General features: G+C 41.3%; 1 protein-coding gene and 1 long non-coding RNA gene across 10 annotated transcripts; both read right to left on the bottom strand.

Moving 5' to 3' along the window:
* Positions 1-37,692: 37,692 nt before the first annotated feature.
* Mug2 (murinoglobulin 2) lies at positions 37,693-110,525 on the bottom strand. 5 transcript variants are annotated; one of them, NM_001395728.1, is made up of 36 exons: positions 110,357-110,510; positions 109,033-109,216; positions 101,920-102,079; positions 101,760-101,812; positions 93,208-93,228; positions 92,773-92,941; positions 92,321-92,405; positions 84,475-84,583; positions 80,185-80,305; positions 79,936-80,045; positions 79,105-79,266; positions 69,778-70,005; positions 69,337-69,400; positions 68,228-68,370; positions 66,219-66,368; positions 63,687-63,848; positions 62,989-63,070; positions 60,492-60,690; positions 59,680-59,908; positions 58,861-58,987; positions 58,482-58,603; positions 57,524-57,575; positions 55,656-55,739; positions 55,215-55,391; positions 54,913-55,000; positions 53,717-53,873; positions 53,420-53,494; positions 52,413-52,593; positions 44,074-44,297; positions 43,071-43,289; positions 42,791-42,918; positions 40,874-40,964; positions 40,199-40,267; positions 39,288-39,390; positions 38,150-38,191; positions 37,693-37,838 (listed from the first exon to the last, which is right to left on the bottom strand). In NM_001395728.1, the coding sequence occupies exons 1-36, from the start codon at positions 110,440-110,442 to the stop codon at positions 37,822-37,824; spliced, it is 4,473 nt and encodes a 1,490-aa protein (NP_001382657.1). In that variant the 5' UTR covers positions 110,443-110,510; the 3' UTR covers positions 37,693-37,821. The 5 variants fall into 5 exon arrangements, with proteins under 5 accessions (NP_001382657.1, XP_038963907.1, XP_038963908.1 ...); XM_039107979.2 differs by lacking the exon at positions 37,693-37,838 and having other exon boundaries at positions 38,097-38,191; positions 110,357-110,525; XM_039107980.2 differs by lacking the exons at positions 37,693-37,838; positions 101,760-101,812; positions 101,920-102,079 and having other exon boundaries at positions 38,097-38,191; positions 110,357-110,525.
* Positions 110,526-125,580: 15,055 nt separating this feature from the next.
* On the bottom strand, positions 125,581-137,336 carry LOC108350756 (uncharacterized). Of its 5 annotated transcripts, XR_005503855.2 has the most exons (4): positions 130,517-137,301; positions 128,702-128,829; positions 127,662-127,753; positions 125,581-127,555 (listed from the first exon to the last, which is right to left on the bottom strand). It is a non-coding gene; the product is annotated as an uncharacterized LOC108350756 (long non-coding RNA). The 5 variants fall into 5 exon arrangements; XR_005503853.2 differs by having other exon boundaries at positions 127,662-128,829; positions 130,517-137,306; XR_005503854.2 differs by having other exon boundaries at positions 125,581-127,753; positions 130,517-137,300.
* Positions 137,337-144,179: the final 6,843 nt, after the last annotated feature.

Genomic DNA, 144,179 nt, shown 5'->3' with positions numbered 1-144,179 from the left:
TATGAATATCAATGCAAAAACATTCAAAAAAATTCTGCCAACCCGAATCCAAGAGCACATCAAAACAATAATCCACCATGATCAAGTAGGCTTCATCCCAGGCATGCATGGATGGTTTAATATACGGAAAACCATCAACGTAATCCACTATATAAAAAAACTGAAAGATAAAAACCACGTGATCATTTCATTAGATGCTGAGAAAGCATTTGACAAAATTCAACACCCGTTCATGATAAAAGTCCTGGACAGAGTAGGAATTAAAGGCTCATACCTAAACATAGTAAAAACCACATACAGTAAACCAGTAGCTAACATTAAACTAAATAGAGAGAAACTTGAAGCAATCTCACTAAAATCTGGAACTAGACAAGGCTGCCCACTCTCTCCCTACTTATTCAATATAGTTCTTGAAGTTCTAGCTAGAGCAATCAGACAACAAAAGGAGATCAAAGTGATGCAGATTGGAAAAGGAGAAGTCAAAATATCACTATTTGCAGATGATATGATAGTATTTTTAAGTGATCCCAAAAGTTCCACCAGAGAACTACTAAACCTGATATACACCTTTAGCAAAGTGGCTGGGTATAAAATTAACTCAAATAAATCAGTAGCCTTCCTCTACACAAAAGAGAAACAAGCTGAGAAAGAAATTAGGGAAAAGACACTTCATAATAGTCTCAAATAATATAAAATACCTCGGTGTGACTTTATCGAAGCAAGTGAAAGATCTGTATGATAAGAACTTCAAACCTCTGAAGAAAGAAAATGGAAAGATTTCCTATGCTCATGGATTGCCAGGATTAATATAGTAAAAATGCCCATTTTGCCAAAAGTGATCCACAGATTCAATGCAATCCCCATCAAAATACCAATCCAATTCTTCAAGGAGTTAGAACAATTTGCAGATTCAGCTGGTGTTGGGAGCAGCACATATAGATAAGATGGCGCTGGCATCTAGTGGTCGTTTGTGGTATACAACCATTAAAGGAATGTCCTTGGCATTCCTCTGGCATCTACAAGGCCAGGGTGATATTCATGCTAATAAGGTATTTCATACTCCACCAGTCCCTAGAGGACAAGTTTACAGCCACTGTCTGTCTTGTATTTAAGGTGAGTGCCTTTGTTCCCCCGGGGTCCCCCGTATCAAAAATGATGTGTTCCTGCAATAAAAGCTGTTGAGAAGAATCCAACGGTGTTGCGTCTTCCTTGCTGGTCGAGGTGGGCGCTACAGTCTGGAATAACAAAAAACCCAGGGTAGATAAAACTATCCTCAACAATGAAAGGTCTTCTGAGGAAATCACTATCCCTGAACTTAAAGCTGCATTACAGAACAATAGTGATAAAAACTGCATGGTATTGGTACAGAGACACAACGATAGACAAGTGGAATAGAATTGAAGACCCAAAAATGAACCAAAACACTTATGGTCACTTGATTTTTGACAAAGGAGCCAAAACCATCCAATGGAAAAAAGATAACATTTTCAGCAAATGGCACTGGTTCAACTGGGGGTCAGCATATAGAAGAATGGAGATCTATCCATGCTTATCACCTTGTACAAAGCTTAAGTCCAAGGGGATCAAGGACCTCCACATCAAACCAGATACATTCAAACTAATAGAAGAAAAACTGGGGAAGCATCTCGAACACATGGGCACTGGAGAAAATTTCCTGAACAAAACACCAATGGCTTATGTTGATCAAGATTTCTCAAATAGAATCTCATAAAATTGCAAAGCTTCTGTAAGGCAAAGGACACTCTTGTTAGGACAAAATGGCAACCAACAGATTGGGGAAAGATCTTTACCAATGCTACAACTGATAGAGGGCTGTTACCTAATATATACAAAGAACTCAAGAAATTATACTGCAGGGAGCCAAATAATCCTATTAGAAAATGGGGTTCAGAGCTAAGCAAAGAATTCACAGCTGAGCATTGCCAAATGGCTGAGAAAAACCTAAAGAAATGTTCAACATCTTCAGTCATAAGGGATTTGCAAATCAAAACAACCCTGGGATTTCACCTCACACAATTGAGAATGGCTAAGATCAAAAACTCAGGTAACAGCAAATGTTGGTGAGGATGTGGAGAAAGAAGAACACTCCTCCATTGTTGGTGGGATGGAAGACTGGTACAACCATTCTGGAAATCAGTCTGGAGGTTCCTCAGAATATTGGACATTGAACTACCTGAGGATCCAGCTATACCTCTCTTGGGCATATACCCAAAAGAGGCCCCAATATATAACAAAGACACATGTTCCACTATGTTCATAGCAGCCTTATTTATAATAGCCAGAAGCTGGAAAGTACCCAGATGCCCTTCAACAGAGGAATGGGTACAGAAAATATGGTACATCTATACAATGGAATATTACTCAGCTATCAAAAACAATGACTGTATGAAATTCATAGGCAAATGGATAGAACTGGAAAATATCATCCTGAGTGAGGTAACCCAATCACAGAAAAACACATGGTATGCACTCATTGATACGTGGTTATTAGCCAAATGCTCCAATTACCCTAAGTGCACAGAACACATGAAAATCAAGAAGGATTACCAAAGTGTGAATGCTTCACTCCTTCTTTAAAAGGGGAACAAGAATACCCTTGGGAGGGAATAGGGAGGCAAAGTTTAGAACAGAGGCAGAAGGCACACCCATTCAGAGTCTGCCCCACATGTGGTCCATACATATACAACCACCAAACTAGATAAGATGTATAAGGGAAAGAAGTGCAGACCAGCAGGAACCGGATGTAGATCTCTCCTGAGAGACACACCCAGAATACAGCAAATACATAGGTGAATGCCAGCAGCAAACCAGTGAACTGAGAATGGGACCCCCATTGAAGGAATCTTATTAAGGACTGAAAGAGCTTGAAGGGGCTTGAGACCCCATATGAACAACAATGCCAACCAACCAGAGCTTCCAGGGACTAAGCCACTACCCAAAGACTATACATGGACTGACCCTGGGCTCCAACCTCATAGGTAGCAATGAATAGCCTAGTAAGGGCACCAGTGGAAGGGCAAGCCCTTTGTCCTGCCAAGACTGAACCCCCAGTGAGTGGCATTGTTGTGTGGATGGTGGTATGGGGGGAGGATGGGGAGGGGAACACCCATATAGAAGGGAGTGGGCAGGGGTTGGGGGATGTTGGCCTGGAAACCAGGAAGGGGAATAACAATCAAAATGTAAATAAGAAATACTCAAGTTAATGAAGATGGGAAAAAAGTTAAAAAAAAGATATAACCAAGTAAATAAAGATAAAAATATGATAGCATCTTTTCACACACTGAAGAGTTATTTGCATTTCTATCTCTGTGAAGTTCATAGGCCTCTATCTTTAAAAAGTAAACAGAACAAAACAAAAAACCAACTCTGCATGAATGCTACTTTCCCTAATGGGCTAACCAGTCAAATGGTGTGAGCTTGTTCTCCCAGTTGAGGCTTATGAGTTACTTGAGCTCTTGCATCAGGGGCCAGTCTGGGACATAGTGAGGTCTGGTTTAAAAAAATTAGCATGATCAAGGTACACGGGTTCTTGTCATATAGTACAGGCTAGCCCTAACCTGTAATATAGTACAGACTTGTCCTAACAAGTGGTTGACATGTGTCACTCACTGCTCATGGCTAAACTCTCTCTCTCTCTCTCTCTCTCTCTCTCTCTCTCTCTCTCTCTCTCTCTCTCCACCCACCCATGTCTGTCTCTCTGTCTACTTATCTACCTACCTATGTAAGTAAGTCATTTGAGCCTGATGCTAGCTGAACATATCTTACCTTGGTTTGCTCTTCTCTGAATTAGCATGTGTTAGAATTTTGCCTCTGCTGTAAGAATTTTGATTTTTACACGGCAACTTCATTGTTCTGAGTTTTTATAATCCAAACCATTTCTTTAACCTTTAACAATACAGAAAGCACATTTCCCACATTTTCTCATAGGGCATTTTTATTTTTCCTGCTTTATATTTTAAGTATTTAAAATGTTTGGAACTCCTTTTGGTGTAAAATGTGATATCAACTGTAACCTGACTATCTCCATCAAGACTGTCTAACTGTCCCTATAACATTGGTGAATTAATACCCTTTTTTCTTAGAACAATTTGAAACCTTACCTACATCATATATTACCTTCCCGGAACATAGAACTATTTATGGCTTCCTATTTTGTTCTCCTGAGCAGTGTGCTTTTTCAGTTACCACAGGTAAATGATGGCATTATGATATAGCTTGAGATTCAGTAAAACTGCCCTGTTCATTTCATTCTTAGAATTTTCCTGCTTCTTCTTTGCTAATTTATCTATGTGTTCATTAGAATCATATTGGTAGATTTTTCATACTGACTTACTATTCCTTTTGTTTAATGATTGATTCCTTTGTGGTTTTCAGTAGTGTTTTTTCTTTATTTTATGTATATGAACACACTGTAGCTGTCTTCAGACACACCAGAAGAGGGCATCAGATCCCATTACAGATAGTTGTGAGCCACCACATGGTTTTTGGGAATTGAGCTCAGGAACTCTGGAAGAGTGGTCAGTGCTCTTAACCATTGAGCCATCTCTCCAGTCCCTGCAGTAGTGTTTTATTTAGATATATCCTTAATAAGTTTAGCCTCTTATCATATTTGTCTTCTGTTATCCTCTCTCACATCCACTTCCTTCTCATTTCTTTCCCTTTCCACTCTCTCTGGTCCCCCTTTTCCTTTCACACCTCCTTGTTCCCCCAAATTCCACATATATGAGGAAACATATGATGTTTGTCTTTGCAAACCTGGCTTCTTTTGCATACATGATGATAGCATTCCATCAAACTGTAGGCAAATGGCATAATTTAATATTTATAATGGATGAATAAACCTCTGGTGCATGTATATACCACACTTGTAGAGATCCCTCCATCTGTGAATGGGTGCCTGGGTGATTTTATGCCAGGGTCCTAGCAGCAGCGCTGTGATGAGCGAGGCACAAAGGTTTTTCACTGGCCTTTTCATCCTAAGAAAGCTTCCTTGTTTATCAGTGTGACTGGATGCTATTTGTCACCTGATCTGGTTGTTCCACCAGTTCTCACTGGGCCACCCCCTAGCTTTCTTGCCTGGCCCCTTTCCCCTCTTCTTAAGAATTTTATCACCTAAAACACTGCGTTGTTTGACCTATAATACCTCCTCTCCTACTAATACGAATGTCCCAGATTCCCATTGTGAAGGTTCTAATTTTAAAACAGGGATTGTGCATCACCTTAAATATTAAATTTACCTTGAGGGTTGAAACCAGGATTGGACATGTGGATATACTTGGGGCCTTAGAATGTTTTAATCAGGTGCCAATACAGGGATTATATTTACCATAAAATTGTTAAAAGGTCCTGTACATTCCTCCTCCTCAGGCTCCGTGGGCCCTAATCCAGTCTTGGTTCCTCCTGTCCCTCCAAGAATTTTCCAGAGCCCTACGAAGGTCCCCATTATATACAATGACTCCAGCCTGGCCTCGTGGCTGCCTGCCACTGGGCACCACCTGCTGTCCTGGTGCAGCTGCGGCCAGGGACTGCTGGCTCTCTGGGTCCCCCGTGGTCCCAGGCCTCTGGGCACTCACCACAAGAAGGAACCCATGGAGGCACTGAATAAGGTACAGGGTGCATGTGACTTCGTCTACAGCCTGTACTCCACTGAGAGGAACTGCTTGCTCAAAGAGCTGCAGCACTTCAAGTCCATTGCCATCGCACAAGAATTCGAAACTCTACCACCTACTCCAGGACAGCTGAGATATGTATTCTTCCACAATGCAATGCCTTTCATAGGGTTTGGCTTTTTTGGATAATGCAATTATGAATGTTGCAGGAACCCAAATTGAATTGTCTATTGGAATTATTTTGGGAATTTCATCAATGGTAGTCAACACGTTATCTTTTCCTTCTATATATCAACATATTATTTAACTTCCAGTAATTGATACTGTACTGTACTGACTTGGGGTTTGTTTATTTCTTACATGACATGCACAGGATACCTATTTATGTCTTTATATTTTTCTTGATGGTTATAATTTAATGCTGAGGTTTCTCCAAATTATTTAAGACATTTAATATCAGTTAAAATTGCAATCCCCTGCCTGGTGGCATCCGTTCTGTGATATTTCATGGTAAACATTTACAATTTTATAAATTCATTCAATTTTTAAACTTCTTCATCCATCCAAAATGGAGCAGTGTTTATGTGACTATTTTAATTTTGACCCACACTGTCTTTAAAAGTCAGAGCTTAATCAGAAAGAACAATTGTCTGGCCCTCCTTTTACATAAACCACACATGCTAACAAGTGTACTTATTTCTGATTGGCTTTTTACCTTTAATTTCCCAACTTTGAGCAACCACAGTGAATTCTGGTTTGTGAGAGAAAGGCAGTGCTTGGATACTTCCTGTGTCTTAGAATAGGGTTAAAGAGAGCCTGAAAAAGTTCAGAGAAGGCTTAGAAAAGAGAAAATGAGAAAGAGAAAAAGTTGAGAGCTGGTATTAAAATTGGTTCTCCACTTCCCCTTGGTTGTCTGCCCTGCTTCCCTCCCTGTTGGGCACCCTAGTAGCACCTTCTTTTGCTTATATCTTTTGGCCCTTGGGCATTTAATCAATTAATCAGCTTGATGAAACAACAGGTAGATAATACGGCAGCAAAACCTATTAAGGTATATTATCATAGGCTAGCTATGGAGGATGTCTTTGATGAGGACCAAGCTCACCTACACATCTCCTCTCAGCCCAAGCAAGGACCTTTTTGTCCTTGGGCCAAATGAGGCCAATATTCTTTTCCTGCCTGCTGTCCTGATGCCTTTGCTGAAACATCAACAAATCGTCACCCCTGCGTGCTGAGCTGGACAGTCAATGATGGGTAAGAGAGTGACATACTCACGAGCAAAGAGCCTAAGACAGGAGGGCCGCCATTAGCTGCTGCCTTATCTCATGATGGACCCTGGCCATGAGATTCTCTTGGCCATGTGACAAATATCTCTTCAACTTAAGACAAAAGCAGTTCCTGAAAGGCTCATTCCAGGGTGACAACATGGCAATTGGTCACCCTTTCATTTGATTATAAGGAATGGAGAGATGTTGGGAGCTATGCCCATAAAACCCTCCATCATTGATGTTAATATTATAGTTAGAGTTAAGTATGACTGGGTTTATTAAGAGGTCAGGACCATGGATAATCCCCAGCCAGCTGCAGAAGTCTAATACAAATCTGGTGGTCAGGATGCTTAGTGATATAACAAACTTGTGACCTTTCTGAGAAACCAATATTCTGTTGACGTCAATCAATTGCCTGACCACAAGAGCACTGTGTCCTTGGCTTGTTGTCACGCGCCTAACGTCTCGCCAGCAAGAACGATGCACAGACACCAGGATCCTTCTGCAGCAAAGCTTTTATTGCATCTTAAAGAGGAAGAGACCGAGCCCCAGAATGGCGCTGCTTATATACACCCTAATGTGGCGTGTCCACGCCTGATTGGTCGCTTACCCATGATCTCACTGGCACGCCCCGGGGTGGGCAAAGACTTGGCGTGAACACACTCTTGCACATGCTCACACAGCTAGTTTCCTGAAAGGAAGTCGGGCTGGTGCAGCGGAAGCCAGCGCCATCTTGTAATGGCGAATGCTATCGCGGCTTTCCACATGGGGCACAGCGGAAGCCAGCGCCATCTTGTGATGGCGAATGCTATTGCAGCTTTCCACATCTCCCCCTTTTTGTTTTACTAGAATAAGGCTGGTCTAGGCCTCTGCAGTTATGTCCATCTGCTGTGGCTCCTGTCTTAGGTCGTTCCTCTAATGTCACAGCCTTATCCGTCATAGGGTAACCCTATCGCCACTGGGCCCCATGTCTTAGATTGGTCTGTGCATGAGGAAAGTTGCCCGTCTCTGGATACCACAGTGCTGTGTGACAGTAACTGCTAAACAACCTAGGGCGAACTCTACAAAAGAGGCCAGCCAGAAAATGAGTTAGTGGGAAATTATGATCACCCTATCGCGTGCAATGAGGAAACCTCAGCGATGTAGAAGGGCTGATCAAAGAATCATTGAGTCTCTCTCATCCCAGTGCAATGGATCCACAAATCCATGGGGTGCAAGAGCAGAGAACTCAGATGCCGACTGATTCCTGAGCATAGATAACCAAATTCCAGGGGAGGCCCCTTGTTCAATGGCCACAAGTGTTTGAGTGACAATGACCTTGTCACGTTTCTGTTGAGATCTGAGTTTGCAAACCAACCATAGCATGAACACTAAGCCACAGCATAGGGCTGCACCAAACAGAGCCACCCCCGATAAGTAGTGGGCACCTCATCTGGTTCTCCTCAGCTGCTACCGCCAAGGGCCGTAGTCAAGCCGCTCCTATAATAAAATTTAGAATTCCCAATTGTTAGCAACTACTCCAGAAAGTTTACCCACTGTGGTTGCCTAACAATAGATTGGGGGAGGGTAACTCTAGACACTGCAGACACAATGGCTGTAGCAGTAATGGCTGCTACAATATCAACGAAAGTTTCCCAGGACAGTTTAGGATTGGTCATTCTTATCTGGAACAAGCAGCAGGCAATGGAACCATGTCTGAGATCTGCATAACCAGGGCAGAGTTCCCCAGTCCACAGCAGCTTCATGCAGGTGGCATTCCTGTGAAGCTACAGACTGTAAAATGACAATACCAGTTAAGGCAGCAAGAGTAGCCAGGGGAATGAGGGGGAATCTTCCATCTTCCTCTCAGGGCAGAGAATGACTCCAGAGACCCGAACCATGAGAGCTGAATCTTCATGCAACCAGGATCAGCAAGTCTCAGCAACCACCTCTGGCAGCTGGCATACTCTTGTAGCATCGTGTAGAAAAAACACAAATATTCCTTCTTCCCCATAAAAATACCTGGACAGGATCATGCCAATGCAGAAGTATGCCTAGTTGTAGGGTGCCATAACCCTTGGCATCCAAATTTTAAAATTGAAATAAAAAGAGTATTATTAAATAATTGTATAGCATACATAGCATACAGGGATATAACTCCCCCTTTTTATTTATTAAGATATAAACTGTCTAGTATCATTGTCCTCCCTTGTTAAGGGGTCCAGGCAATCTAGTTTGAGTTCTTAAATGTCCTATAAAGGAACAGTACTTGGTGTTCTTAATCACTAAGCCATCTCTCTAGCACCTCACAAACTTTATTTCCAATGAGGATAACAAAGACCTAAGTCCTCTGGTAAGGTGAGATACTTAGCCAACTAACATATCTTTAGAAGTTTAAAATTAGTTTCAAATATTCTTTTCTGGAGTAGTGTAACAGCTACTCCCCAAATATTAAAGCTCATTTTGAGAGCAAAGGTTTGTAGTAAAAATTTCTATATACACTGAAAGATTTAGAGTTCTAACTTCTTACATTGAAGAAGCGACAAAATTACATAGTATAAGGCTATTAGCTATTCTTTTGTAAAAATGTTTAATGATATCACTTCATGGGCTCTCTAAAATTATAAGCAAGCTCACAAAATGAAAACTCACAATCGCTATGACGTAAACAAATTGCGTAAAATCAATCCTCTAAATCTGTCTTGAAATGGCGGTTGAAGTAAGCAAACAAGCTGTAATGCTCTCACAAGTTCTAAAACCTCATCAATCCTTCATAAATCCTGTAACAATCTCTACCTGTTTGATTTTTTCTTAATTATAAATAAGTTTGAGTTAGTCAATGCAACACTGGCAATCCTTAATCACAATCCTTAAGTTCTCCTTGTAATACCAGAGCACAACCACAAGGTCACCTGAGTTCTGAGTATCTGACTAGGCAGCTGTTCTTGGGGCAGTGGAATTAGCATCAAAATACAGATAACTTCAGGGCAAACCACAACTTTGGAAAGCAAAACTCAACTTCTAACAAACTAGCCTCTAAAATCCAGTCTCCAAAACACCGAATCTATCCTTCATGCTACAAAGTTTGACTGTCAATTCCTACATATCAACGCATGATGGTGCGGTCTCCAATACCTCAACAAAGAGACATTGCCCTAAATTCTTTTAGAAGCCTGGTTTCTAAGATAAGAGTTCCATAAAAATATTATCTCAATTTAGACCTGTTTCCCTAGGTTGGCTCATGCCACATGTTGTCTAGAATGACTCCATCGAAATTACCAGTTTTATGTCAACTTTGTTACCAATGTTACACTTTTTAACCATATCCAATAACATAAAAGCCAATAGTCCATAACCAAGGCATGTAGAGAATAATTATACATTTAGAACCAATCAGAAACAAAATTGAAGTGGCTACACATACCTTTAATATTTAGACCAAACACCATTATGACTTTTCTAGCTGTGATTTTAAGGGAAGCACCTTGTCACCTGCTAAGTCTAATAATCAGTTCATGCAGACACTCATCCCCAGGCAGCTTCTCCAGCTGACCTATGCTCCTAGCTACAGGTGCAGGGCTCTAAAGGCCGATTGAAACTGCTTTTCATTCATTTGTTCCTTTTTGAAATGAGCTAAAATCAAATCAAGATGTGAACAATTGACAGATAAAGTTTTTACCATTTTTTCTTTTGAACATGAAACATAAAACATTTAGACAATGAGAAACAAAAACCACAGACATAAACTGACATACATGGACAGCTTGGTGCACCAAGGACAGACAATAGACATAGAGGAAAAACTAGATGGTGTCCCACCAAAGGGACCCAGATTCCAATAGGAGTCAGCAGAGAGGTAGGATTTCCCCTTTCCCACCACTTCCACGGTGACCATCCACTTGAGTGGAGTTGATATGGACGATGGATTGTCTCAATTCCTGAACTAGTCCATCAACGTGTTGAAACAAAATTCCTGTAAGATATTGAGATATATTACGGGATATCTGAGCAGCATGACTGACATTCACAAATGGTATGGAAGTGAAACACAGTCCTGAATAAAATACAACTCTGAAGACAAAAGTTTAGAATTGAGATATCTTTTTGTTTGATTCTCCTGAATAAATGTTTCAGGCGGTCTACCTCTATCAAATCTGATCAGTATGACTCTGTGAAGTTTCCAGAGCCTAATCACACCTTTTACAAGCACAAAGACAAAATTTTTCTCCCAAAATACTGTGTTCCTTTTATCTCCTTTTCTTTTATTTTTTTCTTTCGAGACCTTTTCTCCCTCTGACATACTTCCTTGTTGCTCTGCAAGGATCCTCTGACCTGTCCTAATGGCTGTAACTGCTTCCCACACAAAGAAAAAAATAAACAAAATTACCAGCCTTGCCCACAAAGGATCCATAACGTTCGGTTTCTTCACAGTGGCTCTCCACCTAGGCCCATATCTTTCTTCTTCATAGCGAGTTGCCTCATCTTCTAAATCCTCTTCCTCAGAGGGGCTAAGCTCGTCTGTTTCTGAACTATCAAGCCCCAAAGCCTCTAACTCCTCTACCGGATAAAGGCTTTTTTTCGGGGTTTTCTTCTCCTTCCTCTGTTTCTCTCCCAGGGTGTCCTTTCCCTTATCTCTTGCTTCCTAGGATCCAAGGTCCTTGGAAGGGTCTTTTTTCTTAGGTGCACGTTTCCTTCTTAAAGCTTTCACCTCACTCTGTTTCTGACATGCTGTATCAAGACCAAACATGCCTCTCAGAGCTTACCTCTCGACCTGCAGTTCTGGACCCTCTCCGCGAATGGAAGCTCTCCTCGGCGCCAGCGATGGTGAGGCGTTTTTCCTGGGTTTCGGCACCAAATATCCCGCGCTATCGTCCCGCCAGCAAGAACGCACGTGGACACCAGGATCCTTCTGCAGCGAAGCGTTTATTACATCTTGAAGAGGAGAGACCCGGGGCCCAGAAAGGCGCTGCTTATAAAAACCCTAGCACGTCGTGTCCACACCTGATTGGTCGCTTACCCCTGATCTCACTGGCACGCCCCCGGGGTGGGCAAAGACTTGGCGCGAACACACTCTTGCACATGCTCACACAGCTAGTTTCCTGAAAGGAAGTCGGGCTGGCGCAGCGGAAGCCACCGCCATCTTGTGACGGCGAATGCTATTGCGGCTTTCCACAGCTTGTGTAAATATTTCCCACTTTCCCCCTTCCTCTGTTAGCCCTGCTATGGTATAAATTCAGCCTTGGGAAAAAGCAAAATTTGGTGCCTTAATCTGACTCTTGTCTTGGTGTCCTTCTTCACGTCTCTTGTCTCCCATTCTCTCCTAGGTGGTCCCCAACCTTTGCTGACTGCCTTGAGGGCTGGGGCAACTATCTCCTGTGTGTCACTCATTTTGTTTTCACTGTTGATGTTGTCTTGGTCTAGACCATACATATGTCTAGAAATGTATATGGTCTAGTCATATGTATGCCAAGAAACATATATACTATATCAGTCATGTACATGATTAGAAATTTATTACTTCCTCTAGACTTTCTGGTTACTAGAGTTTAATCTTTTAAAATAGTTCCCATCATCCTCCAGCCCCATTAACTCTTCCTTTGCATAGAGGGATACAGTGATATTTTATGTCTACTGGAAACAATGTCATGCTGAAGTCAGTGTCTAGTTGTAATCAAAGGATTTAATTATTGCTGTGTTTTCAGTGTACACCTATCCTGAAAAAGGCCCAAGGTCCTTTTAGGGAAGAAAGCATCACTGTGCATGTTTGGTGCCATGGGGGGTTTTTCCTCATGGAAATCAACATCCCTTCCCTGTAAAATGGCTCATACCTAGGAATCAGCTTTGATGATTTTGTAATTCAGTCCAGAGTTTCAGATATTTGACTTGGAAGTTTTCTGTTTATAAAGATCAAGTGAGAGGAGTCAGTAGGCTCATCTGCTTTATTTGTGGCTGTGGTTATGAATTAGCCAGCTCAGTATTGTGGGTCTGTGTGAGTCACACTGTTCATTCTGTCACGTTGACCCTGCTGTTGATTGTGAGAGTTGTCATGGACTCAGTGGTCCTAACCCTTCAACATCTGCAAGTCCTGATTCCCAATATGGTGCTATTCAGAGACGGGGACCTTTGAGAATTTATTAAATTGTGAGGGTAGAGCTTTCACCCCCATAATTAGTGTCTATAAGAAAAGCACAGAGACCTAGTATGAAGTTCAATCAGTTTTACACTTCAGCAGATCCACTCCTCACCAAAAGCCACAGAGAATGGAGGACCATTTCCTGAGGCTCTGGAACCTGACGCCTGTCCAGGAATGCCGTGGGCTGGACTACTGCTCCAGTCTGGAATTTAATCTACATGGATCTGACTTGGAAGGTGGGACTCTGGCTTTGGTGGGTTAAATAGAACGGAACATTGTGCTATTACATTTCTCTTTTATTTCATCATTTTAATTTTTCATTCCCATGTCTCTCTTCCTTTTGTCCATTTTATTTATTCATTCTTTGATCATCTTGCACACCTCAAGTTCCTCTCCCAACTTCATCTTCTTTCTCTTCTTCCTCTTTTGTAATTCACTGACTCCAGTTAGAGCTGTCTGTCTGCATGTGGTGTTGGGCCGCCCACTGGTGTATGTTCCCAATTTCTAATTTTTAGTAAAATGGAGGTACTTATATTCTTAACTTTTGCTGCCACCATGTGGTAATCCAGACACATACAACTTTAGAACATACACACAGACACATAGAACTTTATTTAGCTACTATGTAATTATTATCTAAATGCTAATTATATATTTGTCTATTCATATTTGTTATATTTTCATGACAGAACTACATTTACTGTGCTAGATTTTTAACTACTATTTTGAAGTTTACACCTACATCTAACAAAAGCAAAATCCATTGTAAAACTTGAGTCTTTACTGTATATGTGGAGCGGGAGCAGGAGGTTTCAGCTACTTCTGAGTAGAACAGGAGCAAACATAGGGAACACACAGTAAGTAACAAACAGCAGCACACAGACTATGAGATACACATCCAGCACATGTCACCTGTCTCTCATAATAGTATTTATGCTCTAAAACCTCACTAGTCTGCACCTAACCTAATTTAAATAATCTCCCATTCCTAAATGACTTCAAAATAAGATACAGCCCACCTAGGGATCTATCCCATCTTCAGACACCAAACCCCTACACTATTGCTGATGCCAAAAAACACTTGCTGACAGGAGCCTGATATGGCTGTTTCCTGAGAAGCTCTGCCAGCACCTGACCAACACATATGCAGATACTCACAGCCAAACTTCGGACTGAGCCCGAGGAGCCCAATGGAAGAGCTAGGGGAAGGACTGAAGGAGCTGAAGGGGCTTGCAACTCCATAGGAAGAACAATACCAACTAACTGGACCACCCAGAGCTCCCAAGGACTAAACCACCAACCAAAGTGTATACATGGAAGTAGCCAGGACTTCAGATACATATGCAGCCTAGGATGACCTTATTTGACATCAGTAGGATGGGAAAGAGGGAGGAAGGCCTGATGCCCCAGCATAGGGGGAGGCTAGAGGGGTGAGGTGGGAGTGGGCGAATGGGCAGAGGAGCTCCCTCATAGAAGTTTCTCAAAGGGGAGGGGGAGTTGGGGGATAGGATTTAGGGTTGAAGGAGGGGTAACTGGGAAGGGGGATATCATTTGAAATGGAAATGAACAAAATGATTAATAATAATAAAAAAAGATACACAGTGACTCTGGAAACACATTTTCCATCCTGATTCCTTACCTAAATGGAGTCTAAAAACTTTTGCACAAGAAGCTGAGCCTAATCTTCAGAAAAGTTCCACTGCTAAAATCTCTTAGGAGACTTACTGTACTGGCTGAAACAATTTTGGCTATCTCTAAAAGTTAAATAACAAATGTTCTAAGGAGGTCGAATATATTTATAACTAGTCTGCCAGTTTCCAGGAGACCGATCTGTTGTCCCCTTCCCACCACAGTGCTGTTCATTATTCATTGCCCTCCAAAGCCATCCGTGATTACACTACTGTGATAACGACCCTCAGCCTCAACACATTTCTTCATTCCCATGTTGACATGAATAAATGCTACCATCTTGCTTCTGCTAGGACAGCCTTTTGTTTACTGGAGCATGCATCTGTCACAATCCATTTAGAAAGGGTAAGTTTCATCTTGATTCCCCTGATTGTCCCTACTTCTTTAGGTTCCGTGCTGAGGGGGCAGAGAGGCTACAGGACACGCAACCCAAAGCAAAACTAAATCAAGTTTTTACCTCATGGCCCCCAAAGCAAAATAGTAAGCCAGTGAGGAGTAGCCAGGTCCCACTAGTCCTGTGAGGACACCATCCAGCTTTTCAAGTCTCCATCATCTCCAAAAAGGTCACATCAACAACTATGGCCTTTACAGCTGGGTATTTGTGTTCAAGATTTGACCCTCAGTTTGTGACATGTTGCTTTGCTACAGGCTCCAGAACAACAAAATAACTATCTGCTAGGGTCTGAATCTCAAATAGTTCCAGAGGTGCACGTATATAAACACCTGGTCATCAGCTGATGGTTCCCAGGTCCAGAGGACACTAGCCTGCTCTGGTGGGGGTGCCTAATGGTTTGGAATGTTTAGGTTCAAGGATACAAAACTTGTGAAATGGATTCCTCATACTTCATAGGTCAAGAAGCAAACAGAATTTGGCTGGCCTAGAATTCTTAAGCTTCATCCCTACTGCCAGTTTTGACCTATATTCCAAAGATTTTTACACCCTTGCAGAACAGCACCAAATTGGGACCAACCAATTACTCAAACACCCGTGCCCATAGGGAACATTTCCCATTTGATCTCTATGCCCTCTTTTACATAACTGAATAGATTTATCACTGCAATCTTCAACATGGCACCCTGCCTGTCAGGCAGGATAGCCATTTTCTTGCCACTTTTTTTTCCTTTGAAAAAGTGCTTTTACCTGAATGTATTATGTCTCCTGCTTTCCCCCTGTATTAGAAAATTGAATACACAGATTTGAAAATCGCCAACTATTTTGCCATCAAAACATAATCCCTGCCTTTGGATTTTTTCACCTTTATTAACTTGGGTATTTCTTATTTAAATTTCAATTGTTATTCCTTTTCCAACTTTCCCAGCAAACATCCCCCGAACTCCTCCCCCTGCCCTTCTCTATGGGTGTTCCCCTCCGCATCCTCCCCCCTTTACCACCCTTCCCGCAAAAGTCACATTCACAGGGGGTACAGTCTTGGCAGGACCAAGGGCTTCCCCGTCCACTGGTGCTCTTACTAGGCTGTTTGTTGCTACCTATGCAGTTGGAGCCCAGGGTCAGTCCGTGTATAGTCTTTGGGTAGTGGCTTAGTCCCTGAAAGCTCTGGTTGGTTGGCATTGTTGTTCATATGGGGTCTCAAGCCCTTTTAAGCTCTTTCAGTCCTTTCTAAGATTCCTTCAACAGGAGTTTCATTGTCAGTTCAGTGGTTTGCTGCTGGCATTCGCCTCTGTATTTGCTGTATTCTGGCTGTGTCTCTCAGAAGAGATGTACATGCCATTCCTGTCAGCCTGCACTTCTTTGCTTCATCCATCTTATCTAGATTGGTGGCTGTATATGTATGGGCCACACGTGGGGGCAGGCTCTGAATAGGTGTTCCTTCTGCCTCTGTTCTAAACTTTGCCTCCCTATTCTCTCCCAAGGGTATTCTTGTTTTCCTTTTAAAGAAGCAGTGAAGCATCCACATTTTGGTCATCCTTCTTGAGTTTTGTGTGTCCTGTGCATCTAGGGTAATTCGAGGATTTGGGCTAATATCCACTTATCAATGAGTGCATACCATGTGTGTTTTGCTGTGATTGTGATTGTGAGTGTGTTACCTCACTCAGGATGATATTTTCTTTTTTTTTTTTTTTTTTTTTTTTTATTAACTTGAGTATTTCTTATATACATTTCGAGTGTTATTCCCTTTCCCGGTTTCCGGGCAAACATCCCCCTCCCCCCTCCCCTTCCTTATGGGTGTTCCCCTCCCAACCCTCCCACCATTGCCGCCCTCCCCCCATAGACTAGTTCACTGGGGGTTCAGTCTTAGCAGGACCCAGGGCTTCCCCTTCCACTGGTGCTCTTACTAGGATATTCATTGCTACCTATGGGGTCAGAGTCCAGGGTCAGTCCATGTATAGTCTTTAGGTAGTGGCTTAGTCCCTGGAAGCTCTGGTTGCTTGGCATTGTTGTACTTTTGGGGTCTCGAGCCCCTTCAAGCTCTTCCAGTTCTTTCTCTGATTCCTTCAATAGGGGACCTATTCTCAGTTCAGTGGTTTGCTGCTGGCATTCGCCTCTGTATTTGCTGTATTCTGGCTGTGTCTCTCAGGAGCGATCTACATCCGGCTCCTGTCGGTCTGCACTTCTTTGCTTCATCCATCTAGTCCAATTGGGTGGCTGTATATGTATGGGCCAAATGTGGGGCAGGCTCTGAATGGGTGTTCCTTCAGTCTCTGTTTTAATCTTTGCGTCTCCCTTCCCTGCCAAGGGTATTCTTTTTCCTCATTTAAAGAAGGAGTGAAGCATTCACATTTTGATCATCCGTCTTGAGTTTCGTTTGTTCTAGGGATCTAGGGTAATTCAAGCATTTGGGCTAATAGCCACTTATCAATGAGTGCATACCATGTATGTCTTTCTGTGATTGGGTTAGTTCACTCAGGATGATATTTTCCAGTTCCAACCATTTGCCTACGAATTTCATAAACTCGTTGTTTTTGATAGCTGAGTAGTATTCCATTGTGTAGATGTACCACATTTTCTGTATCCATTCCTCTGTTGAAGGGCATCTGGGTTCTTTCCATTTTCTGGCTATTATAAATAAGGCTGCGATGAACATAGTGGAGCACGTGTCTCTTTTATATGTTGAGGCATCTTTTGGGTATATGCCCAAGAGAGGTATAGCTGGATCCTCAGGCAGTTCAATGTCCAATTTTCTGAGGAACCTCCAGACTGATTTCCAGAATGGTTTTACCAGTCTGCAATCCCACCAACAATGGAGGAGTGTTCCTCTTTCTCCACAACCTCGCCAGCATCTGCTGTCACCTGAGTTTTTGATCTTAGCCAATCGCACTGGTGTGAGGTGAAATCTCAGGGTTGTTTTGATTTGCATTTCCCTTATGACTAAAGATGTTGAACATTTCTTTAGGTGTTTCTCAGCCATTCGGTATTCCTCAGCTGTGAATTCTTTGTTTAGCTCTGAACCCCATTTTTTAATAGGGTTATTTGTTTCCCTGCGGTCTAACTTCTTGAGTTCTTTGTATATTTTGGATATAAGGCCTCTATCTGTTGTAGGGTTGGTAAAGATCTTTTCCCAATCTGTTGATTGCCGTTTTGTCCTAACCACAGTGTCCTTTGCCTTACAGAAGCTTTGCAGTTTTATGAGATCCCATTTGTCAATTCTTGATCTTAGAGCATAAGCCATTGGTGTTTTGTTCAGGAAATTTTTTCCAGTGCCCATGTGTTCCAGATGCTTCCCTAGTTTTTCTTCTATTAGTTTGAGTGTGTCTGGTTTGATGTGGAGGTCCTTGATCCACTTCGACTTAAGCTTTGTACAGGGTGATAAGCATGGATCGATCTGCATTCTTCTACATGTTGCCCTCCAGTTGAACCAGCACCATTTGCTGAAAATGCTATCTTTTTTCCATTGGATGGTTTTGGCTCCTTTGTCAAAAATCAAGTGACCATAGGTGTGTGGGTTCATTTCTGGGTCTTCAATTCTATTCCATTGGTCTATCTGTCTGTCTCTGTACCAATACCATGCAGTTTTTATCACTATTGCTCTGTAATACTGCTTGAGTTCAGGGATAGTGATTCCCCCTGAAGTCCTTTTATTGTTGAGGATAGCTTTAGCTATCCTGGGTTTTTTGTTATTCCAGATGAATTTGCAAATTGTTCTGTCTAACTCTTTGAAGAATTGGATTGGTATTTTGATGGGGATTGCATTGAATCTGTAGATTGCTTTTGGTAAAATGGCCATTTTTTTTTTTTTTATTAACTTGAGTATTTCTTATATACATTTCGAGTGTTATTCCCTTTCCCGGTTTCCGGGCAAACATCCCCCTCCCCCCTCCCCTTCCTTATGGGTGTTCCCCTCCCAACCCTCCCACCATTGCCGCCCTCCCCCCATAGACTAGTTCACTGGGGGTTCAGTCTTAGCAGGACCCAGGGCTTCCCCTTCCACTGGTGCTCTTACTAGGATATTCATTGCTACCTATGGGGTCAGAGTCCAGGGTCAGTCCATGTATAGTCTTTAGGTAGTGGCTTAGTCCCTGGAAGCTCTGGTTGCTTGGCATTGTTGTACTTTTGGGGTCTCGAGCCCCTTCAAGCTCTTCCAGTTCTTTCTCTGATTCCTTCAATAGGGGACCTATTCTCAGTTCAGTGGTTTGCTGCTGGCATTCGCCTCTGTATTTGCTGTATTCTGGCTGTGTCTCTCAGGAGCGATCTACATCCGGCTCCTGTCGGTCTGCACTTCTTTGCTTCATCCATCTAGTCCAATTGGGTGGCTGTATATGTATGGGCCAAATGTGGGACAGGCTCTGAATGGGTGTTCCTTCAGTCTCTGTTTTAATCTTTGCCTCTCCCTTCCCTGCCAAGGGTATTCTTTTTCCTCATTTAAAGAAGGAGTGAAGCATTCACATTTTGATCATCCGTCTTGAGTTTCGTTTGTTCTAGGGATCTAGGGTAATTCAAGCATTTGGGCTAATAGCCACTTATCAATGAGTGCATACCATGTATGTCTTTCTGTGATTGGGTTAGTTCACTCAGGATGATATTTTCCAGTTCCAACCATTTGCCTACGAATTTCATAAACTCGTTGTTTTTGATAGCTGAGTAGTATTCCATTGTGTAGATGTACCACATTTTCTGTATCCATTCCTCTGTTGAAGGGCATCTGGGTTCTTTCCATTTTCTGGCTATTATAAATAAGGCTGCGATGAACATAGTGGAGCACGTGTCTCTTTTATATGTTGAGGCATCTTTTGGGTATATGCCCAAGAGAGGTATAGCTGGATCCTCAGGCAGTTCAATGTCCAATTTTCTGAGGAACCTCCAGACTGATTTCCAGAATGGTTTTACCAGTCTGCAATCCCACCAACAATGGAGGAGTGTTCCTCTTTCTCCACAACCTCGCCAGCACCTGCTGTCACCTGAGTTTTTGATCTTAGCCAATCGCACTGGTGTGAGGTGAAATCTCAGGGTTGTTTTGATTTGCATTTCCCTTATGACTAAAGATGTTGAACATTTCTTTAGGTGTTTCTCAGCCATTCGGTATTCCTCAGCTGTGAATTCTTTGTTTAGCTCTGAACCCCATTTTTTAATAGGGTTATTTGTTTCCCTGCGGTCTAACTTCTTGAGTTCTTTGTATATTTTGGATATAAGGCCTCTATCTGTTGTAGGGTTGGTAAAGATCTTTTCCCAATCTGTTGATTGCCGTTTTGTCCTAACCACAGTGTCCTTTGCCTTACAGAAGCTTTGCAGTTTTATGAGATCCCATTTGTCAATTCTTGATCTTAGAGCATAAGCCATTGGTGTTTTGTTCAGGAAATTTTTTCCAGTGCCCATGTGTTCCAGATGCTTCCCTAGTTTTTCTTCTATTAGTTTGAGTGTGTCTGGTTTGATGTGGAGGTCCTTGATCCACTTCGACTTAAGCTTTGTACAGGGTGATAAGCATGGATCGATCTGCATTCTTCTACATGTTGCCCTCCAGTTGAACCAGCACCATTTGCTGAAAATGCTATCTTTTTTCCATTGGATGGTTTTGGCTCCTTTGTCAAAAATCAAGTGACCATAGGTGTGTGGGTTCATTTCTGGGTCTTCAATTCTATTCCATTGGTCTATCTGTCTGTCTCTGTACCAATACCATGCAGTTTTTATCACTATTGCTCTGTAATACTGCTTGAGTTCAGGGATAGTGATTCCCCCTGAAGTCCTTTTATTGTTGAGGATAGCTTTAGCTATCCTGGGTTTTTTGTTATTCCAGATGAATTTGCAAATTGTTCTGTCTAACTCTTTGAAGAATTGGATTGGTATTTTGATGGGGATTGCATTGAATCTGTAGATTGCTTTTGGTAAAATGGCCATTTTTACTATATTAATCCTGCCAATCCATGAGCATGGGAGATCTTTCCATCTTCTGAGGTCTTCTTCAATTTCTTTCTTCAGTGTCTTGAAGTTCTTATTGTACAGATCTTTTACTTGCTTGGTTAAAGTCACACCGAGGTACTTTATATTATTTGGGTCTATTATGAAGGGTGTCGTTTCCCTAATTTCTTTCTCGGCTTGTTTCTCTTTTGTATAGAGGAAGGCAACTGATTTATTTGAGTTAATTTTATACCCAGCCACTTTGCTGAAGTTGTTTATCAGCTTTAGTAGTTCTCTGGTGGAACTTTTGGGATCACTTAAATATACTATCATATCATCTGCAAATAGTGATATTTTGACCTCTTCTTTTCCGATCTGTATCCCTTTGATCTCCTTTTGTTGTCTGATTGCTCTGGCTAGAACTTCAAGAACTATATTGAATAAGTAGGGAGAGAGTGGGCAGCCTTGTCTAGTCCCTGATTTTAGTGGGATTGCTTCAAGTTTCTCTCCATTTAGTTTAATGTTAGCAACTGGTTTGCTGTATATGGCTTTTACTATGTTTAGGTATGGGCCTTGAATTCCTATTCTTTCCAGGACTTTTATCATGAAGGGGTGTTGAATTTTGTCAAATGCTTTCTCAGCATCTAATGAAATGATCATGTGGTTCTGTTCTTTCAGTTTGTTTATATAATGGATCACGTTGATGGTTTTCCGTATATTAAACCATCCCTGCATGCCTGGGATGAAGCCTACTTGATCATGGTGGATGATTGTTTTGATGTGCTCTTGAATTCGGTTTGCCAGAATTTTATTGAGTATTTTTGCGTCGATATTCATAAGGGAAATTGGTCTGAAGTTCTCTTTCTTTGTTGTGTCTTTGTGTGGTTTAGGTATAAGAGTAATTGTAGATTCGTAGAAGGAATTCGGTAGGGCTCCATCTGTTTCAATTTTGTGGAATAGTTTGGATAATATTGGTATGAGGTCTTCTATGAAGGTTTGATAGAATTCTGCACTAAACCCATCTGGACCTGGGCTCTTTTTGGTTGGGAGACCTTTAATCACTGCTTCTATTTCCTTAGGAGTTATGGGGTTGTTTAACTGGTTTATCTGTTCCTGATTTAACTTTGATACCTGGTATCTGTCTAGGAAATTGTCCATTTCCTGAAGATTTTCAAATTTTGTTGAATATAGGTTTTTATAGTAAGATCTGATGATTTTTTGAATTTCCTCTGAATCTGTAGTTATGTCTCCCTTTTCATTTCTGATTTTGTTAATTTGGACACACTCTCTGTGTCCTCTCGTTAGTCTGGCTAAGGGTTTATCTATCTTGTTGATTTTCTCAAAGAACCAACTTTTGGTCCTGTTGATTCTTTCTATGGTCCTTTTTGTTTCTACTTGGTTGATTTCAGCTCTGAGTTTGATTATTTCCTGCCTTCTACTCCTCCTGGGTGTATTTGCTTCTTTTTGTTCTAGAGCTTTTAGGTGTGCTGTCAAGCTGCTGACATATGCTCTTTCCTGTTTCTTTCTGCAGGCACTCAGCGCTATGAGTTTTCCTCTTAGCACAGCTTTCATTGTGTCCCATAAGTTTGAGTATGTTGTATCTTCATTTTCATTAAATTCTAAAAAGTTTTTAATTTCTTTCTTTATTTCTTCCTTGACCAGGTTATCATTGAGTAGAGCATTGTTCAATTTCCACGTATATGTGGGCATTCTTCCCTTATTGTTATTGAAGACCAGTTTTAGGCCGTGGTGGTCCGATAGCACGCATGGGATTATTTCTATCTTTCTGTACCTGTTGAGGCCCGTTTTTTGACCGATTATATGGTCAATTTTGGAGAAAGTACCATGAGGAGCTGAGAAGAAGGTATATCCTTTTGCTTTAGGATAGAATGTTCTATAAATATCCGTTAAGTCCATTTGGCTCATGACTTCTCTTAGTCTGTCGACATCACTGTTTAATTTCTGTTTCCATGATCTGTCCACTGATGAGAGTGGGGTGTTGAAATCTCCCACTATTATTGTGTGAGGTGCAATGTGTGTTTTGAGCTTTAGTAAGGTTTCTTTTACGTATGTAGGTGCCCTTGTATTTGGGGCATAGATATTTAGGATTGAGAGTTCATCTTGGTGGATTTTTCCTTTGATGAATATGAAGTGTCCTTCCTTATCTTTTTTGATGACTTTTAGTTGGAAATTGATTTTATTTGATATTAGAATGGCTACTCCAGCTTGCTTCTTCTGACCATTTGCTTGGAAAGTTGTTTTCCAGCCTTTCACTCTGAGGTAGTGTCTGTCTTTGTCTCTGAGGTGTGTTTCCTGTAGGCAGCAGAATGCAGGGTCCTCGTTGCGTATCCAGTTTGTTAATCTATGTCTTTTTATTGGGGAGTTGAGGCCATTGATATTGAGAGATATTAAGGAATAGTGATTATTGTTTCCCTTTATATTCATATTTGGATGTGAGGTTATGTTTGTGTGCTTTCATTCTCTTTGTTTTGTTGCCAAGACGATTAGTTTCTTGCTTCTTCTAGGGTATAGCTTGCCTCCTTATGTTGGGCTTTACCGTTTATTATCCTTTGTAGTGCTGGATTTGTAGAAAGATATTGTGTAAATTTGGTTTTGTCATGGAATATCTTGGTTTCTCCATCAATGTTAATTGAGAGTTTTGCTGGATACAGTAACCTGGGCTGGCATTTGTGTTCTCTTAGGGTCTGTATGACATCAGTCCAGGATCTTCTGGCCTTCATAGTTTCTGGCGAGAAGTCTGGTGTGATTCTGATAGGTCTCCCTTTATATGTTACTTGACCTTTTTCCCTTACTGCTTTTAATATTCTTTCTTTATTTTGTGCGTTTGGTGTTTTGACAATTATGTGACGGGAGGTGTTTCTTTTCTGGTCCAATCTATTTGGAGTTCTGTAGGCTTCTTGTATGCCTATGGGTATCTCTTTTTTTAGGTTAGGGAAGTTTTCTTCTATGATTTTGTTGAAGATATTTACTGGTCCTTTGAGCTGGGAGTCTTCACTCTCTTCTATACCTATTATCCTTAGGTTTGATCTTCTCATTGAGTCCTGGATTTCCTGTATGTTTTGGACCAGTAGCTTTTTCCGCTTTACATTATCTTTGACAGTTGAGTCAATGATTTCTATGGAATCTTCTGCTCCTGAGATTCTCTCTTCCATCTCTTGTATTCTGTTGGTGAAGCTTGTATCTACAGCTCCTTGTCTCTTCTTTTGGTTTTCTATATCCAGGGTTGTTTCCATGTGTTCTTTCTTGATTGCTTCTATTTCCATTTTTAATTCCTTCATCTGTTTGATTGTGTTTTCCTGGAATTCTTTCAGGGATTTTTGCCATTCCTCTCTGTAGGCTTCTACTTGTTTATTAATGATTTCCTGTGTTTCCCTAAGTGTGTTCATGTCTTTCTTGAAGTCGTCCAGCATCATGATCAAATATGATTTTGAAACTAGATCTTGCTTTTCTGGTGTGTTTGGATATTCCATGTTTGTTTTGGTGGGAGAATTGGGCTCCGAGGATGGCATGCAGTCTTGGTTTCTGTTGCTTGGGTTCCTGCGCTTGCCTCTCGCCATCAGATTATCTCTAGTGTTACTTTGTTCTGCTATTTCTGACAGTGGCTAGACTGACCTATAAGCCTGTGTGTCAGGAGTGCTGTAGACCTGTTTTCCTCTCTTTCAGTCAGTTATGGGGACAGTGTGTTCTGCTTTCGGGCGTGTAGTTTTTCCTCTCTACAGGTCTTCAGCTGTTCCTGTGGGCCTGTGTCTTGAGTTCACCAGGCAGCTTTCTTGCAGCAGAAAATTTGGTCTTACCTGTGGTCCCGAGGCTCAGGTTCGCTCGTGGGGTGCTGCCCAGGGGCTCTCTGCAGCGGCAGCAACCAGGAATACCTGTGCCGCCCCTTCCAGGAGCTTCAGTGCACCAGGGTTCCAGATGGTCTTTGGCTTTTTCCTCTGGCGTCCGAGATGTGTGTTCAGGGAGCAGTCTCTTCTGGTTTCCCAGGCTTGTCTGCCTCTCTGAAGGTTTAGCTCTCCCTCCCACGGGATTTGGGTGCAGAGAACTGTTTATCCGGTCTGTTTCTTTCAGGTTCCGGCGGTGTCTCAGGCGCAGAAGTCCTGCCGCTCCTGGGCCCTCCCCCACGGGAGCCCAGAGGCCTTATACAGTTTCCTCTTGGGCCAGGGATGTGGGCAGGGGTGAGCAGTGTTGGTGGTCTCTTCCGCTCTGCAGCCTCAGGAGTGCCCACCTGACCAGGCGGTTGGGTCTCTCTCTCACCGGGTCTGGGAGCAGAGAGCTGCTGCGGGCCGGGATCCGCGGGTCAGGATGATATTTTCTAGTTCCATCCATTTGCCTATGAATTTCATAAAGTCATTGCTTTTTATAGCTGAGTAGTATTCCATTGTGTAGATGTACCACATTTTCGGTATCCATTCCTCTGTTGAAGGGCATCTGGGTTTTTTCCAGCTTCTAGTTAATATAAATAAGGCTGCTCTGAGCATACTGGATGCCTTTGTTATATGTTGGGGCTGCTTTTGTGTATATGCCCAAGAGAGGTATAGCTGGATCCTCAGGTAGTTCCATGTCCAATTTTCTGAGGAACCTCTAAACTGATTTCCAGAATAGTTGTACCAGCCTGCAATCCCACCAACAATGGAGGAGTGTTCCTCTTCTCCCTATCCTCCCCAGCATCTGCAGTTACCTGAGCTTTTGATCTTAGCCATTATCACTTGTGTGAGGTGGAATCTCAGGGTTGTTTTGATTTGCACTTCCCTTATGGCTAAAGATGTTGAACATTTCTTTAGGGGTTTCTCAGCCATTCGGCATTGCTCAGCTGTGAATTCTTTGTTTAGCTCTGAACACCATTTTCAATAGGGTTATTTGGCTCCCTGCAATCTAAGTTCTTGAGTTCTTTGTATATTTTGGATAACAGCCCTCCATAAGTTGTAGGATTGGTAAAGACCTTTTCCGAATCTGTTTGTTGCCATTTGGTCCTAACCACAGTGTTCTTTGCCTTACAGAAGTTTTGCAGTTTTATGAGATCCCATTTGTCGATTCTTGATCTTAGAGCATAAGCCATTGGTGTTTTGTTCAGGAAATTTTCTCCAGTGCCCATGTGTTTGAGATTCTTCCCCACTTTTTCTTCTATTAGTTTGAGTGTATGTGGTTTGATGTGGAGGTACTTGATCCCCTTGGACTTAAGCTTTGTACAGGGTGATAAGCATGGATCGATCTGCATTCTTCTACATGTTGACCTCCAGTTGAACCAGGACCATTTGCTGAAAATGCTATCTTTTTTCCATTGGATGGTTTTGGCTCCTTTGTCAAAAATCAAGTGACCATAGGTGTGTGGGTTCATTTCTGGGCCTTTAATTCTGTTCCATTGGTCTATCTGTCTGTCTCTGTACCAATACCATGCAGTTTTTTTATCACTATTGTTCTGTAATACTATTTGAGTTCAGGGATAGTGATACCCCAGAAGTCCTTTTATTGTTGAGGATAGTTTTAGCTATCCTGGGTTTTTTTCTTATTCCAGATGAATTTGCAAATTGTTCTGTCTAACTCTCTGAAGAATTGGATTGGTATTTTGATGGGGGTTGCATTGAATCTGTAGATTGCTTTTGGTTAAATGGCCATTTTTACTTTATTAATCCTGCCAATCCATGAGCATGGGAGATCTTTCTATCTTCTGAGATCTTCAATTTCTTTCTTTAGAGGTTTGAAGCTCTTTTCATACATATCTTTCACTTGCTTGGTCAAAGTCACACCGAGGTATTTTATATTATTTTGGACTATTATGAAGGGTGTCTTTTCCCTAATTTCTTTCTCGGCTTGTTTCTCTTTTGTGTAGAGGAAGGGTACTGATTTATTTGAGTTAATTTTATACCCAGCCACTTTGCTGAAGGTGTTTATCAGGTTTAGTAGTTCTCTGGTGAAACTATTTGGCTCACTTAAATATACTATCATATCATCTGCAAATAGTGATATTTTGACTTCTCCTTTTCCAATCTGTATCCCCTTGATCTCCTTTTGCTGTCTGATTGCTCTGGCTAGAACTTCAAGAACTATATTGAATAAGTAGGGAGAGAGTGGACAGCCTTGTCTAGTCCCTGATGTTAGTGGGAGTGCTTCAAGTTTCTCTCCTTTTCGTTTAGTATTAGCTACTGTTTTTCTTTATATGGCTTTTACTATGTTTAGGTATGGCCCTTGAATTCCTATTCTTTCCCAGACTTTTATCATGAAAGGGTGTTGAATTTTTTCAAATGCTTGTGGTTTTTATGTTTCAGTTTGTTTATATAGTGGATTACCTTGATGGTTTTCCATATGTTAAACTATCCCTACATGCCTGGGATGATCAGGTCCCGGGAAGAGGCATGGCAGGCCCTTCTAGTTGCTGCCGTCATAGAGAGCTCAAAAGCAATCCCCAGTAGCAACTTCAGCCCCATAACCAGAGGTAAGAACAACTTTTATTCTCCAAACGACCTGCCTGGTGGACTCAGGACACATGCCCACAGGAACAGCTGAAGACCAGTAGAAAGTGAAGACTACACTATGTTCCCATAACTGAAAGAAAACAGGAAAACAGATCTACAGCACTCCTGACACACAGGCCTATAGGACTGTATAGCCACTGTCAGAATAGCAGAACAAGGTAACACCAGAGACAACCTGATGGCAAGAGGCAAGCGCAGGAACCCAAGTAACAGAAACCAAGACTACATGGCATCATCGGAGCCCAATTCTCCCACCCAATTCTGGTGTGAATATCCAAAAACACCAGAAAAGCAAGATCTAGATTTTAGATCACATTTGATCATGATGATGGAGGACTTCAAGAAAGACATAAAGAACTCCCTTAGAGAAACACAGTAAAACATAAATAGGCAAGTAGAAGGCTATAGAGAGGAATCACAGAAACCCCTGAAAAATTCCAGGAAAACACAATCAAACAGGTGAAGGAATTAAAAATGGATATAGAAGCAATAAAGTAGGCACAAAGGGAGACAATCCTGGATATAGAAAGCCAAAGGAAGAGACAAGGAGCCATAGATACAAGCATCACCAACAGAATACAAGAGAGAGAAGAGAGAATCTCAAGAGCAGAAGACTCCATAGATATTACCGGCACAACTGTTAAAGATAATGTAAAAGGGAAAAAGGTAGTGGTCCCAAACATACAGGAAATCCAGGACAAAATGAGATCAAACCTAAGGATAATAGGCATAGAAGAGAGTGAAGACTCCCAGCTCAAAGGACCAGTAAACATCTTCAACAAAATCATAGAAGAAAACTTCCCTAATCTAAAGAAAGAGATGCCCATAAACATACAAGAAGTCTACAGAACTCCAAATAGATTGGACCAGAAAAGAAACTCCTCCCGTCATATAATAGTCAAAACACCAAATGCACAAAATAAAGAAAGAATATTAAAAGCAGTAAGGGGAAAAGGTCAAGTAACATATAAAGGCAGACCTATCAGATTCACACCAGACTTCTCACCAGGGTCTATGAAACCCAGAAGATCCTGGACAGATGTCATACAGACCCTATAAGAACACAAATGCCAGTTCAAGTTACTGGATCCAGCAAAACTCTCAATTAACATAGATGGAGAAACCAAGATATTCCATGACAAAACCAAATTTACACAATATCTTTCTACAATTCTAGCCCTAAAAAGGATAGTAAATGGTAAAGCCCAACATAAGGAGGCAAGATACACCCAAGAAAAAGCAAGAAACTAATCGTCTTGGCAACAAAACAAAGAGAAGAAAGCACACAAACATAATCTCACATCAAAATATGAATATAACAGGAAGCAACAATCACTATTCCTTAATATTTCTCAACATCAATGGACTCAATTCCCCAATAAAAAGACATAGATTACCAAATTTGATACACAATGAGGACCCTGCATTTTGCTGCCTACAGGAAACACACCTCAGAGACAAAGACAGACACTACCTCAGAGTGAAAGGCTGGAAAACAGCTTTCCAAGCAAATGGTAGGAAGAAGCAGGCTGGAATAGCCATTCTAATATCGAATAAAATTTATTTTCAACCAAAATTCATCAAAAAAGATAAGGAAGGACACTTCATATTCATCAAAGGAAAAAATCCACCAAGATGAACTCTCAATCCTAAATATCATTGCTCCAAATACAAGGGCACCTACATACATAAAAGAAACCTTACTAAAGCTCAAAGCACACATTGCACCCCTCAAAATGATAATAGGAAATTTCAACACTCCACTCTCATCAATGGACAGATCATGGAAAAAAATTAAACAGAGACATAGACTTAGAGAAGTCATGAACCAAATGGACTTAAGAGATATTTATAGAACATTCTATCCTAACACAAAAGGATATACCTTCTTCTTACCACCTCATGGTACTTCCTACTAAATTGACCATATAGTCAGTCATCAAACAGTGCTCAATATATACAGAAAGATAGAAATAATCCCATGCATCCTCTCAGACCACCATGGGCTAAAGCTGGTTTCCAATAACAATAAGGGAAGAACACCTACATATACATGGAAATTGAACAATGCTCTACTCAATGATAACCTGGTGAAAGAAGAAATAAGGAAAGAAATGAAAGACTTCTTAGAATTTAATGAAAATGAAGGTACAATATACCCAAACTTATGGGACACAATGAAAGCTGTGCTAAGAGGAAAACTCACAGCTCTGAGTGCCTGCAGAAAGAAACAGGAGAGAACATATATCAGGAGCTTGACAGCACACCTAAAAGCTCTAGAACAAAAAGAAGCAAATACACCCAGGAGGAGTAGAAGGCAGGAAATAATCAAACTCAGAGCTGAAATCAACCAAGTAGAAATAAAAAGGACTGTACAAAGCATCAACAGAACCCAAACTTTGTTCTTTGAGAAAATCAACAAGATAGATAAATCCTTAATCAGACTAATGAGAGGACACAGAGAGTGTGTCCAAATTAACAAAATCAGAAATGGAATGGGAGACATAACTACAGAATCAGACTAAATTCAAAAAATCATGGCTCCGGACACTGCTGGAACCTGAAGGGACCGGATCAACAATTCTCTGCACCCAAATCCAGTGGGAGGGAGAGCTAAGCCCTCAGAGAGGCAGACATGCCTGGGAAGCCAGAAGAGACTACACTCTGCCCACATTTCTGACTCCATAGGAAAACACCAAATGCCATCTGGAACCCTGGTGTATGGGGGCTCCCGGAAAAGGCAGCGCAAGTCCTCCTGGTTGCCACCCTCACGGAGAGCTCAAAACCAACACCCACGAGCAAACTTGAGTCTCGGGACCCCAGGTAAGATCAACTTTTCTGCTCCAAGTGACTGGTGGCCTCAGGACACACAGAGACAAAATTCCTCTGGGACCGGACACTTCCTGTTTTTAGCTGGATTCCCAACCTCGCTGATCCCCTCCTGCAGCTCACTGCTCCCAAACCCCGTGGGAGAGAGAGTTCACAGTCTGGACAGGTGGGCACTCCTGAGACTGCAGAGCGGAAGACACCACCAATACTGCCCACCCCTGCCCACATCCCTGGCCCAAGAGGAAACTATATATGGCGTCTGGGAACCAGAAGATAGGGGTACTGGAGCCGCAGGTCCCCTGTACCCCAGACACTGCCTGAACATGAAGGGACCGGATCAACAATTCTCTGCACCCAAATCCCATAGGAGGGAGAGCTAAACCTTCAGAGAAGCAGACATGACTGGGAATCCAGAAGAGACTACACTCTGCCCACATTTCTGACTCCAGAGGAAAACACCAAATGCCATCTGGGACCCCGGTGCATGGGGGCTTCCGGAAAATGCAGTGCAGGCCTTCCTGCTTGCTGCCCTCATGGAGAGCTCATAAGCAACACCCCATGAGCAAACTTGAGCCTCAGGACCACAGGTAAGACCAACTTTTCTGCTCCAATTGACCTGCCTGGTGAACTCAGGACCCAGGCCCACAGGAAAGCCGAAGACCTGTAGGCAGGAAAAACTACACAACGGAAAGCAGAACACACTGTTCCCATAACTGGCTGAAAGAAAACAGTAAAACAGGTCTACAGCACTCCTGACACACAGGCCTATAGCACGGTCTAGCCACTGTCAGAAATAGAACAAAGTAACACCAGAGATAATCTGATGGCGAGAGGCAAGCTCAGGAACCCAAGTAACAGAAACCAAGACTACATGGCATCATTGGAGCCCAATTCTCCCACCAAAGCAAACACTGAATATCCAAACACACCAGAAAAGCAAGATCTAGATTTAAAATCATATTTGATCATGATGCTGGAGGTCTTTAAGAAAGACATGAAGAACTCCCTTAGAGAAACGCAGGAAAACATAAATAAACAAGTAGAAGCTTATAGAGAGGAATCACAAAAATCCCTGAAAGAATTCCAGGAAAACACAATCAAACAGTTGAAGGAATTACAAATGGCAATAGAAGCAATGAAGAAAGCACAAAGAGAAACAACCCTGGTTATAGAAAACCAAAGGAAGAGACAAGGAGCCGTAGATACAAGCATCACCAACAGAATACAAGAGATAGAAGAGAGAATCTCAGTAGCAGAAGATTCCATAGAAATCATTGACACAATTGTCAAAGATAATGTAAAATGGAAAAAGCTACTGGTCCTAAAACATACAGGAAATCCAGGACTCAATGAGAAGACCAAACCTAAGGATAGTAGGTATAGAAGAGAGTGAAGATTTCCAGCTTCAAGGACCAGTAAATATCTTCAACAAAATCATAGAAAAAAACTTCCATAACCTAAAGAAAGAGATGACCATAAGCATAGAAGAAGCCTACAGAACTCCAAATAGATTGGACCAGAAAAGAAACTCCTCCTGTCACATAATAGTCAAAACACCAAATGCAAAAAAAAATAAAGAATATTAAAAGCAGTAAGGGAAAAAGGTCAAGTAACATATAAAGGCAGACCTATCAGAATCACACCAGACTTCTCGCCAGTGACTGTGAAAGCCAGAAGATCCTAGATAGATGTCATACAGACACTAAGAGAACACAGATGCCAGCCGAGGTTACTATATCCTGCAAAACTCTCAATTAACATAGATGGAGAAACCAAGATATTCCATGACAAAACCAAATTTACACACTATCTTTCTACAAATCCAGTCCTACAAAGTATAGTAAATGGTAAAGCCCAATATAAGGAAGCAAGCTACACCCTAGAAAAAGCAAGAAACTCATCGTCTTGGCAACAAAACAAAGAGAAGAAAAGAACAAAACATAACCTCAAATCCAAATATGAATATAACAGGAAGCAATTATTCCTTAATATTTCTCAACATCAATGGACTCAACTCCCCAATAAAAAGTCATAGATTTACAAACTGGATACGCAATGACGACCCTGCATTCTGCTGCCGACAGGAAACACACCTCAGAGACAAAGACAGACACTACCTCAGAGTGAAAGGCTGGAAAACAATTTTCCAAGCAAATGGTCGGAAGAAGCAAGCTGGAGTAGCCATTCTAATATCGAATAAAATCAATTTTCAACTAATAGTCATCAAAAAAGATAAGCAAGGACACTTCATAGTCATCAAAGGAAAAATCCACCAAGATGAACTCTCAATCCTAAATATCTATGCCCCAAATACAAGGGCACCTACATACGTAAAAGAAACCTTACTAAAGCTCAAAACACACATTGCACCTCACACAATAATAGTGGGAGATTTCAACACCCCACTCTCATCAGTGGACAGATCATGGAAACAGAAATTAAACAGTGATGTCGACAGACTAAGAGAAGTCATGAGCCAAATGGACTTAAGAGATATTTATAGAACATTCTATCCTAACACAAAAGGATATACCTTCTTCTCACCACCTCATGGTACTTTCTCCAAAACTGAACAAACAATTGGTAAAAAAAATAGGCCTGAACAGATACAGAAAGAGAGAAATAAACCCATGCTTCCTATCAGATCAGCACGGGCTAAAGCTGGCCTTCAATAACAATAAGGGAAGAACGCCCTAAACATGGAAGTTGAACAATGCTCTACTCAATGATAACCTGGTGAAGGAAGAAATAAAGAAAGAAATTAAAGACTTTTTAAAATTTAATGAAAATGAAGGTATAACATACCCAAACTTATGGGACACAATGAAAGCTGTGCTAAGAGGAAAACTCATAGCTCTGAGTGGCTGCAGAAAGAAACAGGAGAGAGCATATGTCACGAGCTTGACAGCATACCTAAAAGCTCTAGAACAAAAAGAGGCAAATACACCCAGGAGGAGTAGAAGACAGGGGATAATCAAACTCAGAGCTGAAATTAACCAAGTAGAAACAAAAAGGATCATACAAAGCATCAACAGAACCAAATGTTGGATCTTTGAGAAAATCAACAAGATAGATAAACCCTTAGCCAGATTAATGAGAGGACACAGAGAGTGTGTCCAAATTAATAAAATCAGAAATGAAAAGGGAGACATAATCAGAGGAAATTCAAAAAATCATCAGATCCTACTACAAAAACCTATATTCAACAAAACTTGAAAATCTGCAGGAAATGGCCAATTACCTAGACAGATACCAGGTACCAAAGTCAATTCAGGAACAGATAAACCATTTAAATAACAAAATAGAAGCAGTAATTGAAAAGCCCAGGTCCAGACAGGTTTAGTGCAGAATTCTATCAGACCTTCTTTGAAGACCTCATACCAATATTATCCAAACTATTCCACAAAATTGAAACAGATGGAGCACTACCGAATTCCTTCTATGAAGCCACAATTACTCTTATACCTAAACCACACAAAGACCCAACAAAGAAAGAGAACATCAGTCCAATTGCCCTTATGAATATTGACGCAAAAATACTCAATAAAATTCTGGCAAACCGAATCCAAGAGCACATCAAAACAATCATCCACCATGATCAAGTGGGCTTCATCCCAGGCATGCAGGGATGGTTTAATATACGGAAAACCATCAACGTGATCCATTATATAAACAAACTGAAAGAACAAAACCACATGATCATTCATTAGACACCGAGAAAGCATTTGACAAAATTCAACACCCCTTCATGACAAAAGTCCTGGAAAGAATAGGAATTCAGCCCATATCTAAACATAGTAAAAGCCATATACAGCAAACCAGTTGCTAACATTAAACTAAATAGAGAGAAACTTGAAGCAATCCCACTAAAATCACCAACTAGACAAGGCTGCCCACTCTCTCCCTACTTATTCAATATAGTTCTTGAAGTTCTAGCCAGAGCAATCAGACAACAAAAGGAGATCAAAGGGATACAGATCGGAAAAGAAGAGGTCAAAATATCACTATTTGCAGATGATATGATAGTATATTTAAGTGATCCCAAAAGTTCCACCAGAGAACTACTAAAGCTGATAAACAACTTCAGCAAAGTGGCTGGGTATAAAATTAACTCAAATAAATCAGTTGCCTTCCTCTATACAAAAGAGAAACAAGCCGAGAAAGAAATTAGGGAAACGACACCCTTCATAATAGATCCAAATAATATAAAGTACCTCGGTGTGACTTTAACCAAGCAAGTAAAAGATCTGTACAATAAGAACTTCAAGACACTGAAGAAGGAAATTGAAGAAGACCTCAGAGGATGGAAAGGTCTCCCATGCTCATGGATTGGCAGGATTAATATAGTAAAAATGGCCATTTTACCAAAAGCAATCTACAGATTCCATGCAATCCCCATCAAAATACCAATCCAATTCTTCAAAGAGTTAGACAGAACAATTTGCAAATTCATCTGGAATAACAAAAAACCCAGGATAGCTAAAACTATCCTTAACAATAAAAGGACTTCAGGGGGAATCACTATCCCTGAACTCAAGCAGTATTACAGAGTAATAGTGATAAACACTGCATGGTATTGGCACAGAGACAGACAGATAGACCAATGGAATAGAATTGAAGACCCAGAAAGGAACCCACACACGCATGGTCACTTGATTTTTGACAAAGGAGCCAAAACCATCCAATGGAAAAAAGATAGCATTTTCAGCAAATGGTGCTGGTTCAACTGGAAGTCAACATGTAGAAGAATGCAAATCGTTCCACTCTCATCACCAAGTACAAAACTTAAGTCCAAGTGGATCAGGTACCTCCACATCAAACCAGATACACTCAAACTAATAGAACAAAAAGTTGGGAACACAAGGGCACTGAAGAAAATTTCCTGAACAAAACACCAATGGCTTATGCTCTAAGATCAAGAATCGACAAATGGGATCTCATAAAACTGCAAAACTTCTGTAAGGCAAAGGACACTGTGGTTAGGACAAAACAGCAACCAACAGATTTGGAAAAGATCTTTACCAATCCTACAACAGGTAGAGGGCTTATATCCAAAATATACAAAGAACTCAAGAAGTTAGAGCGCAGGGAGACAAATAACCCTATTAAAAAATGGGATTCAGAGCTAAACAAAGAATTCACAGCTGAGTAATGCCGAATGACTAAGAAACACCTAAAGAAATGTTCAACATCTTTAGTGGTAAGGGAATTGCAAATGAAAACTACCCTGAGATTTCACCTCACACCAGTGAGAATAGCTAAGATCAAAAACTCAGGTGACAGTAAATGCTGGCGAGGATGCAGAGAAAGAGGAACACTCCTCCATTGTTGGTGGGATTGCAGACTGGTACAACCAATCTGGAAATCTGGAGGTACCTCAGAAAATTGTACATTGAACTACCTGAGGACCCAGCTATACCTCTCTTGGGCATATACTCAAAAGATGCCCCAACATATAACAAAGACACGTGCTCCACCATGTTCATAGCAGCCTTATTCATAAGAGCCAGAAGCTGGAAAGAACCCAGATGCCCTTCAACAGAGGAATGGATACAGAAAATGTGGTACATCTAAACAATGGAATAGTACTCAGCTTTCAAAAACAATGACTTTATGAAATTCATAGGCAAATGGAGGGAACTGGAAAATATCATCCTGTGTAAGGTAACCCAATCACAGAAAAACACATGGTATGCACTCATTGATAAGTGGCTATTAACCCAAATGCTTGAATTACCCTAGATGCACAGAACCCAGGAAACTCAAGGATGATCAAAATGCGAATGCTTCACTCCTTCTTTAAAAGGGGAATAAGAATACCCTTGGCAGGGAATAGGGAGGCAAAGATTAAAACAGAGGCAGAAGGAACACCCATTCAGAGTCTGCCCCACATGTGGCCCATATATATATACAGCAACCCAATGAGAGAAGATTGATGAAGGAAAGAAGTGCAGGCTGACAAGAATGGGATGTAGATCTCTCCTGAGAGACACACCTAGAATACAGCAAATACATAGGCGAATGCCAGCAGCAAACCACTGAACTGAGAATGAGACTCCTGTTGAATGAATCTTAGCAAGGACTGAAAGAGCTTAAAATGGCTTGAGACCCCATATGAACAACAATGCCAACCAACCAGAGCTTCCAGGGACTAAGCCACTACCCAAAGACTATACATGGACTGACCCTGGGCTCCAACCTCATAGATAGCAATGAATAGCCTAGTAAGAGCACCAGTGGAAGGGGAAGCCCTTGGTCCTGCTAAGACTGAACCCCCCAGTGAACGTGATTGTTTGGGGCCGGGTGGTAATGGGCAAGAGGATGGGGAGGGGAACACCCATATAGAAGGGTAAGGGGAGGCGTTAGTGGGATTTTGGTCCGGAAACTGGGAAGGGAATAACATTCAAAATGTAAATAAGAAATACTCAAGTTAATAAAGAAAAAAATACAAAAAAGAAAAAATATATATGTAAATGTAAATTATATAAATATATATTCTAACAACAACAAAAAAAAATCATTAGATCCTACTACAAAAGCCTACATTCAACAAAACTTGAAAATCTTCAGGAATTTGGACCAGGTTCCAAAGTTAAATCAGTAATAGATAAACAATTTAAACAACCCCATATCTCCTAAAGAAATAGAGGCAGTCATTAAAGGTCTCCCAACCAAAAGAGCCCCGGTCCATATGGGTTCAATTTAGAATTCCATTATACCTTCATAGAATACCTCATACCAATACTATCCAAACTATTCCACAAAGTTGAAACAGGCAGAGCACTACAAAATTCCTTCTATGAAGCCACAATTACTCTTATACCTAAACCACACAAAGACCCAACAAAGAAAGAGAACATCAGACCAATTTCCCTTATGAATATTGATGCAAAAATATTCAGTTAAATTCTGTCAAACCTAATCCAAGGGCACATCAAAACAAACATCCATCATGATCAAGTAGGCTTCATCCCAGGCATGTAGGAATGGTTTAATATATGGACTTTTGAGAGACGATCTTGTTATAAAGTCCAGGCTCACTTGGCACTTGCAAAAGGAACCGAGGTCAGTCTTGAATTTCTGACTCTCCTGCCTAATCCTCCAAAAATTCTCTGAATGTAAGCTGGAATCTGCAATTTGTGCCTGCAGTGTAGTCTTGTGTCACTAATACATCCATGGTCATTTTCTTATGGAGGTAAGGTTGCCGCAGGGGTTATCCATGTCCGGAGCTCTGTTTAATTGAAGCAGTTGCAGTGTTTCCCATGCTCACAATGCATGCTCTTCTGTTTAGAAGTCATCTCTGTTCATCCAAAATGTGGAGCGTAGGGCAAAACACTAACTGAGCAAGAAGTAAATTTGGATTAAGTGGAGAAATAATCACAGGTAGAGATTCGCTAGAATTATGTCTTTATTTACCAAGATTGTTCAGTAGTTGTATTTCAGAGACAAACACAAATCACAACCTTGAAAGTTCTCTGGTTTGGGGATTCCAGCAATGCCTTGTCCACAGATATGAGTTTCAAACATTTTGTTTGTCTGTATGGGGAGAAGAGAAAACAGCATGTGATGAGTATAATGTCACTGGGTACAGGCAGCAATGTTCTCTGCTGGATAGCAAACTGGCCAAGGTCCAGAATGGCATCCTTCAGATTTTCTACCATAAGCTACCATACATGTTTGTTGAGATGTTACAGGAGTCTCCTAGGGTTAGTACACCAATCCAAAGGTGCACATTTCTGTGTTTTTGCTCAGTGAGAATTGTCTGAGCTCATCTAATAAAAGTTTGGGATAATTTTGAGGTGAAGGAGGTCAGAGGAAGGCTTGTGCGAGGAGTGCTAGGTGCTTACCTGAGCTGCAGGGGCTGCTATATTCAGCAAAAGCCACTTCATCTGAAAGACATGGGGTTAGAACCTGAGAATCAGAGTTTTTGGGAGAGGAGTGTGTGGAGGGACAGGTAGGTGGAGGGAGGGGTGTGTGGAGGGTAGGTGATGTTTTGGGGCTGACCACTTCCTCAATCAGGACCTGGGTGATTGCTAAAACATTCTCTCTAGGGTTATCAGACAAACCAAAGGAGGGAACATTTCCCCTTGAAGCAACTGCTTAGCATTTTTATCCTGGGCCAGCAAGTTGGCTCAGTGGGGAAAAGTGCTTTCTGTGAAGCCTTCTGACCTCAGTGAGGATCCGCATGGCAGAAGTAGAGAGCCCATTTTAACGAAATGGCCAGGTGACCTTCACAAGCACTGGATGTGCCTGCCTCTCACAATATAAAAAAAACAAACACAACAACAGTGGAGTCATTTACCCTGTGGAGAAATCAAACACTTCTCCTACAGTGTTTGAGCAGAGGACTAGCTGCGATCCTTGAAGACATAGGTCCTTTCTGATTCCATTCTATGTTCCTGTTTTCCTTCACTATTTCTTGAATTCTTCTAGTCTGAAATATTTGGTTTGTATCTCTTCCCTTGACAGAAAGCCCTCCATTTAATTCCGTAGCTCTGGCTTTGTGCTCTTTCTTTGGTTACCACTAAGCACAAGGGCTCCAATTCCCTCTCACCTTTCTATTCCCACTCTAATTATTTGTACATTTCCTCCTCTTCCCATTGCTGCATTTCTAAGATTTGTGTGTCTTTCAACCTATAGCCCCCACTTTGTAAAGTGTTTGGTCCCTTGGGTTACTTGGACATGTTTGGTCCCACATGATTACCCGCAGACACAGGAACAAGGCATAAATGGCTGAATAAACTGAAATTTTATACATGGTTTTCTGGCCTACATAAAATGTCAGGGTCTGAAAAACAATTGTCTTTACTAGTAGGTGTGATTGTGTATGTCTGTAATATTAGCATTTGGGAGGCTGAGTCAAGAGGACTGAGGATTTGGGCCAGCCCGAGTTACATAGTGGGAAAGCATTAAAAAAATGAAAAACAAAAAACAACAACTCAAAACAACAACCCAAACAAGTTTCTTTAGGGTCATCTCGCTCACCTGTCTCATAGTAGTCATACACTTTCACAATGGCAGGCTGCAGGTTCTTTACTGGGATGTCTTGTTGAATGATGAAGGAGAAGGACAGTGTCTGATTGGTTACCTGGGAGAGAGAGAAAAATGATCTGGACTCACAAAAGGGGCCAGTGTTTTTCCTCAGCCTGACTGACTTATGTGTTGGGTAGCATTTGCTCTCACACTCACTGTGTTCCTTAACTGCCCACCTACGTGGATGCTGAGATGGGTTTTAGAGTGGGGGTGGGAGGAACTGAAGTACAGGTTCCTGGGACTATGTGAAGCTTTTCCAGTCTATTAAACCATTCCAAAAATCCATATTACTCCTTTGATATTTGATTTTGTCCATTGTGAGAGTTAACCCTTTGACTTGCCGACTTGGGACCCAAAGCTATGTTCCAGGAAAGCCAGCAAAGAGTCTTAAAGATTTGTTTTACTACTATTACTACTACTGTTGTTCTGTGTATGTGTGTGTGTGTGTGTGTGTGTGTGTGTGTGTGTGTGTGTGTTGTGTTTCTGTACTGATGGAGCCCAGAAGGAGGAATCAGATTCCCTGGAAATGGAGTTACAGGGCGTTTTGAATTGGGTTGGCTTCAGGGAACTGAATTCTGATCTTCTGCAAGAGCAGTAAGTGCCCTTAACTGCTGAATCAGGTCTCCAGGCCAGACAGAAAGAACTCACAGCATCATCTAGTAAGAGGGAACATGCCTCTAACTCAATTAGAATTGATAAAGCCTTTAGAATTGCTTCTCTTCTGCTATGTGCTTCCCACATAGATTCACAAGAAAGATTGCCCACCTAGGCATGCATAGGAAGGCGGGAAGGACCCTCACCTGACCCACATAGATCAAGGACTGCTGCCTCGGCAGGTCTAGTGAGGCAGGAAAGAATCGTACCTGGTCCAAATATAACAGGACGTTGTTGGTGGTCACTTCTGTTCTGCTCACGTGCTCTAATCTTTCAAGCTGAAAATGAGAGAAAATCCCAAGTTGCTGAAAAAGCCTTGGGGGGTGAGGGAGATAAATGAACTGGGGGATGGTGGATAATAAACAGGTGATGTTATTGAATTCATTTAAATGAATGGTAAGAAACTTTCTCAATAAAATGAAAATATATTTAGAAAATTGTGACTGCTACTTTACTGAAGGCCTGGCTGAATATGAGTGATAGGCATTTTTGAGTTTTGTTTGAACATCAAAAATAGTCACCCATCTTGTAGTACCTACCCCATATTCAATGTGCTGTTATCAACCTTAGATTTTTGTTAATTTTCATATTTCTTAAAGTACACCTGCAACCATTTAATAATATTTTCCCATGAATCATTGACCAGGTTCATCACACTTTAAAAGTTGTCATTAGATAGATTGTGGACTCGGTGAACTCAGATCCCGTTCTTATGTTTCTTGTGCTAGCTGCTATCACAATCCATACCTACACCAGCATTTTAACAAACCCAAGTGTGTTAAATTAGCGCTACCTGCTTTGACATGGGTTGACGTAATCATGACGGTATTGGTAGGCTCCTAGTCTGAGGATACAGGGAACACAAACATCTCGTCTCTGCCTACCTTCTTCACTGTTGGTTTCAATGGGATGAAACCAGAGAGCATCTTCACATCGGCAATCACCATGTTGGAGGCTGGACGGCTCCCCGTGTAACTACAGACCAAAGAAGTGCACAGGACGAGTCATTTTAATAGTTTGAATCCTGCTTCCTTTGAGGTCCAGCAGTAATTCATTATATAGCCTGTGTGATATTTTCCATATCTTAAAATATGTGGCCTTTATCATCGATATAAATAGTTCTGAGAATAGACAGCATAATAATATCATCTGCATCATTGATAAGTGGCTATTAGCCCAAATGCTTGAATTACCCTAGATGCCTAGAACAAATGAAACTCAAGACGGATGATCAAAATGTGAATGCTTCACTCCTTCTTTCAAAGGGGAACAAGAATACCCTTGGCAGGGACTAGAGAGGCAAAGATTAAAACAGAGACTGAAGGAACACCCATTCAGAGCCTGCCCCACATGTGGCCCATACATATACAGCCACCCAATTAGACAAGATGGATGAAGCAAAGAAGTGCAGACCGACAGGAGCCGGATGTAGATCGCTCCTGAGAGACACAGCCAGAATACATCGAACACAGAGGCGAATGCCAGCAGCAAACCACTGAACTGAGAATAGGACCCGCATTGAAGGAATCAGAGAAAGAACTGGAAGAGCTTGAAGGGGCTCGAGACCCCATATGTACAACAATGCCAAGCAACCAGAGCTTCCAGGGACTAAGCCACTACCTAAAGACTGACCCTGGACTCTGACCTCATAGGTAGCAATGAATATCCTAGTAAGAGCACCAGTGGAAGGGGAAGCCGTTGGTCCTGCTAAGACTGAACCCCCAGTGAACGTGATTGTTGGGGGGAGGGCGGCAATGGGGGGAGGATGGGGAGGGGAACACCCATAAGGAAGGGGAGGGGGGGGATGTTTGCCCGGAAACCGGGAAATGGAATAACACTCGAAATGTATATAAGAAATACTCAAGTTAATAAAAAAAAAAAAAGAGGAAAACTCATAGCGCTGAGTGCCTGCAAAAAGAAACAGGAAAGAGCATATGTCACCAACTTGACAGCACACCTAAAAGCTCTAGAACAAAAAGAAGCAAATACACCCAGGAGGAGTAGAAGGCAGGAAATAATCAAACTCAGAGCTGAAATCAACCAAGTAGAAACAAAAAGGAGCATAAAAAAATAATATCATGTGCAGAGTGCATTAATGACTGGATTCTCCAGCCATGTTAGTAAGTCAGCAGTCTGCTTAGCTAGTAAGAGACCTAGTATAAAAAACAAGTATGTATGGAACCTGAGGGCTGATTTTGTCACTTGTCACATGCACGTGTGCTGACAAGTGCATGTGGGCAAGCGGGCGCGCGCAGGCACACACACACACACACACACAAACACACACACACACATGCACATATGTATGGCAAGTCACACAGTGGGTGTATTATCTCTACACAAGATCCCTTTGCTTCCTACAGTTAGACCCACGTACTAGTTATGTTTCCTATGAAACTTTTGATGAGCCTCAGAGGAACTGAATATCTTTTTTCTTATAGAAAATGGAATTTTGAAAGCCCAGGAAGTATAGTCCTTCTTGGTGAAGAAGAACAATCCATGTCAAAGTCTCCTGGAAAAGAATGATGTATTATTTTATTATGAGAGTGGACTAGAAAGGAACCCTAAAATCAGACTAATAAGAAATTATAATTTTACAATTCCTCATTGTTCACTTTGTTGAAGTCCAGTATTTTTAATCATTTATTTTTACAGGCAAAAAATGTTAATGAAGAGACCCACTCTAGGTATCTTTGAACGCGTTCCATGAAGAGCGTTAGGAAGATAGTCCTATAGTAGGTGAGAGAAAAAGACAGAGATAGATGCTCATACAGAGACAGAGACACATGCCTATCTCATACCTGATTTCTAGTGAGATCTGGAAGCTGTTCTGGCCTTTGGGGTTGTTACAAGTCAGGGGTACGGTCTTCACCTTTAGAGCAAACGCAGGCTGCTGCTTCTCCAAGGGCAGGTTGTATCTCAGCGTAGTCTGATAAGTAGTGAACAGAAATACTTCACCTCCTTTTCACTGAGTCCTTGGATCAATTTTCCTCAATTTGAGCATAGTGTGTGCAAAGTCAGACTTTCCATTTTGGGGAAGGAGGCTCACAGCCGCATACCCACAACTTCCCAGCATCTTACCTGAGCATACACACATCCTTCCCCTGACACACGGATGGTGTAGTTCCCAGGAATGTCTGGTAATGAGACCTGCTGCAGTAACAGGCGATTACTCTTGTCCACTTGGAACTTTTGGGAAAATGACCCTGAAGATTGGACGGTCACCGAAGGAGTTTTCTGGCTTTTGGAAAAAGTAGCTGCTCCATATTTGGACAGAGCATCAAGGGCCACCACAGTGTCCTGGCAGGAGTGAATGAAAACGTTCAGGATAGCATCCATTTGGAAGGCCTTGAGCTCTTCCCAAAGTTTGCTCTAGCTGTGACAAACTGTCATGAAACTTCTGTCTCTAATTATTTGAGCTCTAAACATTATTTCAGGCTTTAATATAGAAACATTTGAGGGTCAAAAACCTCCAAAATGGCTTCCTCCTTAGAGTATCCTGTCATATGCAAATCCTCCCTAGCCAGAGGAAATAGATTAGATTTTCCTCCCAGCATTCATTGTTTTTCTCCTTTGTCCCCAACTCCCATGGTGATCAAGTCCATCTCTCCACAAAACCACATCCTTGCTGAGAGTGATCTATCCCACATAAGATTAGGAGGGCCTATCAGGAGAAGGGAAACAGCTGTACCTAAGGTCAGTAGGGCAGCAGACATGTCGGTTTGGTCTTGGGTCTCCGTATGTTGTTCTAGGGTGAAGGAGCTATGTCTAGGGTGAGGGAACTATGCCTTGGATTCTGGATAATCCAGGATTTTGGCCACTGTTCTATATTAATGATTGGATCTGGGTTAGGAAGTTCTCAGAAACATAGAAACATAGAACTAATCCTGGTATCAAGAGAACTGTGGCTGGGAACAGGAACGAGGGCAATTTATTGCTAGATTTTATCATCCCTCTCTTCCTACAGACACAAACTATCTAAGAGTAACATTTCCTTGTTCTCTTCTCTTCACCTTTTTATGGTTCCTGTGTCTCTTGTTCAAATCCCCTAACCCCATGTAGATTCTGAAGGAAAACCACTGACCTGTGTGGAGGAGAAGCCGCCATGGGAATTCTGCTGCTTTGTGAGCCACTTGATGGTGCCCGTTGACAAAGCCAGGTCCTCAGGGGATGGGGCTGGGTGGGCAGTGAGGCGAGCTAAGACAACATAGGCACTCATCTCTACTTCAACAGAAGAAGCCTGGGGTGTGTACAGATAGTGCTCTGATTTCATGGGTTTCTGAGGTCTTTCCCAGTGGATGGAGTTATCTTAGGGTAAAAATAGAGAGAAAATTAAAAGTTTGAATGGAGAATGATTGCATGACAGTATTTAGAAAGAAGGACCAGTAAAAGGTTGTAGGTTTTAAAGTTTTTCCTCACAATACACCCAGGTTTACTAATTTACAGTAAAAATGTTCAGTTGGTGCAGATGGGTTGTGATTGAGAAAGACCATGGACAGAAATAGTATGTTATTAATTAAATTAAGTCCTCAATAGAGCTCTAGCAGAGCTGTTGAAGAGACAATAGCCGACATGACTCTTTTACTCATTAACTCCCTCACAACCAACAAAGTGTCACTTGTTCACCATTCAAACCAAATGACTTATTAAAGTTTCCCAATGGGTTCGGAGTTTCAGTTGAAATACCAGAACCTTGAAACCTCTTTCTTCTGTGTGTTCTTCATAGTCTTTGCTGCTCTGGATAGGAATACATGTAGCAGAGAGAAATGCTAAGCTTTGAGAGTGGACACCACAGGAGTGCAGACATTTTGAGGCTGCACGACAGACTGCCACCTCTGTACATCTTAGCTCACATCACTGGTCCAAGGAGAATCTGCACAGTGCCCCTGGACACAGGGATATAGGAACAGACAGCCTCCAGTACCTGTGGTTCTGGTCTGTGCCCAGAACCAAACTGAACTGGCCAAACAGCTCCCTGCACCCAAATTCCATGGGGGAGAGAGCTGTACACTCAGAAGTGTGGATACTCCTGAGAAGTTAGAGAATTCCCCCTGCCAACAGTCCAGACCCAAGAAGGAATCGCATAGTGCCAACTGTGCCCTCGGAGTGCAAGGACCTATAGGAACAATCAGGGGCAGGACCCTTTGATTCCTGCCCACACCTAGAGAAGGTAGACAGTCTCCAGGAGCGCTGACACAGCTGAGAGCAGAGGTAAGACCTACTTTTCTGCTACCAAGTGACCTGCCTGGTAGATTCAGGATACACAGAGGCAGAAGTCCTCTGGGTCAAGGTACTTCCTGTTTCTGAATCTGCCCAGAAGTGAGTTGATACCATTCCAGAGTTCCCTGCACCCAAATCCCATGGGGGAGAGAGCTGGATCCTCAGAAATGTGGATAGTCCTGAGAAGTAAGTGGAGAGTACTCTCTGCCAACAGTCCAGACCCAAGAGGGAATCGCATAGTGCCAATTGTGCCAGTGTGGTACAAGGACCTACATGAGAAATCAAGGGCAGGACCCTTTGATTCCTGCCCACGCCGAGAGAAGGAAGACAGACTCCAGGAGAACTGACATATCTGAAATCAGAGCCCCTATTCTCAGGAAAGGCTGGAAAGAAAACTGGAAAACAGTTCTACAGGAATATTGACTCAGAGGCCTACACCAGGGTCAAGTCACTCTCAGAAACAGCAAGACAAGCAAACACCAGAGACAACCCAATGGCTAGAGGCAAGCGCAGGAATCTAAGCAACAGAAACCAAGACTAGTTGTCAACATCAAAGCCCAGTACTCCCACCAAAGAAAATAGTGGATATCTAAACATAACAGAGAAGCAAGATTTAGATTTAAAATCACATTCTTTTGATAATGATGGAGGAGTTTAAGAAAGACATAAAAAACTCCCTTAAAGAAATGCAAGAAACCACAAGTAAATAAATAGAAGCCCTTAGAGAGGAAACACAAAAATCTCTGAAAGAATTACAGGAAAATACAACCAAACAGGTGAACGAATTGAAAATTGAAATAGAAACAATGAAGAAAGCACCAAGGGAGACAACCCTGGATATAGAAAACCAGAGAAAGAGACAAGGAACTGTAGATACAAGCATCATCAATGGAATACAAGAGATAGAAGAGAGACTGTCAGCGTCAGAAGATACCATAAAAAACATTGACATAACTGTCAAAGATAATGTGAAATGCAAAAAGCTCTAAGCCCAAAAGATACAGGAAATCTAGGACACAATGAAAAGCTCAAACCTAAGGATAATAGGTGTAGAAGAAAGTAAAGACTCGCAATTTAAAGGGCCAGTAAATATATTCAACAAAATTATTCAAGAAAACTTCCCTAACCTAAAGAAAGAGATGCCCATAAACATACAAGAAGCCTACAGAACTCCAAATAGATTGGACCAGAAGAGAAATTCCTCCCGTCACATAATAGTTAAAACACCAAATTCACAAAACAAAGAAAGAATATTAAAAGCAGTAAGGGGAAAAGGTCAAGTGACATGTAAAGTCAGACCTATAAGAATTACACCAGACTTCTCACCAGAGACTATGAAAACCAGAAGATCCTGGACAGATGTCATATAGACCGTAAGAGAACACAAATGCTAGCTCAAGTTTCTGTATCCAGCAAAACTTTCAATTAAAATAGATGGAGAAACCAAGATATTCCTTGACAAAACCAAATTTACACAATATCTTTCTACAAATCTAGCCTTACAAAGGATAATAGATGAAAACTCCAACACAAGTAGAGAAACTACACCATATAGAAAGCAGAAACAGAATGTCCTTGCAATGAAACAAAAAGAAAGACAAACAAACATAATTCCACTTCTAACAATGAAAATAACAGAAAGTGACAATCACTATTCCTTAGTATCTCTCAACATCAATGGACTCAATTCCCCAATAAAAAGACATAGACTAACAGAGTGGATACGTAAAGAGGAACCAGCATTTTGCTGCATGCAGGAGACACACCTCATTGACACAAACAGACACTATCTCAGAGTAAATGGCTGGAAAACAGCTTTCCAAGCAAATGGTCTGAAGAAAGAAGCTGGATTTGCCATTCTAATATCAAATAAAATTGACTTTCAGCCAAAAGTCATTAAAAAAAGATAAGGAAGGACACTTCATATTCATCAAAGGAAAAATCCACCAAGATGAACTCTATCCTAAATATCAATGCACCAAATGCAAGGGCACCTATATTCATAAAAGAAACCTTACTAAAGCTCAAAGCACACATTGCACATCATACAATAATAGTAGAGAATTTCAACACCCCACTCTCATCACTGGACAGACCATGGAAACAGAAATTAAACAGAGACATAGAGAAACTACTAGAAGTTATGAACCCAATGGATTTTACAGACATTTATAGAACATTCCATCCTAAAACAAAAGGATATACCTTATTCTCAGCACCTCATGGAATCTTCCACAAAATTGACCATGTAATTGGTCACATAACAGGCCTCAACAGATACAGGAAGATAGAAATAATCCCATGCATCCTATCAGATCACCACGATCTAAGACTGGTCTTCAATAAGGCAATAATGACAGAAAGCCCACATATACATGGGAGTTGAACAATGTTCTACTTAATGACAACTGGGTCAAGGAAGAAATAAAGAAAGAAATTAAAGACTTCTTAAAATTTAACAAAAATGAATACACAACATTCTGAAACTTACGGTACACAATGAAAGTGGTACTAAGAGGAAAACTCATAGCTCTGAGTGCCTGCAAAAAGAAAGAGGACAGAGCATATCTTAGGAGCTTGACAGCATACCTAAAAGCTCTAGAACAAAAAGAAATAAATAAACCCAAGAGGAGTAGAAGGCAGGAAACAAACAATCTCAGAGGTGAAATCCACCAAGTAGAAAGGAAAAGGACTATACAAAGAATCAGCAAAACCAGGAGTTGGTTCTTTGAGAAAATCAACAAGATGGATCAACCCTTAGCCAGACTAACCAGAGGTCACAGAAAGTGTATCCAAATTAATAAAATCAGAGATGAAAAGGGAGACATAACAACAGAATCTGAAGAAATTAAAAAAAATCATCAGATCCTACTACAAAAGCCTATATTCAATAAAATTGGAAAATCTGGAGGAAGTGGACAATTGTCTAGACAGATACGAGGTATCAAAGTTAAATCAGGAACAAATAAACCATCTAAACAACTCCATAACTTCTAAAGAAATAGAAGCAATTATTAAAAGTCTCCCAACCAAAAAGAGCCCAGGTCCAAATGGGTTCAGTGAAGAATTCTATCAGACCTTTATAGAAGACCTCATACCAATACTGTCGAAACTATTTCATAAAACAGAAACAGATGGGGCACTACCAAATTCCTTCTATGAAGCCACAATTACTCTTATACTGAAACTACACAAAGACCCAACAAAGAAATAGAACTTCAGACCAATTTCCCTCATGAATATTGATGCAAAAATACTCAATAAATTTCTTGCAAACCAAATACAAGAACACATCAAAATGATCTTCCATCATGATCAAGTAGGCTTCATACCAGGGATGCAGGGATGTTTTAATATATAAAAATCAATGAATGTAATCCACTATATAAACAAAGTCAAAGATAAGAACCACGTGATCACCTCATTAGATGCTGAGAAAGCATTTGACAAAATTCAACACCCCTTCATGATAAAAGTCCAGGAAAGATCAGGAATTCAAGGCCCATACCTAAACATAGTAAAAGCAATATACAGCAAACCAGTAGGTAACATCAAAGTAAATAGAGAGAAACTTGAAGCAATCCCACTAAAATCAGGGACTAGACAATGCTGCCCACTCTTTCTCTACTTATTCAATATAGTACTCAAAGTCCTAGCCAGAGCAATGAGACAGCCAAAGGACGTCAAAGGGTACAAATTGGAAGGGAAGAAATCAAAATATCACTATTTGCAGATGATATGATACTGTACTTAAGTGACCCCCAAAAGTTACACCAGAGAACTTCTTAACCTGAAAAACAGCTTCAGCAAAATCTTGGGGTATAAAATTAACTCAAACAAATCAGAAGCCTTCCTCTACTCAAAGGGGTAACAGTCTGAGAAAGAAATTAAGGAAATGACACCCTTCACAATAGTCCCAAATTATATAAAATATCTTGGTATGACTTTAACCAAGCAAGTGAAAGATCTGTATGACAAGAACTTCAAGTCTCTAAAGAAAGAAATTGAGGAAGATCTCAGAAGATGGAAGAATCTTCCATCCTCATGGATTGGCAGGAGTAATATTGGAAGATGGCCATTCTGCCAAAAACAATCTACAGATTCAATGCAATCCCCACCAAAATTCCTACTCAATTCTTTATAGAGATAGAACAATTTGCAAATTCATTTGGAATAAAAGAAAGTGCAGGGTAGCAAAAACTTTACTCAACAATAGAACTCCTGAGGGAATCACCATCCCTGACTTCAAGCTATATTACAGAGCAACAGTCATATAAACTGTATGGGATTGGTACAGGGACAGGCAGATCAGTGGAACAGAATTGAAGACCCAGAAATGAACCCACACACCTATAGTCACTCAATCTTTGACAAAGGCTCTAAAACCATCCAATGGAAGAAAGATAGCATTTTCAGCAAATGGTGATGGTTCAACTGGAAGTCAGCATGTAGAAGAATGCAAATCGATCCACTCTTATCACCATGTACAAAACTTAAGTCCAAGTGAATCAAGGACCTCCATATCAAACCAGATACACTCAAACTAGTAGAAGAAAAAGTGGGAAAGAGTCTCGAACACATGGGCACTGGAGAAAATTTCCTGAACAAAACACCAATGGCTTATGCTCTAAGATCAAGAATCGACAAATGGGACCTCATAAAACTGCAAAACTTTTGTAAAGTAAAAGACACTGTCATTAGGACAAAATGGCAAGCAACAGATTGGGAGAAGATCTTTACCAATCCTACATCTGATAGAGGGCTAATATCCAAAATATACACAGAACTCAAGAAGTTAGCCTCCAGAGAGTCAAATAACCCTATTAAAATGGGGTACAGAGCTAAACTAAATATTCTCAGCTGAGGATTAATGAATGGCCAAAAAGAACCTAAAGAAATGTTCAATATCCTTAGTCATTAGGGAAATGCAACACTGAGATTCCACCTCACACCAGTCAGGATAGCTAAGATAAAACTTGTGACAGCAAATGCTGGCGAGGATATGGAGAAAGAGGAACACTCCTACATTGTTGATGGAATTGCAAACTGGTAGAACCACTCTGGAAATCAGTCTGGAGGTTCCTCAGAAAATTGGACATTCCACTACCTGAGGATCCAGCTATACCTCTCTTGGGCACATACCTAAACGATGCTCCAACATTCAACAAAGATACATGCTCCACTGAGTTCTTAGCAGCCTTATTTACAATAGCCAGAAGTTGGAAAGAACCCAGATGCCCTTCGACAGAGGAATGGATTCAAAAGATGTACTACATCTACACAATGGATTACTACTTAGCTATCAAACACAATGACTTCATGAAATTCATAGGCAAATGGAATGAACTAGAAAATATCATCCTGAGTGAGGTTACTCAAGCACAGAAAAACACACTTGGTGTGCACTTATTGATAAGTGGATATTAGCCAAAATCCTCAAATTACCCAAGATGCAATCCACAGACCACAGAAAGCGCAAGAAAACGGATGACCAAAATACAGATGCTCCCACTCCTTCTTAAAAGGGGTAAAAAAAATCCATAGGAGGGGATATGGAAGCAAAGTTTAGAGCAGCAACTCAAGGAAAGGCCATTCAGAGCCTGACCCACACACAGCCACCAAAACTAGATAAGATTGATGAAGTCAGAAAATGCTTGCTGAACGGGACTGGATATAGATTTCTCCTGAGAGATACATCCAGAGGATGTCCAATAAAGACAATAGAGTCAATGCTATCAGCAAACTGCCGAATTAAGAATAGTACCCCTAGAAGCTGGAAAGAACCCAGATGCCCTTCAACAGAGGAATGGATACAGAAAATGTGGTACATCTACACAATGGAATATTATTCTGCTATCAAAAACAATGACTTTATGAAATTCGTAGGCAAATGGTTGGAACTGGAAAATATCATCCTGAGTGAGGTAACCCAATCACAGAAAAACACACATGGTATGCACTCATTCTTGTTCCCCTTTTAAAGATGCTTAGAACACATGAAACTCAAGAAGGATGATCAAAATGTGAATGCTTCACTCCTTCTTTAAAAGGGGAACAAGAATACCCTTGGCAGGGAATAGAGAGGCAAAGATTAAAACAGAGACAGAAGGAACACCCATTCAGAGCCTGCCCCACATGTGGCCCATACATATACAGCCACCCAATTAGACAAGATGGATGAAGCAAAGAAGTGCAGACCGACAGGAGCCGGATGTAGATCGCTCCTGAGAGACACAGCCAGAATACAGCAAATACAGAGGCGAATGCCAGCAGCAAACCACTGAACTGAGAATAGGACTCCAGTTGAAAGAATCAGAGAAAGAACTCAAGCTTGAAGGAGCTCGAGACCCCTTATGAACAACAATGCCAAGCAACCAGAGCTTTCAGGGACTAAGCCACTGCCTAAGGACTATACATGGACTGACCCTGGACTCTGACCTCATAGGTAGCAATGAGTATTCTAGTAAGATCACCAGTGGAAGGGGAAGCCCTTTGTCCTGCTAAGACTGAACCCCCAGTGAACGTGATTGTTGGGGGGAGGGCGGCAATGGGGGGAGGATGGGGAGGGAAACACCCATAAAGAAGGGGAGGGGGAAGGGTTAGGGGGATGTTTGCCCGGAAACCGGGAAAGGGAATAACACTCGAAATGTATATAGGAAATACTCAAGTTAATAAAAAAAATCTAAAAAAAAAAGAAATATATCTAATTAAAAAGTTTTAAAAAATCCTTATTTTTCAGATACTCTTTTAAACTGTCAAGGATCCATGTAAATATGGCAGTTCTATCATAATTCACTGAGAAGCAGTGAAAGATTTTCCTAAAGAGTGACTTTCCTTCTTGGTCTTAGGAACAATTTAGAAACTTTGGCCTTCTTTAGTTCTAAAACATTATAAAAATAAATTTCTTTTCACAAAAGGAAAAAAGCTAAGCTTAACTACCTTCACCTTAGTAAGACAGGTAGACCTCTGTGCATTCTACTGTGATATTATATTTGTTGGTTTTGGTCACACTATGAGCAGATGCCGAACAGAAGGCTTTTGTAGTGAAGGAAAAGTCATTTGGTAATGGGGAAGTCCAAGGAGAAACCTCAGTGTGCCATAGAGCTGGGACTAAAATGTAATGCTGTATCCATTCTCCATGTGCTCTCCTGTTTTCTTTCATGGGGGCTGGATGGAGACAAACTTGAGAACACACATTCCTACCTTCCTTTATAGCTTCCTTATCAAGGGATTTCAGGATTTCGTTTCTTTTCTCCTGGTTTCCCGCAAGAGTGAAAGCATAGGCCATCAGTGCCTTTGTGTACACAAAGCTGCCATTTCTTCCTTGCTCTATGGTCTCCCAAGATGCCTCTAGGCAGCCCAGGGCTTTGGAGACAACAGGATCCTGTTGGCAGAAAAAGAAAAACTGAGCTATTTGGAAACAAAGGGTCCTAGCAGATCTGGGACAAATATGGAGGCTACTGTGTTTACAATTTTCAAATCAATGTTCCTTCCCCTCTCCTCCCATCCCCTCCCATTCATTCTCCTCCTTCCCTTCCACCTCCCCACTCTTTCTCTGTCCCTCCCTCCCTTTACCCTCCCCCTTCTTCCTCCATGCATCTCTCTCCCTTCCTTTTTCCTTCCCTTCTTCCCTTATTTGCTCCTCTCTGTCTCTCTCTCTGTCTGCCTCTCCCTCTCTGTCCTCCTTCCATTTCCTCCCTCCCTTTTCTTCCCTCCCTCCATCCTCCCCATTCTTTCTCCCTCTTTCTCCTTCCCTCTCCCTCCCTCCCCTTCTTCCTCCCTCTCTTTCTCCTTCCTTCTCTTTCCATCCCTTCCTTTCGTCCTCCCTTTCCTCCTTTCCTTCTTCCATTCCTCCTTCCCTATCTTCTTTCTGTCATTGATTATCTGCCTACTTCTCTGCTACCTTTTGTGAACCATTCCTTTTTATAAACTATGTTCTATATAAGATACAGACGCACAGGGACAGCATCAGAGGCTGTGATTTCAAGTTGATTTTTTTGGAACATATCCAGGATTTTGTTGAGCAAGTAGGTGATTATTAACAAAATCTGACAAGTGCAAAGCATTGTAAAAAAGGAAAGCCCAGCTCCGAAAAAAAAGAACAAAAAAAAAAAAAAAAAAAAAAGGAAAGCTTCCTCTTGGCTTTAGAAAGGATAGGAAGTCACAGGCTTTGTACCACTTTGGATGCTGGAAAGCAATGTGGCACCTACCGCGTCTGGGAGTGAACTTTCCAGAAGGGCCATGGTTATATAGGCAGAGAGGGTGATTTCATCATCGACTCCCCCCTGCCAACAACAAAGGAGAGTAATCAGCAGAAAATACAGGAAGCAAGATGTCTTCTCCTCTCATGGCCAATCCAAGTATTCAATGGAAGTTCCCATTCACATCCCCATTATGAAAAAGTACATCCCAACCTAGAGGCTTATTCCTCCCCATCGTAAGTAGTAGGACCTGACCTTGAGGAGTTATTAGGCCACCATGCTTATAAGCACTTCAGAAAAGATCACCTTCATGGCATTGTTGAACAGTGATCCGGAGCTCCTGAAGCAGCCACTGTCCTTCTGCTGCTTGGAGAGCCAGGTGAAGGCATCGGTGATGTGTGATTCGTCGATGAAGATGAAGGCTCGAGCTTGGGCAAAAGATTTGAGCACAAAGGCTGTGAGCCTGATGGGGGAGGGAGAGCGTGGAGATGAAGCCTTTGTTCTGAGGCAGCATCACCACACATGGGCTTCCAGGGGCCAGGTTCACACTTATGAGCAATCAGTCTAAGTGTCTCTGAGCAGACCAGCTGGACAGTGTCTCTGGCTACTCCCAAGTGGTCAAACGTTCCATGGTCCACTTGGATGGAGATGCACTAGGTGTGGTTTCAGGTGCTTCCTGCTTCCTCTCTTGTTGCTCCTATATTGCGCCCTCTGGTGTTTCTCTAACACATCTGCATGCTTATCCTAGGCTTCCCCTCACTTCCTATATTTCCTTTTTTAGAAGGAGGAATCTCCTTTCCTAAAAGCCAAAGCCATATGTTTTGTGCCTCAAAAAATTAGGTCCCTTTTCTTGATTTATGTCCAGTTTGTGCCAGTCTCTTTTTCCTTTGTCACCTGTTGGTTGGTTGTCTGTATGTTTTATCTCATTAACACAGTCCTTTTGTTCTGTTTTGCTTTGTGGTTTGTGAGTAATTTTTTTAAAAAAAATATTTAGTATTTTATGTGAAGAACTGTTGCTTTCTTCAGATGCACCAGAAGAGGGCATCAGATCCCATTACAGATGGTTGTGAGCCACCATGTGGTTATTGGGAATTGAACTCAGGGCTTCTGGTAGAGCAGTCAGTGCTCTTAACCGCTGAGCCACCTCTCTAGCCGTCAATAATACATTCTTATGCAATGCAAGGTTGCATGAAGACTGGCAAGAGGTTTTTAAGTCTGAGGTATGAACATCTTTGAATGTTCAGTAAAATGTAGCCAGGCACTTATTGATGAACAATTTTGGAGAGAAATGAAAAATTCGGCTTACCAAACCCACTAAAGCACATGGTGCAGATTCAAAGGCTCAAGGGAATCTTACTTCTGCAATTAATGATTTGTGCTACCACAAACATGTTCCTCTCAGGCCCAGGCATCCCCTAGACTTCCATGAAATTAGATGCATGTAGAGCGGCTGTGAGGAACAAGAGTTGAACAAGGCCAGGTACACAGTGGACTCCTCTTACCAAGTGTTTCCTTGACCCTGGCCATTGTGATCCCCAAAGGCACTGTAGGAGCCATCCTTGTGTTTGTAGTTCAGCTCTCTCTGATAACCTGGAAGAGAAGGCTTTGGGTGTGTTCTAAGGAAATGATTACAGTAGAGACTGGCAGGCTATAAATCTGAGGTAAGAAAGACTCTCATGTACCCTGGCTTATAGAACTGACCAAGAACACTGCTCAGCTCTCCCATCCAGTGCTAAGCCCATTTCTAGACATTTCTAGAGAGAATGTTTACAAGAACAAGGCAGAGTTTCTGAGACTTACTGACCAGCTCTGAGGTAGCCAAGGGCCTTGGACTTGATATTCTCTGTCAGCTGTTGGGTTTCATTCAGATATTTCAGAACATAGATGTTTGGAGCAAAAAGGACCATGTTCTGCTCCCCACAGCCATAGGGCATTTGGATAAGATTTTGTGTATTTTTTATGGCTGAACTCAAGATATCACCTGGAATTGAGAGGGTCAGACATCAGAATAGCCATTATCTTTAAGAACCAAATAACATCTTTATTAGAATCACTTCTCAGTGATGTGAAGGCGTTTTATGGGTGACATGTTTTGGATCCCAGGGGATATTGAGGGGATAAAGTCAGAAGAAGGTTGTGAAAGAGATCAAGGGTAGTAGTTTGAAAGCTATATTTGAAATCATGGTGGGGGCAGGGCAGTGGTAGTGAAGATTGTTCCAAGTCCTTCAGAGATGGATTGACTCACCCATCACAGAGAAATGTGCTCTGGCTGAATCTTTCACTACTCTTGGTGGAAGCAACAGAGACAATGTTTCTGATAGCTCAGCATCTTAATAAGCAAAACAGACAGGTAGATGATCTTCTCTGTTCTCTGCATATCTAAAGTGCCCTAAGATCAGTGGCTTCAAAACTGTGCCCTAAGCTTTGAGTTCTTGTCTCCCTAGAAAAATGATTTTGAGATTAAATATCAGAAATCGACATTCCCTGGTACCACTGGCTTGTCAAACCCCACCCTCTTCCCCTTTATCACCTATTGTTTTGAAGCGCAGCATCTGTCCAAAACGGAACGTCTGAGGCTCTGTGACCTGTTCCTCTACTTCTGTCAAAACCCTAATTAGTTATTTAAATAGACACATGAAAATGTGTTATTTATTGAATTTTGGTTTAGGAACATCCTGCTTCTCTCTCTCTCTCTCTCTCTCTCTCTCTCTCTCTCTCTCTCTCTCTCTCTCCTTCCTCTCTCCCTCATTTTCTCTCTCTCCCTCATGTCTCTCTCTCTCTCTCTCTCTCTCTCTCTCTCTCTCGCTCTGTGTGTGTGTGTGTGTGTGTGTGTTTGTGTGTGTGTGTTTGTGTGTGTGTGTGTGAACTTTGTCGTAAGTTGTGTTTTCTTGGACTGGGGAACCTCAATTGTGAAAATCCTCCATGACACTGGGCTGTAAGCCCGTCTTGAAGCTCTTTTTTCTTTCAATAAATAATACATGTGAGAAGTCCTGGTCCAGTGTGCACCATCTGTGGTGTATTAAGAAAGCAAACTGAGCCAGAGCAGAGCAAGCTAGGCAGTTGCATCCCTCCATAGCTTCTGCTTCAGTTCCTGCTTCCAGATCCCTGCCTGCCTTCACTTTGTGATGGACAGTGATCATGTAAGCTGATCAACACTCCAATTTTCTTTGGGTCCTTGTGTTTTATCACAATGACGGAATCCTACAACAAAGCAATGTGAAGAAACATCCAATATGTCACAATAAATGAGTGGAGAAATCCTGAGCCAGCTTTTGTTCTTCCTTGTTCCCTGAGCAGCTTGGGAGGCTTTCTGTTCCCTCCCATGCAGCTGTCATGATGGCTTTCTAAGGCAGGGATGATGGGTAGACTACATTGTAATCAGTAATTGGGAGGGGAACCACAATTGACCAGTGGAAAAAATAGGGCTTTTTTTTATTCTATTGACAAATATGTTTTGGGTAGACACTACAAGCACTGGCTAACACAGGTGCTGGTTGTAGAGCCACTATTATGAGTGGACAGTACCTGACCTTATGTTTGTCCCTCATAGGGGATAGTGAGTTTCCTCTTGTACCAAGTGTTGCTATAGTTCCTTTGCAATCGTTGTCTTCCAGTGGGGAACAAGGATAAAAGAGCAAGGTATAAAAACAACTACTAGAGAACAATGATATGCTAATTACACATCATAATTTAGCTTGGCTTACGTACGAAATTTTTCAGTCATATAAATCTTTGTTTTTATTTATGATCTAACAAAAACAAATATGTTTCTCGGGGTATTCTCTATATTCCCATTCCTACCTTTTTTAAAATAAAATTTTAATTGTGACCTCTTCTTACTCACTTTCTATCTATAACTTGCTGAGTATTGAGATTGAAGAAGAGGTTTCTGTATTCTAAAAATAAAAAGGGCCACAGTGTGAGGTTCTGCATAAATAATACTCTTGAGAGCTGCATTGAGTAAGTGATGATCTTAATTTATAAGACTCAGTTTTGTTAGTTTTTTGGGGGCTATAAGGTTTGTAGTATCCTGGTTATCTTATAGGAATATTGCAAGATCTCTAAGTAGGCAACTTAAGTTATTATTTCATTTTTGTTTTGAAAGATTCTCACCTGATGCGCAGAGAAGTGAGCTGAAGGTATGCTCTTTCTTGATTCCTTCAGGCTTGGACAAAAGGATAGGAAATCACATGACATGAGAAATCACAGTGTGTGCAAACACAGAATTGCAGGAGGCAGTTTTATGTTTTGTTTTGTTTTATTTTGTTTTATCTTTTGAGTGACAGCTTTACTTGTGAGGTCATGGGCTAGAATGGTTTCAGCATGTGAGAATTTGGGCATGCCAGGTCAAAACAAGGGTAATAGGGAAAGATAATAAAGAAAAATGGCCCATAAGGAAGGGGAGGAGGGGGGGGATGTTTCCCCGGAAACCGGGAAAGGGAATAACACTCGAAATGTATATAAGAAATACTCAAGTTAATAAAAAAAAAGAAATAAGTGACCAGAAAAAAAGATAAAAACTGGGCTGGAGAGATGGCTCAGTGGTTAAGAGCACCGACTGCTCTTCCAAAGGTCCTGAGTTCAAATCCCAGCAACCACATGGTGGCTCACAACCATCTGTAATGAGATTTGATGCCCTCTTCTGGTGTGTCTGAAGACAGCTACAGTGTACTCATATATAATAAATAAATATTAAAAAAAAAGATAAAAACTACTAAAATTCTGATATCAAGTATATACACATTTAAAGGTACATGTATATATGATCTACTATAAGCAAATTTCAGATATTAAACGCAATAAATAAAAAAAATGGGCAGGGTATAATCATTAGAAAGAGGTTTAGCTTTAGAAAGATAGACAAGCTTAGATTATCCCCCCTACCCCATGCTTCAGTTAAAAGACTAGGTAGGGAAAAGAAGACAGAACACATGGATTTAAAAGCATGGGGTCCCCAGCTATGAACTATCTCAGTGTCTTATGTTATTATCTTTTCTTTTTCATCTAAATATAGTCAACATTGCTCCAGTTTCTGGACTAAGCACACTGCTGACTGAGGAGGTTTACTCACCTCAACTATCAAGACTTTGATGACTGTGTCCTTTCTCCCAGTTTCAGGCACTGTGGCCACCTCGGAACCACAGGGCTCTGGGGACTGTTGTGCTTCCACAGACACAGAGAAATTCACATTCCCTGAAACACATGGTCCAGAGAGCTGAGCTCAGATCTTCCAGGACCCTGGCATCCACCAAAGACAGATCTGCAGGGTATCCTCAGTTTTATGAGTGAGTCAATAGCTTGTCTTTTATTGAAGAAGGTGGCAAGCATTGGCCAGAAGTAGCAATGACTGAGAGCTTCCTCTTGGGAACCCAGTATGAAGAAAGTAACTGAAAGAACCTTGCTACCTTCACCTCTTCTGGGTAGAGTCCACTTACAAAATGTTCACTCACCTAAAGATTTGGGAGTTACCAACCAGGATGAGGTGTGCCTCCCATTGGCACCAAGGCAGTAAGAATCTTGGTCATTTCCCACTGGGACAGCTGTGAAATCAGGAGAAGCTTCCAGCTGCACTGTCATCTGTGGCCCCACAGGGAAAGAAATAGCAAACTAAATAAATGAAAACCAATGTTGCCATAGAAGGTCAAATAGCATGCATGGGGATATGTAGGCAAAAGAGTCTAGGAGGTGATAGAGGACATGCCTAAAATATCCTGTAAGTTACACAGAAGGCTTGCCTAGATTTCATCTGCAGATACATGTCTAGAACTTTATTCAGCTGTCATCTATGTATTATCTACACAAACCATTGAGGAGATAATTACATATGTGTCAATTTATATGTGTCTTATTTTGATGGCAGTACTACATTTACTGTACTAAATTTTTAACTACTATTTTTAAGTGTATACGTACCTGGAACAAAAGCAAAATCCACTGACAACAACCTCATATATCTATGTGAACCATGTCCTTTGATGGTATACAGAGGCTACTTGGAATATCCTATCTCTGTCAGTACAGTACATGCTGGTTAAATACTGGCCAAATCACCTAATTTTATGTAGTGTCCATATTACTGAACAACCCTTTGCTGTGTATATGTAGCTAGACTCTGGAAATTGTTTAAGCATTTAGAACCACTTGCTGACTGGTCCAATACAATCTTTTCCTTCCTTTCTCTCTCCTTTTCATTTAAGTCTTAGTTATAATCTACACACATTAATTGCTCTCTTCCCCTCTGGTCACCCTTAGTTCGGAAAGGCGTTTACCGGCAAGCTTGTAGGGAGGTAGTTCATCACTGTGGCCTTGAGCGTGAAGGCTTCTCCACGGATCACAGAGTAGGGCATTGTGAGCTCCACAAAGAAGGGCTGGAAGGCTTGGAGAGTTGCCACAGAAGAGAGGCCAAGACCAGTGTCATTAGACAGGCAGAGGGCTCCAGCCTTCCACTCAGTGATGGTGTCAGGGACTGTCATTTCCACTTCAGTCACTCCTGAGGAGCTGGGAGAACGGAAGAGTGAAGCACAGAGAGAGGGAACACATGAGTTAGTTCTCTCTGAGGTGATAACTGAGTGTGACAAGGCAGCATCCCATGAGCCATTCAAAGGAGTGGTAGGAAGTGAACAGGGTAAATGCGGCTCCAGATGGAAGAATGAAATCTTGTTTCTCCAACTCAAGTCGTAGCCCCACAACATCTCCAAGTTCATATGTTAATGGAAAGCTGAACATAGATTTGAGGTTTTCTCTGAATTCCCATGTTCAAAATATTCAACAGTTTTATGATGTATATGGTCTGCTCCATGCAGCAGTCCCATGGTCTGCCCCATGTAAGATGGCCTCACCTACTTTTCAACATGATGATCCTGAATGGTTTTAACTATCAGAAAGGTACATGACACATTTTATGTGCATTTTCTGGGAATGATAGAAATACATGTACTTTATAATTGTTGCGTTGATATGCTATGGTTTTGTAAATGACTAATTTCTTTGCTTATGATAAAAATCAATTAATTAGTGAAATACAAGAAAATAAAGAAAAATTTTATATGAAACCCAAAGCATACAAATGGAAATCACTTACTTTACTGTGACTAAATCCCAGACCCAAGTTTCAGGAAAATAATTCCTAATGGTCTCAACAACTGTATCTTTAGGTTCTGGATCTTTACGTGGTGGATCTTTACGTGGTGGCTCTTTAGGTAGGGGATTTTCATTTGCTATCAAGGCCATGATTTCAATCTTTTCCCACATAGGTGAAGTATTCAGTTCCACAGTAGGTTCTATGAAGTTACAATGGAAGAAATGAATACACAATGAGACACAATGGTACAGTGTAAATGTAGCTTAATCTTCAGTTTCTTCCTGACTGTTAGACACTATTATGGCTACACTGGAAATGATGCCCTGAATCACTCATTTTGGAGGAGACTAAGAAACATCTTTTCAACAAGGTGAAACCTCATCTGGAGCAGTTGGAATTGGAAGGAACTATGAAGCATATTTCCTGGGTTGAAATTGGAAGGTTAGTCAATGCTTACAGATCTACTGTTTCCCACAGAAGGAATGAATATCCGTAATGCGATCCTAGGTAACAGATCTCGTGGCTACAATGAAAATCACTGCAGAAAAGAGTTGAATGATGTCTACATTGTCGTAGGAGATACTCTTGCCATCTTTTTTATTTCTTAAGATCTGTAGGATTGACCCAATATTTTAATAGGTTTTCAATTTATATAAAAATGGAAATAGGTGTAAGTACAAACTCTTGGGTTAGAAACAGAAAGTTTATTACCCAAGAATCATAGCATTGACTTGAGTTTGGACTGGCAAGAATGTAGATTTAAAGCTGGCGATTGAGGTTCTGTACTCTGCTTTTTTTTTTCAAGAACAATTATACATGCAAATTTAGTTAGGGCTTCGCCTAAGTATTCCCTATTGACTTCTAAGCATGGAGAATCTCTCCCTATTTTTTAATTCATACACACACAGAGCTGCATTTCTATAGTTCCATCCCTGTGATCGCCACAACCTGTAACCCGACCTCGGTCTTTATATTTACCTTCAAGATATATTTTCTAGTATTTTACATTCTACACCCATCACCTTAACAGCTACAGGGCTAGTTTCCCTATTATTCCACTGTCTAGAGTCCTCACAGTGCCTCAGGTTCTGCTGCTTTTAGAAACTTGTGAAGACATTTCAATTTCCTTTCAAACCAGTATGAGTTAAATTAATACAGTCCAGTCAGAATAATGTTTCATTTTATGTTAACAGTTATAATAATACATTTTAGTATTTAGAATATAAATGATAATAAAGATAAGGCTTCATGATTTCAAGTTATATTACAGAGGTAGAGTAATAAACTGGCATGGGAAACACAAAAATATAGACATATAGATCAATGGAAAAAAATACAAGACCCAAACACACTCAATTAACCACAGCCAACTGATAGTTGACAGAGATGCCAGAGGACAGAGGTGACAGAGGAAAGATAGTGTCTTTAACAAATGGTGCTTGGAAAAAAGAATGTTCACATATAGAAGAATGGAAGTCAACCTATATCTATGACCCTGCACAAAAATCAACACCAAATGGATCAATACCCTCAGCATGAAACTCAAAACTGGTAGTGGAGGAAACATAGGCAGCAACCCTACAAAATGTATGTGTAGGAAAGGGCTCTCTGAAGGAGATCCATTCACTTAGAATTTAAGGTACATACTTGACAAATGGAGACTTTAAAAAACTGAAATGCTTTTGCACAACTAGGGGGCAATCAATTGAGTGAAGTGGAAGCCCAGAGAGTGGGAGAAAAATGTTTCCTAGCTATGTATCTGATAGAGGATAGATATCCCAACTATATAAAGGACTCAAAAAACCAAGAGTGGTGTAAACAAACAGCTTAACTTAAAAAGTGTGTTGTGGACCTGAACAATGATTTCAAAACAATAAAAAGTTAAGACATACCTTTTAATATTGTTTGTATGCTAGAAATTAGGGAAATGCAAGTTAAAACAACCCAGATTTCATCTCATCCGAATCAGGATGGCTAAGGGCCACAAAATATCTGACAAGTGCTAGAGAAAATATGGAAAAAGGAAGCCCTCATTCACTCTTGGTGGGGTGCAAATGGTGCAGTCACTCTGAAAGGAGCTCAGATGAGAGGAAGAGGGGAAGACTAAGTGGTCAGTTGGTTAGTATATGAGTGTGCTTTTTGTCTTACTGTCCTCTCCTTTATTTGCAATGCCTGACTTTTCTGTCCCTTTCCTCTCTAATGCATAGGGAACTCTCTTCACCTCTCATGACCCTTCTGCAAAAGTTCTTCCCACTTCACACAATGATCCTGTACCACAATGACTATTGCATTTTTTGTCTTCTTTTAACATTGACTTAAGGACCTCCAACCTTTAACTTCGTTGTAGTAGCAGCATATTTTCTAGGCACATTTTGTTCTGCTAAGCTTGGGCTCTTTTCCTCTACTCGGATACTCTACATGTACACCAATTTCATTTTACCAGCTTTGATAAATCACTCACATTTATTTTGTTCTGAAAATACAGATTTATATTTACCAAATATTTCAAATATTTCATCATCATAACAATATGTAGGATGTTTGATCTTCAAGTTGGTGAATGCTGTTAAACCCATGTCCTAGAAAGAAAAGTACTAATCAAGCAAAATATCTCAAAATTCTGAAAAAAACCTGTCTATGAAAATCTCAGTAACTATTTTACACACAGTTTTACATTATCAAGTAGAATTCCTACTCCAATTGTTTGTCTCATACTCATGGAGTGCAGTGAGGAACCCAGAGTTTATAGAGAGGCTCATGTGCAGGCCTGCTTTCTCGTACAGTGCTGCTATTTTTAGAAGTCGCTCTCAGCCATGCATGGTGGCACATGCCTTTAATTCCAGCATTTGAGAGGCAGACAGATCTCTGTGACTTTGAGGCCAGCCTGGTCTACAGAGTGAGAACCAGGACAATCAGAGCTACATAATGAGAGCCTGTCCTTAAAACCATTAACAATAATGATAATAGTTAATAATAATAATGATAATGATAATGATAATAAAGTCAGTTCCCCTCTCTGTGCCAGTTCCTCCATAGAGAGAAAACAATAGTCTAGACTGTCCACTTTCCAAGATATAGATTTTGGAAAGCTTAGGAGTGAACCCTAAGCCTAAGCCTAAAATTCTTTACTAATATAGGGTTTCATTAAACCTAAATAATTCACATAGCAGCAGGTCAATGGACAGCCTGACTCACCCTCACGTATCTGTAGACATCCTTCTCTCGTCCATATGGTACTGAGTACGTGAGCTCTTCAGTGTCTCTTGGTTGGTACATCAAACAGTCATCTTCGTCTTCAAATGGATGGTGGGAACGTGGAATGAAGTTGCTGTCTTGCATACCTGGTAGATCATATATCTGTAAGAGACAGGAGATGAGAAGGCATGTTGGAGCACTTTCCGAGTTATCTTTGGCTGACATTGTGGTTCCAGAGTTGACTGGCTGGTTGGCTCTGGCAGGGTCCTCTTTCTTGGGTTTCTTCGAGGATTCTCAAAAGAAAAAATCACTGTGATCACCACAAATACCTGAATGTTCAAGAAAATAGCTGTCCTCATCAAAAGTGTGGATACCCAGAGCATGGAGAGGGCAGTGTGGGCTGAGCAAGGAAACCCCACCCCTTTTAAACAACCCTTGTGTTTTCAAACTAATTGCTTTTATTTGTCAGCTAAAAACAACTGGTCAGGAAATTTCTTGTTTAAAATATTTGGGGAAAGTAAAAATCAAACAGAGAAACATTTTAGCAGGATACTTTCCAAAGCATTTTCTACACGTGCATCACAAAATCTCATCATTAAACTAATTAAATACTGGTGTAATTTATATGTCAGTTTAGGACTGGTATGTTCCGAACATTATCGGGACTAAAGATTTCTGTTTTTAAATTTACATATCTACCTTACATTCTAAAACATGCTATTAGCCAGTGTCAATAATAATTTTTACACTATTAGCGATCATAAAATTATTCCTAATCTGTCCTGTTTTTAATTCAATATAAAGAAGAGGTTTTCTTCATTATTTTGGGTGAGACTCTTGTAAATAGTGCGTGGTTCATTTGTGCTTCTGAGAATTTTCAAAACGAGGTGAGAACCTTGCATTTTAAAATTTAAAATTTTAAACCACTATATATCCTTTTATTTCTTATTCTGGAGAACTCTTGAGATGTGCAAGATTCTATTTGTACAAACGGTTTCGTTTGGCTCCCACATGCAGTATGAGTCTGAAAAGCTCAGTCATGAACATATGAAGAGGACAAGCCACCTCTGGGGTAGGACAGATGCAGTAAGAGCACAGAAGGCTTTGCAGTTCAGAGAGCCTCATTTCCTTCTCTGTCTTCAGTTTATTGGCTAAAGTTTTCTAATCTGTTCTCTGGGACTTTACAATGAAGAGCTCCCTTACAGACACCGTCAGCATGAAATGCAGTATTTTTGTGTTCAAGAGCTCTCGTGGCCGAACAAGCAGTTTCATCAGAACTAGGGTTAAAGCAAATGCTGGCAAGGATGTGGAGAAAGAGGAACACTCCTCCATTGTTGGTGGGATTGCAGACTGGTACAACCATTCTGGAAATCAGTCTGGAGGTTCCTCAGAAAATTGGACATTGAACTACCTGAGGACCCAGCTATACCTCTCTTGGGCATATACCCAAAAGACGCCCCAATATAAAACAAAGACATGTGCTCCACTATGTTCAAAGCAGCCTTATTTATAATAGCCAGAAGCTGGAAAGAACCCAGATGCCCTTCAACAGAGGAATGGATACAGAAAATGTGGTACATCTACACAATGGAATATTACTCAACTATCAAAAACAATGACTTTATGAAATTCATAGGCAAATGCAGGGAACTGGAAAATATCATCCTGAGTGAGGTAACCCAATCACAGAGAAACACACATGGTATGCACTCATTGATAAGTGCCTATTAGCCCAAATGCTTGAATTACCCTAGATGCCTAGAACAAATGAAACTCAAGACAGATGATCAAAATGTGAATGCTTCACTCCTTTTTTAAAAGGGGAACAAGAACACCCTTGGCAGGGAATAGGGAGGCAAAGTTTAGAACAGAGGCAGAAATAACACCTATTCAGAGCCTGCCCCACATGTGACCCATACATATACAGCCACCAAACTAGATAAGATGGATGAAGCAGAGAAGTGCAGGCTGACAGGAACCGGATGTAGATCTCTCCTGAGAGACACACCCAGAATACAGCAAATACATAGTCAAATGGCAGCAGAAATCCACTGAACTGAGAACGGGACCCACATTGAAGGAATCAGGGAGAGGAATGGAAGAGCTTGAAGGGGCTTGAGACCCCATATGAACAACAATGCCAACCAACCAGAGTTTCCAGGGACTAAGCCACTACCCAAAGACTATACATGGACTGACCCTGGGCTCCAACCTCATAGGTAGCAATGAATAGCCTAGTAAGAGCAGGAGTTGAAGGGAAAGCCCTTGGTCCTACCAAGACTGAACCCCCAGTGAACGTGATTGTTGGGGGGAGGGTCATAATGGGGGAAGGATGGGGAGGGTAATTCCATATAGAAGGGGACAGGTAGGGGTTAGGGGGATATTGGCCGGGAAACTGGGAAGGGGAATAACAATCGAAATGTAAATAAGAAATACTCAAGTTAATAAAGATAAAAAAAAAGAACTAGGGTCACTTCCGTCCCAGAGCCCACTCTGTTGACCTTTTTTGAACAGAAGTTAAAGGGGACTCACCAAGGAAGGGGAGAGCTCAGCCTCAGGCCTCAGCAGCAGCACGCTTTGGTCCACAGCTCTCAGTCCACAGAGGGACTGAGGAGAAGCTGTAACCCGCATATGGGTTTGTGAGGCTGGAAGACTTTGGGATGGGCTGAAGCTCAGGTGCACCTGCGGGAAGGAAAATCAAGCTTTAGCAGGGGTTGGGTTCCTGCCTTGCAGCCCTGAAACCTGCCCAATGAAGTCACTCGGGAACTCTGCACACGCATCTGGTTGTCCAGATTATGAATACTGTCAGAAGCATAACTGAGTTTCCTTGCTTCCCCTTTCTGCCCTAGGATTAATTTAGGAAGACAGGAAATGAGTCAGTCAAACTCCAAAACAACAAATGATGATTTCGGATCCCTGAAATCTTGCGAATAGTTCATTTTTTGATGTGCTTGCACATGTAAGTGACTGAAGCAAAGCACACACGTGTGCAGGTGTATGTACCCATGCACCCAGCAGAGGCTACAGGAGGGTGTGGGTGCCCTGCTACCACACAGTACCTTATTCTCTTGAGAATGTCTGTGAAACCAAACTGGCAGCAGGCAACTCCCAGCAACTCTCCTGCCTCTAATCTCCACATCATTTGGGTTATAGGACCCTTTGGTCATGCCTGGCTTTTACATGAGTGCTAGAATCAGAATTCAGCGGCAGTAGTGCCATTACCTACCAAGCCATCTCTGCAGCCCTGAAGTTACACTTTCTCCACCTCCCCTTCTCCTCCCTCTCGCCTCCCCATCTTCCCCTCCCCATCTTCTCCTCCCCATTTCCCCCTCCTTCTCCCTCACCATCTCTGTCTTTCTCTGTCCCTGCCCCTGTCCCTGTCCTTCTCCCTCCCTTCCTCCATCCCTCCCTCTGGCTCTCCCCCTTCTCTTTCTGTGTATCTCTCTCTAGTGAGCTTTTTGAGACAATGTGTGTGTGTGTGTGTGTGTGTGTGTGTGTGTGTGTGTGTGTGTGTGTGTGTGTGCAGCCCTGGCTGTCCTGGAACTCTCTCTCTGTAGACCAGGCTAGCATCAAAGTCAGAAATCTGCCTGCCTCCTGAGTGCTAGAATAAAGGGCTCACAACAAAAACCCCCAACAAAATTACTCATTTTAAAGGACTTTTTTTTTAACAAAGAATCTTATACATGGGGTAGAAAAATCAATATTCTAGTTGGAAATATGTCTACCTCTCTCTCTCTCTCTCTCTCTCTCTCTCTCTCTCTCTCTCTCTCTCTGTCTACCGATCATCTATCATTCATCTTCATCTCTCAATGTTTCCTATTTCATTTCAGTGAGTGAAACAAATTGGTTTGCAGTGAAAGGGGCCGAGAAAGCAGATCAGAGGCAACGTTAACTACTCTAGACCAAGCAAAGCATAGATGCTCACCAGCAGACATAGTTTCAACGGCCTAATGTGAACAGGTACTGAAGATCTATGATACTACACACATTCAATAGCAAGGGTCTCAGGTTCTTACCACACGTATAGAAAAATCATAATGAAACACTGGAGGGAAATAAAGGCACCAACAATTGATAGGCCTGTGATCCTCTGACTGCATTATGTGACTGAGATCATGTGACATTAAGGGTCTATGAGATGACTCAGTGGGTAAAGGCACCTACTGGCAAATCTGTTGACCTGAGCATGACCTCTGTGACTCACGAATAAGGAGAACATGGACTTCTAAAACTTCTCTTTCTGCCACAAGTGTTCATTCACATGTGCTTGTGCATACACAGATAAATACAGCACAAAGTAAGCTTCACAATGTTAAAGTAGGTACTAAGGAGTCCTTCTCCTCTCCTGCTGTCCATCTCCTTGTTTCCTTTCTTGTAAACCTCTGACCATGTGTGTGGCTTGTGAATTCAAACCAGGCACTCTGGTACCATTCTTTGCCAATAGGCACACAACAATGACTGGGTTTAGCATATTGATCTGAAATCTGTGTCTTTAAGACTCCCCTGTTTTAAATAGAAACTTTAGGTAATAAATCCCTTACTTTGTTGCGAAGACATTTTTCAACTTGAAACTTTACAGAGTCTGCAATCACTTCTCCATCAGGCAAGATGGTGTAGATGAGCATTTTAGCCATGGGAACCATGCTGAACTCCACAGGGATCTCCAAGGCGAAGTTGCCCTGTACTGGAGCATGGAAGAGGAGGGGTTTGTGAAGACCCACTCTTAGCTAAGGAGCTAACACAGTTGATGGCTGCTGAGAGGAGGAAGAGTCAGATCTCTTCAGTGATGTGGCTCCTGGTAGACTGCCCATGTTTCAGGGACTGGCCCAATACCTCCTCATGTATGCGTGGCACTCACTGAATTCAATAAGTTAAAAAGAAGACATAAAATAGGACAGGGGCCTGGTGAGGTGGGCAGAGAGGAGTTGGAGAGAGCGGATTAGTGGGGAGAGGGTATGATTAAAATACATTGGATAAATGAATATAACTTTCAAAGAATAGATAAAATGTCTTTAAAGGTAAAAATAAAGGACTGGAGAGAGAGTTCAGAAGTTAAGATCACTTGATACTCTTTAAGTTGGATTCCCAGCACCCACACCAGGGTGCTCATATCTCTGTAATTCTAGCTCCTGGATATCCAGGGGGATCTGATTCCTAAGGCTTTCAGAGTACCTGTATTGGCATGCCCATAGTTACCCACAAACACTTCACACATAATTTAAATATAATAAAAATGAATCAAATACATGAAAATCATTGTGGCCAGAATGGGAAATACCAAGGCTACAGATTATTATTATTTTTTGGACAGACACTAAGATAACTCCTTTGCCATGTTGGGGATAATCTGCATGTGAGTGCACAGTTTCTGCACATGGGTTGTATCTCGGAGTACTTTGTGTTACTTATTCACAATAGATATTTCACCATGTCGAAGGATACTCAGTTTGGGACTCTGGGACTTTATCCCTGAAGGGCGTGGTATGAGTAATAACACACATTAGAGGGCAGAGCCATGAGTTCCTACTGTGGAGAATGTTTACGGAGACACATAAACATGATGGCACTGCTAGTTGCTCAGTCATGAGATTCCATGGTGCGTATGTGGACACTCAGTTGGAGAAATGTTTCGGTGTGAGGAAACACTTACATACTCCTGACTCCACTTGATGAGTGTGGTTTCCAGTCTGGAGGATGCTGCCCTGGGCCATGACCTACAATGGAAAGTAATTTCCAAACTTACATCTCTGTTTTGCAAGGCTTTCTTCTAACTGTGCTAGAGAAATAGAAGAATCTATTGTACTCCAGGCAGAAATACCCAGCCTAGATCTCAATGTGTCAGGAGAGACACGGTCAGGAGAGGAAAGATTTATTTTTCTTATCTTTTTTTCCTTTCCTTTCCTTTCCTTTCCTTTCCTTTCCTTTCCTTTCCTTTCCTTTCCTTTCCTTTCCTTTCCTTTCCTTTCCTTTCCTTTCCTTTCCTCTCCTCTCCTCTCCTCTCCTCTCCTCTCCTCTCCTCTCCTCTCCTCTCCTCTCCTTTCCTTTCTTTCCTTTTCTTTCTCTTCTTTTCCAATTTGGACCCAGAACTCACCAGGTAGTGGAAAACAATCTGTGGCAGCACTCCCAAGACCTGCCCCTTCAGAATAAAATGTGCCTGAACTGTGTGGATCTGGTTGCAGGGCAAGACGCCAGCTTCTGTGTCGAGGTAGATGTAGCTCTTGCTGAGGGAGTAAACAGCATAGGCCGTATGATGTGCCTCTGCGTGTCTTTCTGCTGTGCAAGAGGAATGGATGCATAAATTTTCCTCCTTGTGGTAGACCTGGAGAAACAAGAAAATACTATGCCGTAGACTGCCTAGGCAGAATATCTCTTCTGTGATGACTCAGCAGATTTTCCCATCTCTTTTAATGATTGAATATTTTGTATATCTTATTAAAAATGGAGGGAAATTTCATTAAATGAATTGATGTCTAACACCCCAAATTTTCAGAATTGAGGCAAATATTTATACTTGGGAAGAGAGAAAAGGGAAGTGAATTATTTTTATGAGACAAAGGAAGTATTTTTTGTGCATCTAATATATAATGAATTTTTTTACATATATAAATTTTAGTGCATAATGAATGTACGAATTAATGGGCTGATGAGAACCTTTTCATATATTAATGTAAAGTACTCTGAGTGTACTCATCCACCGTACTACCCAATCCTATGCTTCGTGCTGCCTTCCTTCTTCCTTAATAGACCCTTCTACTTCCACTGTGTTCTTTCCACACATGGCGGACATTTTCTCCTAGTCTTATACTTTTTTCTTTAGTTGACAATTTCTATATCCATTCATCTCTCTATACGCAAGATGGCTTTCTTATAATCATCTGATTAAAAGTTATGAGTAAATGTGCATGTATTTTCAATTTTCTCTATCCACTCATGTAACAGTGGGCTTTTCCACCTGTGCCCAAGTCCATGAAATAATGACTCCGAGACTGGATTATAATGGAATTTAATTGTCCTGTTTATTCTATTCTGTTGGTTACCTCTCCTCAGTTTGGGGTGAATCTCCCATGCCTGACTTTATCCCAGAAATCTTCTCTGTGCCAGAATTTCGACCTCCCTGCTTCCTGCCTAAGGTAATAGGCCAACAGCATTTTATTGACAGGTGATGCTTCTATACATTGCATAAGAGAGTCTCTGTAAACACTCATCCATCACTACGCATTAAAGTTGGCTCCATTGCCCAACTGTGTTGAGAACTGCTGAGATTGCCATGGGGATGTAGATCTCTATTATATGTTACCTTTGACTCATATGGACATGCATACCGCTGTGGCATGCCTGCACTATACACTGCTTTCATTTTGGGTTTTTGTAGAAGCTCTGAGTCTCATGGTCATACTAATTTGCCTTCTGAGCAGCTGTGCACATAGGTTCCCTTGTTCTCATAACCTTGTCAACATTTGCTTTCCTGATGATAGCCATTTTGATGGGTGAGATGAACTTTCAACATAGTGTTAGCCTGCATTTATTGAGAGCCAAGTGTGGTGAGCATCTTTGCATGTGTTTCCTGATCATTTTTTTATCTTTATTAATTTGGGAATTTCTTATTTACATTTCAATTGTTATTCCCTTTCCTGGTTTCCAGGCCAATATCTTCCTAACCCCTCCCCCTCCCCTTCTATATGGTTGTTCTCCTCCCCAGCCTCTCCCCATTACGGCCCTCCCCCCAACAATCATGTTCACTGGGGGTTCAGTCTTGGTAGGACCAAGGGCTTTCCCTTTAACTCCTGCTCTTACTAGGCTATTCATTGCTACCTATGAGGTTGGAGCCCAGGGTCAGTCCATGTATAGTCTTTGGGTAGTGGCTTAGTCCCTGGAAGCTCTGGTTGGTTGCCATTGTTGTTCATATGGGGTCTCAAGCACCTTCAAGCTCTTTCAGTCCTTTCTCTGATTCCTTCTCAGGGGTCCCGTTCTCAGTTCAGTGGTTTGCTGCTGGCATTTGCCTATGTATTTGCTGTATTCTGTCTGTGTCTCTCAGGAAAGATCTATATCTGGTTCCTGTGGGCCTGCACTTTTTTGTTTCATCCATCTTATCTAGTTTGGTGGCTGTATATGTATGGGCCACTTGTGGGGCAGGCTCTGAATAGGTGTTCCTTCTCCCTCTGTTCTAAACTTTGCCTCTCTCTTCCCTGCCAAGGGTGTTCTTGTTCCCCTTTTAAAGAAGGAGTGAAGCATTCGCATTTTGGTCATCCTTCTTGAGTTTCGTGTGTTCTGTCCACCTAGGGTAATTCAAGCATTTGGGCTAATAGCCACTTATTTATGAGTGCATACCATGTGTGTTTTGCTGTGATTAGGTTACCACACTCAGGATGATATTTTCCAGTTCCATCCATTTGCCTATGAATTTCATAAAGTCATTGTTTTTGATGGCTGAGTAATATTCCATTGTGTAGATATACCACATTTTCTGTATCCATTTTTCTGTTGAAGGGCATATGGGTTCTTTCCAGCTTCTGGCTATTATAAATAAGGCTGCTTTGAACATAGAAGAGCGCGTGTCTTTGTTATATGTTGGGGCATCTTTTGGGTATATGCCCAAGAGAGGTATAGCTGGGTCCTCAGGTATTTAAATGTCTAATTTTCTGAGGAACCTCCAGACTGATTTCTAGAATGATTGTACCAGTCTGCAATCCCACCAACAATGGAGGAGTGTTCCTCTTTCTCCACATCCTCTCCAGCATTTGCTGTCACCTGAGTTTTTGATCTTAGCCATTCTCACTGGTGTGAGGTGAAAATCTCAGGGTTGTTTTGATTTGCATTTCCCTTATGACTAAAGATGTTGAACATTACTTTAGGTATTTTACAGCCATTCAGCATTCCTCAGCTGTGAATTCTTTGTTTAGCCCTGAACCCCATTTTTAATAGGGTTATTTATCTCCCTGCGGTCTAACTTCTTGAATTCTTTGTATATTTTGGATAACAGCCCTCTATCAGTTGTACGATTGGTAAAGATCTTTTCCCAATCTGTTGGTTGTTGCTTTGTCCTAACAACAGTGTCCTTTGCCTTACAGATGTTTTGCAGTTTTATGAGATGCAATTTGTCGATTCTTGATCTTAGAGCATAAGCCATTGGTGTTTTGTTCAGGAAATTTTCTCCAGTGCTCATGTGTTTGAGATGCTTCCCCACTTTTTCTTCTATTTGAGTGTATCTGGTTTGATATGGAGGTCCTTGATCCACTTGGACTTAAGCTTTGTACAGGGTGATAAGAATGGATCGATCTGCATTCTTCTACATGCTGACCTCCAGTTGAACCAGCACCATTTGCTGAAAATGCTATCTTTTTTCCATTTGATGGTTTTGGCTCCTTTGTCAAAAATCAAGTGACCATAGGTGTGTGAGTTCATTTCTGGGTCTTCAATCCTACTCCACTGGTCTGTCTGTCTCTGTACCAATACCATGCAGTTTTTATCACTATTGCTCTGTAATACTGCTTGAGTTCAGGGATAGTGATTCCCCCAGAAGTCCTTTTATTGTTGAGGATAGTTTCAGCTATCCTGGGTTTTTTGTTTTTGCAGATGAATTTGCAAATTTTTCTGTCTAACTCTCTGAATAATTGGATTGGTATTTTGATGGGGATTGCATTGAATCTGTAGATCATTTTTGGTAAAATGGCCATTTTTACTGTATTAATCCTGCCAATCCATGAGCATAGGAGATCTTTCCATCTTCTGAGATCTTCTTCAATTTCTTTCTTCAGAGGCTTGAAGTTCATATCATACAGATCTTTCACCTGCTTGGTTAAAGTCACACTAAGAAATTTTATATTATTTGGGACTATTATGAAGGGTGTCGTTTCCCTAATTTCTTTCTCGGCTTGGTTCTCTTTTGTGTAGAGGAAGGCTACTGATTTATTTAAGTTAATTTTATACCCAGCCACTTTGCTGAAGGTGTTTATCAGGTTTAGTAGTTCTCTGGTTGGACTTTTGGGATCACTTAAATATACTATCATATCATCTGCAAATAGTGATATTTTGACTTCTTCCTTTCCAATCTATATCCCTTTGATCTCCTTTTGTTTTCTGATTACTCTGGCTAGAACTTCAAAAACTATATTGAATAAGTAGGGAGAGAGTGGACAGCCTTGTCTAGTCCCTGATTTTAGTGGGATTGCTTCAAGTTTCTCTCCTTTTAGTTTAATATTAGCTACTGGTTTGCTGTATATGTCTTTCCCTATGTTTAGGTATGGGCCTTGAATTCCTATTCTTTCCAGGACTTTTATCATGAAGGGGTGTCCCTGACCATTTGTAATTAATGTCTTGAAAATAGATGATTTGTTGGATCTACTGAGATGACCATGTGATTCTTAACTCTTGATTCTGTTCATATGCTGTTTCACAGTTATCAGCTTACAAATGTGAAACCACCCATGCATTCTTAGTATGAAATCAGGTTGATCATGGTACATAATTTGTTTAATGTGTGGTTGAATTTGGCATGAAAGAATTTCAATGAAGACTTTCCTTTAATGTCCATGTGGTAAGTTAGTCTGAAGGTTTCTTGTCAGTATTTCCTCATGTAGTTGTGGTCTCTTGGTAATTCTAGATTCATAGAATGGCTTAGAAAACATTTCTTATTTTGAGTCTTTATGCAAAATTTTGTTTATGTTTTGTTCAATTAGCAAACATCTTTACTGTTCCTTTTGTCCCCATCATTACTTTCAGCCATATCTATTATTTCCTTCCTTTCACTAATTTTGTATTTGTCCTATTCTTGGTAATGGTTTGAGATACAGCATAAGGTTATTTATTTGATAGGGTTCTGATTATTTAGTGTAGGGGTTTACTATACACACACCTCTTAGAAGTTCATTCCCTGTAGACTGTACAAATTCTGGTGTGCTTTATTGCCTCTAGATATTAAAAAAATGTGTCTGATACTGTCAGTGTTTCAATGATCACTGTCAAGAATATTATTTGGTATAAATACATGTGTTTATATATCTCTAGTTTGTCTCATTGTTTATTTGTAATTATAGTGTTTTATATCATGATAACATGATTCAAATTATTTGAACTGGTTAACATTTACTCTCTGATCTAAAATGAGATCTATCTTAAAGAAACCCCCATCAGTTGCTAATGGGAATGTGTATCTCATTACTGTTGGATATCGCATTCTGTAGGTGGATGTTAAGGCCGTGTGATGCAAGGTGCAGTTTAATCTGAGATTTCTTGGTACGGATGATATATCTATCAATGCACACTATATATGAACTTACTTACACAATAATTTGCACTTATACATATTTGTCCTTTTACTATACCTGTATATGTTTTTTATGAAAATCATTGAACCAACTTTTGGGAGATATACATTTACATGTGGATCTTCCTGATGAATTATTTATGTTTAAAATGCTTGAAATCTTCTTGTCAGATAAGGGCATAGTAATTATTTTTTGTTTTAGAGTTTTATTTAGCTGAAATGTAATTTTTATTTCACGCGATACAGTCTCTGTGCTATCTTTTTTATGAAATGAGTTTCTTTTAGACAGCACTCCATACTAAAAGAGTATTAGATTAACTTACAGTGTGGTCTGGGTAGTTCAACAATAGTTGTCTTAGGCTGTTAGAGAGGCTGGGAGACATGTAAACATCCCCAGACTACAAGGCTGTGTGTCTTAGCAGTCCCAATCTGGTTTCAAAGGCCTGGAGTATTCCTGGATAGCCACTGGTCTCTAGAGCACATTGGATATCCAAAGCCAGCAAGCAAGCAAACAACCACAACAAACCTGGTTCTGATGTCTGCAAATGGTTGCAATATCAATAGCAGTAGCACTGATAGTGAGAGGTGGAGGTAAGCATGGCCATGCTGGAAGTGAGATCCATATTTATGGGTTATTTATTTAAATTAACCCATGAATTTATTCGCAGCATGACTAGAGGTTAACCTAATATCTCCACTTGCTGCAGAGGTGGTTCTGCATCTTGCCAAGTTGAAGTAAATATTACGATCATACTGGTTTTGGATGGTCTCTGTTATTTTCTTCCTCCTTTGTTCATCTTAGAAGTTTCTTAGCTTAATGAATTGATAATGTTTGTGTTTTTCTATTTTATCTTTTTATGAAAGATTATTCTTTCTAACTTCTGATGATTGCATATTTTCTCGCTTTTCTGTGAGTAGTATTTCTTGAAGTATCTTCTACAATGCAGGTATGGTATTCATGATGGCTTTAATTTACTCAACTTATTTTAAAATATTATTTATTTTAGTTTAGTTTAAATGAATGCTTCTTCTGCATGCATGTATGTGCACCATTTATATACCAGATGCCTGAAGAGGTCAGCAGAGGATATTGTATCACTTGAGATTGGAGTGATGGATGGTTGTAAGCTACCAAGTGTGTTCTGGGAACAGAACCTAAGTCCTCTCGTGGTTATCAAGAACTCAACACTTCTGCAGTATTTCTTCAGGTCTGTATTGGGTCTCATCTCATCTTATCAATTTTCTTTCAATTATTCATTCAACTTCATCTGAATAGTAAAGTTGGATGCCAGCTTTTTGTTTTGTTTTATCCATTTATTTACTTATTTTCAACTTTAAGGCCCAGGGTCCAGGCCTTCAGAGTTTCTGTGGCTAGGACTGTTACTACTTTAATAGTTTGTCTTTGTAAGTTAGCTGGTTCTTCCCTCTTGCAGCACTTAGTAATCTGCTCATTGTTGTGTCTGTATTCTTGGCATTTTAATTCAGGAGTTCTTTTCTAGTTGTCTGTCATTCTAAATGTGTCCTGTACTCTCATGTCTGTATCTTTTCTCAGCCTTGGGGAATGTTCTGTTCGTCCACTGAGTGGGTTTCCATGACACTTGCTTGCATGTTCCACTCTGTGCAATGCCAACACCTTCATGCCTTGTCTCCTAACTGAGTTCTAGAGGCCTTGAGAGTTAGGGCCATAATTTTTTACTTTTTTGTTTCTACTCATTATGTGTAATAATAATTTTTCATTACCTATAAATCCTGGTATTTTTCTTCCATTATATCTAGTCTATCAGTGAAACCATCTACTTAGTTTTTTTCTTATTTAGGTTATTTTTTATATTTACATTTTAAAAAAATATTCAGAATTTTGGTTTGTTGATTTCTTGGTCAAAATCTATAATCTATTCTTTATTCCACTGAGCAGTGTGTGTGTCTATGTGTGTGTATGTGTGTGTGTGTGCATGTATGTGTGTGTGTGTGTGTGTTAGGTGTTGTACATGTGTCCAATTTTGTCATAAATAATTTTGAAAATTCTAACTGTAATATTATTTATATAACATTTCATGTGCTTCAATATCTTTGAGCTCAGTTATTGAAAAATTAAGTGCTTTGCATTAACTTTTTTCCTTCTATTTCAATGTTTCCATGTATACATCTCTCCTGATGGCTATAGAAAATCTGCTATAATAAGGGCATTTTCATCATGAGTAACCCTTTTTCAAAAGCTTGACTTTCAATAAACCCCAGGAACATGGAGGACATTTTAATAAATCCATCAACAACAAAGCAAATCACATGTGTGGATGTAATTAAAAAACAATTAAAAATAGCCACTCTACCCCAAAGTCCAATGCATAGAGAGTGGAAAACACAATATCCATTAAACATTAAGTCAAGAAAAAAATAAACTTTATAACTCAAGCAGCAGTAAAGGAAGACTGGAAGAAAAAGAAAAAAATAATTAAAATCAGAGAGAAAGGAAACAAGGCCAAAGAAGGAGAAAGAAAATCAGTGAAGAACACAAGAGGAGTCTGCACTCCGTTATGAGGACATGGAAGGAAGACTCTTGGGAGCTGAAGTATATGAGTGGGGAGCAACTTGGGGGGATGGAGGGATAATCGGGAGAGGAGGATTAAGCGACAAAATGTATGAAATTCCATTCCTGATACTTTCAATCCTCAGTAAAGACCAAAACAAAACAAAAACATATCAAATTTAAAGAGGGAGAAGGATGAAAACCTGAAATAAGATCACAAAGGAAAAAGGAAAACCAATTTTCTTGACTTAGGAAGACACAGGGTTTTCCCTCAGGCTTCATTTCTAGGGTCACCAGGAGTCCCAGGAGAAGAGTAGACAGTTGTGGGCCTTGTGCTATCTGAGATCCAGACAAGCCGATCAAGGCAGATGGGCAATCAGAGGGATGAGCGCACCTGCCTAAGCCATTAACTGAGCTAGCATAATGTATGCCGCTCTGCAGGGCTCACTTCTGGTCACTGAGTATAGGTATGTGTTTCTGTAGGGAGTTGTTAGATAATGACAATGTGAGCTACATGTGATCAAATCCGATCAGCTAAACCTATTCTGATGGAGTTTCTCCTTACAACCGAGGAACCGTATCAGTCCATGTGTGCGTGTGTGACTGCATGGACGGGTGTTGTGGTGGAGGACTGGAGATAATTAAGTTTGACATCTTATCCTGTATGTGACTCCGAGCCTCTGAGCTTGCAGAAAACCTCCAACCCAAAGCCATCTGAGTAATGAGACACTGGCTGGCCACCTTAGTGAGTGCCACACTGCTCTTTCCCTCCTCCTTCGAAGTCCACACTCCACCCTATCTCTAGGTCCATCTGTTGTTTGCAAAGGGACATGCTTTTAAGCTTCTTTCTATAAGATAGATTATGAGTTCCACCATTTAAATTTGCAGCCAGAGATGTGTGTAAGTCACCCCTGGCATTGCTGTCCCCACAGGGATTCTCAGAGAGGGGCCTGCTGAGACAGCTGGGGAAAAGGCTATTGGGATTAGAGATGTAAGGCTGCAGGGTCTTCAGAGACTTCTCCTGGAAAGTCAGATAGTGATCTTCTCTTCAAATGGCTCCCCTTTGTTACATAACTGACTAAGCTATGATATACAGGGGGAACTCTGTCAAATTCCAGCTGACTGCAGATTGCAGATCTCTAGAGTTTTTGTATTTCCAAATTGCATTTCTAGAAAGTGTTGAATCTCTCTCTATCCTCTCCCCACCCCCCACCCCAAATGTGCATCTCAAGTAGGAACTAGTATAATGTCAGTCACATTCAGTTATACATAAGTATCTCTTGTTTGAGAAAATGGGCACAACATATTTGGGTAATGAATTTGAGGATACACAACAAATATCCTTGACTAAGTAGATGAAAATGAACTTTAATCATTTTTTTTTGCTTCAAGGTCCTAACTTGAGATATTTCAAACATAAATAAAGTAAAAGAGACTATGGAAAATAATTGTATTTAAAATGTGTTCACAATATATGCTGATACTTCTATGAGTGCTCAGAAACTTTTTGTGTTTTGCCTAAAAATAAGAGTTTGGCATGAAACTTTTTTTTCATTAAGCTACACATTGAGCTCAAGCTGTTGCAAAGTCTCACCTTGTATCTTATGTCCTCCTCATTTCTGACTTACTTTGATATTGAGGGAATAGCCTGAGATGCTGCTGGTATCTATGGAGAACTTTGCCAAGCCATGCTGATCAGTGGTAGTAGCATTGGTGTAGCCAGCTTCTTGTGCTTTGATGAAGACTTGCTCATTTGGGATAGGATCTCCCTTGATATCCACTAGGCGGACCTAAATTGAACAAGGAAGAAAAGTATAGTCTAGGGATGGGTATATGACACAGAAGAGAAACCCCTGTTTTAGTATTATACAAAGATTCCAAAGATGCAGTCACTAATTCAGTCTGCAAAAATTAGTTTCTGAAAATCTATACCTGTAGAACTAGCTATGCTGTGAAAGTACAGAGACTGAAGGTATCATACTCTTAATTTCATAACAGACGCTTTATAGATGCTTCCTATTTTCCTATTATTCACAAGGACCATCAATGAACCCATCCTGTAAAACACTGCAAGTACATGCTCTGACACCATCACAAGAACAGCTTGTGAAAGAGCAGAGGTTGCCAGTGAGCATGGGTGTGTTATGAATATGTAGCTCATGTTACTTCACCATTGAAACACGGTGATACTCTGGGGTTTAAGGTTTTCAGGCGCAGCAGTTATAAACGAAAACTCTGCTGCATAGGTTTGAGATTTGAAGCCTCTTGATAAACTTTCCTAGCCTTCACTTTAGTTCTGGGAATTGAACTCGTGTGCTTGACCATGTGAAATACAAACTCCACCACTAAGCTGCACTTCTAGTCTTGCAACCCATGATGTCAGAAACGCTGAACATTGGCAGAACAGCCTTGAAGCACCTTTCACAGTTCTGCCACCTATGAACCAAAAACCACCTTACTTTCACAAAGAATGGGATCCCATGTCTGAAGTGTGAGTCTGCTTTCAGAAATAGGAATTTGTTCCTGGTTCTTTCGACTTCAATTCTTCCATATCCACCGAACTCTGACCCTGAGGAAGAAATTAGTGACGACATTGAAGGCCCAAGCTGGTTAGAGAGTTGCTTGCTTTCTGCGTCTCTGAGCTACCATCTCTATGTGAAAAGGTATCAGTTTTCACAGTGCCATCTTCTATATTCTTACTCACATACCTGTTCCTTCTTCTGTAACAGTTGCGTTCACATGGAAAGCCTGGCGCACTTTGAGGTAATTTTCCTTTAATTGGAACTCAGTGATGTTCACTTCTTGTGTGCTGCAGCCATTGTTGTCTAGCTGATATTTAAGATAAAAGCAAGGTGACATGGCACACTGGTCATGTTGATGGTCTACTGAAACCCACACACGAGGGCTTATTTCAGAAAGAGAGTGCTTAGTGCATGGTCTTCTGGTTCTAAGCCTGGGACTCAGCTTAAACACTGTGCTGCTGTGTGAGCATGACCAGTCACAATGCTGCCTTGCTTTGGTCATCTATTAAAACAGTGATTATATTCTAAGTATTCACTTAGTATTCAATATATCTAATAAGGAATATTAAGTATAATACAATATCACAATTATAATATACAGAGCATTTAACTTGCATGCCATTAGAACTTAATAATTACTTTCTATTATTAAAATATCAAATACAGGCATGGATGTAGCTCAATGGTACTTTTTACTAGCAGACATGAACCTGTTGGCTTGATACCTAGTGGCAGCAAGTAAAGTGAAATCCATTTTCAGAGTGAAATGGTACTTAGAAGCTGCCATTCTGTGGTTCTATGAATGAGAACATCCTTCATAGGAAAAAAACTGACATTATTCTGAAATGTGAAAGATAAGAGTCACCAGGATCATTATTTTGTTTTTAATTAAAGTTTAGCTTCACAGCTTATTTTTGTGCCATTTTCATTGTTACAATTATTGTCAGCATAGTAGTCTACTTTACTTCATTTAAATTGCATTGCTCTAACAACTTTGGTTTTCTGCTGTTGTGGCAGTTTGTCTGGATCCCTTTCTCCTTTCTGGGCTGCCTTGTCTGTCCAGCCTCAATAGAAGATATGCCTAGTCTTAGTGCAACTTGGTATGCCAAGGCTGGTTGATATCCATGGGAAACCATCCCTTTTCTGAAGAGAAAGGGAGGAGGGGTGAGAGGAGGTGAGAAGGAGGGACTGGGAGGTGAGGAAGGAGTGGAAGCTGTGAATAGGATATAGAGTAAGGAAATAATTTAATAAAAAATGAAATACAGTAAACACAAACAAGCAGGGAAACATGACATGTACAAAGGGGCACAGCTCTTCACTAACTGAATCCTAGGATATGCAAATTGTCATAATGCTGGACAAATAATAGTGTATGTAGTCTTGGAAATGACTAGTGATCTCACAGAGGATTTAAGCAAGCAGAGACAGATCTGAATGCTCAATTCAGAACAAGACTGAGAAGATCAGCAACATATGTGATGTTTAATAAAAGATAAATATCATCCAATAGTCAATGCCATGAACACGTAATTATCACCAGTAACTCTAAGTATAAATGATTTTAACTCTTTAATTAAGAGACACAGGCTAGATCTTTGCTGCAGAAATGTGAGTGGGAGCAACTGGAACACAAGATCAGAGAGAGAGAGAGAGAGAGAGAGAGAGAGAGAGAGAGAGAGAGAGAGAGAGAGTCAGTCCAAGATTTCCAAGAAAAAGTCAGACAAGCCATCCATGGGGGAAATTGCCAGCTTCAATAAAGCCAAGCTGGAGAAAACCAAAGAGCATGAGAAGAACACCAGCCAACCAAAGAGACCATTCAGCAGGAAAAGAGGATTAAAATTTCCAAGAACCCTAGGAGGATTTCTCCTCCTCACCTCATCATTTCTGAGACCCCATTCTGATGGGGAAGATGGACAGACACAAGCCACAAGCTACACTGTGAAAATAAGATGCACCTTGTGGCAAAAAAATGCTGTCTAGTTAGACTCCAAAGAACACACACACATCAAAAATGAAAGAATTGGAAGGGATAGTTCAAGAAAATCCAAGTTGAGAAGAAACAGAAATATCAATACTCATATATGATAGAATCGACTAGTCCAAATTTAGTTACAAGGAATAAAATAGTCACTACCTATTAGTGAAAGAAATACCTCCTTAAAATCAACAGCACAAGGAGTTAAAGAAATTGGATGAATTCATGAAAATCAAACAAAACACTACCTAATAATGAATGATTCAAAGAACTCAAGAATAAAATTGAAAATCCTGGAACTAAATGAAAATGAAAACATGACACAAAAGTCTCTTGAAGGTATTCCAAGCAAGGGAGACATAACTAGTTCTGAGTGCTGCTTAAAATAAGGAAAAGATTTAACACAAATAAGTGACTTGATAATATACATCAAGGATTCATAAAAACAGAAAGGTCAATCCAAACACTATATTGGCAGATAATAAGAAATAATAAAAACTAGAGCAGAAACTAGTAGAGGAGAAAGAAAGAATACAAAGAATAAGACAGTTATTTAAGAAGATGAGATCAAGACTAATATTTGGAACAATTAACCAAACAAAAGAAAGAAAATGACCCAAATTAATAGAATCAGAAATGTGCAGGGTAATATACAGACATTAAAGAGATTTGGACTGTTGTAAGGGAATACATCAAAAACCTATACTGAATTAATTTAGAAAACTTAAAAGTGAAAAGATTTCTACATTCATCCAAAATACAAATGTTAAACTAAGAAGAAATGGATAACTTCAACAGTCACATGGACTCTGTAGAGAGCAGCCTACTACTGCCATTTTCCTTAACCAATATAGTCGTTTACTGTATCTAAAGTCTTGTCATTACAGATGCATGAGGGTCTCATCTCATCAAAGAACCTTATTTTTCAAGAGATAGAGACCTTTTTAGAGATACACAACCCATCAAAGTGCAGAGTTGCCTAGAATTACCCAACCCCAACAGTGCATCTCCAACATAACCCTACATTGAAGGATCAGAGAAAATCATGGAACAAGAGTCAGAAGATTGTAAAAGACCAGAATGCCTGTTGCAAAAATAGGGTCTTTCAGACACAACAGGGAAAGACACCCATAAAAATCTCAACAACGTGGTTGCCAGAAGAAGATATAAATAATGGTAAAACAAGTTAACCTGTCAATGTAGTGGAAAGCGGAAATTTCACAAAGCTCCACTCCTAGATCAAGAGCTACAGGTAACCATAGCTGCTGAGAATGACTAAGATAAAGGTAAAAGTCTGTGGGAGTCAGGAGTCACTTGGCTCTACAGATAGCATGTGGGTCACACAGGCTGCTGGAATATACAATTGGCATCTCCCATAACAATGGGTTTTATTGACAAAGAAACTGCTCAGGATAAGAGTCTAGAAGAAAGAGTTTTAAGAGTTCAGGTGTGGCCTTGTGTCCTCTGTTGAGGAGAAAAGCTTGTGTTTAACATCCCTGTTTTTTCTAATGCTTAAGGTGAGCACAAGAGCCTCATGCCCTACCCATCTCATACACTGTGGGTGAGGCTACATCCTAGTACAGCCACACCCAAGTCAGTCTAGAAGATCCTCAGAAAATGAGAGGTCCAGGTACCATATGATCAGCTATAAGGAACCTACAAAAAGAATCTATATCTGCATACTAAAATGTGTTCCCATGCATGACTTGTCATTTAAATGAGTCACAGACAAGTGAGTCCACCAGATAAACTGATAATCAAACCAAATAGGAATATGTTAGGGGTATGGAGATGACCACCTTTTACAAAATATACCAGACTCTGACACACAACAGTGCATGCTTTCTCTCCTATGGGAGGTAAAACAAAACAGAACCAAAAGACAGCAAAACAGTTGTTCCATTTGGGAGGAGGAAGGTTCTGGCGGGAGTAAGAATGGAGAGAATTGGGTAAGTGTTGAGATAGGTAATCAAGTACATGATGTGCATGAATGAATATATTGTAAAGAAGGCTATTGTTTTGAACAACTATTTATATTTTATATGTGCTAATTAAAATGCACCTTCCAAGAATAGTCTCCAAGGCACAAAAGTAGTGGGTTACCTAGGAAGAGAAGAGGACACATAAGAATGGGGACCCGAGAGAACAGAAGTAGCAATGGGACGGGAATACTGTTAAAAGACATGACACTCGTGTATGGAAATGACGTAAACCTACTATTTCATACAATGAATATATGCTTAACATAAATTTGGTGGCCAAGTAAACTTGTTGAAATGTGCCTTTAACAGTAGTGGGTCTGAGGATTATCACTTCAGTCAGCATGGTCTTCTGGGCATTGCACACATGCCTGGACTACTGTTCCATCCCTGAGCTACAATCCAAATTCCAGAACATCCTCTGTCAACATCTGGCTAAGTGTTTCCTCTGATCTTTGCTGTGTGCCTTTCTGTTGGTTAACCTTAGATATTTAAAAAAGGTCTTTGAACAGATTCACTCACCTTGGAGTTCTCTTCTTTGCATGCAGACTTTGTCTCAGAGCTAAAGGACGGATTTCCATGGCAAAGTCTTACCTTTACACGTCCCAGGACAGGCTTCCCATAGGTATATCTGTCACAAGATAAAGTCACAGAGACCCAGGGTCTTTCTAAAGTGGAGACCCATTGTCTTCTCACTGAGACTGTATGGTTTCATAATGGGCACAAACAAGGACCACCATTGCCTCCTGACACATTCTAAGTGTATATGCTAAGAATTAGCAGTGTAGCTTCCTGGTTGCTGCCGATGCAGAGAGCCTGTGGGCAGCACCCCTCGAGCAAACTTGAGCCTTGGGACCACAGGTAAGACCAACTTGTCTGTTGCAAGAAAGCTGCCTGGTGAAATCGGGACACACAGAGGCAGAATTCCTCTAGGACCGGGCATGTGCTGTGTTTACCGGAAGTCCCACACCTGCAGATCCTGGCCCGCAGCAGCTCTCTGCTCCCAGACCCCGTGGGAAAGAGACCTCACCGCCTGGTCAGGTGGGCACTCCTGAGGCTGCAGAGCGGAAGAGACCACCAACACTGCCCACCCCTGCCCACATCCCTGGCCCAAGAGGAAACTGTATAAGGCCTCTGGGCTCCCGTGGGGGAGGGCCCAGGAGTGGCAGGACCCCTGCCTGAGACACCGCAGGAACCTGAAGGAAACAGACCGGATAAACAGTTCTCTGAACCCAAATCCCGTGGGAGGGAGAGCTAAACCTTCAGAGAGGCAGACAAGCCTGGGAAACCAGAAGAGACTGCTCCCTGCACACACATCTCGGACGCCAGAGGTAAACACCAAAGGCCATCTGGAACCCAGGTGCACTGAAGCTCCCAGATGGGGCGGCACAGGTCTTCCTGGTTGCTGCCGCCGCAAAGAGCCCATGGGCAGCACCCTGCGAGCGAACTTGAGCCTCGGGACCACAGGTAAGACCAACTTGTATGCTGCAAGTGACCTGCCTGGTGAACTCAAGACACAGGCCCACAGGAACAGCTGAAGACCTGTACAGAGGAAAAACTACACGCACGAAAGCAGAACACTCTGTCCCCATAACTGGCTGAAAGAAAACAGTAAAACAGGTCTACCACACTCCTGACACACAGGCTTATAGGGACAGTCTAGCCACTGTCAGAAATAGCAGAACAAAGTAACACTAGAGATAATCCAATGGCGAGAGGCAAGCGCAGGAACCCAAGCAACAGAAACCAAGACTACATGGCATCATCGGAGCCCAATTCTCCCACCAAAACAAACATGGAATGTCCAAACACACCAGAAAAGCAAGATCTAGTTTCAAAATCATATTTGATCATGATGCTGGAGGACTTCAAGAAAGACGTGAAGAACTCCCTTAGAGAAACACAGGAAAACATTAATAAACAAGTAGAAGCCTACAGAGAGGAATCGCAAAAATGCCTGAAAGAATTCCAGGAAAACATAAATAAACAAGTAGAAGCCCATAGAGAGGAGACACAAAAATCCCTGAAAGGATGTCAGGAAATCATAAATAAACAAGTAGAAGCCCATAGAGAGGAGTCACAAAAATCCCTGAAAGAATTCGAGGAAAACACAATCAAACAGTTGAAGGAATTAAAAATGGAAATAGAAGCAATCAAGAAAGACACATGGAAACAACCCTGGATATAGAAAACCAAAAGAAGAGACAAGGAGCTGTAGATACAAGCTTCACCAACAGAATACAAGAGATGGAAGAGAGAATCTCAGGAGCAGAAGATTCCATAGAAATCATTGACTCAACTGTCAAAGATAATGTAAAGCGGAAAAAGCTACGGGTCCAAAACATAAAGGAAATCCAGGACTCAATGAGAAGATCAAACCTAAGGATAATAGGTATAGAAGAGAGTGAAGACTCCCAGCTCAAAGGACCAGGATTTATCTTCAACAAAATCATAGAAAAAAACTTCCCTAACCTAAAAAAAAAAGAGATACCCATAGGCATACAAGAAGCCTACAGAACTCCAAATAGATTGGACCAGAAAAGAAACACCTCCCGTCACATAATAGTCAAAACACCAAATGCACAAAATAAAGAAAGAATATTAAAAGCAGTAAGGGAAAAATGTCAAGTAACATATAAAGGCAGACCTATCAGAATCACACCAGACTTCTCGCCAGAAACTATGAAGGCCAGAAGATCCTGGACTGATGTCATACAGACCCTAAGGGAACACAAATGCCAGCCCAGGTTACTGTATCCTGCAAAACTCTTAATTAACATAGATGGAGAAACCAAGATATTCCATGACAAAACCAAATTTACACAATATCTTTCTACAAATCCAGCACTACAAAGGATAATAAATGGTAAAGCCCAACATAAGGAGGCAAGCTATACCCTAGAAGAAGCAAGAAACTAATCGTCTTGGCAACAAAACAAAGAGAATGAAAGCACACAAACATAACCTCACATCCAAATATGAATATAACGGGAAGCAATAATCACTATTCCTTAATATCTCTCAACATCAATGGCCTCAACTCCCCAATAAAAAGACATAGATTAACAAACTGGATACGCAACGAGGACCCTGCATTCTGCTGCCTACAGGAAACACACCTCAGAGACAAAGACAGACATTACCTCAGAGTGAAAGGCTGGAAAACAATTTTCCAAGCAAATGGTCAGAAGAAGCAAGCTGGAGTAGCCATTCTAATATCAAAATAAAATCAATTTTCAACTAAAAGTCATCAAAAAAGATAAGGAAGGACACTTCATATTCATCCAAGGAAAAATCCACCAAGATGAACTCTCAATCCTAAATATCTATGCCCCAAATACAAGGGCACCTACATAAGTAAAAGAAACCTTACTAAAGCTCAAAACACACATTGGACCTCACACAATAATAGTGGGAGATTTCAACACCCCACTCTCATCAATGGACAGATCATGGAAACAGAAATTAAACAGTGATGTCGACAGACTAAGAGAAGTCATGAGCCAAATGGACTTAACAGATATTTATAGAACATTCTATCCTAAAGCAAAAGGATATACCTTCTTCTCAGCTCCTCATGGTCCTTTCTCCAAGATTGACCATATAATTGGTCAAAAAACGGGCCTCACCAGGTACAGAAAGATAGAAATAATCCCATGCGTGCTATCGGACCACCACGGCCTAAAACTGGTCTTCAATAACAATCAAGGAAGAATGCCCACATATACTTGGAAATTGAACAATGCTCTACTCAATGATAACCTGGTCAAGGAAGAAATATAGAAAGAAATTAAAAACTTTTTAGAATTTAATGAAAATGAAGGTACAACATACCCAAACTTATGGGACACAATGTAAGCTGTGCTAAGAGTAAAACTCATAGCGCTGAGTGCCTGCAGAAAGAAACAGGAAAGAGCATATGTCAGCAGCTTGACAGCACACCTAAAAGCTCTAGAACAAAAAGAAGCAAATACACCCAGGAGGAGTAGAAGGCAGGAAATAATCAAACTCAGAGCGGAAATCAACCAAGTAGAAACAAAAAGGACCATAGAAAGAATCAACAGAACCAAAAGTTGGTTCTTTGAGAAAATCAACAAGATAGATAAACCCTTAGCCAGACTAACGAGAGGACACAGAGAGTGCGTCCAAATTAACAAAATCAGAAATGAAAAGGGAGACATAACAACAGATTCAGAGGAAATTCAAAAAATCATCAGATCTTACTATAAAAACCTATATTCAACAAAACTTGAAAATCTTCAGGAAATGGACAATTTCCTAGACAGATACCAGGTACCGAAGTTAAATCAGGAACAGATAAACCAGTTAAACAACCCCATAACTCCTAAGGAAATAGAAGCAGTCATTAAAGGTCTCCCAATCAAAAAGAGCCCAGGTCCAGACAGGTTTAGTGCAGAATTCTATCAAACCTTCATAGAAGACCTCATACCAATATTATCCAAACTATTCCACAAAATTGAAACAGATGGATCACTACCGAATACCTTCTACGAAGCCACAATTACTCTTATAACTAAACCACACAAAGACACAACAAAGAAAGAGAACTTCAGACCAATTTCCCTTATGAATATCGACGCAAAAATACTCAACAAAATTCTGGCAAACCGAATCCAAGAGCACATCAAAACAGTCATCGACCATGACCAAGTAGGCTTCATCCCAGGCATGCAGGGATGGTTTAATATACGGAAAACCATCAACATGATCCATTATATAAACAAACTGAAAGAACAAAACCACATGATCATTTCATTACATGCTGAGAAAGAATTTGACAAAATTCAACACCCCTTCATGATAAAAGTCCTGGAAAGAATAGGAATGCAAGGCCCATACCTGAACATAGTAAAAGCCATATACAGCAAACCAGTTGCTAACATTAAACTAAATGGAGAGAAACTTGAAGCAATCCCACTAAAATCAGGGACTAGACAAGGCTGCCCACTCTCTCCCTACTTATTCAATATAGTTCTTGAAGTTCTAGCCAGAGCAATCAGACAACAAAAGGAGGTCAAGCGGATACAGATCGGAAAAGAAGAAGTCAAAATATCACTATTTGCAGATGATATGATAGTATATTTAAGTGATCCCAAAAGTTCCACCAGAGAACTACTAAAGCTGATAAACAACTTCAGCAAAGTGGCTGGGTATAAAATTAACTCAAATAAATCAGCCTTCCTCTATACAAAAGAGAAACAAGCCGAGAAAGAAATTAGGGAAATAACACCCTTCATAATAGTCCCAAATAATATAAAATAACTAAGTGTGACTTTAACAAAGCAAGTAAAAGATCTGTACAATAAAAACTTCAAGACACTGAAGAAGGAAATTGAAGAAGATCTCAGAAGATGGAAAGATCTCCCATGGTCATGGATTGGCAGGATTAATATAGTAAAAATGGCCATTTTACCAAAAGCAATCTACAGATTCCATGCAATCCCCATCAAAATACCAATCCAATTCTTCAAAGAGTTAGACAAAACAATTTGCAAATTCATCTGGAATAACAAAAAACCCAGGATAGCTAAAACTATCCTTAACAATAAAAGGACTTCAGGGGGAATCACTATCCCTGAACTCAAGCAGTATTACAGAGCAATAGTGATAAAAACTGCATGGTATTGGTACAGAGACAGACAGATAGACCAATGGAATAGAATTGAAGACCCAGAAATGAACCCACACACCTATGGTCACTTGATTTTTGACAAAGGAGCCAAAACCATCCAATGGAAAAAAGATAGCATTTTCAGCAAATGGTGCTGGTTCAACTGGAGGTCAACATGTAGAAGAATGCAGATTGATCCATGCTTATCACCCTGTACAAAGCTTAAGTCCAAGTGGATCAAGGACCTCCACATCAAACCAGACACACTCAAACTAATAGAAGAAAAACTAGGGAAGCATCTGGAACACATGGGCACTGGAAAAAATTTCCTAAACAAAACACCAATGGCTTACACTCTAAGATCAAGAATCGACAAATGGGATCTCATAAAACTGCAAAGCTTCTGTAAGGCAAAGGACACTGTGGTTAGGACAAAACGGCAACCAACAGATTGGGAAAAGATCTTTACCAATCCTACAACAGATAGAGGCCTTATATCCAAAATATACAAAGAACTCAAGAAGTTAGACCGCAGGAAACAAAGAACCCTATTAAAAAATGGGGTTCAGAGCTAAACAAAGAATTCACAGCTGAGGAATGCCGAATGGCTGAGAAACACCTAAAGAAATGTTCAACATCTTTAGTCATAAGGGAAATGCAAATCAAAACAACCCTGAGATTTCACCTCACACCAGTGAGAATGGCTAAGATCAAAAACTCAGAGGACAGCAGATGCTGGCGAGGATGTGGAGAAAGAGGAACACTCCTCCATTGTTGGTGGGATTGCATACTGGTACAACCATTCTGGAAATCAGTCTGGAGGATCCTCAGAAAATTGGACATTGAACTGCCTGAGGATCCAGCTATACCTCTCTTGGGCATATACCCAAAAGATGCCCCAACATATAAAAAAGACACGTGCTCCACTATGTTCATTGCAGCCTTATTTATAATAGCCAGAAGCTGGAAAGAACCCAGATGCCCTTCAACAGAGTAATGGATACAGAAAATGTGGTACATCTACACAATGGAATATTACTCAGCTATCAAAAACAACGAGTTTATGAAATTCATAGGCAAATGGTTGGAACTGGAAAATATCATCCTGAGTGAGCTAACCAAATCACAGAAAGACATACATGGTATGCACTCATTGATAAGTGGCTATTAGCCCAAATGCTTGAATTACCCTAGATGCCTAGAACAAATGAAACTCAAGACGGATGATCAAAATGTGAATGCTTCACTCCTTCTTTAAAAGGGGAACAAGAATACCCTTGGCAGGGAAGAGAGTGGCAAAGATTAAAACAGAGACTGAAGGAACACCCATTCAGAGCCTGCCCCACATGTGGCCCATACATATACAGCCACCCAATTAGACAAGATGGATGAAGCACAGAAGTGCAGACTGACAGGAGCCGGATGTAGATCGCTCCTGAGAGACACAGCCAGAATACAGCAAATACAGAGGCGAATGCCAGCAGCAAACCACTGAACTGAGAATAGGACCCCTGTTGAAGGAATCAGAGAAAGAACTGGAAGAGCTTGAAGGGGCTCGAGACCCCATATGTACAACAATGCCATGCAACCAGAGCTTCCAAGGACTAAGCCACTACCTAAAGACTATACATGGACTGACCCTGGACTCTGACCTCATAGGTAGCAATGAATATCCTAGTAAGAGCACCAGTGGAAGGGGAAGCCCTGGGTCCTGCTAAGACTGAACCACCAGTGAACTAGACTATTGGGGGTAGGGCGGCAATGGGGGAAGGGTTGGGAGGGGAACACCCATAAGGAAGTGGAGGGGGGAGGGGGATGTTTGCCCGGATACTGGGAAAGGGAATAACACTCAAAATGTATATAAGAAATACTCAAGTTAATAAAAAAAATAAAATGTAAAAAAAAAGAATTAGCAGTGTAAATTAATTAATTAATTAATAAACAAAAAACATAGGTTCTTAGCTCTATTAAGGACCTAGGAAGACCTGGTTTTCTCCTTTTTGTGGTTTGAAAAGATTAAGTAACCAAACCAGGATCCTCAGCTACTAGATGATGGGGCTGAAATGAGTGGGGAGGATGGGAAATAATGCAGAGCCTAACACACCTCTCAGTCCTTGGCCTTTGTCCTATTGTTTAGTTTTTGAGCTGGTTCTCTGGAATGAAAAGCCAATGTAGGCTGGGGTGTGTCTTCTGTTTGATTCAGGCACATACTGCAAGTTCCTTCTTTATGGTTCTAGACTTAAATAGAACTTTTATTGGTTGTAGTGCAAGGCCCTCATTTATCAGGTCCAGAAATTCAAGCAGAAGGCTGAGATGTCTAAGGTTAAACTTGGGTGGCAATGGTTTGAGGTGGAGGCAGACAGGAAGCTCTTGTCTCTCTGTTCTTTCTGTCAGACCATAAGAGGTCAGGGAGATGCCTTGACTTAGTGCTTATGTTCTCTTCACATGGGTCAGTGGATCTTATTAGGTCCCTTCCTGTCTCCAAAGGCAGGAGCTCTTTACTGCCTCAAACAATTGATTTTATCCATTGATATCAGCAATGGACGCAGAGAATGATTGCACTGCGATTGATGCAGAGCAGTAAAGGACACAAATGAACAACACAGGGGAAATGTTCTAGTTGGGGAAGGACACAAGTGTAGCATTTCTACATATTCTAAAATGAGGCATTATTCCAGGGATCTTCTGTGTCCGAGTACATTCTTAAGGAAAGAAGGACAGAAGCAGGTAACTCACGTTGCACAGGCAGTCACACTGATTATCTCATCGTACACAGAGATGGCGTTTGGAACCTTCACATCGACACCAAATCTGGGAAGCACTAATGGGAGAAAGAGAGAGGAGATGCTCAGAGAGGAGATGTGAAATGTGTTGTCTTGTTGCCTAAAGGATCATACTCTGTCCAGAAATAGAGATTTCACATTATTAAGGCAATGTCCTCACCCCCAATAAAGTTAGAATGTTGAGTGGTTATGTGCTATATCACTTCTTGCAAACCACAGGGGTATCTACTTGATTAAACAAACAAACAGAAAAACAACAAAACAAGTAATTTGCTTCTGAAAAATCCCAGGACTTTCTGGAAGTTGGGAGATGAATAGCCTTAGCTAGAGTCAGATGAAACCCAGCCTAAAACCCAAAGAAACCTATGATACCCACGTTCTCTTTTTGGTTTCCCCAATCCATACCGAATTCCATGACGGTGAAGGAATGCTCTTCCTTCACTCCTGACTGTTTGAGAACCACTATCTTGTAGGGGCCCTGAATGGGCTCTGCTGACAGGCTGAAGGACAGTTGCTTAAGCCCATTCTCAGTCTTAACGTCTTGCCACTGCATAATTCGGTTCATTTTCGGATCCTGTGAATGAGGGTGTAAATTTTCTAAGTTATTGTAGTGTTAAGTATAACAATGCTTCTAGGATCACTGTGCTGGTGATAGAAGCACTTGGGAACTCAGTTATATTTCTTTGGGGAAAAAGAAATAACAGTGAAGTGGGAAATAGCAAACTAGTTATCTCGAATGGCAGGGGGCTACTGATCCAACAACATTCAACAACATTCCACCATCAGGTTACTTTTATCAGATTGATTTCTCTCTGATTATGAAACATTTAAATTTCTTACCTCAATGTAAGCCAGAGGAAACTGAAACACAAGAAAAATGTTAGGTTAGAACAGCGGGTCACAACCCCTTTGGCAAAACTCTTTTCAAAATTATTTACATTACCATTCATAACAGTATCAAAATTATGGTTATGAAGTAGCAACAAAAATAATAGAAAATGTGGTTGGGGGCTACCACAACATGAAAAACTACATCACAGGATGGCAGTATTAGGAAGGATAAGAACCACTGATTTAAAAATGTCACCCAACACAGCAAATTCAATAGATTTATAGAGTAGGCCCTAGGATGGGAGTTTCAGCCAAAATTTAATGAACTTAATATCCAGTAAGAAAGTCAAGTGTAAGCCTATTCACCACCAAAGAGAACTTTTCAGTATATTTTCTAGAACTCTTACGAATCACTCAATAGATTGGAACTCACAAACAGAAATTTGAGGGACATCATCAGTATGATTTCTCTGATGTTCTGGGAGACCCACCCTGAGCATTTATGGAGATTACAAAATTTAATGTCCAAAGCAGGAATATTTTTGATGTGAAGTGTCTTTAGAAGCTTTAAATATATGTAATCAAAATGTCTAACTTGGGGGTGTCCTGGGTAAGCCATATATACCCACAATACACCAGGCAGCACCTTCTCATTCCCTGTATAATGAGCTACAAAGGGTAATACCTTGTGTAGTCAGTACTCACCTTGTGAAAACAGTTCAACATAATAAACCAGTACCTAACTCTGACTGAGAAATATAAAGAAATGACTCAGTCACTACTCTTGCTTCACAGGAGAGTTGCTGCTGACCAGGGCAAGGGCTGAATGGTCTGAGTGTCTGTGGATGAAGTGTTTTTGATCAATTAGATGATGTGTACACAGTAGAGACAGACAGGGACAAAGCCATTAAAGGTTCTTTAGTAACTGAGCTGTCTGAAGTGGCAAGGTATTTCAGGTGAGCATAAACTTAAAGAAGACACAGCCACTTCTAGCAGTGAACAAGGGAGAGGACAATCCAGTTGTCAGGGAATTTTAGTGATGTTGAACTCACTTCTGAAAGCCTAGGAAAATAAACCATGACAGCAATGGTGGAAATGTGGTACACGGGTACAAAATGGAATTTTATTCAACTGTAAAACATGAAGTCAGAAAACATGCAATGGATAAAACAACAACAGCAAAAATTAGACAGGTAAGGCAGGCTCAGAAAGGTCCTTTCCCAAATGTAGCTCCACAATTCAAATATTTAGGGCTATGTGTTTAATCTGGAGTACCCTTGGAAGGAAAAAAACTAGAGGAGGCTGCCTTCTAGGTGGGAAATTCCTCAAGTAGGGGAGATAGCGTGATGCAGGTGACATGAAATCACAGTGTACTAGGTGGGGGACAGAAAGTTGAAACTGGGATGAGTGTGTGGGGTGGGAGGTGGGAGAGGAGAGGGAGAGAGGTGAGAAGAGACAGAAGTGAGACGTGAGAGTGTGAGAGGGAAGGGGGAGGGTGTGAGAAGGGAGAGGGGAGAGGGGAAGGTTTGAGAGGGAAGGGGAAGGGTGGGAAAGGTGAGAGAGGAGGGTGTGAGAAGAGAAGCAGGAGGGTTTGAGAGGGGAGAGAGGCAAGGGAAGGTGTGAGAAGGGAGAGAGGAGAGCTAACCAATACTAAGGATCTGTGAAAAAGCCATGTGGAAATTCACTGCTGTACACAGGAATTGAGAAACATAAGTTGAAAGGAAAGGTAGAAGGAGAGGCATTGCATGTCTAGATGATGCTGTACCTCAGGGTCAAGGGTCACTAAACAAAGGTCTCAGTGCTAGGCATGAGATATTACTCAATGACGTGTTTGTCAGGGAGGCCAGAGAGATGCCCCGAAACAATAAAGCATCTTGTTACTCTTCTTGATTGCCTGCAGTAACTAGTTGATAATATTCTATTGTGCAAGACACCGCACACCTTAGATAAATGGTGGAGAGAAATGAAGCTGATACTGTGGCTTCCTCCCTGCTTAGCAGCTTTCTCGGTGCTACAAGGTAGTGTAGAGATTGCTGCAGGAGAGCAGACATCTATGGTCTCATCCAGCTGAGAACCCTATGGTGTAGAACACCGACCTGCCAGGTAAGATGTGCCCATGCACTAGCGGCACAACTTTTATGGTGGCAACCAACTGATCCCTGATTAGGTTTGAATTTGGTTCTGCAAGATGGAGTTCATACCAGGTACTGAAAACCCAGTCAACAACCCATGACTGCGGAAGTCTTAAGCCCAAGGGTCAGGGCCTGGGGACGATACTTTGGTTTAACTTAATAATCATGGTGCTAAGCTGCCTTCTTAATGACTTATGCTTTTATTCATAGACAAATACTACATTCAGATGGAACGAGAAAAGCTTCACTCAGTGTAACCTGCTTTCTGGACAAAAGGCACCCTCCATGTTTGTGACTTATCTCCTGACCTCTGAACTAACTGCTAATAGGACAGACACCTTCTCCTTCCTGTTTTCACTTTCACCTTTAAGTATGGAGGAGGAGGAGGAGGAGGAGGAGGAGGAGGAGGAGGAGGAGGAGGAAGAGGAGGAGGAGGAAGAGGAGGAAGAGGAGGAAGAGGGGAAGAGGAGGAGGAGGAGGAGGGGGGGGAAGGAGGAAGAGGAGGAGGGGGAAGAGGAGGAGGAGGAGGAAGAGGAGGAAGAGGGGAAGAGGAGGAGGAGGAGGCAGAGGAGGAGGAGGAAGAGGAGGAGGAGGAGGAGGAAGAGGAGGAAGAGGGGAAGAGGAAGAGGAGGAGGGGGGGAAGGAGGAAGAGGAGGAGGGGGAAGAGGAGGAGGAGGAGGAAGAGGAGGAAGAGGGGAAGAGGAGGAGGAGGAGGCAGAGGAGGAGGAGGAAGAGGAGGAAGAGGAGGAGGAGGGGGGGGAGGAAGGAAGGTGAAAACTGAAGTTTGAATTTTATAGGATTAGGATGAACGAAGGGGGGGAAAGGGGTACTCATTGACTTAACACACTTTAAGAACATCACTTTAGTCAGGCAGGCATGGTGGCATATGTTTTAAAAGTAGAAATATTAGGCAGAGGCGGAGGCAGAGGCAGAGGCAGAAGCAGAGGCAGGTGAATATCTATGAATTCCAAGCCATCCTGGTCTACATACAATATTCCAGGTCAGCCAGAATTACATGGTGAAACAAAACAAAATAAAACAAAACAATAGACACAGCAAAGTAATTAAATTTGTGAAGTAAAAAACTATTCACAGAAGTCCTACATATGATATCCTTTAATCTCATCCTTGAGGCCCTGGCCTATATGGACATCAAAGAAAACTAAGTTATAAAAACGGTGAGTGAAGAAGTAAAACTGTTACTATCGACTGGGGGACTAAATATTAGACCAGTTCCAGGCAAGTTGAAATACTGAAAGAGGAAACAAAAACAGATCATAAAAATGGTGAAATTCTGCTTTCTTCCTCACACTCCTGATCTCAGAAAAATGCCTTAGGGCTCTACCTCCTAATACTAGGGCACCTCTGCAGTAGACCAGTCTGTCACAAGGCTAAGACCAGGACAAGTTTACCCTAAAGTTTCTGTCTTTGATCAAACTGATCAACCGTAAATTAAAGAAAGAAGACATCTCAAAGATCCTTAAAGGTCTCAGTCTTAGAGAGAGACAGGAGTTCGCACTCCCCTCCTACAGAGTCTTCTCACCCATGTGTCTACTCTCTCTCTCTCTCTCTCTCTCTCTCTCTCTCTCTCTCTCTCTCTCTCCTCTCTCCTTCCCTCCCTCCCTTCCTGCCTCTCTACTTCCCTCCCCCCCCTTCAGTGTGTGTGTGTGTTTCCTCGGCTCTGATAAAAGCCTTTCTTCAGTGGCCGATTTTTGTCTGCTCTGTGCTCAAGGTTTTTCCTGCCATTTATTCTTTAAGTGGCAGAGAAATGTACCCTAAACAGTAATAGCGAGACCACCTTATAACCAGCACACTACACGTATTGGAATCCAAGGTCAGTCAGTTTTACTAGTGAATCCAGCAAGATCAACATGATAAAAAGTAATGAGGCATTTAGAAAAATTTTAATTGCACTGAAAATTTAGGCAACAAATTATAAATTCTATACATTCATTCACTCATGACAACTATTGTTTGAGGAATAAGTTAACCTCAGATAAGAAATCCAGTATACCTAAGAAGAATATTGCAAACCATAAGGAATATATAAAAAATCTAAAATAATAGATATATATGCATTGGAGAGAAAAGGTTGTTATTATTCATACTCTTTCAAAAGCAATATGTTATTAATATGTCAATCAAATCTCCAAGGCTGACTGTAGAAGTGCAACCTGATAGTAAAATTTATATAAAACATTCAGGAGCAGTTGATGAAATTCCAAAGAAAAAATTTATTCACGGAAGCGAATTTATTCTAAATAAAAATGGAAGTGCACTCCTCTGAGAGACTCAACCAAGCATCTTAGTGAAGCAGATGCAGATACTGACAACATTGGATGGAGCTCAGGAACACTTATGGAAGAGTAGGTTGAAGGATTGAAGGTCACAAAGGAAGTACAAACCCCATGTAAAGACCAACAGAACCAACAAACCCCGACCGTGGGAGCTCTCAGAGTCTGAGCCATCAGACAAAGAGAATACATAAGCTAGAATGAGCCTCCGTCCCCTCACATCCCCAATTCCATGTGTAGCAGATTGGCAGCTCAGTCTTCATGGCTACCTTGTCTGGCCTCAGTGGGAGAGGATGAGATTAATCTGGCAGACTCGATGTGCCATGGTGGGGGAGATACATAGGGGAGGCCTCATCCTTTCAGAGAAGGGGAGAAGTGGGAGGGATTCTGAGGGAGGGACTGGGAAGGGGAACAGTGTTTGGGATGTAAATTAACTAATTAAAAAGGAAATATTGAAACTATGATGTCCACTCTCCTTTGGGGAGGTGAACAAAGGAAGGGAGACACAGTTGGCAATGTTCTGGCTGCCAGTGTAAGGACTTGGGTTTCATCCTAGGATGCACAAGTATTTTCAGTAATCCCAGATGGAGATGCAAGGAGAACAGACAGCTTTTAAGGGGTCACAGGTCAGGCAGCCTAACCTGACCATCAAGTCCCAGGGCAGTCAGAGGCTGTGACTCAGAACCCAGGTTGAATGATACCCTAAAACTGACACCTGAGATTGTCAGATTGTCTTCTGGGAAACACACACACACACACACACACACACACACACAACTGAACACGTACTACACAGCCACACAAAGTACTAGAAAGTGAGTCAACAACTGCGGTGTTTTGAGTAGGAGTGACTTCCAAAGACTCATGTGTTGAAATGTTTGGCTCATAGGGAGTGGCACTATTAGGAGGTGTGACCTTGATAAACTAGGTGTGGTCTCATTGGTGGAAATATGTTACTGAGTGGGTGGTCTTTGAGGTCTCAAATGCTCAACCTATGCACAGTGTGCTGTCTGCGGTTTAAGACGTAGAACTTCCAGCATCTATAGTACCATGTCTGCCTGCTTCAAACCATGAAAGTGGACTAAACCTTTGAAATTGTAAGCCAGTCCCAATGAAATGTTTTTGTTTTTTGTCTTTTTATAAGAGTTGCCATAGTCATGGTGTTGCAGAAGAATAATAAAACCCAAGACAACCTACATGGAAAGTTTACAGTGTTATAAGCTTATAGTCATAGGTAAGGAGATTGCCGGATTGTCCAGCAGAATCAAGCACACACACATACACACACACACACACACACACACACACACACACACACACACAAATGAATGATGGAACTAGACATAATGATCCTAAGTTGAGGCAATCCAGACAGAGAAAGACAAACATGATGTCTCTTATAAGCAGACATTAGCTGTAAAGTAAAAGGTAATTATATTTGAATCCACAGTCCCAGACAGGTTAATTAACAAGGAGGACTTTAGGGGATACATGGATCTTCCTGGGAAGAGAAAACAGAATAGATTTTGCAGGTGGACTCAAGGAGGGTGGGGAATGAAACAGGAGGGATCAGGTCAGGAAGGGAGAGGAGGAGGGAGAGAGTGTAGGGTGAGATGATTGGAATAGGAGACATTTGGGGGATGATGTGGAAACTTCCTGGAATCTATGAGGGTGACCTTTGTGAGGACTCCAAGTAATGGATAATATGGGGCCATCTTCTATGACCAGGCAAGGCTCTTAGTGAAGAGATTTTGACACCAACCCAGCCACAAAACCTTTGACTCACCCCTGTCCTACCAGCAAGATGTGCCAAGGCAGTGGTGGCTCAGAGCTTGTGGGAGCAGCCAACTAATGACTGCCCTAACTTGAAGCCCAAGGCATGAGAGGGAGCCCATGCCCCATACTGCTTAGAAGGCCAGGAATGAGAAGCTAGATGGTTCAGGGACCTTGTATAGAACCAAACTCGACTAACTGAGGGGGAAAGGGTCAATGAAATGATTCCTAATGATATCCTGCTATACTCAAATGGCCAGTGTCCAGCTCAGTCATCTTTAGCAAGGCTTTCCCCCAGAAACTTATGGGAGCAGATGCAAAGATCCACATCCAAACAATAGGCAGAGATTGGGAAACCCTGAAAAAGTGGGAGGAAGGATTGTAGGAGATAGAGGGGTCAAGAACATCAAGAGAATGTAGCCCTCAGAATCAGTAAACCATGACCCATAGGAGTTCACAGAGACTAAAGTGACAATCATGGAGCCCTGTGGGCTCTGTGCTAGATTCTCTGCATACAGTGCTGGTTTAGCTCAGGGTGTTTGTGGGAGTCCTAACAGTGGGACTGGGAGTCTTTGACTCTTTTGCCTGCCCTTGGGACCCTCTATCCCATACTGTGTTGTCTTGCCCAGCCTTTATATGAAGGTTTGTACCTAGACGTATTGTATCTTGTTGTGCCATATTCAGTTGATAACACTGGGAGGGCTATTTTTTTCTGAAGGGAAATTGATTTGGAGCAAAGGGGAGGTTGCGGGGAGACTAGGAGGAGCAGGGGGAAGGGAAGCTAAGGTCACGATGTTTTGGAAGAGAAGAATAAATCATAGAAAAAAGAAAAATATATATTTGATAAAAATTTTACAACAGATTATTGGGATAAGTAGAACTTTTAGAGTCTCCAAAAAATTGTGTCTATTGTAATTTTCTATTTGTAAAGAACAAATTAAGTAAAAGCTGATTGAGATTTTGTTTATTTTTTAAGTTTTCTTTTAAGATTTTTTAAACAGTATTTTCTAATGATTTTTATCCCTTCTGGATCTACTTCCTTTCCCTACATACTGGATTAGTGTTCTCTCCTTTTTCTCTATCCATTAAGTACAATTTGTGCTGCATACCCTTATATTCTTGGAGTGGACTTCCACTGGAGGATGGTTGACTTAGCAGGGTCTATCCTAGTAAAGATAACTGACTTTCTCCCAGTAGCTGTCCTAACAAGAACTCCTCAGCTAGGGTTTGGACTTCGTGTCCATCTCCCCTCTCCATAGCAGTGTTTTGCATATGCTTGTGTATGCTAATGCAACTGTAAGTTCATATGTGCAGCCACCATGCTGTGTTAGGGATTGTTCCCTTGCATGCATTCTGGATCTAACAGGATTCACCTCTGCCTCTTACGGTTTTTCTTTCCTCATGACACAATAATCTTGGTGTCTTGGGAGGGAGGATGGGATTTAGATGTCTAATTTAGGATTTCATATTCTACAGTAAAGCTGGTACAGATGGGAACCATCACCCCTATGGGCTGGTTTCCATATAGCTAGAAGGTGTGATGCATAGTATCAGTGGGGGGAGATAACAAGCAACCTCACCCAGTTATGAAGCCTATAAACTATGAGAACCACTGTCCAGGTAAGACATGCCCACTGGTGGCACAATAGTGGCACAAATGACAAGGAAGTAACTAACCATTGTCTGACTGGACTTAAGTCCAATCTGTGAAAGATGAAACCCACACACTTGGAATCATAGGCTTTATGCATCATAGGCCCCATGTGAGAACACACTATCATTGTGCTAGAGGTCACAGTTTTAAGCCAACTGTTGCTGATTTATCTTTATGTTTCTAGATTCAAGCATCCCTCATCCCTCTTCAAAGAACCGTCTATTCATAGGACAGAATATTTAACACAGATACACACAACTGGCCTAAGCACAGAGCACAAGAGATTGAAATGCAATTTTATTCTTAGAAGAATCCATCTAGTGAAGAACCCAAGTGTTAAATACAAAGTTCTAAAAATAATAGAGACTGTTTGAAAAATATCCCTGTTACACTAGGAATGGATTTCTGAGGGATGGCACAAAGTAACAGAATCTGCAAAAGAAATGAATGAAAAACCTAAAAGGTTCTATACAGTATAAGTCTCCACAGAGTATGAAGAAAACCCAGAGATACTTATCCAGTAATGGAGTCCAAAGAAGAACAGTCACATATAAGGAAGCCAAAGGTAAAAGAGTAAGGGGTATAAATAGGCAAAAGAACAGAATAGAAAAAAAGGCTAACTCATGTCCCAGAAGGAGCTGGAAATTAGAATATTGCTCTGACATTTTGTCTTGAAGAACCAACCAATACCCACGTGTAAAAACTCACCAACTCCTTCAGGGGGTATAGATTTTTATCCATAGAGACAACCCGAAATTTAACTGGAAAAAGAGAAAGAATTTTCTAGTGAGTTCCAAAGACCCAGACCTTCTTCACACCATGTTTAGGTTGGTGTCTTAATTCCTTTGCCCACTGTGGAGCTTCATACCTGACTGTCCTGGCTTGTACATGGGCTTATCAGTCTGGACAAAGACAACACTTTCTTTGTTCTTCACAAGCACCACATGCCTTTTGCTGAATTTATGCTTTGCCCCTTCAATGTTGATGTCGAGTGACTCCTCCTCTTCAGAAGAGGGCAATCTAGGGATCTGAGAACAACAGGAACACAGACCCTTCACCATCTCCCTCTACCTTTCTTACATTACCTCATTAACCTTTTCTCCTTCCACCTCCCAGGAAAGAGGTGGAGGCTCCATCAGTTTCTGTTTAAGTATTACATGGAGGGAAAAAATTGTCAGGAAAAGAAAGGGATGAAAAGAAAAATCATTTTCTGTATGTCAGTGGGAGTTTATGTGAACAATAAAAACAGTCATTTTTACAGAGTAAATATAATCTTCATTGAAAATTAACTCGACCGCCGGAACCTGAAGGAAACAGATAGGATAAACAGTTCTCTGCACCCAAATCCCGTGGGAGGGAGAGCTAAACCTTCAGAGAGGCAGACAAGCCTGGGAAACCAGAAGAGACTGCTCTCTGCACACACATCTTGGACGCCAGAGGAAAAAGCCAAAGACCATCTGGAACCCTGGTGCACTGAAGCTCCCGGAAGGGGTGGCACAGGTCTTCCTGGTTGCTGCCGCTGCAGAGAGCCCGTGGGCAGCACCCCACGAGCGAACTTGAGCCTCGGGACCACAGGTAAGACCAACTTGTATGCTGCAAGTGACCTGCCTGGTGAACTCAAGACACAGGCCCACAGGAACAGCTGAAGACCTGTACAGAGGAAAAACTACACGCACGAAAGCAGAACACTCTGTCCCCATAACTGGCTGAAAGAAAACAGTAAAACAGGTCTACCACACTCCTGACACACAGGCTTATAGGGACAGTCTAGCCACTGTCAGAAATAGCAGAACAAAGTAACACTAGAGATAATCCAATGGCGAGAGGCAAGCGCAGGAACCCAAGCAACAGAAACCAAGACTACATGGCATCATCGGAGCCCAATTCTCCCACCAAAACAAACATGGAATGTCCAAACACACCAGAAAAGCAAGATCTAGTTTCAAAATCATATTTGATCATGATGCTGGAGGACTTCAAGAAAGACGTGAAGAACTCCCTTAGAGAAACACAGGAAAACATTAATAAACAAGTAGAAGCCTACAGAGAGGAATCGCAAAAATGCCTGAAAGAATTCCAGGAAAACACAATCAAACAGTTGAAGGAATTAAAAAAGAAATAGAAGCAATCAAGAAAGAACACAAGAAAACAACCCTGGATATAGAAAACCAAAAGAAGAGACAAGGAGCTGTAGATACAAGCTTCACCAACAGAATACGAGAGATGGAAGAGAGAATCTCAGGAGCAGAAGATTCCATAGAAATCATTGACTCAACTCTCAAAGATAATGTAAAGCGGAAAAAGCTACTGGTCCAAAACATACAGGAAATTCAGGACTCAATGGGAAGATCAAACCTAAGGATAATAGGTATAGAAGAGAGTGAAGATTCCCAGCTCAAAGGACCAGTAAATATCTTAAACAAAATCATAGAAGAAAACTTCCCTAACCTAAAAAAAGAGATACCCATAGACATACAAGAAGCCTACAGAACTCCAAATAGATTGGACCAGAAAAGAAACACCTCCCGTCACATAATGGTCAAAATACCAAACACACAAAATAAAGAAAGAATATTAAAAGCAGTAAGGGAAAAATGTCAAGTAACATATAAAGGCAGACCTATCAGAATCACACCAGACTTCTCGCCAGAAACTATGAAGGCCAGAAGATCCTGGACTGATGTCATACAGACCCTAAGAGAACACAAATGCCAGCCCAGGTTACTGTATCCAGCAAAACTCTCAATTAACATTGATGGAGAAACCAAGATATTCCATGACAAAACCAAATTTACACAATATCTTTCTACAAATCCAGCACTACAAAGGATAATAAATGGTAAAGCCCAACATAAGGAGGCAAGCTATACCCTAGAAGAAGCAAGAAACTAATCGTCTTGGCAACAAAACAAAGAGAATGAAAGCACACAAACATAACCTCACATCCAAATATGAATATAACGGGAAGCAATAATCACTATTCCTTAATATCTCTCAATATCAATGGCCTCAACTCCCCAATAAAAAGACATAGATTAACAAACTGGATACGCAACGAGGACCCTGCATTCTGCTGCCTACAGGAAACACACCTCAGAGACAAAGACAGACACTACCTCAGAGTGAAAGGCTGGAAAACAACTTTCCAAGCGAATGGTCAGAAGAAGCAAGCTGGAGTAGCCATTCTAATATCAAATAAAATCAATTTCCAACTAAAGGTCATCAAAAAATATAAGGAAGGACACTTCATATTCATCAAAGGAAAAATCCACAAAGATGAACTCTCAATCCTAAATATCTATGCCCCAAATACAAGGGCACCTACATAAGTAAAAGAAACCTTACTAAAGCTCAAAACACACATTGCACCTCACACAATAATAGTGGGAGATTTCAACACCCCAATCTCATCAATGGACAGATCATGGAAACAGAAATTAAACAGTGATGTCGACAGACTAAGAGAAGTCATGAGCCAAATGGACCTAACGGATATTTATAGAACATTCTATCCTAAAGCAAAAGGATATACCTTCTTCTCAGCTCCTCATGGTACTTTCTCCAAAATTGACCATATAATTGGTCAAAAAACGGGCCTCAACAGGTACAGAAAGATTGAAATAATCCCATGCGTGCTATCGGACCACCACGGCCTAAAACTGGTCTTCAAGAACAATAAGGGAAGAATGCCCACATATACGTGGAAATTGAACAATGCTCTACTCAATGATAACCTGGTCAAGGAAGAAATATAGAAAGAAATTAAAAACTTTTTAGAATTTAATGAAAATGAAGGTACAACATACCCAAACTTATGGGACACAATGAAAGCTGTGCTAAGAGGAAAACTCATAGCGCTGAGTGCCTGCAGAAAGAAACAGGAAAGAGCATATGTCAGCAGCTTGACAGCACACCTAAAAGCTCTAGAACAAAAAGAAGCAAATACACCCAGGAGGAGTAGAAGGCAGGAAATAATCAAACTCAGAGCTGAAATCAACCAAGTAGAAACAAAAAGGACCATAGAAAGAATCAACAGAACCAAAAGTTGGTTCTTTGAGAAAATCAACAAGATAGATAAACCCTTAGCCAGACTAACGAGAGGACACAGAGAGTGCGTCCAAATTAACAAAATCAGAAATGAAAAGGGAGACATAACTACAGATTCAGAGGAAATTCAAAAAATCATCAGATCTTACTATAAAAACCTATATTCAACAAAACTTGAAAATCTTCAGGAAATGGACAATTTCCTAGACAGATACCAGGTATCGAAGTTAAATCAGGAACAGATAAACCAGTTAAACAACCCCATAACTCCTAAGGAAATAGAAGCAGTCATTAAAGGTCTCCCAACCAAAAAGAGCCCAGGTCCAGACGGGTTTAGTGCAGAATTCTATCAAACCTTCATAGAAGACCTCACACCAATATTATCCAAACTATTCCACAAAATTGAAACAGATGGAGCACTACCGAATTCCTTCTACAAAGCCACAATTACTCTTATACCTAAACCACACAAAGACACAAGAAAGAAAGAGAACTTCAGACCAATTTCCCTTATGAATATCGACGCAAAAATACTCAACAAAATTCTGGCAAACCGAATTCAAGAGCACATCAAAACAATCATCCACCATGATCAAGTAGGCTTCATCCCAGGCATGCAGGGATGGTTTAATATATGGAAAACCATCAACGTGATCCATTATATAAATAAACTGAAAGAACAGAACCACATGATCATTTCATTAGATGCTGAGAAAGCATTTGACAAAATTCAACACCCCTTCATGATAAAAGTCCTGGAAAGAATAGGAATTCAAGGCCCATACCTAAACCTGAAAAGCCATATACAGCAAACCAGTTGCTAACATTAAACTAAATGGAGAGAAACTTGAAGCAATCCCACTAAAATCAGGGACTAGACAAGGCTGCCCACTCTCTCCCTACTTATTCAATATAGTTCTTGAAGTTCTAGCCAGAGCAATCAGACAACAAAAGGATGTCAAGGGGATACAGATCGGAAAAGAAGAGGTCAAAATATCACTAATTGCAGATGACATGATAGTATATTTAAGTGATCCCAAAAGTTCCACCAGAGAACTACTAAAGCTGATAAACAACTTCAGCAAAGTGGCTGGGTATAAAATTAACTCAAATAAATCAGTTGCCTTCCCCTATACAAAAGAGAAACAAGCCGAGAAAGAAATTAGGGAAACGACACCCTTCATAATAGACCCAAATAATATAAAGTACCTCGGTGTGACTTTAACCAAGCAAGTAAAAGATCTGTACAATAAGAACTTCAAGACACTGAGGAAAGAAATTGAAGAAGGCCTCAGAAGATGGAAAGATCTCCCATGCTCATGGATTGGCAGGATTAATATAGTAAAAATGGCCATTTTACCAAAAGCAATCTACAGATTCAATGCAATCCCCATCAAAATACCAATCCAATTCTTCAAAGAGTTAGACAGAACAATTTGCAAATTCATCTGGAATAACAAAAAACCCAGGATAGCTAAAGCTATCCTCAACAATAAAAGGACTTCAGGGGGAATCACTATCCCTGAACTCAAGCAGTATTACAGAGCAATAGTGATAAAAACTGCATGGTATTGGTACAGAGACAGACAGATAGACCAATGGAATAGAATTGAAGACCCGGAAATGAACCTACACACCTATGGTCACTTGATTTTTGACAAAGGAGCCAAAACCATCCAATGGAAAAAAGATAGCATTTTCAGCAAATGGTGCTGGTTCAACTGGAGGTCAACATGTAGAAGAATGCAGATCGATCCATGCTTATCACCCTGTACAAAGCTTAAGTCCAAGTGGATCAAGGACCTCCACATCAAACCAGACACACTCAAACTAATAGAAGAAAAACTAGGGAAGCATCTCGAACACATGGGCACTGGAAAAAATTTCCTGAACAAAACACCAATGGCTTATACTCTAAGATCAAGAATCGACAAATGGGATCTCATAAAACTGCAAAGCTTCTGTAAGGCAAAGGACACTGTGGTTAGGACAAAACGGCAACCAACAGATTGGGAAAAGATCTTTACCAATCCTACAACAGATAGAGGCCTTATATCCAAAATATACAAAGAACTCAAGAAGTTAGACCGCAGGGAAACAAATAACCCTATTAAAAATGGGGTTCAGAGCTAAACAAAGAATTCACAGCTGAGGAATGCCGAATGGCTGAGAAACACCTAAAGAAATTTCAACATCTTTAGTCATAAGGGAAATGCAAATCAAAACAACCCTGAGATTTCACTTCACACCAGTGAGAATGGCTACGATCAAAAACTCAGGTGACAGCAGATGCTGGCGAGGATGTGGAGAAAGAGGAACACTCCTCCATTGTTGGTGGGATTGCAGACTGGTAAAACCATTCTGGAAATCAGTCTGGAGGTTCCTCAGACAATTGGACATTGAACTGCCTGAGGATCCAGCTATACCTCTCTTGGGCATATACCCAAAAGATTCCTCAACATACAAAAGAGACACGTGCTCCACTATGTTCATCGCAGCCTTATTAATAATAGCCAGAAAATGGAAAGAACCCAGATGCCCTTCAACAGAAAAATGGATACAGAAAATGTGGTACATCTACACAATGGAATATTACTCAGCTATCAAAAACAACGAGTTTATGAAATTCGTAGGCAAATGGTTGGAACTGGAAAATATCATCCTGAGTGAGCTAACCCATTCACAGAAAGACATACATGGTATGCACTCATTGATAAGTGGCTATTAGCCCAAATGCTTGAATTACCCTAGATCCCTAGAACAAACGAAACTCAAGACGGATGATCAAAATGTGAATGCTTCACTCCTTCTTTAAATGAGGAAAAAGAATACCCTTGGCAGGGAAGGGAGAGGCAAAGATTAAAACAGAGACTGAAGGAACACCCATTCAGAGTCTGCCCCACATGTGGCCCATACATATACAGCCGCCCAATTAGACAAAATGGATGAAGCAAAGAAGTGCAGACCGACAGGAGCCGGATGTAGATCGCTCCGGAGAGACACAGCCAGAATACAGCAAATACAGAGGCGAATGCCAGCAGCAAACCACTGAACTGAGAATAGGACCCCTGTTGAAGGAATCAGAGAAAGAACTGGAAGAGCTTGAAGGGGCTCGAGACCCCATATGAACAACAATGCCAAGCAACCAGAGCTTCCAGGGACTAAGCCACTACCTAAAGACTATACATGGACTGACCCTGGACTCTGACCCCATAGGTAGCAATGAATATCCTAGTAAGAGCACCAGTGGAAGGGGAAGCCCTGGGTCCTGCTAAGACTGAACCCCCAGTGAACTAGACTGTTGGGGGGAGGGCGGCAATGGGGGGAGGGTTGGGAGGGGAACACCCATAAGGAAGGGGAGGGGGGAGGGGGATGTTTGCCCGGAAACCGGGAAAGGGAATAACACTTGAAATGTATATAAGAAATACTCAAGTTAATAAAAAAGAAAGAAAATTAACTCTAAGACATGAGAGAAACTTAGCTCTAACTCTGAAACTGAGGTAGAGAGAATGGTAATGTTTTAACCGTGGTAGGAATTAAGTCTTGAAGAGAGGTCCTGAAGAAGAAACCCAGCCCTTATTCAGGATCTCAGGATTATGCATAGGAGCTGTGGTCCTAATTTGATCAGTGCTGTTTGAAAGTTTACTAACTCAGCACCAGGAAGTGCTATGAACTGGAGAACCCTTTCTTTCTCTGGGATGTGGGCTTTTTTGAGGGAATTCAATGGGACAAGTATTGAACCTTCTCAGTTCGGGGTGAGATGATGTATTCTATTTGTTTTTTGGATAAATGCTCTAAATTCCTATTGTTTTGAGTTCACAGATATATTTTTAGATTAACCTTTTTTTGGAAACATGTATGGGTATTGTATGTACATACTCACACGCATGTGCATAAGTATGTAAACAAATCAGGACTGGTACTTAGTACTCACAGTGAAGGAAACACAGTGGAACAAGTCCTTGTCAACCACAGGCTCATCGAACAGTTTTCTCGTTCCCCTTTGAGATATCAAGGAAGCTGTCACAGTCACTGTCTCATTCAGATGGTATAGATGCAGGCAGATTTTCTCAGGGGTCTCGGTGTAGAGCTGGGAAGGGACCAGCACCATATACTTCCTGGAAAGGAAGGGGTTCCGCACAGCTGACGACAGATGTCATTGTCTATAACTGGAGTTTCATCACAGTCACCATTACCATCCATGTTTCAACAGTCTGAGATGGCAGGTTGACAGTGTGGCAGTGTCACAGTTTGTCACACAGCAGAGTGGAAAGACAATTATTAACTCGTCAATCACCAGCTTCAGCAGTGATACCTGCCAGGGCAGGTTTGAATGGCATGTACTCCCTTCACTAAGCAACCAGCATGCACGTTCTAGAAAGTTTCTACTTTTTTAAATGAAAATCCGGGAGGAATAATTGTTATTTTTATAGAAATTTATCAAGATTTTTTTCATTAACATTTTTAATCTGTAAAAATAACTCAATACCCGGTTTTTATTTTGGGGTACTTTTCAACTGATGATTTATAATGTGACTGTGAAATTCACACTGGTATAATTCACCTATGTTATACTTGAGCAAGTGCCAAAGGCTATCTGTAGGAATCATTCTCTACCTTTTCCTATAATTAGAAATTTTTGCCCCCCAAAATCTAGTTGGTCATTGCTATATCACAGTATGCAAAAATATCACTAGCTTTCTTTTCATTTTTACCACCTTAAATATAATTTTTATGATCACAGATACAAATAAAATCACTCAACAATATAATCCTAATTATATGGTTATTATGGCCATCAAATAACAAGTTCCAAAGTCTTTGATATATAAGGAGAGTATTGTTTTAGGACACAAACATCCACAGGGTTCTGATGTGCCAGACATCTAAATCTATCTGAAGGGTAAACCAAAGGCTACACATTCCCAACCAAGGATGCCACTCAATTAAATGCTTATTTTCAAAGTGATTAAATAGTTTCAACAGCTGAGAATGTCTCTGATGATTGGGATTTGAGATACTACTTGTTCAGTAATAAGAGCAACATTATTCCGAATCACAGCACACCTCAGTTTAACACTGGTTGCTTTAGAGTTGGAAAAAAGATCACCTAGAATCGTATGATAAAATATATATAATTGTTAATTAAAAAGCAAAAAGAATTTTAGGAGATTTTCAAGGGAAGGAACTGTGAACGGAAATGGATAGTTTCTGATTGGAGGAGGGATAATGTGGAAGAGGGCCTTGGTGGTACTCACGAATTTCCAAAGAGTAAGGAAGCAGAAGGTAGGAAAGCAAGCAGAACTGAAAAAAGGCACAGCTGAGCCTCTCTATTCTTCCACATGATGGAAGGACAAGAGGACAGGACGACAGGACAAAGCTTATGCTATTCTTTTCCTTAACACTGTTTCCAGAGTCCTCCAATCCACAGCAGCTTATTTATGAGTCCTCTCTGTAAACAGAACTCTGCCCAAGGTGTTCAAAAAGCAAAATAGAATATTTGTTCTCTGTGAATGTCACTGTGTTCAGTGGTGGCCAGAGCACAACTCAAATAAATTACAACAGTTGCAGGAAAGGTGCCAGGGGATCTGTCGACAGTGTTGGTAAAGGATCAAGGCCACAGATTTTGCTTGGTCTGAATTAGAGCAGACTTTCTCATCTTAATGACCAGTAAGCCTTCTCCGTGCATGACTCTGCTATGATTGTGTGACATTTACCACCTCACTCTCTTCTACTCACTTAGAATCTAGTAGCACGCTCTGGGATGTGGCATCTCCGTTTCTCTCCTTTCTTATTTGAGAGTCACTAGAGTGGTCCGGGTTGGAGATTTTAAGTTCTCCTGTCTCTGTTCAAGTATCTACTTTTCTGGGTCTTGTGTATAAAAAGGGGACTGTGGATACTGGGCAAGCTCAAAAACTCCCCTGTTACAAGTCACTGTGCATAAATCTTCTTTGTTAGAACAGAAACCCACAAACCTGATCTTCTATCTCTGCGGTTTACTAGGAGGCCAGTGTAACCTGTGCAATTACAGGTGATTGTATAAAATGATGAGGTATCAATATTTGGGACACAGCTCCATTCCTTTGGAAGGTTATTAAGGTATGAGTTGGGAACCACATTAGAATTTCTAGTCTAGGTCAGAGGGCTGTTTAGTTTTGCAATGATCCTGTGACATTGGTTTGAGAGGGAGGTATAGCATAAGCTGAATCAACTTTAATGTTGAGACACTGAGTAGAAAGAAAGAACATGCTAGAAGGGAATGTAATGCAAGCATGTAAGCGATGAAAAAATTAAAACTCATGCCTGGCATGCTGGTGCATGCCGTTAGCCCCAAAACTCAGGAGGCAGAGGCAGGCACATCTCTGTGATTTTGAGGGGAGAGCCTGGTCTACAAAGCTAGTCCAGGACAGCTAGAACTTTCACAGACATATGCCTTGGTTTGAAGGGAAAAACAGCACAAAACTTATGTATTTCTCTGATTGACCTCTGTACCCAAATTAATCAATAGGAAGCTTGTGCTAGATGCAGGCTTGCTGGTTAACTTGAGTTCAACCTTAGTTCAGATACTTGGTTTTTCCCAGGTGTAGGGGTTTAATGAGAGAAGAGTAGAAAAAAAAAAACGAAAAGATAGCCGGTCATGGGCACATGGAGGGGGGCGGGGTTTGGGGACAAGAGCAGTGAAGAACATAGAACAAGAGGGGGTAAGAAGGGAGGAAGAGAGCAGGTCAGATCCTTTAAGATAGAGCCTGAACCCATGCTGGAGATGGTCTGGTCTCTCACATTGACCATGAGAGTCAGAGACACTCAGGTATGAGGGAAACAGGACATGTATTAAGACGTATTGTTCATTTTATTGCTTCAAGTTATGTGCGAAGATACTAACACAAGAAATAAAAACAACAGTGGGAAAAATACAGAGGTAGTTTTATATTTTAACTTAAAAATATCGGTTATGTCTAAGGTATGTCGATCAAGAGACACTTATTTCCTAGACATATGGAAAACAAACAAAAACTATCAGAAAAAAATAGAACATGGTGTGATGAATAATATGTTTAAAAGATTAAAATAATATAAAACAAAATGGCTCTAACCTGGGAGCTCAGTCGGCCGAGGAGAAATGTCTTTTCTAGAATGAGAAAATTATACCTGGAATTACCTGATTTGTTTATGTAAGATAACAAATCAGGTGTTTTCAGTCCTGTAAACAAACTTGCTTGCCTCTGACAGCATGAAAGATGTGTGCTTTTCTGCATATAGGTCAGATGTGTGGCTGGTTGCACATAAGCAGGAAGTAGATACCCTTGTGAGTTTTGCCTTTATAATCCCCTTACTAGTGTAATTCATAGCTACATCTTGAGAATGCTCTCAGATTCTGTTCTGGCACCATGAGTATCTGGTGCTGGTTAAGAACTGTCATTTCAGAAAGATGAAATGTTAATCAATAGTGTTCTCTTTTTCCTCTTTTTCAAGCCTCTGTGTGTGAGTGTGTGTGCGTGTGTGTGTGTGTGTGTGTGTGTGTGTGTGTGTCTGTGTGTGGTGTTTGTTTGTGTGAATGTGTGTTTGTTTATGTGTATGTCTGTTTGTGTGTATCTGAGTATGTGTGTCTAAGTTTCTATGTCTGGTTATAGTACTTGAATGTGTGTACTCATTTGTGTATAGGACAAGAGTATTGTGCCACTTTTTATCTTGCTTATGGAGACCCTTTTCTTGATGTTGAAAGTTATAAATTAGCTTAGACCATCTAACACAGGAATCCTAAGGGATTGGTCTCCTTCTAACTCCATAGAAGTAGGATTATAGGCACACCACTGCCATGCAAGGCTCTTAAGTCATAAAGAATTCTAAGCTCATGTCCTGAAGTTTGCATTAGCTTTTTTCTAGTGAGCTCTCATCCATGACACAAGAAGGACAGTCTTTTTGGCTATATTCCTAATGCATGTCTTCTCTCACGGGCCTAAGTTAATCCACAGAGTATTTGGCTTAAAAACTCAGTGCTATGTCCAATGTTCTTTGCAGCTCTGTACAACTTGCAGGACAAGCTAGTGGTAGAATATGGTCTCTGCATTGTCTAGAGTGTATGACTAAGGAAAGCCTCCAAACTGAGAAACACCATGGGTTATTATCAATTTCTAGTCATTTTAAATATGAGGAGAGGGGGGAGACAAGCATTAAAAGTTGTGTCTTTAATATCTAGGGTAGATATTCTGTCTGAAATGGACACAGGGATGAACATATCGAGGGTCAAGCGATGGCCTCATAGCATAAGAAACTTTGTGCCCTGGAGGTGTTCAAGAGAAGTAACCTAGTTAAATGGAAGGCATTCATAGTTGCTCTTGCGACCTCATTTATCAGGGATTAATTTCTCTCATATTTCATAAAACTAGGTAACCTTTGTCTTGAGGAGGTATGATGGTTTACATATTCTCAGCCAGGGAAAGGCACTATTAGAAGGTATGGCCCTGTTGGAGTAGATGTGTCACTGTGGGCATGGGCTATCAGACCCACTTCCTAGATGCGTGAAAGTCAGTCTTCTCTTAGAGATGAGCTCTCAGCACTCTTTTAGACTCATACCTGTCTGCTTATTGCCATGTTCTCCTCAATAAGGATTGCAGACTCTAATTTTCTTGACTGGGAGCCTCAACATTTAATGTTTTCCCTTATAAATTACCTTGATCATGATATTTTGACATGGCAATAGATTATAAATTATGACAGAAGGAATGGGCCTCATCTGTAAGTGGACAGTAGAAAGGAAATGATCCAGGTTATCACAGAACCGAGACTCAAGCCCTTATTATGATGACCTACTGTACCGCAGTATGGCAGCAATGAGGGCTGAGTAGACCAGACTGCTATATCGACCTGGTCATGGCTATAGGTGTAAGCTGTGGCCAAGGATGTGAATTCCACACAAACTGATAATCTGTCACAAATGACCACATTCCCATTGACCATAATATGTTCTCTGAAGAAAAAGCTCAAATATGACAGGGTTACATTAAGTCCAGGCTTCAGAGACTCATCTACCACTACAAGTGGACTGAACCTGAATGAGATTGAGTGATCCCCACAGATTATGCCCCTGCAGTTCTTGTCAGCTGTGCTGCCTTTGCTGACTCACAGGGCTGCTCCCTGCCTGAAAGTTAGTAAGGCGAACATAACAGCATCCTAGTCAGAAAGGCTCCACATGATACCACTTGCTGATATCCAGAGTTGCAGGAGCCAATCCATCAGTCAGCATGAGAGCCAGGACTGAGCAAGTGAGGATGATCATAAGAAAGTCAGAAAGAAGTTATGAGAAACAGCTTTGGGAGTGCCATTGGTTAATACCATTCCAGTGAGCAACTGTACTTTCTCAGTGTCTTTTAAAGGGTAGCAGCACAAACCATGACCAATTCTAGGAAGATAAACAACAGCCACAAATAACTACATGGTGAGTTTATTATACACACTATCTATGTTTGACTTAAGCCATCTCCTTCAGGTTAAGACAGTTTCTCAAGGATTCATGAATAAATAGAGGAACTTGGTAGGGCATAATTCATGCATGTCTTAGTTAAAAACAAAGACAGATGTCTGAAGACTCATTTATGATTATTACAAGCAAGTCAGTCAAAGCTAACTCTAGAAGTTTTCCCCACGTGTCCCCCCTTTTTAATCTATGCAAGCCCAAACTGTCTCAGCTATTGGCACAGAAAGACTGTGCCTGTCTTAGACATCCTCTCAAGAGGTATGGACCTTACCCATCCTTGGTACCTAAATTTAAGTGTCCATGTCCTGTCTTAGGTTGATCCACCTCTGAGAGAATCTTAGCCATCTTTTGTATCTATAAGAGGCACTTTATCAGTCCTCCAGCAGAAAGTTGTGCCTGTCTTAAGTTGCCATCTGGAAACACAGCTTTTACCCATAATGGGGATATGAATAATCTTGTATTTGTGGCCTGTCTTAGGTTGAGGAATTTTTCAAGATGATCTTACCTATCACTGACTACCAACCTCCGCTAGGAAAGACATTGGAGCTTTAATTTATGTAACTCTGCTTTGACATCTGTAAAAGCTATGATGATTCCTCTCAAAAGAGCAGGTAATAGACATGCCATAAGAAGGATCACAAAACAAAGTTCTGTTATACCCAATAAGAGATGTAAATGAGGAAAAATGGCCTGTAATTCTTTCAAAATATCATCTGCAGTGCTAGCAGCATCAAAAGGCAAAGGCTTAAACTTGCAATCTCACTATGCAGGGCTAACAAATTTAAAGAACTATTAATGTTATGCCAAATACCCTGAATGTGCCTTTTAACTCTGTTCTGGTTACGCTACCTCTCATTATACATTTGTGGAGTTATACAAATCCAGAGATATTGAGTATGACATTCCATATGGCTTTTGACTTTCATTCCTTATACCTCATCTCTCATGATCTGAATTACATCATATAATATGTCAATTCTTTGTTCTAGTCATCTATCCAAATCATCTTGTATGCTCAGGGCATTGGTTACAATTTCAGCAAGATGATTAACAAAACATGATGTTTGTACCTCTTAGTAGCACTGCCTATCATCTTTATGAGAGGAAAACATACTGGCAATGATCACTCCAATCATGTTTGCCCCTTGCCAGAGCATGATCTGATTCTTATAAAACTGAAAGCTTTTTCAAAATACCAGGATTCAGATTGCCATGAATTATAATAAAAGATGGTTTTACCATTACAGATTGATCATCATACAGGACAGAAACACAATTAGACAAAAGACAGTTAAAACAAGAAATATTGAATTCATTATCAGAGCCTACAACTGAGGTAACAATAAATAAAAGTAGGTGTGCATAATTTAGGATGTTACATTTACATCAATCCATGAACCTGTTCCATTTTTATCCACAGAAAACATAACATCATACAAGGCTGCTGTCTCTGAAAATATCCACAATCAGTCCTCCACATGTCCACTGCCATTTCCTTTTGTCCAGTACTGGGTTGATTTCTAGACCAGTGCTTGCTTGAATCACAATAACTGGTCACATTAGAGATAGAGGAGGGTCATTCTAAAAACTTTTCTCCTTGATTGATTTTTCAGAGGCTGGTTCCACAGTCTCTGTGTTTTCTGTCCTACGATGTCTAAAAGCCCGAGGCAAGGCAGCTTTGTCCAGTCTGAGATATAGGCATTCCCATCTTAATGCTTGGCACTGTAGTCTTCTTCTAAGTCTTGGGGTACACAGAGACACATCCAGCAGTGATACTATTTCTAGCAAAACAGATAGGGAGCCCCTGACCCACAGCAGTGTCATTCATTAATTTGAAATGCATTTTACTCTCAGACCAAGGAAACCCTAAGAGCTGAGTATTATTAGATAGCACAAGCACGTCTGGCCTTGATCACACAGGAGGATGTAGCAAGGGTGGGTCAGGAACATTTGTCCAATACACCTTCCCTGTCGCCATCTTCAGGGCACCCAGCAAAATCAAGGCCACCCTCCTTCTCTGTGCCAGCGTCAGCATGTCTCACCAATCACTATGCACTACTGCTCCTTCAGCATCCTGTGAAGAGACACCAATATGTCCACTTCCATATCAACGCCATATCAGGACCATGCCACATGCTAGCAGGTGGATACTTCCATTTCACCTGGGCATGAGTGTGCCAGCTGCAGGGCGACCTTTGACACAGGTATCCAAGGTCAGGAAATTCAAAATAAAATTTTGTGGTGAAGGAATATACAACCCCCTCCTTTTTATTTATTCATAGCTGATTTTTAGAGCTCCGCAGGCATGTTCCACAATTCCCTGTCCTGGAGGACATGTGAAATTTGTACATTATATAGACAATAACATATTTCATAGATTTAACTCATACTTTAAAATATATGAAATATATTTAATAAATATATTTTTCATTTAAAGTATACAATTAATATTTAATGCAAATAATTTATAATTACTGTATATATAGTAATATACACAATATTTGCTAAATAAATAAATTATATTTTACTTATATAATTCATATTTAATGTTCATAATTTATATAAACACATGCATGTGTGAACCTTCATGTAGTTATTCTATACATGTTTCAATGTATATAATTTCTAACTTGTGTGATACATGCTAGTTTATATGAATTATGTGTGGGGCCACCTACTGGATTAGATCAGAACAGGCAGTGTACTTATCTGGAATCCATTTGATCTGTGACAGGAGGTTGCAAGTCTTAGGACATTGATTCTCTGAACCTTACATGAACTTTAGTTTACAAAAGGATATATATTAGTATTTACCATTGTATTAAGTCCACATTTTAGAAATATAATTAACAGGAATTCGTTAGATAACAGGAATAGACTCATGCATTTGAGACCTAGCAAAAGCTATAGGTTTGGGTTAAAAGGCACAGAACATTTTTCCTCAATCCAGAGGGCTAGATACACAGATTGAAGAGAGATTTTTAGCACGATGTAAAGCTAAGTCTTTACATTATATTTAGGAAACAACCAAAGGGATATTAAAACCACAAGCTTGTGACCGAATTACAAATTGCCAATGTTCCATTAGCTTATCAGAACTCCATTGATCAATGTTAAAACTTTAAACTCTGAAATAACAATTGCATGTAAGAGAAATATGAAACATTTCCAATTTTTCTTTAAATCATTTCTTACATCTCAATAATTTGCATTTATATACATTAAAACATCTTCGTAGACCCTTTATCACTTTTAACTTGCATTTGCCAACTTTATATATCTTAACTTTATACATCTTTATCAACTTTAAAACATCTTTGCATTTATCAATCTCAAGCATTTTTCATGAACTTATTTTCTTAGACATTGACCACCTGGATGGATCATAACTCACCTATGACAGCGCACAGGCACACATATGCCTCTGCAGTGGCCCAACAAGGGAGGGATGAGAGTGAGCTCCAGCTGCTGCTGTGGGACTGCTTTCCTATATTAGTACATGTTCTCTCACTGAACTGCAGGTCAATTTCATTCATGTTTCCAGTTATGTGGATGGTATCAGTCACATCAATATTATCCTGTGTCTCTGGGATCCCATGGCACTTAGTGTTCCCACTCTCCTCAATCTCAGCTTCCATACCCTTGTCCTGTGAGGTTTAGCTCAAATCAGAAGTGTTGTCCTCCAGGTAGGATAAGGGGTCTTTGGATGTACCACCATATCAGATAGATGTCGTATGCATCAACAAGATTCTCCTGTAGGTCAGAAGTCCAAGGAGAACTGATATCTAGTGTGTTGTACAAATCAGGTGATCTGGACCTAGAGGAACCCTTGCCACTGTTTTTCTTAATTTGCCTTCTGTCTTTGTTGTCCTCAGAAACCATGAATGTGGGCAGGGAAGGTAATTCCATCTCCCCATTAAGGGAAAGAGGGAGGGTTAGGAGACATCAAGACCCATATTTGAATGGATCTTTTGAAAAATCCCTATTAACCCCAAGAATGTAACCACTAATTTTTTTCTAGTAGAAGATACCATTTTAAAGTATGGCAAGGACATCATTAAGTCTATTTATTCTTCAAGTTAGTGGGTTTCCATTGGCATGTAGCTCAAGGAACGCATAGCATCCACTATGGTGGACATGGACCACCTAGAATGTCTTTCTGTGACTGCTGTTGGCAAATTTGCATCACAGAGATTCAGGCCTGGAAATTCCACCTCCATTTCCCCCCTTATAGGTGGGGAGTGACATGAGTATAAGACACTAGAAGTAAAAAACAAAAAAACAAAGGAGGCCTAGCGGACAAGTTTATAGCTCTTAGTTTCTGTGCATTTAGGCTTCTTTTTCTTTCAAAGATTTATTTATTATATAAAAGTACACTGTGGCTGTCTTCAGACACACCAGAATAGGGCATCAGAACCCATTACAGATGGTTGTGAGCCACCATGTGGTTACTGGGAATTGAACTAAGTGCTCAGTTTCTATAATATGAAAATCACAGATAACTCAAGCATCCTAATGACGCATCTTGTGTTCAGAGATTAAGAACAACAACAAAAACCCAACCTAAACCCCAAAGCAGTTATGCAAAGCATATGAAATATCAAAGCTGGAAATCAGCAAAGACATAGAGGGTGAAACAAAGATCACAGAAACAAAGACCTGCAAATTTGATAGGATGATCAAATCTGACAAACAGCGTTAATCACGTAGAAGACACAAATTATTAAAATGTGGGACACAGAAGAAACAAGTTACAATCCATTGGAACCCTAAAGGCTATGAAGAAAACTTATACTCCAGAGTGCTCACAATCCTGAAAGACATTTCTCAGACATCAAAATTGATAGAAGGTTATCAAATACAAAGTACTTGCTGCCTTCCCACTGCTAATCTGTTGGTGTGATGATAAATTCAGAATGTTACAAAACATGAAGAGATCAATATAGGTAAAAGATAGAAAGATGTGTTATAGTCTCCCCTAAGAAGAGAGCCTGGACTAACAAATTGATAGAGCTTTGTAGGGAGTGGCGAGATAAAACAAAGATGGCACCAACATCCAGTCCCGTCTGGAGGTAAACAACTTATCATCGCACATGCGCAGGCTTGTCCCCTTGCCAGGGTGGCCGTAGGATAATGAGATGATCCGGCACCCTCCTGTGGTGAACAACAGTACTGCACATGCGCGGGTTTGCACCTGGTGTCAATCTGGCCGGGCGGTACCATGCTAATGGGGTGGTTCATGCTCCGCCAATCCCTGGAGGACAAGTAGAAGGGTGATAGTGGGGTGATTCGTGCTCCGCCAATCCCTGAAAGACAAATAGCATATACCCAGCCTGTTGTGTATATAAGGCGAGCGCTTTACCGCTCAAGCAATGAGGTGGTCCTGCAGTAAAGGCTGTTGAGAAGAATCTGACGGTGTTGCATCTTCCTTGCTGGCCAAGGTGGGCGTGACAACTGGTGGCCCATACGGCAAACGAGGACATCCTTGTGGATTCAGAACTCTTCAAATCCAGCATGGTGACGTCAGAAAGTTCCTGGGTAAGGGACGACGTCTCTGGAGGTAAGCAGAGACGATGAAAGCCTTGGTTTAGAGGCTAAAATGTCTGTGGTCTACAGCAATGTTGTTTCCAATTGATCCTTTGTGGGTAGGACTTGTAATTTTGTTTCTTTTCCTCTTTGTATGGTGGGTTTGCTTTCTTTTGAATTGCCACCATCCTGGGAATAGCCAACAAGTGCCAGGCTACGAAGTCGTGTGTAGACAAACATGCTAGCCCACCTTGCTCATAAAACCACTCGTAAATAAAAGTTCCCCAGATAATGTGGGACAATTCAAGTCTGAGGTTGTAAGTGGCAATAAGGCCTCCGGGTATGGAGGAAGTGTAGTGAGTAGGAAATTTAATTTTATGGACCCCGCTCTAGTGGCGGTGTGTTGGTTGATAGCCAGCATTATTTTTTGAAACATAGTGTTTTATCTGTGCTTGTGCTCGCGGCCCACACAGTAGAGGGGAGCGAAACTAGCCGCGGACCCGCTGTAGCGAACATGGGGACTTATTAGTCTCACCCAATTTTTCTGGCTCTTCAAGAGGTGTTTGAAAGAAAAAAGCTTAGGATGAAAAGAAGCACTATAGAGAGATTTCTTAGTGAGTGCGATGCCATTGCACCTTGGTTCGCTGTCTCTGGGAATCTCACGGTGGGCAGCTGGGATAAGCTGGGGAAGGATTTAGATTTTGCTTGGGAGCAAGGAACCTTAAAGGTGGGGGTTCGGCCGGTATGTTGCTTAGTGCGTAGCTGCATAGAAGATCAGAAATGCTGTCAGCAGGCTATAGAAAAGGGACAGGCTGTGTTAGAAATGCTACAGGAGGAATGATCTGAAAAGACTGAGAGTGAGGCGGGGGAGGACTCTAAGGAAAACAAGAACAAGAAAGGAATTTATCCATCCCTCAAAGAACAGGGTCAGAAAAGAAAAAAAATCCAGTTGCTGCCTTTAGTGGCCAGACCTTCAACACTTGCTCACAGAAGGAGAGCATTCATTAAGAGAAGTTCTTTAAGGGAGCCTACCTTATCTGCTGGCCTTATTCCAAAAGAGGAGTTGATCTCTAACATTAAGTTACCTTTCCCGTTGATCATCATTGACATGGAAAGTGCCTTTGATCCTATCCTCTCAGCAGCCAGTTCCTGCCCCTATGGTCAAAATGCCCCAGGTTTGGGGACAGGGGAGCCCCTAAAGTAATTTCAGAAAGAGTCTGCAGCAGACTGTGAGTAACTTTGTTTTGCCAGACAGAACAGGCTTTACTCTAGGATGATAAGAGGAGAAAGTTTTGGCACCGGCTCTTTAGCTTACTCCAACTGGAGGCTGTGGCCAAGGTCAAGATTAATGTTTTCTTTTCCATGGGCCTTTAGCCCACTGAGACAGTTTGATAAAGGGTTGCTACTGAGGTCCTGAAAGTCCCAGGTGAACTGGTTACAATTCTTTTGTCAGCCACTTGACATCTAACACCCAGGTCTACCGCCAGGCTTCAAGGGTGGGTCTCCGAGGGGCTGGAAATGCCCCACCAATCTGGCTAAGGTTATATTTTGCTTTCCGCTAAAGATTGTGGCACCCTAAAAGTGGCCTATGTGAAAGTGGTTAAGGTGCTTGAAAACAATCAATTGTTCATAGCACCTGAAAAGGTTCAAATGGGCCAAATGGGGGAATATCTAGGAACTAAAATCACTCCTCATAGTATTTCCCCTCAGAAAATTGAATTACGAAAAGATCATTTAAAAACATTAAATGACTTTCAGAAATTACTAGGAAGCATAAATTGGATTATTCCCTATATTAAAATGCCCAATGTAGATTTGCAACCACTCTATGAAATCCTGAAAGGGGATTCTCAGCTTACTTCACCCCGTACTTTAACCAAGGAAGCATGATTATCCTTGAGGAAAGTAGAAGAAAGACTGGAAAAGGCAATGCTAAGAAGGTACAAGGAAAAGGAGGATCTCCTTTTGTGTATACTGAGAACCTTTCGTCAGCCTACAGGAGTGCTATGGCAACAAGGTCCACTTCTTTGGATTTATCCCCATATTTCTCCTAATAAGACCCTTGAATATTATCCTTCTGCCATTGCACAGCTTGCTGTGTTAGGCGTTAAATCTTGCATTCAGCATTTTGTTATTTTACCCAAGAAAATTATTATACCATATACAACAGCTCAGATAGAAACATTGTGTGCCTTGATAAATGATTGGGCCATATTACGCTGTAGTTTTGACAGAGAGTTTGACAATCACTATCCTAAGGATCCGTTGCTACAATTTTTTATTGAACATCCAGTGATTTTTCCTAAGGTCACTGCCTCTGAGCCTTTGTCTGGAGCGTTAGATATTTATACAGATGGCTCCAAAACAGGTTTAGGTGCCTATATGGTTGATTCTCAAGAACCAGTATTAATTCAGTACAGTTCAGGCACCCCCCAAATTACAGAATGTAAAATTGTATTGGAAGTTTTTAAAAGATTTCATGATTCTTTTAATTTAATTTCTGACTCTGCTTATGTAGTTAATGCTGTGTGCTCACTTGAAATTGCAGGGCCAATTCAGCCGACTAGGACCGTATGTCAAATTCTTTTAGATTTACAAAAATTGATTTGGGCCAGAAAAAATAATTTTTTCATACAACATACTCGAGCCCATACGAATTTGCCTGGTCCCATAGCCAGTAATAACACCCTGGTGGATGCTAGTACTCGTAGAGAGTTTATTTTTCATCCTGCTCCGGTTGATCTCGCTAGAGAATTTCATCAAAAGTTTCATGTTCCTGCTTTTACTCTTCAACAAAAATTTAAAATCTCTAGAGCTACAGCCCATGGTGTTATGTTGCCAGATTGTGTTCAATTTCACCACCCTCCTCAGGTGGGGATTAACCCTCGTGGTCTGATCCCACTAAAACTTTGGCAGATGGATGTCACACACATATCTCAATTTGGAAATTTAAAATATGCTCATGTTTCCGTTGATACCTGTTCCAGTATTATACACGCTATCTGATGACTGGTGAAAAGGCTTGTAATGCCATTAGTCATTGCTTAGAGGCATGGGCAGCCTGGGGAAAGCCTGATAGTCTCAAGACAGACAACGGGCCTGCCTACACTGCAAAGTCCTTTCAGGCATTTTGCCAGACAATGCAGGTCGGTCATACTACAGGATTGCCATACAATCCCCAGGGTCAAGGAATTGTGGAAAGAGCCCATCACACATTAAAAGAGCTTATACAAAAACAAAAAGAGGGAATTGCCAGCGGCCAAACACCAAAAGAACAACTTTTTTTAGCTCTTTTTACTCTAAATTTCTTAATTTTGGATGCACATGGCCGCTCTGCTGCGGATCGCCATGCTGCTACTACACCTATAACTAATGCAGAAGTAAAGTGGAAGGATGTCTTAACTGATGAATGACATGGCCCAAATCCCGTGATTTTGAGATCTAGGGGAGCTGTTTGTGTTTTTCCGCAGAACCAAGAAAATCCAATTTGGGTACCTGAGCGCTTGACTCGAAAAGTGCCTTCTGCTCTTCCTGAAGATGAGACTACGAACCCTACTATTACTACTTGGAATGGTAATACAGGTTGATTCGCTCACCCTGTGGGTTATTGCCAGATCCTGGCCAGTACCCATGCCAGTTCATAGCAATTCTACTGTTTTGCCAACCTTTTTCTCCACCTCCTGTTTGTGTGATGTTCCCTGTATGGTGCCAAATGGAGAAATGCCCCAACGATATGCTGCCACTAACTTTTCTCTGTCACATACCTTATGCTTTACTGTCAAGAACTCTTCCCTGCCCTGTGTTTGGTTGCACAGAGCCACACATTAGCTAATTGGTTGGATCCTGTGAGTGACAGTGCAATGAGCACCGGGATCATCCTGGATGCTTTGAGTCAAATTACCCAGGGGGTCTCTTCACCCAGTGGAAACACGTCAGTCAATAGTTCTGCCGATTTGAACATTACAACACTGATTAGGATGCATAATTGTAGCATTCCATCACGCCCGGGGCAAGGTAACTATACACAGGATAACTCTACCCATTGTAGAGTCTTACCCGCTTGCCCCACCCCCCCCCCCGTATCAAGAGTTCCCACCTGATTTTACCCCATGTCAGAGTCCATTTCATAGAGCAAAACAATTCTTTCCAGGATTTGAGTTTTTCCCACCTCTTAGAAAAACACAATTTAATTGGAAACAGAATAAGTCTGGCATGGAAAATCTCTGGCCTTGGTTTCAATGGGTGCTGTCCAATGAGCAAGGGGCATATACATCCCTGACCCCCTTTGCTTGGTTGATGGATGAGAACTTCACACTGTATAATGTTTCAGCTACCAGAAAAAATGATACCAGGTTGATCAATATTCAATATAATAACCTCTTGGCAAATGATACTGCCACTAGTACTTCAGTATGTGTTAGATCACCTTTTTTCTTTCAGCACTAATGTAAGCAATGATGTTTTAAATTGTAATAGCTCTGATGTAGTCTGCTATTTAGCTGAATGCTGGGACGACACTAATGACACTGCAGTGATGGTTAAGATTCCCTCCTCTGTGCCAATCCCAATGGAGGCAAACCCAGATAGCTTTCCTATTCTTAATTTGCTGAGAGCCAGAAGAGATTTTGGAATTACGGCAGCTATAATTTCAGCTATTGTGCTGTCTGCTGCCGCAGCTACTACAGCCACAATAACCATGACAAAAACAAGTACAGACGGCTGAGACTGTCAATCAGATTGTAGAAAGAACTGCAGTGGCGCTAGAGATACAAGAAGAATTTAATACCCCTTTGGCATCTGGTCTTCTATTAGCTAATCAAATGATAGATTTAATTGAAGAACAAATTGAAGCACTGTATCATATGACACAGCTGTCCTGAGTTTCCTCCCTTAGAGGTTTATGCATTACTCCTTTGCAAGCTAACTTTTCTCAGCATTCTCAACAGAGCAAAGAAATCTCAAATTATCTGAAAGGAAACTGGTCCATGAAAGCAGAGCAACTATCAAGACAATTGCTGATGCAGATTGCTGTCCTTAACAGCACTAGGTTGGACCCCATCACAGTTGAAGATTTTACCTCATGGATCACCAATGCTTTCTTTTTTTTTTAAGGAGTGGTCTGGCATGTTTGCCTGGGGAGCTATTGTCATCCTGGGATGCGGAGTATGTCTCTGGCTTATTGGCCGTTTAAAAAGAGAACATGCCAGACACAAAGCGGTTGTTTACCAGGCTATGATCGCCATTGAAAATGGTGCTTCTCCCAACATATGGCTGGCCTCTTTGAAAGATTAAGAGTTCGCCCTAGATCATTTTTGTTGCTGTCATGTGGAGTCATTGTATCCAGAGATGGGCAACTTTCCTGGAGCTCGGACCAACCTAAGACACGGGGCCCGGTGGCGATAGGGTTACCCTATGACAGGTAAGGCTGAGTCATTGTCAGGGATGACCTAAGACCAATAACATATTGGCATGACACCCTGATCTAGACCAGTCCTTTTATTAAACAAAAAAGGGGGAGATGTAGGGAGTGGCGCGGTAAAACAAAGATGGTGCTGACATCCAGTCCCGTCTGGATGTAAACAACTTGTCACGCATGCGCAGGCTTGTCCCCTTGCCAGGGCGGCCATAGGATAATGAGGTGATCCGGCGCCCTCCTGTGGTGAAAAACAGTACTATGCATGCGCGGGTTTGCACCTGGCGTCAATCTGGCCGGGGTGGTACCATGCTAATGGGGTGGTTCATGCTCCGCCAATCCCTGGAGGACAAGTAGAAGGGTGATAGTGGGGTGATTCGTGCTCCACCAATCCCTGAAAGACAATTAGCATAGCCCCAGCCTGTTGTGAATATAAGGCGAGCGCTTTGCCGCTCGAGGTCCCCGTATCAGCAATGAGGTGGTCCTGCAATAAAGGCTGTTGAGAAGAATCCAACAGTGTTGCATCTTCCTTGCCAGCCAAGGTTGGCGTGACAGAGCTTAACTATTGGCTGTAAAGTGCCACGAAGAAGAATGCTCAAGCTGCTTCACAAAAGGGATGAGATCATTATAAACAACCTACAAAGCCAATTTTACTCTGGTGTCAGAACCATAACAGCACATGGGAACACAGAGGCCACATGCACAAACATACATACACACATACATACATACACACACACACACATAAATGCCTCTGTCAATATTCTTGAACATTCACGTGTACATCTGTTAGGAGATTACTTTGTAGGTCAGATACATTTCAGCATGATAGAGATGGTGTTTTGTGTTCACGTAGTGTTCAGCATAGGATCTTAGGGTAATTCCAGAAACCAAGTGGTCAACAAGAAGCATATAAGGAGGACAAGTGAAGAGGCCCATGCTCAGCCATGAAGAATGAAATTTTGTCTTTTTTTGAAATGTGAACAGACTGAGGGTTGCCTGTCTGCAACATGTCAGTTCCAGAGATGAGGACAGCCTAAATAGGGCCATGGATATGTAGCTGGAACCTTAATAAAAATGAGAGGCTTTCAGCCACCCAGGGCCTGCTGCAGTGGAACAGAATAGATGATGACCCAAGTTTACTACACAAGTGTATAGGAGTGCCACAGGGAAATTCCTTATCTTACAGGGAAGGTTTCAAATAAGAAAATGAAACCAAAGGAAAACATGGCAGACACAAACTGTTGACAAAGGAACAATTAAGAACATTTAACACACAAGCAGAAATCAATGCTTCAAGCAAAAGAATTGAGTGTGTGAATGAAAAGGGAAAAACAACACAAATACCAAACCAACAAAGAGGAACCTTCCCATATCAAGGTCCAAGAGATTAGGAAGCCAAAGTTTATCAGGACCAATGCTAGGGTCCAGCTGGCATGATTTTGTTTTTTCAAGGAGGGGTCATGGCAAGATAGTTATCAGGACAGAAAAGCTTTAAGCCCAGCAAAGGTTAGTGGACATAACAGTTCAGCGGATGTCTTCAAGTACTTACCGTGATGAGATTCTTTATTGTCTACTTCTTATTCACACTAATGACGAATTTAAAGTAAAAAAAAATTAAATAGAAAAATATTAACGAACTGTGCTTATTTAAGAATAAAATTATGGCTCTAGAAAACAAGAAACTCAAGATAAACCAAAACTTAATTGAGAAACCAATTAAGAGATATAAATCGAAACCAGCACAGCAGGATACAAACTGACTCCTTGGATGTCAAATCATTGTCTGTTTTCAGGAGATCAATAATACCAAAGTCTACAGGAACCAATCTGTGAGGTTCTGTGTAGTATGTGGACAAGATCCAGCATCTCCCTGTCCCCACTTCCAGCCTTCAATGGGATGAGTCTGCACTTTTTCACAATGGTGCCAATGAGGTCATAGCAAGAAATGAGACAATCATCATGGCTCTTCACAATCAAAAAAGAAGGTTTTCACTTCCCATCTCCAAGCACTCCATTGCTTTTATTGCCACGACTAAATCCCTAAGAAGCAACATAAAATACACAGGTTCTATTTTGGTCCAGACTCTCAGACAACAGGGAAGGCATGGCTGGAGACTTGGGAAGATGAATCTGAAGCGCTGCTTACATTGATTTGGCAAATCCCCTTGCTTCTAGTGACCCAGTTCCTCCTGTTGGGGTTCACTGTCCTGGTCTTTAATGACTCCTCCAGACACACTCCTGCAAGAGACCAGCATTTTAGAGACAGGAGGTGGTGTGACCTCTCACACACAAACCTTGAAGAGGACATTTTTTATCTGAATGAGAGCCGCAGTAACAAAAGGATGAGCTTTGTGCTGACTTGGATTCAAGATGTGGCTGGAGAGTGAACACATGGGCTTCTTTAAGGCCCTTTCTCTAGTGCATTTCAAGAGAGGCAGAGATCATTTTGGCTCAGACCCTTAAATTCTCTAATGACCAACTACTGCAGACCTTCTATTTGCCACCTAGAGGCATGAGACCTACTTCCTTTTTCTTAACCTCATAGTTTTAGGCATCAAAAAAGATGGTAGCCTGTTGGTGACAATGTGTTGACCTAAGGAAATATGTCATCCCTCAAGATCACCCATGGTGTTTGGTCTCTTGAATGGCAGCATTAGGTAGGGTAGGACTTTTAACGTGATAGGGGAATTTATCACTACAGAGAAAGGCTTGAAGGGTGGGGTGGGGTGGGGTATAACAAACCGGTGACTATGGTCCAAGTATAATTAAAGTCCTTATTTTTAACAGCTGATATATACTAACAAGAGCTTTTACAGTGAAGAAATAAGTCTACATACAAAATGTAAAGATAAATGAGGAGATAACAATAGAAAACAGGTGATACTAGTAATTTAAAAAAAAACACATGAAGCAAATGCACAAACTAAACCCAAAACAATAAACCATAACTCAAAATCCAGGCACAGAAAACAAAACGACAAAAACCCCAACTGATCAGGAAGCAAACTCATTATGTTCAGGTCAGTGAGGATCACCGATGTTCAATTCCAAAGAGGGACAATAAAAAATAAAATTCTCTGAGAACCAAAGTCTGAGTCCAGCTGCTCTACAGCCAACCAACTGCCTTTCTGCCGTTTGTGCACAAGATCCAGTTCCAGCTGGTACATTCGGTGGGTGATCTTCTACCTCAATGGCAGCTTGTGAGGTCATGTGCCAATCGCAGCTCACCAAAAACCATTATCATCCTCTAATTCTTTTCAAGGGATGTGGACACCATTTTGGCTCAGACTTTGTCTTAGTGAGAGTGGCTATTCCTGTGACAAAACAGCAGAACCAAAAAGTAAGTTGGGGAGGAACGTGTTTATTTGGGTTACACTTCCACATCATGCTAACTTGACTGCACTGACTTGATGTTTTCAGACTCATCATCTCTGCATGCAGACATTCAATTCCTTTACTTTAAACTTAGATAGGTTTATTGGAGGAGGTCAGAACAGGAATTCAAGCAGGGCTGGAATCTGGAGGCAGGAGGTGATGCAGAGGCCATGGAGGGTGAGGGTACTGCAAACTGGCTTGTTCCTCATGGCTTTCTCAGCCAGCTTTATTGTAAAACCCAGGACCACCAGATCAGAAATGCTACCACCCACCATGGGCTGGGCCTTCCCACATTGATCACTAATTGAGAAAATGCACCACAGCTGGATCTCATGTAGGCATTTTCTCAACTGAGGCTATTTCCTCTGTGGTGGCTCTAACTCATGTCGAAATGACACACAAAACTATAGTGTACTGACTAAGCCCAGCGTGTGGTAGGCTCAGCTGCTTCACTGGCAGCAGGGTCTGAGGCAACTGGTTTCACTGTGCTGACAATCTCCCAGGTCTCCTAAGGATCCATTCTACCTCCTGCCAGGCCACATATCCAAAGGTTTCCTAACTCCTCAAACAATTCCTACCTAAGAGGACAAACCTCAGTTAGCACAGGTCATATCACATGTAAAAAAGCCTTTCACTCCTAAGACTAATGATTAATAAAGACCCAGATAATGTTAGACTCCGGAAGCGTTGAAAGACTATCCTGGTGATGGACACTGGTTTTTACTACTTGCGAAGTTAGGAAGAATTCTTTAATGGTTTGTGACTTGGCTTTTATAGACTCATCATCTCTGCATGCAGGCATTCGATTGCCTTTGCTTTAAACTTAGATAGAATTAAAAAAGTGCTCCCCCACTAACACGGAGATGCTGTTAAGAAAAAAAAAAGGGTGCTCTGCTTCCAGGCCCCCAGGGCATTTGAGGAACATCTATGGGCCCCAGAGGAAGAAGCTTCATCGCAACTACCCTCTAAGATTTCATCTGACTTCTCATGAGAAACTCTAGATCTCAAAAGACAGTGGTTGATGGGTTCAGTATCATTGAGAAAGCCATCATTCCAGGGTAAGATGCTCAAAAATGATTTGTTTTTATGGCCATGGAAGGTGGTGCCATGTTGCCCTCCAACAAATCCTTCAGCTTGGGTTATTATTAAACTGTGGAAATAAATTTCTTGTTTAATTGGCAATTGTGAAGTCAAGACCAACCTACACGAAGATGGAGGGTGGGAGGAGGGCTGCTTTGTGTGTTACTGTTTTTGTCCCCCAGTGAGCTTAGTTCTTTATTCTACATCCTGTTCATTCATTCTGTCACATGTGTTTTCGTCCAAAGCATCAACCCTGATCTGCCTCTCTGCCCTGCACGAAGACAAAACTGGGTAAATTGCAGGAAGATTGTAGTGTTGTCCCCTGGGAGATTTCCTGCAAAGATTTTACCTTGTATTTCAGCATATGTTTTGAGGATGGACAGATGGAGAACTCCTGACTCTCCAAGGGCTTCATCTTGGTTTAATCCCTGCCATTGACAAAGCAACTGGCATCTGCCTGTATTCCCCTTCATGGGACCTGCTGTCTATCCATCTATCTACCTAGTCCTGGACCCTGTCCTTTCTCCTTTGGACTCAAGTCTGTACCTTTGGTCTCAGACCCAGGATGTGTCTTCAGCTTCCCTGCAGCTTCTGTTTCTTCTGTTATCACTGCTGACTCCGTGTTTCTGTTATCTGGCTTCTGAAACCTCAAGGCTTCCGTGGCCTCTTAGTCCCTTAAAGTGATTATAAAACCTATGTATAGCTAGCAATCAAAGAAGCCCAAATGGTAAGGAAGGAAAGAAGAGAGAGAGAGAAAGGAAAGGGAAGCAGGATGGAAGAAAGTTGATAGATTTAGTATGTAATATGTGATCAGGTGCTAATATTCCTCATTAAAATTGTATGATTACCCAAAGCTGCTCACCTCAGCAGAGGTTAACAAGGAAAGTAGGAATGTCTGACCATTTCCTGCCTCGGACACCTCCACACCTTGTGACTTTGTTATTTCAATAAATTCAGATATTGTGGAAAGACACAAATTCTCTTTTCTATTTGAGACACAGTATGCTCAGAAAATGCCCTCTCTTTAGGAGGGTGTAACTGCCTAGGAGCACCTTGGGAGACATCTGCCTGCTACACTTTGACTTCAAATGATCTTTCAGAGGGGCCCAGGATTTGAGCTAATTGCTTAAGACAGCATTGCATCAAAGACTGAAATTTCCCCAGCATTGATCCATTCACAGGGCTCAGACCTTATGATCGATCTAATTATCTCAGTTAAATCTAGCTTCTTTATTTATTAGCTTTCTATTCATTTAGATTTTTCTTCCCTTCAGTCACAATAATTTTGTATTTGCTGTATATAACACCTTACCTATTGTACCATATTTATCTAATTTTTGGAATATAATAATATTGTCTGTAAGATATAATAATTTTTTAATATAAATTAGTTTCAGGTCTTCATTGGAGGAGCTACTAACATGGCTCAGAGCTCTGAGGATGTCAGGATACATTTCTAACTTGTTTGTTGCCATCCTTCCTCAGTTTCATGTGACTGACCTGGTGGCCTGGGCTGTGGCTCTTTGAGGAAATCAAGTCTGAAGTCAAGGTGCTTCATTGTTGAATCCTGGTTTTGTTCTTAAAATTATAACTCGATCTCATCACTAGTGATGGGCCTGTATTGTTGCCTCAACCATATATTCTCTAATAAGCAATAAACTAGAGTTGATAACCAAGGGGAAGTATTGAACCAGGTTTAAAACCAACATTTGTCTTGAGTGCTCTCTCTCTCTATCTCTCTCTCTCTCTCTCTCTCTCTCTCTCTCTCTCTCTCTCTAAAGCTTTGTTCTAATCCTTCTCTAATCTTAGCCAAATTGTCTTTATCTCTTCCTGAGTGATCTATAAAAACAACATTCTTCTTTTAATGCAGCACACAAGCCTCCTTCTTCAAGGAATATCAGGTCTAATCATCTTATTCTGATGGACCACTTCTGAGAGGGAGGTCAGGGATTTTTGGAGGTCAGTTAAAGTCTCTTTTATTCTTTCTACATCTAAGTCAATGGCAGCTCTCAATTCTCTATAAGCCTTGTGTTGGAGGGCAATGGCAGATGACCCCATAGCTGCCCTTGCAGTACCTAATTCTAGCCCTAAGATAATTGTCAGAGTAATCTACAACTCTCTTTTGTGCCTTATTAAGTCTCTAGCATCAGGATCTCAATAGTTCAGTACATCTTCATAAGGATGGTATAAAAGTCTAGACACTATCTGAACTAACACACCAAAGTCATAATTGCCTTTTAGAACTTCTAAACTTATACAGGTTGTGATTCCTAAGGCACAGGCGCAAGAAGTGTTAGGAGTACTAACATATGCAATGCCTTCATAGTAAGGGCATGTTACATCATTTGCAATAGAAATCAAGCATACCCTCGCACTTGTGTGATTGAGTGACCTATCTTGATGGAATCCAGGGCAAACTTAAAATTCTTGTTTCCAAAGCACACTTCTCAAGTGAGCATTACAGGAACCCCCCAGTCATGTCTCTGATGTATCTACTTATCTGAGGCGCAGGTCTAGGGAGCTTTTTAAAGATCTGAGTGTCCTTTTAGGTCCCAGACCCCTAACCCCAACAGCTAGTACAAGGCTGGTGAGGACTGACACTTGACAACTGTTGAGGTGGTCAGTAGCACCAGGTACAGTCCTTAGCAGTGAGGCTCAAGTGTCTGGGCCCGGTGTTGTAGTATGTAGACAGAGTCTCTGACCTGGAACTTGTGATTAGGGGTCCCCAGGGCATAGGCTGGTGCCAGCTGCAACCAGACTTCTTTCTGTATCATCGTTAGTCCTTTTAGCCTGGCATAAAATCATTATTACTATGACATGTTTGTTCAATAACATCATCTAATACAGTCAGAGGAGCTGGGGCCCCATATGAGATCTCAAAGGGGTTAATGCTGAATCTGAAAGGGGTATTCTTAACTTAGGAAAAGGGTCAAGGGGAAGAGCACCACCCAGTCTATGCCAGTCTCCATGGTCAATTTAGTCAGGGTCTCTTTTAGAATTTTATTCATTCTCTCTACCTGTCTTGAACTTTGAGGTCTGTAGATGCAATGTAATTTCCAATCGATGTCTAAATACCTGGTCACACCCTGGCTTACCTGGGCAATGAAGGCAGGACCATTGTCTGATCCGATTACTTTGGGCACTCCAAACCAGGGGAAGATTTCTTCCAGTATCTTCTTTATGACTACTGAGGCTGTCTCTTGCTTGTTGGGGAAAGCTTCTACTCATCCTGAGAAAGTATCTACAAATGCTAGGAGATATTTGTAACCATATTTTCCTGGCTCTATCTTAGTGAAGTCCACTCCCCAGTAGGCCCCAAGCCGATCCCCACAGAGCCTTCTGTCAGAGTCAACTTTATTCCTGTAAACATTTAACTTTTGGCATAGTACATATTGGTGTACTATCTGTTCCACGAGATACCAGAGGCCTGGTACATAATATTTGGTTTTTGAAAAAGTCTGGATGAGTTTGCTTACCCCTAAGTGAGTCCATTGATGAATTTGTTTTATCATGGCCTTTGCCTGTTTTTGTATCAGGATCTTTCCCATTCAGGTGTACCTGAGTCCCTTCCTTGTCTTGGCTGGGTCGTGGAAGGCCCTTAACAGAGTCAGAATCTCTTCTTTGTTTTTTAATCTCTTTGCCCTCAGATGTCAGCGGGCCCCTCTGCTGGTGAGCCTTGGCAATGGCATACCTGTTGTCCATATAGATGTTGAGTCGCTTTCCCTTTTCCCAGCTCAAGGGCTTTGGTGAGGGCAATGAGCTCTGCCCTCTGAGTAGAGGTGCCTTCTGGTAGGACCTGAGCCCAGATGACTCTGTTTCCATCTAACACTGCCGCCCCAGCCCCTTTATTTCCTTCCTCTAAGAAGCTGCTCCCATCCGTGAACCAGGTGGCTTCTGCCTCCTCTAGTGGTTAGTCAGTCAGATCTTTATGTTACCCATGTGCTTCAGTGAGCACCTGCTGACAGTTATGAAAGGGGGTGGGTCCTAGGTCAGGTTCCCAGAGCAGGGTTGCAGGGTTCAGATTCATAGGTGAAGTCTGGGATCACAAGGAACAGGTAGGACACCTGGACCATGACAAGGCCCACTGTTCTTTGGGTAGGCCATGAGTATTGTTTGTTGCTGGTAGCCCACTGTACCCAAGTTCTTTCCTGGACACTGGTCCATTTGGGTGTAGGAGCACAGAGTGTTGGGTCCCTGTATTCACAAAACACTGGGTGGGCTTCCCTTCCATCTTTGCATAACCAGCACTCTAGGACCGAGAGGCTTGCCTTTGGGGACACTGGAGAGGCCCCTCTTCTTTTTCCTGTGACAGTCCCTGACCCAGTGACCTTTTTACAATAGGCACACTGATCTTTAGCCAGGAATTCTCTGCTGTTGCCAGGTTCTGTCTTCCTACTTCTCTAACTACTGTGGCCAGTATAAGTTCCTCTCCTGTCTTTTATCTCTCTTCAGCTCTCTAGCTTCCTATTCTTTTTGCGTTTTTCCTCTTTCTCTTCCTCAGTCTCTCTGTTATGATATCTTCTGCATCTTCCTCTACAGCTACTAGATGCTGTCCACTTATGTGCACAGACCCTGAAACACATTTCAACTTTATTTTCTCTGCAACTGGTACTAACACTCTCAGCAACCCTTCAAATTTCTGTAACTTTCTCTTTATATCTTTAGCTTATTGGTCTATGAAGGCCACAGTAACAGTGATCTTGTGTTCTTTTTGTGTAGGATTATAGAGCTTGAACTGACAAAAAGCCTCCATCAAATGTTCCAAGAACACTCAGGGGGATTCTGTGTGCCCCTGGACCACTTCCCTTACCTTAGCCAAATTTCCAGTCCCTCAGAGACCCACCATTGGAGTCTGATGGTTGACCTTGGGCACTCCCTACCTTCATGCATATTGAAGTCAACAGGTAAGAATGAGGCCTTCCATCCAGGCCTGGAACATTCTTTCTGGCCTGTAGTAGGATTCTGGTTTCCTCAGTGGTAAAGAGGACCTGTAACAGCTAATATCAAGCATCTCAAGTGGGCTGGTGAGATAAAGAAGAGAGTCTGGAAAATAGAGGTTCATGGAAGAGAACAAATAGCATTTGTCACACAGCTAAATAAGGAAGTTTTCTTTGGAGGATGAGGCCAGTGCAAAAATAAGCACAAGCCTTGTGCCGGTGAAACAGAAAGGCGAGAAGAGGGACAGCTGGTCTGTTACTGGCTGTCTCTCTGGACTTAGATTTGCCCTTAAGGAGTACCTCCCTTCAGTGTCAGCTCAGTGGCTCTGCCTCTCAAGAGACCCAGCCTCTAAATGACACTAGGCTTCCATTAAGAACTAATAACAAAAGGATGGAGAGATGGTTAGGACCTGGGTGCTAGATGCCAAGTGGCTGACAAAAGAATTGTATGACTCATCTGCTCCCGGAACACCTTGGTGAGCTCAGAAGAAAAGCCAGATTTCGGGGGTGGGGAGTTTCTTCCAGGCTGTCAGACATGCCTCATGATCTTGAGTCAAGAGACCAGGGGAGAAAAGCATTTGAGCTTCTAGAGTGTTGAAGGGAGGCTCGCCCAGGGGTGTGTGATCTAATTGAAGCCTTGGGTATCAGAAAGTAATCTATAGTCAGATATAACTGGTTCACCTGGGTCTATCAGGTCATAGTTGAGCTGGGCTTCCTGCCTCTTACATCCAATAAAAAGATTGCTAACACTGGAGTTCTGATATTTAATAGAACTATAGCCCTTCCCATGACTCTGAATTCCAAGACTTCAGTAGCAGTTCCCCCAGCCCTTCACCAATCTGTCTCACTGGGTTAAAGACACATGGAAAATAAAACATTGATCTTGACCTTCGCAACATCCTTCAGTTGGAGTAAGCTGAAGAGCCCATGCCAAGACTTTCTCCTGCTGCGGGGATAGCATAAGAGGCACTCTTCATGAAGCAGAAGGTGACTTAATGCTGGAAACAGACTCCTCTCTTGCAATTGTACCAGCAGATAAGGAGAGGGAGGCAGGATTCCTCAAAGAAAATTATTTTAATGAACGCTCTCCTTCTGTGAGCAAGTGTTGAAGGTCTGGTCACAGAGATTAGAATTTTTTCAAGGACAAAAGTCTCATAATAGTCTTTAAAAGAATCACTAAATCCACATGCTGCACAATGCTACATTTTTGCTGTCAAAGCATCAATCCTGGCCGGCGGCCCCATCTCCTAGAAACTCCTCTCTCACCAGTTGGGCCTAAGCTGGGCCTCTGCTGAGCACAGACTGTAGCTCGTTTGCTAGCAGGCTATACACCTGCCACTCTCCTCTTCTCCTTGGGGAGGAGGCTCAAGAGAGAAAGACAAAACTCCTTGGCAGAAAACAATTTCTCTCAAGCAAATTATTTCCAAGTTATGCACCAAGAAGACCAAGTAAAATTCTTTGACAAACAAACAAAACAAGCAGTTCCATAATCTCAAACACAGTCGACAATCCATGATTTCAAACACAGACGTCAGTCCACATGCAAAGAACAAACAAAGCCAAAAAGACCCTACAATACCACAGAAAACAAATAAGACCAAGACAAGGCCTCATATACACGATTTCTACAAATGCCTGATACTTTAAGTACCTGGCTGAAACTTTAGCTGCCTACGGGTTAGGTGGACTGTTTCTGATTCTACCTCCCAATGGGATTCTAGAGTGTCCTCCAGATTCCCTCCCTCTGGAGCCTGTGCCCTGTGATAACTAGCATTTCTGCCCTTCACAACCATAAGCCCCTCACTGGACCCACAGCGGCCACTAAGGGGACTCTAATTTCTCTCTGAAGGGACTCTAATTCCTCAGAAACATTTTGGTCTCACCTGGCCTGAGACCACCCATGAGGGAACTCTAACCCCTCTCTGAAGGGACTCCAACCCCTCAGACAGTGAAGGCAGACAACATAAGTCAAAGACGAGACAACATGACACTGAGACAAAACAGAAAGTAACACAGAACACAGAATACAGGTTTGCTCGAGCTTACCTTCAAACTCTTTGCCAATTGTGGTCTGGGGGAGTGCAGTTCCCAGCCAATGCACCAAATGTTGTAAGACCACCGAATTGGCCTAACTTCAGGGGCACAACCCACAGAACCCAACTTGAGAAACTGCTGCAATGGCAAGAAGTTTAATGATCCCCGTACGTGGGATTGGTCATCCACGTGGGATGAGGCAACCCTGAACCCAAAAACACAACTTTTATTTGTTACCGAGGGCAGACTTCAGCAACAGGATTATCTCGCCTATTCTCATTGGTGGTACACAGGACAAAGGATCTGGTCAGGTATTGGCTGGCCTGCTCAAGGGTCTATTCTTGGCTGAGTTGGTCACTTTCCTCATCCAGCCCTGCATCTGGCCTTGGAAAATCCTTCGGAAAGGGCTGAGCTGGCAAGTCCCTTAGAAGGGGGAGGAACTGGTAGTTTGGGCAGGGTCAGGATGACATCTTGTATTTGTTCTCAGGATTTACCACAGGGAAGGGTAGTGGGGTCTTTCTGAGAAGAGTTATTTTTGTTTTGTCTTAATCTTAGCTCAGTCAGAATAGCCTGGTCTTTTGACTCAATATCGTGATGACCAAAACTTGGTTAGGCAACCTGATGTCAGATGTATTCCTCAAAACCTTGCTTTTGCAACTTTGTTTCTCATATCTGTGAAACTATGAAACTTTAATTCTTCAGTAGCTCTCTACTACTGCTCTAGATCCTGCCTACATCCTGCCATGCTACCTAACACATTGATAAGGGACTAAGCCTCTGGAATAAGCCCCTGGATAAGCAATCCCCCAGTCAAAAGCCTTCTTTTCTAAGAGTTGTCTTAATCATGGTGTCTCTTCACAGTGAAATGAACATTGACTAAGACAGAGTCTGGGGTATTACTGTTACAAGCCTGACATGCTGTTTGTTGGATGAATGTGGAAAATTTGGGGATTCTGGGCTAGAATAGCAGTCAGATGCTTTAAGTGGAGCTAACTGGGCCATCCTAGAAGAACAAGGGAGGCAGTGCTGTGTGTGATTTGAACTATGGTAGCCCAGCTCAAGAAGTTTGAGGTGGGAAAATATTAGAGCCCTAGAGACTGTTTTTGGGATACTTTAGTGAAGCAGGTAGTTGCTTTCTGCCCTTGTCCTAAAATTTACCTCAGGTTGCATTGAAGACTTTTGGATTAATGGCCTTGGCCAAGATTTCAAGAGAGCGTAGTATTGACATGGTTTCTAGCTGATACTCTTATGAAGATATACAATAAAGAGAGATAAGTAGGGTGGGGGAGAAATAACAGAAGTAGAGTTTGAGAGAAAAAGGAAACAGTAAATGTAATGGAGAGAAGTCCAATGTTCAAGGATTTTAAAAAGTGTCAAGAAGAGCCCAATGCTAGAAGGAATTGTGACTTCAGGGCGACACCCCACCACAGAGAGCTTCCAATGTGTGAAAGGTAATGTAGACAATCTTAAGCAGTGAAGGGCAGCATCAGCAACAGAAAGCTGAGGCAGATGTAGTTTTAAAGGGGGACAAATTCCAACCTGATTAAGCACCAGAATGGGGCAGCGTCAGTACATGGCTTTGTCTTTAGAATCAAAGATACAAGAAAGGATTTGTAGAATCTCCTGCTAAGAAAAGCCTCTGCACTTTGGCATGTGTAAGGGTTGTGGCCCTGCATGAAGGCTCAGAGAGTCTATGGCACGACACTGTGAAGGTAAAGCCTGGATTTCTAGAGACACCTGTTAGAGAGATGAAATCCACTGGGAAAAAAAGATCACAGAGTTAATTAAAATTACCAGTAAATTAATTTATTCAAAAGCCAACAGTCTTAAACCCAAATAGAAAGTGTGCTATGTAGAACCAGTTAGATGGATGGTTTTTAAAGGGAGACATCTCATTTGTGTGAGATGAGAAGCTGGATGAGAAACTGCTTTTATGCCTCTCAGTTGTGAGGTTCTGTTTCTCTCCCCCTTTATCATTGATAGAGTGGTTATCTGATTCCCTGGTACACAGCAACATGTGCGTTTAAAAAGGAAAGTGATTGGTTAATTCCCTCATAGGAGTTTTACCAGTTTGGTGAGGATGGTCTGGTATTTCTAGGCTCTCTTTCCTCTTTTTGGAATGGTAATATATATTCTATGTCACTGTTTTTTAGAATATGTAATGTGCCTTTTGATTTTGATTTTACATGGATGGCAGTTAAGAGAGTGCCTCAAATCTCAAAAAAGATTTTGGACTTTTAAACACTGTAGAGACTATGAAAGATTCAGAGATCTCTTCATTGTTGGTAGATGTAGGCCACTGGGGAGGGGCTTTGAGGTTTCCAAAGTCCATACCAGGATCAGGTCCTCTGGCTCTCTGTCCATGGGTATGATGTCGAATTCACCTGCTGCTCAAGCATGGGCCTGTGTGCTACCATGGTCCACAAAAATGATGATGAGAGGTTAAACCTCTGAAACTGTAGGGATGCTCTAATTAAGTGCTTTGATTGATAAAAGTTGCCTTGGTTTTGGTGTTTCTTACAGCAATATAACAATGACTAAGACTTTGAACCGTGATATCTGAACTGTTATATCCTATTTTTGAAAAAAAAATCCACTCTAAGAACGTATCTCGGAATCAGGAACACTCCACCAAGCCTGAGTCTAAGGATGCTGTCTGTACATCTAACACCTGTAGATGTAAAATTCCCTATCTTGTTGTAATTGCTCATAAATGGTTCCTTTTATATATCTGGAAGACCATATTATTTTGGAGGGATAAAAGAATATTACTTTTCTTATTAATCCTACAAGATACTCAACAGATTCAGTATAAGCAGGGTTCATTTTATTTCACACTAATGTACAGTACATTAGCATGTACACCAATGGCTGCCATGCCTTTGTACCTGCAATTGTCCATTCCCTGTCATGGCTAACAGAGGTTCCTGGTATTACACTCTCTGTGAGTCTCTAGACAAATTATGTGATGCACTCTTGAGATGTGACAGGAGACGAATTCTTCTTGGAATTTTTGTGTCCACAGTGGCTTTGTTTCTAGGCTTCGAGAGTCTTCAGTCTGCAAATGAGAATCGTTTTTTTCCTCCCAACTCACAAAGAACTCAGGAACTTGTCATGGACCCACTGATCTTGTGATGCCAGTTGTATTGCATGATTCAAAAGAACAACCTGGGTAAGAACAATTTAAAATGGTGTCTTCTGAGTCACATCTCAAGAGTGCAGTACAGGAAAAATGGTGTCTCCTGAGTCACATCTCAAGAGTGCAGCACATTATGGTGGGGAAATCAAGGCAGCAGGAGAGTAAAGCAGATGGTCAAATGACCTCCACAATCAGGAAACAGTGAATGCATGCATGCCTTCTTGAAATGTATAGCAATGCATGCCATCTGTTCATGTGTGGACACACATGAGACAAAAATGGAAAGGAATGTACTGTATAATCACACTTGTTACTGGTATTAATCTCTGCTCCCGTGAGGATGAACTAAGCAGCTATAAAATTAGGGAGAAAATAACCAACAGGCATGAACTTAACATGGCCACAGACAAATATTTGAGGAGAATGATAAAGGAAAGGGCAGCCTTCATTTTTTTGAAGCAGAAAAATCCAAACTTTCCTTTAATTTATGGATTTTCCAAGTGATAGAGTCAGGGCTACATAGACTGTGTCTCTTTGGGTCACTTTTTAGGGAAATGATCAGTAAATCTACTACTTTGCAAATGCCCTTTACAATACCACCTAGATTCATGTATAATGATGTGACTCCTGGATGTGTACAGGTGATACAGGGCACTTCTGCCCACCTCCAAAGTGTAGTTCAAAGTAACTACATTAGGAAGCTCACTATGACTTATAACTTCTACTCAAGGAATCTGATGCCCTCTTCTCCCTTCTGCAAGCACTGCACACACACACACACACACACACACACACACACACACACACACACACACACACACTCTCTCTCTCTCTCTCCAGGGAGCAATCCTTGATGCATGTTCCAGTGAGAGACAGGCATGAGCCACAGTGGTGAGCCCAGAGCCAGTTCCTGTGGAACATGCAGCTTTGACCAAACATGGTTTTCTTCCATTTTGATTCGGGTTTGTGTTTTACATTTGCTTGTGAAATCACACTAATATATAAAGGTCTGGAGACGAAGAGTCAAGGGTAAACATTGGTCAACAAGCATAGTGAACATGTGTGGATTTGTCTAAAAACAAGTTGAATTAATAAAAATCCTCAAAACAAACAAAAAACAACCTACTAGAGGGCTGGAGAAAGACTCAACCCCTAAGATTTGAGACAATTCTTATAGAGAACATACGTTCAGTTCAAAGTAACTACATTAGGAAGCTCACTATGACATAACTTCCTCTCAAGGAATCTGATGCCCTCTTCTCCCTTCTGCAAGCACTGCACACACACACACACACACACACACACACACACACACACACACACACACAGACACACACACAGTACAGAATCATCCTCCCAGACAACTATGGTCACCATCTTCAGGAGTTCAACTGTGCTTGCTTGTAAAAGAGGATCCTAGAAAGCTTTCCTGACTGGATAACTTCCCTCACAGGAAAAAGAGTCAGGAACCCTCATGGGAATCACTTGAATATTCAGTCACCCCTTCCAACCAGTTGTGTCCAATTCTGCCCCAACTACACAGTTGACTTCAGGGTAGTTTTGTTCAATTCTTCCCCACCTGCACAGTTGACTTAAGGGTATTGATGGCCAGAGAGAGTTAGAGCATATAATCTGGGAAGGACTAGGGGAAGGGGCTTCATCTGCGTAGCCTCTCTTTCAGGCCCTCAGACTCTGTCTCCTGCTTTTGACCCACGGTGAATGTCTCTTCCTTTTCCACATGAGAGAAGAATCACAGCACACTGTGGTTCTGCATCTGGCTTACTGCACTCTCCACCATGACCGTCAGTTTTCCCCATCTTCCTGCAAGTCACAGGCTTCCTCACTCCTCTTTATTGGCAGAACAGCACTGGGGAGTAGGGCGTGTGCATGTGCATGCATGTGTGTGTGTGTGCTTGCATGTGCATGTTTGAGCATGTGTGTTATATTTTCTTTGTTTATGTGTGATAGAACCAGGAATATTGCTTATCTTAAAACTTATTCACAGTGCAACAATTTGGGCTGGAGAGATGGCTCAGGGCTTAAGAGCACTTGTTTCTCTTGCAAAAGACTCAGATTCAATACGAACACCCACATGGATATACTTTATCAGTCACCTACATGATTAGAAATTTATTATTTCCTCTAGACTTTCTGGTTACTGAGTTTAATCTTTTAAAATAATTCCCATTATCCCATCCCCACATCCCCATTGACCCTTACGTTGACTAAAGGGCTACAGTGATGTTTTATGTCTACTGAAATTAATGTCATGCTATAGACAGTGTCCAGTTGTTCTCTAAGGAACTAATTACTGCTTTTTTTCAGTATACATCTACCCTGATAAAGGCCCAAGGTCCTTTTAGGAAAGAAAGCATGATTGTGCATGTTTGGTTCAATGGGGGTCTTTCCTCATGGAATCCAACCTCTCTTCCCTGTAAACTGGCTCAACTCTGGGAATCATCCTTGATGATTTTGTAATTCAGTCCAGAGTTTCAGATATTTGACTTGGAAGTTTTCTGTTTATAAAGATCAAGTGAGAGGAGTCAGTAGGCTGCCGAAAGGGTGGAGGAATGTCCTCATAGTGGGTGCTTAATGGGAGGGGGGAGTGAGGAGATAGGATTTGGAGTTGAAGGAAGGGTAACTGGAAAGGAGGATATCACTTGAAGTAAATGAACAAAATGATTAATAGTAATGAAAAAGATACACATTGACTCTGAAAACACATTTTCCATCCTGTTTCCTTGCCTAAATGGACCCCCAAAATTTTTTTGCACAGGAAGCTTAGCCTAATCTTCAGAAAAGTTTCACCATTAAAATCTCTTAGGAGACTTATTGTACTGTCTGAAATAATTTTGGCTCTCCCTAAAAGTTAAAAAACAAATGTTCTAAAGAGGTTGAATACATTTATAACCAGTCTGCCACAGTTTCTGGGAGACAGATCTGTTGTACCCTTCCCACCACAGTGCTGTCCCTTCGTTGCTCTCCAAAGCCACCCGTGATTACACTACTGTGATAAAGACCCTCAGCCTCAACACATTTCTCCAGGCTCACAGTGGCATGAATAAACGCTACCATCTTGCTTCTGCCAGGACAGCCTTTTGTTTACTGGCGCATGCATCTGCCACAATCTACTTAGAAAAGGGAAGTTTCATCTTGATCCATTGATTGTTCCTGCCCCTTTAGGTTCCATTCTGAGGGGGTAGAGAGGATACAGGACATGCAACCCAAATCAAAGCTAAATCAAGTTCTTACCTCATGGCCCCCAAAGCAAAACAGTAAGCCAGTGAGGAGTAGCCAGGTCCCACTAGACCTGTGAGGACATCATCCAGCTCTTCAAGTCCCCATCACCTCCCAAACTGTCACATCAACAACTATGGCCTTTACAGGTGGGTATTTGTGTTCAAGGTTTGACCCTCAGCCCATGACATGCTGCTTTGCCACAGTCTCCAGAGCAACAGAATAACTATCTGTTAGGGTCTGAATCTCAAATATTTCCAGAGGCTCATTTGTATAAACACCTGGCCATCAGCTGATGGTTCCCAGGTCCAGAGGACACCAGACTGCTGTGCTGGGGAAGCTCAGTGACTAGGAATGTTTAGGTTCAAGGATGCAAAACTTGTGAAATGGATTCCACATACTTCATAGGTCAAGAAGCAAACAGAACTTGGCTGGCCTAGAATTCTTAAGCTTCACCCCCACTGCCAGTTTGAACTCATATTCCAAAGATTTGTATACCCTTGCAGAGCAGCACAAGCTTGGGACCATCAAATTGCTCAAACACCCAAGCCTGTTGGGAACATTTCCCATTTGATCTCTATGCCCTCTTTTACACAACTGAATAGATTTATCACTGCAATCTTCAACATGGCATCCTGCCCATAAGTCAGTGTAGCCATTTTCCTGCCACTTTTTTTCCTTTGAAAAAGTGTTTTTACCTTGATGTATTATATCTCCTGCTTTCCCCCTGTGTTAGAAAATTGAATCCACAGATTTGAAAATCGCCAAGTATTTTGCCATCAAACCATAATCCCTGCCTTTGGATTTTTTGAGAGTCGATCTTGTTATGAAGTCCAGGCTCATTTGGCACTTGCAAAAGGAG

Source organism: Rattus norvegicus, chromosome 4, assembly GCF_036323735.1.
Source record: "Rattus norvegicus strain BN/NHsdMcwi chromosome 4, GRCr8, whole genome shotgun sequence".
In the NCBI taxonomy this organism is placed as follows: domain Eukaryota; kingdom Metazoa; phylum Chordata; class Mammalia; order Rodentia; family Muridae; genus Rattus; species Rattus norvegicus.
Note: the sequence above shows the minus strand (reverse complement) of the source record. Positions and strands in the feature narration are given on the sequence as shown.

Coding starts and splice junctions, on each gene's coding strand:
- Mug2 (XM_039107979.2), bottom strand. CDS start 110,442: ATGTGGAAGAATAGAGAGGCTCAGCTGTGCCTTTTTTCAGTTCTGCTT. Junction 39,391..40,198: donor TCCTGTTATATTTGGACCAG/GTACGATTCTTT, acceptor TCTCTCTCCCAG/GTAACCAATCAGACACTGTC. Junction 38,192..39,287: donor GTATGACTACTATGAGACAG/GTGAGCGAGATG, acceptor CATGTCTTTCAG/ATGAAGTGGCTTTTGCTGAA.